General features: G+C 32.1%; 3 protein-coding genes and 3 long non-coding RNA genes across 9 annotated transcripts; 1 reads left to right on the forward strand and 5 right to left on the reverse strand.

The window, feature by feature from the left end:
- Window positions 1-13,540: 13,540 nt before the first annotated feature.
- On the reverse strand, window positions 13,541-17,166 carry LOC127716405 (polyubiquitin-C). 3 transcript variants are annotated; one of them, XM_052222598.1, is made up of 4 exons: window positions 17,024-17,166; window positions 15,022-16,159; window positions 14,566-14,793; window positions 13,541-14,337 (listed from the first exon to the last, which is right to left on the reverse strand). In XM_052222598.1, exons 2-4 carry the CDS (start codon window positions 16,157-16,159, stop codon window positions 13,646-13,648), a joined length of 2,058 nt encoding a protein of 685 aa, XP_052078558.1. In that variant the 5' UTR covers window positions 17,024-17,166; the 3' UTR covers window positions 13,541-13,645. The 3 variants fall into 3 exon arrangements, with proteins under 3 accessions (XP_052078558.1, XP_052078559.1, XP_052078557.1); XM_052222599.1 differs by lacking the exon at window positions 14,566-14,793; XM_052222597.1 differs by having other exon boundaries at window positions 13,541-14,793.
- A 9,399-nt stretch (window positions 17,167-26,565) lies between these two features.
- LOC127714036 (uncharacterized) lies at window positions 26,566-33,955 on the reverse strand. Its single transcript, XM_052219982.1, has 4 exons — window positions 33,622-33,955; window positions 32,403-32,580; window positions 30,107-31,765; window positions 26,566-26,584 (listed from the first exon to the last, which is right to left on the reverse strand). Exons 1-4 carry the CDS (start codon window positions 33,839-33,841, stop codon window positions 26,566-26,568), a joined length of 2,076 nt encoding a protein of 691 aa, XP_052075942.1. The 5' UTR covers window positions 33,842-33,955.
- Window positions 33,956-34,836: 881 nt separating this feature from the next.
- On the forward strand, window positions 34,837-67,698 carry LOC127716408 (calnexin-like). Of its 2 annotated transcripts, none has more exons than XM_052222606.1 (21): window positions 34,837-34,915; window positions 35,881-36,019; window positions 38,027-38,106; window positions 38,871-38,929; window positions 39,377-39,441; window positions 41,033-41,109; window positions 42,524-42,605; window positions 43,325-43,393; window positions 44,384-44,431; window positions 45,564-45,639; window positions 48,862-48,940; window positions 49,719-49,793; window positions 50,412-50,447; window positions 51,091-51,204; window positions 52,442-52,482; window positions 53,364-53,479; window positions 54,040-54,114; window positions 55,888-56,034; window positions 57,050-57,175; window positions 59,793-59,942; window positions 62,712-67,698. In XM_052222606.1, exons 2-21 carry the CDS (start codon window positions 35,882-35,884, stop codon window positions 62,829-62,831), a joined length of 1,773 nt encoding a protein of 590 aa, XP_052078566.1. In that variant the 5' UTR covers window positions 34,837-34,915; window position 35,881; the 3' UTR covers window positions 62,832-67,698. The 2 variants fall into 2 exon arrangements, with proteins under 2 accessions (XP_052078566.1, XP_052078565.1); XM_052222605.1 differs by lacking the exon at window positions 57,050-57,175 and adding an exon at window positions 57,900-58,031.
- Window positions 67,699-81,625: 13,927 nt separating this feature from the next.
- LOC127714787 (uncharacterized) lies at window positions 81,626-84,803 on the reverse strand. The gene is made up of 3 exons (XR_007987936.1): window positions 83,494-84,803; window positions 81,927-81,996; window positions 81,626-81,669 (listed from the first exon to the last, which is right to left on the reverse strand). It is a non-coding gene; the product is annotated as an uncharacterized LOC127714787 (long non-coding RNA).
- A 9-nt stretch (window positions 84,804-84,812) lies between these two features.
- Window positions 84,813-86,585, reverse strand: LOC127714788 (uncharacterized). Its single transcript, XR_007987937.1, has 3 exons — window positions 86,504-86,585; window positions 85,732-85,795; window positions 84,813-85,077 (listed from the first exon to the last, which is right to left on the reverse strand). It is a non-coding gene; the product is annotated as an uncharacterized LOC127714788 (long non-coding RNA).
- A 670-nt stretch (window positions 86,586-87,255) lies between these two features.
- Window positions 87,256-88,968, reverse strand: LOC127714786 (uncharacterized). Its single transcript, XR_007987935.1, has 3 exons — window positions 88,900-88,968; window positions 88,469-88,532; window positions 87,256-88,212 (listed from the first exon to the last, which is right to left on the reverse strand). It is a non-coding gene; the product is annotated as an uncharacterized LOC127714786 (long non-coding RNA).
- Between the last annotated feature and the right edge of the window lie 37,061 nt (window positions 88,969-126,029).

Below are 126,029 nucleotides of genomic sequence, written 5' to 3' on the forward strand. Positions count from 1 at the left end.
AATGATTTATTATTACAAAGCAAAACAAAAACAAAACAAAACGTAACTAAATAAAACAGAAGTAGAACTATCAGTGAACTCACTAAAGGATGCCACCGACCTGAAAATTTGATTGTGTGCAAATTTTCCTGTAGTGTTCTACAACTGTATAATATTTCATCAAAATCCACCAAGCCGTTCAGATATACATTATATACAAGTACTGAAAGCTCGATGATCTACTCTTTATCGTGTAGGACTGGGATTACATTCTCAGCTGGAGTTCTACAATAACATAAACGGTGCTAATTTTTCTGCACCAGATGCGCATTTCGACAATCAATGTCTCTTCAGTGATGCTCGAGGTAAAAAAATTTGAAAATCCAAAGCTTATTAAAAAGATGAAGAGCTATAAGCCAAAAAGGACAAAAAAGTATAGCCAAAGCCAGGCAGGGAATCAGAGCTTTGCATGAGGGAGATACATTCCTTAATTTTAAATAATTTCAAACATTTTGTCACAGGAAATTTCAATAACACTAAATCCGTATTTTCATGCCAGTACCGAAGTACTGGCTACTGGGCTGGTGATATCCTCGGGGACTATCAGTCCACCAGCAGAGGCATCGACCCAGTGGTAGTAATAACATAAACGGTACCAACAAAACAAAAACAAATATACGCGTGCTTCATTAATATCCACTGTACACTGGAGTTTACAGCAACAAAGTACAATAAAATATTTAAAATATATCTATTATTGCTATTGTATTTCACATGACTTGTTTAGTATTAAATTGGTTTATTTGGCATACAGGGAACAACGAAGAATGCTCACACTATTCAAGGTTTACAACCACCATGATAAGGAATGTGTTGACCCGGTATACGGAATTTGTCGGGTGTCTCACCTCACGAGAGGCATGCTATATTGTTCATAGACCTTTAGACACCAGAGTTATCTGTGTGTTGGGTGTCTCTCCTCACGAGAGGCGTGCTATCTTGGTCATAGACCTTTAGACATCAGAATTATCTGTGTGTCGGGTGTCTCACCTCACGAGAGGCATGCTATATTGGTCATAGACCTTTAGACACCAGAGTTATCTGTAGATTTACTGATTATGTCCTATTCCTTATCGTACCAGTTCTGTCTGAGACTGGATTCACATGACAAGTGATTCATACAAAGTAGGAGCGGCTTTTGGCCTCGACCATCACCCAAGAGACATGCATTAATTGTCGAAATTCACATCTGGTCCAGTAGCCAGAAAAATACGGATTTTATTCAAAACTAATCAATACACTTCAAAAGTATTTATATGAGCCGTCATTATAGCAGTCTAAAAAAGCATAACCTGTGCAATAATGTGGTTGTATGAAGATAGATCGAAAAGTATGCTTGCTGTAAAGTGAATCGCAGAGTACAGGCTAGAATCAGTCTTACCCAACCATCTGTAGCTCCTTATAGTTTGCAACTGATTGACAGGTGGATAGCTCTAAAGTAATAACAAATTAACAATAAACACAGTAGGTATAGGTCCTGTAATAAAGGCCTTCCGGGATGAACGTCGGAGAAATTTAGAATGCCACTGAAAAATATAGGGTATATTGGATAGGGACAGAAATTTTGCCTTGCAACAGGCCATCTTCAGACCCCTCAAAGATTTGTTGCAAGGATTCTTAACGTGCAGAGAACGTGGTATTCTCTCTACACGAGGCATTGCGTACTTGTACATCCCGCACAGCTAAACGGACGCCCCACTTCAGCAAGGGCTTTACAGTCGGTCGGAAGAAGACCTAAGTGACCATATCTCTATTCCCCAGTCACCCTTGGGGGCAAATGATGAATGGACGGTGCATTACAATATTTACAAATAAAAAAAGTAATCTGGTCTACCATTTTAACCAATCAGTTAAAATATGTCTATTTGCTCTTTTAATTCCAAAATGCAGATTACCATAAAACCCACTTTTGGAATTCAGAATGAAGACATGTAACTAGAATTCTTTGTCCAAAGGGAGACAACCAGAATTAATTTTACCTCCAAGTCATCTTTTTTCAAGGACGTGGTTTTGCACTTTAATTGCATGACCCAGTTCAATACAATCATACCGGGAAAAAAATATTTCCTGCATTTATCAGAAGAAATCCCATTCTCTATTTCTAAATGAATAAGTAATTCATGTATATACTATTTTCAGTAATATATTGCACACATTCTTATTTGACTTTAAGTCATATAAAACGAGTTTCTTGTAATTATAATGCTATAAAAATTATTCAACCAATTCATGCGTATATACTATACTAAGTCCTGTATTCACGTTTTTTACATTTATTACGAATCTATAACGTATCATCGACAAATAATATTTCATTCGGTAATTGCTGATTGCAAGCTAGTTAGCTTTCGAGTTTGTTGCCGAAGTTTACCAGATCATGACATTGACAAACAATCAACACAGAGCACGGGGAGAACAAAAAAATAAGTGAATTGATAGAGCTATCGTATCTTTTTTTTATAAATTTTCCATTCGTTCCCATTTTTTCATTAAAATTTTCATTAACAATTGTCAAATGATTAAGTGTTTTTAATTTGTTCTTTAAGAATCAGTTATTACTATTTACCTTACAATGCACGTTTGTTTAAATTCTTTCATTACGGTTTTCCGTTCGCACTTGCAATATGCGGGGCCGAAGTTCTAGCGAGAGGTCTCGTAGTTAAGGTCTCTGTATACGAGGAAAAAAAACGGACATATTACTCTACGGGAAGATAATAATTAAAACGCAGTAAATATATGAAGATTTTGATGGTATAAAGGGATTTCTTTACAAGAAAGTTCACGTACGCTTGTTTTAAGTAAAACTTAGCCATACAAGTCTTAGTCTTAGACATACGATTGTTGTATTATTTGTTATTGACTTTGAACGCACTGTCAGTAACTGTGAGTTCTCTCAGATCTGTACTTTGTGACTGTTTTGTTCTCAGGGATGTAAAAATACCCTGCCACGTCCAGTCTATGTTTTTTGTCAAATGTTTTTCTGCTTTGCATTGATCTGATAAGTTAATCCCTTTTCAACTGATTTGTATAGTTTGTTCTTGTGTTGTACTGTTACACCACTGTCCCAGGTTAGGGGGACGGTTGGCGCCTTCAAACATGCTTACCCCACCACATTCTGTATGTGCTTGCCCCAAGTCAGGAGCCTGTAATTCAGTGGTTGTCTTTGATTCATGTAAGTCATATTTGTTTTCGTAAATTGTTTTGTTATAAATTAGTTCGTTAGTTTTCACAATTGAATTATTTCATATTTTTCATGTCGGGGCCTTTTATACCCGACTATATGGTATGGGCTTTTCTCATTGATGAAGACCGTACGGTTGCCTATAATTACTTACATCCACTTCTTTTGATCTTTGGTGGATAGTTGTCGCATTGGCAATCATACCACATCTTCTTATTTTTATATAAGTATATAAAACATATTTAACTTTTTTTTTAATTTTAAGTTGTATATATATGACTTTAATTTCGACATATTTATCTCCAGCTTAACTGCAAAACAATATCAAAATGTATATTTCACAAATAACAAAGCGGTAGAACCAATTTGTGGATCATAGTGAACCAAATTGTTATTTTAGATATGAACTATTACACTATTGTTTCAGGTAGTGTGAAGGTTGGCGCCTATTAAAACGTTTAAACCCGCTGCATTTGTTTGCACCTGTCATAAGTCAGGAACCTGATGTTCAGTGGTTGTCGTTTGTTGATGTGGTTCATAAGTGTTTCTCGTTTCTCGTTTTTTATATAGATTAGACCGTTGGTTTTCATGTTTGAATGGTTTTGCACTAGTCATTTTTGGGGCCCTTTATAGCTTGCTGTTCGGTGTGAGACAGGGCTCCGTGTTGAAGGTCGTACTTTGACCTATAATTGTTAACTTTTTATACATTGTGACATGGATGGAGAGTTGTCTCATTGGCACTCATACGACATCTTCTTATATCTATATACAAGGGGACTTTTTTGTACATTTCCAAAAGTTTCTTAGAAATTAACTCGCATGAAAAACTTTACAAAATAGGATGCACATATGCACCGAATATTTTTTTTTGTCGCAGCTAAAATGATGACTGCATAAAATGTTCTTTTCTTGAAAGCATACTGACTAATTGATGTTATGATGAAAAAAATCTACAGATTCATTTACAAATGACCTGTAGCTCTTCATAACTTGAGGTCCCCAACCGCCTGAGTCGATAACAAGGAATTAAATTGCAAACACTGATCGGATGCATTACCAATCATAACACAATGCATAAGCAGCCATGTCTTTTAAGTGTGTCATAGATCTTAAAGCACATTCTACATTTATCAGTTTGGTTGCATTCCAGTAGTAAAATCTCTTTCAGAAAGTTTTTATTTTCGTAGATGTTTTTTTAGTAGAATTGGTGGTTGCTTATAATAAAGCCGGGGTGTTGGTTAATTGCCAGTCTTATCTGACAGAAACTTTAATAAATCACCTGAAAAAAGTAAAATATCAAAATCAAAATGACATTTTTCTGCCAATTGAACAATTTCTACACATAGGATATGTTCACCCGATAGGAGTCTGCTACCCTTATAAAACTTCTTTGGAGATGTAACACTCGGTAAATTTGGACCTGAAATGGCAAATAATAACTTGCATGCAGTCAATGATACTGTATTCAATGATGGAGCACGATTGCAGTTGCTTTAAATACACTATAATTATTGAATAAAGTGGAGAGGAGTGTCAGGCACTCAAAATGTCGATGTCACAAAATTTTCCTGTGTAATAGATATACCCTTACTTTTTTGTTGTGAAACATCAGCCGACTATGCTATAAAGTCCAATTTCAGTATGATATTTTTTTCATTTTCCCGCCATTGACACTACTAGTCGATGTGGCGTTGGAATCATATGACGGAGAAACATGCAAAGCAGGAGATACTTTCCCTGTCGACGTACTTGTTTTTTTAAATTGTGGCGGATTTAGCCCATGTATGGAAACTGTTAGTCTTTCTATCTGTCTATTCGGAGTTCATATGCGATCCTTTTTTTATATTTTTTATTGCTAATGAACACAGCTATGATACAATATTGCAAGGGACACCTTTTACCAAAATGTATTAATGTGTATTTGAAAGCCAATACATAGCTTTACTTTGGCCAACCGTGATGTTATGATGTATAAATATAAAAGAAAATGCATAGTTTTAAACTTTGACAACACTTATCTCAATTACAGTTTTGAGCCATCTTTAGGCGTTTATAAATTGATCACATGTTCAGAAATACGCAGTAATTTTGCTAGAAACACATTAGTTCACACATGAAGATATGATACTATAGTACTGTGAATTCTTATATAAATTGAAATACTTTTTGAAAAAGACATTTACCAATAAAAATATTTGATTTGATTAAGTTTTGTAGTTGTTCATTGTTTAAAAGTTAAAATATTTTAAACTTTTCATTTTTTTTTCATTTAAGTTTTAATTTGAAAGTTTTCTTTAATAAAAATATATGACCTTTCATCATTAAAATCTTCTTATGAATAGTATACCATTATAGTTGCTCGTCATAAATAGCTGAATTACCAGTACCTACGTTTCGTGTCTTATTAATCTACGTTTTAAAGATAAATTATACACCCTTTTAATTAGCCTTTGACGCAGTTGTTATTTAAAAGCTGTCAGTCAAAGTCCATGATGATGTGGTAAGATTGCTAATGAGACAAAGACCGAAGGACGAGGAAGTGAACAATTACACGACATGCACCACACGGTCTTCAACAATGAGCAAAACCCATGCAGTGTCATAAGTTATAAAAGGCCCCTGGATCATAAGTGTGGCAATTTCCAAAAGAGAAAGCTAATGTGCTGGTTAATGCTTCTAAGAGTGCATTTCGTTCTAGCACAAACGATGCAAACGACTACGCGCGCACATGTTTTGATCATGTGTTTCAGATATACGTGGTAAAGTTTACATAAACTGTGACAAACTATGCACTCGCTAAAAATGCGTCTGCAGTTTGTCGTTTGTTAGTACAAACGCTACATTTGTTTCTAACTTCAACCTTTAATATATTAAAATCAATCGGGTCCAGGACCAATTCAGTATATCTTTTTATAATCCTTCGTAATTCATCCATTTTCTATGTGCATAGAGTAATTTAGAGCTGGTATAACTCTGTGAATGATACATATTTTTTCTTGTGGAATACATTTTTCATAAATAAATTCATACTTGCATGCTTGTAGTATGAGACTTATGTGTGTATTTTAAGAATAGAAATTCATATCTGGTATGTGTTTTTATTACCAGTATTACAAAGAGGTGTTTCGGTTATGGTCATGTAGACCTAGGCCTATCCTCATCAAGTATCCCCTATATTTTACCTTTCTTGTAATATTTTAGAATGGTTCGACTTTGATTTCACTTATGGGGCTACATCTGTTTACCAACAACACGTGCAGGCATTATTGAAAGTTCAATACAGGGTCAGAAAACACGGATTAAACGATGCATTTGTTTCTTCTTTTGTAGCGTTTAGCAAACGATAACAAACGCCACACAGCGTTTACAAAATTTTGGTTAGAAAGAAATGCACTCTAAATTAAGTAAAATAAGTTAATCCGTATGTATTATGTCAAATGAAGACACCTGTTTATCCTATTTTTTTGTTTATTACTTAGACTCATTTTTTTTGCTAAAAAATTAAATGAACAAGTTTAAGAATTGCACTTATTTATATTTGTTTGATTGTTGTGTAATTAGAGCTCGAGAGTTAAATCATTTTAAATTTAGACTCTCTCCTGTTAACTAGTAAAGATCAAACAAGAGTTATCTCTCTTTATACAGAAACCCAACACATTTTTTTTTAGAACGGCAACATACGAAAACCTCTGAATTACAGATCTCTGTGTTGTTCTCTTTATGTCAGAAATTCAACAAAGAGGAAGTGCACTGTGTGCAACTAGTTAAATATACTGATGTGAAGGTCGCCAAAATAAAACGCCTGGTAACTGCATTTAATCACGAACTATATAGAGATCAAACATATATATATATATATAGTTGTTAAATTCCACGTCATTTGGTCTCTGGTGAAGGGTTGTCTCATTAGCAATCATACCACATCTTCTTTTTTTTATATGGTATTGCTGAAAGTTATAAAAAGTTTTGCTTGTTATTCTAATCATTTGTAGTGGACTATTCGGGAGTACTTATATGTCAAGAGTTTAATATGCTCATGTTTAAGCTTAAAACGGATGTCTGAAATCACATAGGCATCTTTTTACGTGGACTGTTCAGCTTTTGAGGAGGAACTTTTGTATGTATTCTTAAAATATCTTATAAAAAAATCTCAATTCAGCCATTCCACTCACTTATTTACGAGTGTTTATGTACCTGGTACCACCTCTTAATAAATGACCTGCACATGCGGAGTAAATAGAATCGAAATATTTGTTTTGGCCCCCTCCTTTTAAAAGTTTAAGATAAAGATCTTATGTTTCATTTAATGAGGAAAGTTCATTTCATTGTGAATTTTGTGTATTCAAACGTCTTTTGCCGTAATACAGCCACAATTCGTAGTCTTTTTAATGCAAAAATTATGATTTACGTCCAGTGGAAACTATTTCATATATATATATATATATTCAGGACGAAATCATGTCTTATGAGATATAAATATGAACTCTGCCTTGTACTAGACCTTACATGTTGAGTCTGATTTTTACGTTTTAGTTCACAATGTAAGTGTCCGCAAGAAGACTCCACATACTAATGTAAATTCAGAAATTAATGCGTGCATTTATTATTACGAATCCTTGACCTGGCCATGATTCGAAATCTTATTAATGCGATTGCAAAAGTGTTATATGGAAAAGTATTACTGAAATTATGAATATGAGTTTTTATTATTGCAAACCTGAAACTGTGGCAATAATTTCTGATTTTCCAGTATTAAAGACTCCTAGGCAGTCAGTATGTTCCTTTTCCTAGATGTCACGTTCTTGAAATAGCGGAGAAGCAGCAAACATTAATGTAGAGTCTTTGATTTGATTCTATTTGGCGAAAAAGGTAAACAAGAGTAAATAAGGGCCTGAATCGCTCACCTGGAATATATGATTATTTTACTGTTTTAGATATATATCCACATGTCATTCAAGTTTCTCTCTATCGATCATAATTTCTGCCATAAAATTGGTAAAATCACCTATTAAGGCCAATTACCCCCTAACTTAATCCTAGCCTTCCCTTTGTGATATGGAACCTTGTGGTACAATTTCATAAAGATCCATACACTTACACACAATTGTCCTGAAACTACAATAAAATGCTTCGCTGGGGCGCAGCTTGATACGACCGCAGAGGTCGAACCCTGAACAGTTGGGGCAAGTATGGACACAACATTCAAGCTTGATACAGCACTGAATTTGGATTGTAATTAAATATTTGACACAGCATAGGTTTCTGACACAGAATGAAAGTGGTCTAAGAACTTAAAAATTTTTAATTTACCTATTCAAACCATATCATTATTATTTGCTTTTATATATAAATCAGAAATAACCAATTTAAAATGGAAAATTCTAAAGAAAAGAAAGGAAAAAAAAATCCCTCCCCAAATTTTTTGAACCCCCTTATGATTCACAACCCCCAAACTCAATCCCAGCCTTCCCTTTGTGGTATGGTACCTTGCAGTACAATTTCAGAGAGATCCATACACTTGAACACAAGTTATTGTCTGGAAACTAAGAATAAACTGCTTCGCTGAGCGCAGCTGGATACGCCCGCAGAGGTCTAACCCTGAACAGTTGGGGGCAAATATGGACACAATATTCAAGCTTGATACAGGTCTGAATTTGGATTGTAATTAAATATTTGACATACATCTTTTATAGGTTTCTGAATAAATGTAGTCAAAGAACTTGAAGTTGGTTATATGAATTGAATTTATATTCAATTAAAGATTTCTTGCTGTTGTGCAATACACTGTGCTGTTGCGCAATACTTAGTAAATCTGTTGTCAGACTATAAACAGATAAAATTTATAAAATTCTAAAGGGAGCTTACATCAAAAGATATAAACAGTTTACCAAAGTTTCATACGAATTGCTGAAAGCATTTTTGAGTTTTTGTCTGAAAACTGGAAAATCCCCCCTTTTTTAATGAATAAACCCCATAATTCGGAAATGTAAAATCTAAAATTTATAAAATTCTAAAGGGAGCTTACATCAATAGATATCAACAATTCATCAAAGTTTCATGAGAACTGCTGAAAGCATTTTTGAGTTATTGTCCGAAAACTGGAAAATCCCCCTTTTTTTATGAATAAAACCCCTTAACTCGGAAACTTAAAATCTAAAATTTATAAAAATCCAAAGGGAGCTCATGTCAATAGATATAAACAATTCACCAAACTTTCTTGCAAGTTGGTGAAAGCATTCTTGGGTTATTGTCCGAAAACTGGAAAATCCCCCTTTTTTTAATGAATAAAACCCCATAACTCGGAAACGTAAAATCTAAAATTTATAAAAAACGAAAGGGAGCTCACGTCAATAAATATAAACAATTCACCTAAGTTTTAAGCAAATTGGTTAAAGCGTTTTTGAGTAAATGTCCGACATGTTGACGACGGACGGACGGACAGACAGACAGACGGACGTACAACGGTATACCATAATACGTCCCGTAAACGGGCGTATAAAAATGCTTGTTTTTTGGCCCCAAATTCCTACATGTTTAGAGCAATTACCCCCAAACTCAAACCCAGCTTTCCCTTTGTGATATGGAACCTTGCAGTACAATTTCATAAAGATCCATTCACTTACACACAAGTTATTGTCCTGAAACTAGAAAAATGATTGTTTTTTTGCCCGTTTATGGCCCCTTATTCCTAAAATCTTGAGGGAATTACCCCCAAAATCAACCCCAGCCTTCCCTTTGTGGTATGGTACCTTGCAGTACAATTTCAGAGAGATCCATACACTTGAACACAAATTATTGTCTGGAAACTAGAAAAATGCTTATTTTTGGCCTCTTCTTCCTAAGCTTTTTGGACAATTACCCACAAACTCAATTCCAGCTTTCCCTTTGGGATATGGAACCTTGTAGTACAATTTCATAAAGATCCATACTCTTACACACAAGTTATTGTCATGAAACTAGAAAAATGCTTGTTTTTTGCCCTTTTTTGGCCCCTAATTCCTAAAATTTGGAGGCAATTTACCCCAAAATCAATCCCAGCATTCCCTTTGTGATATGGAACCTTGTGGTACAATGTCAGAGAGATCCATACAATAACACACAAATTATTGTCATGAAACTAGAAAAATGCTTGTTTTTTGCCCCTTTTTGGCCCCTAATTCCTAAAATTTGGAGGCAATTACCCCCAAAATCAATTCCTGCATTCCCTTTGTGATATGGAACCTTGTGGTACAATGTCAGAGAGATCCATACACTTACACACAAGTTATGTCTGGAAGTTACAAAAATGCTTATTTTTGGCCCCTAATTCCTTAACTGTTGGTACCATCAATCCCCACCTTCCTTTTGTGGTATTTAACCTTATGGTAAAATTTCATAAAGATCCATTCACTTAAACTAAAGTTAGAGTGCGAAAACTAATGTCTCTTCGGACGACGACGACGACGCCAACGTCATACCAATATACGACCACAAAAATTGTATACGGTCGTATAAAAATACTTGTTTTGGTCCCTTTTTGACCCCTCATTCCTAAACTGTTGGTACCATAACCCCAAAATAAATCCCAATCTTCCTTTAGTGGTATTGCACCTTCTTGTGAAATTTCAGAGTGCCATTCACTTTAACTAAAGTTATTGTCCGGAAACCAGATGGGTCTTCAGCAGCGACATCATAGCATTATACGAACGCAAATATTTTTTTGCGGTCGTATAAAAACATCGACCTACCACTAGTGGTTCTCCTTAAACTGACCTAATCAAAAACTGATACATATAAACTAAGCAAAAGTTCAGTCAATAGACCATGGCGGAGAGAGGGGGACCACATATTAAATCTCCATTGAAAGTAGATGTGCCAATGCTTATACCACTGCATACCAAATATCCTTGACCTACCGCTAGAGTAGATCTAATTGAAATTCTGAACATTTCGGGAAGTCAGATTTTCGCTATTCATGGCGGTTTTAAAGGTAGACATAAACTTGCATTTGACCATAGTTCTATTTTCAGCTACATCAGCCATGCTTGATGACGGACTGGGTCATAAGACACATTTTTTAAACTAGATACCCTAAGGGGACGACCATTTGATATTCTGGGGGGGGGGGGGGGGCAGGAGGATTTGTTTTGGATCGGTTATTTATTTTTGTAAACTAAGAGGACAGATTATCTATTTTCTGCACTATTGAAGCAAGATTTTTCATTTTCATTAAAGCAAGGGACTGATTATTTATTTTCACAACTATATTTATAATACTCGAAAACATACAATTTTTAAATTATTTGTTTATTATAAATAATTCATGTATAGTCAAGTCATTATGTACCATTTAATCAGAATTAAGTATTATCCTCTGCAGAAATGAATCTTCTATTTCCCCCAATGCATATACATGTAATGCATACATACTTAGTATTAAAGTTTGGTTGTAACTAAGGCTCTTTTAAAAGTATTGGCAAACATTTTTGCCACCAAATTTTTTTTGAAGGGTTTTTGAACCGCTGAAGGCCCAAGAAGCTATAGAACAAATGATGCAAAATCATGCCTTCTGGGTGTTCCCCAGACCCTTTCTTAAACTGAAAATGCAAGTTCTGTTTTAATAATTTTATGACAATATTTTGGTCTCAAAGCAAAATCACGTTATAGATTCAGTGTAAGACTTGAGTTTCTAGGAACAACATCAAAAGACAAATATGCATGATAAAGCAAAAATGTAATTCACATAGTTAAGTCTGTGGCTGCTGTGTTTTTTTAAACTCATGATCAAGTTAATAATAAAATTACTAAATTACAAAATGAATGCAACACTAACAGAATACAGAAGGGCAATCAATGAACAAAAGACAAATAAATAAGAAACATTGATCCCGAAAAATCAGGGGCTACGTCTGAGGGAGAACAGAACTTGCTTCTTGCAAGGCACTCACGGTGAACACAATTTGATATGGAGACAAGCGTTTGGTTTTGAAATTTCCTACATGAGGCATTTGTCTCATTTAGTTACGGCCCTGATTTAATAAAAGTGAGGTAAGTGTTCCTGAGACAATTAACCTCAAGTTAAATGAAACCAATTTTCTGACATTTCAAGTATTTTTGAAAAAAGATGAATTTATGAAGAATCTGGTGCCATCTCATACTTTCGATTAGACCTGCTGAGTTATTTTCAATACATTGCAAGTCAGGTAATTTATTTTCAAACAACCACAGAACAAACCATTTATTTTTGTGATTATCAAGGCTGAGTTATTTATTTTCAAAATCCTCCTGCCCCCCCCCCCCCCCCCCCCCAGAATATCAAATGGTCGTCCCCTAATGATGAATGTGTACTAGTTTGGTTTTAATGTGGCCCAGTAGTTTTTGCGACTTTTGCGAAAGTTAACAGACAACAGATGCCAAGTGATTAGAAACGCTCACTTGGCCCCTTAAAAAGAATAGTCGGGATTAGCACACCATATCACTATATTATACACTATACAATCTTTTTCCTCACAGTACTAGAAATACTGACTTACACATACTTTATGCATTAATGATGTCAAGATCATGTGGATCCTGTCAGACATGTATCTACAAGTATTCTAGATGCAAAATTAGGTTGATATAAATAAATCGTGGAAAAGTAGATGTCATACTGTTGTGAAATTTTGGATAATTTAATGCAAACTTTGAAAACCTAAAACTATACAAGCTTTAAAGTCATTGGACAATGACTAAGTGGCAGGGCTAAAAAAGCTCCATGGAAACTTAAGTTTTGCAAACGATAAATTTTGTAATACAACTGGCTACCAAATATCCCATTTTATTAATGGTTTCTATTACAAAGACTATCACAAAACTAACAGATAAATTATGAAAAAGCTTCAAAGTCAGAGGGCCATGACTGAGGGGACAGGGCCAAATTATCTCTATGGAAATGAAATGCCAATACATGTACAACCATATATCAAATATTATTGATATATGGTTGTACATTGGCAGTTCCAATTTGAACTGACATATTAACAAACTAACAAATTGTTGACCCTGTCACCTGTAAACAGCATCTACGGTGCAAGTCTTGCTTTTTACTCAATCAAGGAGAGACAAAAAAATTAGACGGTCCGGCTTACTTATCATGGCAAAAATATCCCTTCTCACTTGTTCAAACATTACCAAATACCTACCAAAATGTTTATAAGGTGTTAAGGGAAAGGTAGAAAACTGAAATATTCTAATTTCAGCCCAACATTCAGTAAAGGTTATGTATTATTAACAGAAAACAGACTTTTGACACATACATTTGTAATATGACTAACAACTACAGAATGATATAATAAACCATAAATTTGTTAAAGATTTATTGCAATTTTTAAAAGATAAAACAGAACATCTCCTTGATAGTTCACAACATTAAATTTATTATTGTCTCAATAAACTAAATGAACCTTATTGTCCTCCTCGGAGACGCAATACCAAATGAAGTGTTGACTCTTTCTGAATATTGTAATCGGACAATGTACGGCCATCTTCTAGTTGTTTACCGGCAAAGATGAGACGCTGTTGATCTGGGGGAATTCCTTCTTTGTCCTGAATTTTAGCCTTTACATTTTCAATAGTGTCTGATGGCTCCACTTCCAGTGTAATAGTTTTGCCGGTCAATGTTTTGACGAAAATCTGCATACCTCCTCTCAATCTCAATACCAAATGAAGTGTTGACTCTTTCTGAATATTGTAATCAGACAATGTACGGCCATCTTCTAGTTGTTTACCCGCAAAGATGAGACGCTGTTGATCTGGGGGAATTCCTTCTTTGTCCTGAATTTTAGCCTTTACATTTTCAATAGTGTCTGATGGTTCAACTTCCAGTGTAATAGTTTTGCCAGTCAAAGTTTTGACGAAAATCTGCATACCTCCTCTCAATCTCAATACCAAATGAAGTGTTGACTCTTTCTGAATATTGTAATCAGACAATGTACGGCCATCTTCTAATTGTTTACCGGCAAAGATGAGACGCTGTTGATCTGGGGGAATTCCTTCTTTGTCCTGAATTTTAGCCTTTACATTTTCAATAGTGTCTGATGGCTCCACTTCCAGTGTAATAGTTTTGCCGGTCAATGTTTTGACGAAAATCTGCATACCTCCTCTCAATCTCAATACCAAATGAAGTGTTGACTCTTTCTGAATATTGTAATCAGACAATGTACGGCCATCTTCTAGTTGTTTACCCGCAAAGATGAGACGCTGTTGATCTGGGGGAATTCCTTCTTTGTCCTGAATTTTAGCCTTTACATTTTCAATAGTGTCTGATGGTTCAACTTCCAGTGTAATAGTTTTGCCAGTCAAAGTTTTGACGAAAATCTGCATACCTCCTCTCAATCTCAATACCAAATGAAGTGTTGACTCTTTCTGAATATTGTAATCAGACAATGTACGGCCATCTTCTAATTGTTTACCGGCAAAGATGAGACGCTGTTGATCTGGGGGAATTCCTTCTTTGTCCTGAATTTTAGCCTTTACATTTTCAATAGTGTCTGATGGCTCAACTTCCAGTGTAATAGTTTTGCCAGTCAAAGTTTTGACGAAAATCTGCATACCTCCTCTCAATCTCAATACCAAATGAAGTGTTGACTCTTTCTGAATATTGTAATCAGACAATGTACGGCCATCTTCTAGTTGTTTACCCGCAAAGATGAGACGCTGTTGATCTGGGGGAATTCCTTCTTTGTCCTGAATTTTAGCCTTTACATTTTCAATAGTGTCTGATGGCTCAACTTCCAGTGTAATAGTTTTGCCAGTCAAAGTTTTGACAAAAATCTGCATACCTCCTCTCAATCTCAATACCAAATGAAGTGTTGACTCTTTCTGAATATTGTAATCAGACAATGTACGGCCATCTTCTAATTGTTTACCGGCAAAGATGAGACGCTGTTGATCTGGTGGAATTCCTTCTTTGTCCTGAATTTTAGCCTTTACATTTTCAATAGTGTCTGATGGCTCAACTTCCAGTGTAATAGTTTTGCCGGTCAATGTTTTGACGAAAATCTGCATACCTCCTCTCAATCTCAATACCAAATGAAGTGTTGACTCTTTCTGAATATTGTAATCGGACAATGTACGGCCATCTTCTAATTGTTTACCGGCAAAGATGAGACGCTGTTGATCTGGTGGAATTCCTTCTTTGTCCTGAATTTTAGCCTTTACATTTTCAATAGTGTCTGATGGCTCAACTTCCAGTGTAATAGTTTTGCCGGTCAATGTTTTGACGAAAATCTGCATACCTCCTCTCAATCTCAATACCAAATGAAGTGTTGACTCTTTCTGAATATTGTAATCGGACAATGTACGGCCATCTTCTAATTGTTTACCGGCAAAGATGAGACGCTGTTGATCTGGGGGAATTCCTTCTTTGTCCTGAATTTTAGCCTTTACATTTTCAATAGTGTCTGATGGCTCAACTTCCAGTGTAATAGTTTTGCCGGTCAATGTTTTGACGAAAATCTGCATACCTCCTCTCAATCTCAATACCAAATGAAGTGTTGACTCTTTCTGAATATTGTAATCGGACAATGTACGGCCATCTTCTAGTTGTTTACCGGCAAAGATGAGACGCTGTTGATCTGGGGGAATTCCTTCTTTGTCCTGAATTTTAGCCTTTACATTTTCAATAGTGTCTGATGGCTCAACTTCCAGTGTAATAGTTTTGCCGGTCAATGTTTTGACGAAAATCTGCATACCTCCTCTCAATCTCAATACCAAATGAAGTGTTGACTCTTTCTGAATATTGTAATCGGACAATGTACGGCCATCTTCTAGTTGTTTACCGGCAAAGATGAGACGCTGTTGATCTGGGGGAATTCCTTCTTTGTCCTGAATTTTAGCCTTTACATTTTCAATAGTGTCTGAAGGCTCAACTTCAAGGGTAATGGTCTTTCCTGTCAGAGTTTTGACGAAAATCTGCATCTGCAATGAAACACAAATTTATTATTACAGAACATAATTTTTATCCCTACTTTTTCTTACTATAAATCAAAATATGTAACTTGATAAATTTAGGTTTTATTTCCTGTTTCTTTATAAATGGAAATTTTTATAAAACAAAGACAGTGAAACTTGTTAACTTCCTTATACTTGCAAATATTTCCTTGAAAAACAAAGCAATCACATAGCTTCAAGATGATCCCATTTACATTTAGTCCAAATAATTACGATGTTCAATGTCTTGAACGGCTATTTTAATTTTTTTTTCTTTGACGCTTTCCTGCGCAGGAACTGAGGAAATACGACAAAGCAAAAAATTAGTCTTTCAAGACGTCACAATTATTTGGGCTATTTAAATTATGTTTTGAAAATATTTCCGCTATATCTATTATTGTAATCCCTCTTCAACATGTTCATGAAGACTATCCACATTTTTTCCATGTATTTACGGTTTATAACCTCATATTCTCCCTCATGTCTCACTACTTGCATTTCAATTTTAGAACCAAAATGGCAAAACAAAAAATAACCAACCATCCCCCTTTTTTATTAAATGCGTCAGAACCTTTCCCTTCCTAATTTTTAGAGACAAAGTCAACAAAATTGGGTTTTTATATCATTTTTTCAATTGCTGTTGTTCAAATTGCAGTGTAGTTTACAAAATAAATCAAAAGGTGAAATTATTACAGTGAAAATTTCAAGATGGCGATAAGCCATTGTCAACAAATAAAATGGAAAAAAACGTAATACTAATCGTGCTTACACACCAATATCATAACCAGTAACTTTTATTTAAACATTTAAACGTGATATTACTTTATTTTACTACTTTAATTCAAGACTTACTTTTAATGCTTTGTGATTCTTTTCAATAGTATTACTTCTTCTAGCTGCTTAACTATCTGCTTTGCGCTGTGTATTAATGCTATTGCGCAGGTCTAAAGTATTTATACAAGTCCTGTCACGTGATGTTGTCATAGTTATTTTGAGATTTGTGATACATGTGATGTTTACGTGTACTGTACATGTATCGCTAAGCCTATGAAAGTTCGAGAAAGGACGTAGACACTGTTGAGTAACGTACACTAGTTCAGTAGTAAACAAAGATAATCTATCAAAATAGATGTAGATAGCAAGGATTTTATTTTTAGACGTTTTATAATAAAGGTTAAAACTGGGACATGAATTTTAATATCTCTTTTATATTAATTAAAACAGGAGGAATTATAAATTATATTTATGACATATAATGTATGATCATGTATACGTTTACGGTTAACAAAGACAAGAATAAGAATAAGAATAAGAATATTTTATTTCCAATTAAAGGGCCCTATAAAGAGCTAAAATTCATCACATTACATACAGCTTAGTACATAAGATTAGACATAAATTATAGACATAAGAAAACAACATCATTTAATACTATTAAAAATGCTATAAAAGGCCAGGACAGAACCAGATAATACAATTCACATCTTTGAAATGTACCATTCAAAATCATATAGGCTACAACTCAAAATATGCGTATTTGTGGGTAATTTGCATTTATTATCTTTGAACTTTTCCTTCTCTCAAGATTTTTAGATAAATAATTTCCCAAACATTTATACATATTTAGATTTTCTTGTGTAAATAGCCATGAAAACGTTGAAAAATTGTCTAAAGATTGAAAATTATTACAAGTTAGACTGAGAAATTTCAGTAAAAAACTCATTTCTGTTATCAACATATAGTGGACATTCAGTCACAAAGTGTATCTCATCTTCAACTTTATTTAATGTACAATATAAACATTTTCTAAGTGTTCTATTCACATAAATTTTGGCATAGTCTATCAGCCTCAATCCTTAATGGATCAGGGTCGTAGCTACCCGGAGGCACGGCAGCACGTGCATCCACGTCGTTTTCACAAAAAAAGAGAGAGAGAGAGTCTATGTATGCATTTTAAAAAGAGAGAGAGTCGGAGTCTGTGTATGCATTTTAAAAACTACACAAAGAATAAAAGCAAGAGGAATACACATGCAGCGGAATTTTTAATCCTGTAAGACATGTATGTGTACGATAAATACATAAAACTGGTGTACACTTAGAGGAACTTTTCATATTACGGGCAGTGTTTAGAAAATACCAGCTACATAGTTGTTGGTGCCACAACCATACCGTATACTCGCTTAGTGCAAAAAAAAAAAACATAACCCCTTTAGGGTTAACAAAAAAACTTGAAAATTATTATTTTCCGCTTCGCCCCAAAGCACGCATCTTACTAGAATGAAGTCTCTTCAACTCGTATCGATCCGGGAATAATGACTGTTACCTTGTGAACTAGTTCAATATTGACTAAGTATGTATAGGTCTTGACAACACGAATAGTTCATTTTCACATCACGTCAACGTATCTCGTCCTGTGTGCATGTAATATTTGCTACCGGACATAAATAACCATTCAATCAATCAATAGTTTCCGTATACTAGTAGATGAGAAGTTGGAACTGCTGTTATTATAAAAAAAGTACACATTTTCCAGTACATGTTTTACGTTTTTATTTATTTTACAAAAAAAATTCTTTTATATAGATTCGATAATTCGAAGTCGTTTCTATATGGGCCGGCTATACGAATGGTTGATTGTAAAACCATTTAAATGAATTGTTAATTCTAACTCGTTTTACTAGACTATTAGGTCATTCAATTTTAAAAAGAACTGTCTGTCTGAGTAAGACACTAAACTGCTGATTCTTGTTCGAAAGATACATCAAACTTTTATTATACGTATCTTCACTGTTATCATCTAGATATTGCCTTACAACTGGTGGAATGGATATGCATTTGTTAATTAGCTGGCTAATTAAAAACGCAGATCATGAAAAAGATCGTGTTCAAAGTACCATTTACTCTGAAAAAGTTCATTAATTTCAACTTCGAATATTCCTAACTACGTAAAATTCGAAATTCCCATCTCTCTCTCTTGTAGAGTTTACCCACAAAAATTTTAAACATCTAAATACATATGTTAAGCAAAATATATGAGAATGTGTCCACCAAGTATTTGGTATCCATGATGTTTTGCTAACAGAAACTCCACATATTGTATTGTGTTTATATGTTTATTGTTTGTTTTTTTAAATCAACTTTGCTCAATACAAATACTAGCGTATGGAACAAATCTCTGTGATTTTAAAAGCTTTCACGTACAAAAAACGCAAGCGACAATGTTAAGTCTTCATTCGACTCGAAGTTAAACAAATAGTTGACCAAAAAGCCACAACAAAAATGTCCAAGTTTTATTTCAGTTGTGATTGTTTTGAAACGCTATATATGCGGAGCTTCCGGGGGGCTTCGCCCTCCTGGCCCCCTTACCAGGGCTTTGCCCTGGACCTACTGGGGGCCTTAGGCGGCCCCCAGACCCCTCGCCCTATAGTTTGTGATTCCACTTCATTAAGAACGTAGCTACGCCCCTGTGGATGAGCGCTTATTCTAATCTTACAGATTGATTGCCTTAATCTAAAATCTTTTAGATCCAAATATTTTTCAAAACAAAATAGAGTTTTAAAGGAAAAATAGGTATTAAGTTTACCTTGATCTGATTGTAATACTTTATTTCTATTTTCCTTCCAGAAATGGAGATAGTTTTTATATAGCTTATCTTTGATAAATTTTGTGAAAGAGTAGATACTGGTTTTTAAATTACATGTTTGTATGCCCAGCTTTTGTAAAATACAGTCTATACTTGAGAACCATGTATTCACTTTATTATTGTGAAGTTCTTTACTACATAAATATGCATCATATAATAACATGTTCTTAGAATTATCTAGTTGATGATAATATTTTAACATTGCTAATATAATATAAAAATACATTGGGTATCTCCCTAGTTCAGAAGTCACAGCAAGATTACTGGATTTCTTATTTACACCTAGAACATATTTCATAAATTTGATATGTGATTTTTCAGATGTATCATTTGAAAACACCTTTTCTAAAATATATTGATCATTTTTCTTACATGCAACTGAGTTTACAGAAAACATACCCCAGACTTCACATCCATAGGTTAAAATTGGTTTTACAGTATGGTCATATAAATGAAGTAAAGTTGAAACACTAGGGTTTGACGATGACATACCTTGTTGTAATTTAAAACATGCTTTCAAAGATTTTTTGTACAGTTCATCTTTACATTGAAAAAAATTTCCATTGGGTATAAAAGTGATGCCCAAATATTTATAATTATATGTACAACCAACAGCTTTCTCACCTAGGTAAAAGGGGAAATTAAAATGTCTCCCTGTTTTATTAAAAATCATAACTTTTGTCTTGTTCTCATTTACATTTAAACACCATTTAGAACAGTAATTATTAAGCATCGTTAATTAACCTCTCTTGCAATCCCTCTGCTGAATCTGAGAAAATAACAATGTCATCAGCATACATTAAACAATAAACCCTTTGGTTATTAACATTAACATGGTTAGCACAAGAAGAGAAGACATCAGGGAGATCATTAATAAAATGTTTGAATAAATTGGGGCTTAAAACATCCCCTTGTCTCACTCCAATAAATGATCTAAATAATGGAGTTGATTGGTTGTCAATTTTGACACATAGCTTACTTTTATTATACATATCTTTAACTATAGCATAAAACTGTCCTGCTATGTTGTGTTGAAGTAGTTTAAATTGTATACCTGTATGAATAACAGAGTCGAATGCTTTTCTGAGATCTACAAAGCATGCAAAAAGTTTACCATTTTTGCTATTAATACACTTGTCAATTAAAGTCTTAAGAACAAATATATGATTGGATGTTCTTGATTTTTTTGTAAATCCAATTTGACATTTACTTATGATATCATGTTCTTCAAGAAAGTGGTCTAGTCTATTATTTAAAACACAATTAAATAATTTACCTATGCAGGAGTTAATCATTGTTAATAGCAATACCTCTATAATTTTCAGGTTTGCATGGGTCACCAGACTTAAAAACTGGGGCTATATATGCTGATGACCATTGTAAAGGATAAAATCCTGTTGAAAATACAATATTATATAGTTTTTGTAACAATGGAACTAAAACTGATGAACCTGCCTTTAACATCTCTGCAGGAATACCATCTAAACATGATGCTTTTCCATTTTTAAGTTTTCTCACAGAGTTTGCAATTTTTGTATTTGAGATTTTAAAATCTAATTCACAAAATTGTTTTACTTTCTCCAATTTTTCAACCTCAGACCTTATTTCATGTATTCTATTACTATGGAAATTTGATGGCTTATTGAGCTCTGAAAAATATTCATGCCACTCCTCTGGCTTGGCTGAATCTAGAGTGTTATAATTTTTACGTTTAATACATTATTTTGGATTGGATTGTCAAGGATTACTGTTAAAACCATTAATCATAGTTTACTATATTATTTAAAGTAAAAAAAAATATCGGTTATATATATATATCGGTCTCTGATGTAACTTACTCGACAAGGAGCTTAATTATAATCGAAATACAAGAGTTTGTTACTGGTTTTCTGTAATCTAGGGAATTCCAACATTGACTAAAGAATTCTTAAGGCAAATTTCCCCCGTATTTGCTTCACCAGGGGGTGGATCCAGCCATTTTTAAAAGGGTGTTCCAACACAGTGACATGCAAGTCAAACAAAAAAGGGGGTTCCAACTCCCGTAACACACTCCCTCTGGATCCTCCACTGCTAACGTCAATATATATGTTCCTGCTCACACTGTGACTATATAATACCACAGACATAATAATACATATATTTGTCTCTGATAAAACATATTTTGGTCACAGACTCGGGTTAAAATAAAAAGTGGTAAAATCCTATTTGAATAGTCTATATATATATTCTTCGCCATTTGATGTAATTTTGAATTTGGAGGTAGACTTTTTCAACAAATTGTCGGCATTTCTACGGGAACGAACTGTGCGCCTCTCCTTGCCGACCTCATCTTATTTTCACGTGGATTGGAGTTCATTCAGACACCCGTCAAAAACAAGAAGATCAAAGAAGCGAGTTCCTTTAATTTCACATTCAGATCAATATTGATGATGTTCTTTCCATTACACGCGGCAAGCCAAACTTTTCTGATTGCCGGGTTCCATTAACATATTCTTCAGAACTAAAAATCAAAGAACAACTCAAGTTCTTCAACTATCTGGTAAATATTTAAGTTTTATATGCAGGGGGCTGTTAAATTATGTAAAGCTTGAAGAACTTGATAAAAATGGCCCTGATGTGAAATAAATATACAGGGAAAATTGACCCTGCCTCATTTGAGTTCAGAAAATCCAGTACAATTGACTCATTTATCATCACAATCTTTTACGAAATATATCTTTAAAGAGATGTATATTTAAGTAAGTGTGTGTGAATTTTTCTCTTTTCTTTATACTTTTTGTCCATTATTCTATATTCTTTATATTTTAGCATCTCATTAATCATTTCCCTGATGAACAAAAATTATGTCATGTATTCCTTAAGACAAGAACTACAGCATAGACGTAGAAGCCAAAAGCTCATATTGAAGTATTATGTGGACTGGATGAAGGACTGACTCCTGTTATCAATCCAGACGCGATTATTTAACATCAGCAAGACCAAGAATAACCATCACAGCTGAACAGTTTTCTGGTTTTAAATATTTAAAATTTAACTGTCGAGAGTGGATAAATATCGTATTACACGAGATTTGGTGGTGGAATCTGTTTCTCTAATGATTTTCAAACAATACGCAGGCAAACTTATTCCTTCTTTTCGAATGATCTGCAAAAAGATGTGTTCTATCTATGTGACGCCTTTTTTCATGCTGTCACAATAGGAACTTCAGAGGAAAGCAAGAAAATTCGACGTCATAATCAGATTTTAACCAATGAAGAACTGAGATCAAACAAACCACACGTTGATTAAATTTTTTTTATACAATGGGTGCAGAAAGGGATAAATTGTCGAAGAATTAGAGAAATATAGATTCTACCACTGCATCGAGTGTGATACGATATTTATCCACTCGGAGACAGTTAAATTTTCAAATTTAAAACGCGAGGCTCGCCGAGCGTTTTAAATATTTAAAATTTAACTGTCGAGAGTGGATAAATATCGTATTACACGAGATTTGGTGGTGGAATCTGTTTCTCTAATGATTTTCAAACAATACGCAGGCAAAGTTATTCCTTCTTTTCGAATGATCTGCAAACAGATGTGTTCTATCTATGTGACGTCATCAGGCATGGTCGCCTTTTTTCATGCCGTCACAATAGAAAATTCAGAGGAAAGCAAGAAAATTTGACGTCATAATCAGATTTTAACCAATGAAGAACTGAGATCAAACGAACCACACGTTGATTAATTTTTTTTTATACAATGGGTGCAGAAAGGGATAAATTGACGAAGAATTAGAGAAATATATATATATATATGTTTGCGGTATACCATCTTCTCCGCAAGTTTATTGTTTTCTGTTTGGTATTAAATTAATAATTAAGATCCATGTTACATCTCGTGATCAATTTATTTGGCAATCGTCAATGGCAGTCAGCAGGGTTTAAGAACATCAGTTGTTCGACCTGTTAGCCAAATGCGATTTGTTAAAATATACTTTTCACTTTTTTGGTCTTTTGGAAAATGTTGTTTGTGCTGTATTTAGACCCCTCTACCAAGAAATTTGTTTTACATGCACACGTTTAAAAATTACGGTTTTTATCCAACGCAATCATAGGTTTGAACGTTGTTTTCAATTTAGACTTGTATATTGATATATATACAGATACAGAAAAATGTCATGTCCCTTCATGTATAACCCAGGAAGAATTAATACAGAGGGACATAATATACTGACCAGAAGATATCAAAGGGATATTCAAACTCATAAATCAAAGACAAAACAGCGCCATGCGCACAACAGTCTACAAAACACAACAAAGAAAACTTAAGAATGAGCAACACAAACCACATTAAAAACCAAGATTAATTGTTTTTTTAAGTATATAATTTATCTGAACCATTTCAAAATCCCCGGCTGCGATTCTGATTTTTAAGTGTAGATATAGATATTCTGCTTGGTAGACATTACATTGGTAGATATTACATTGGTAGACATTACATTTTTTATCATTTAGATCGTATCTTTAATATTTTGATTATGCTATTTTACCACTTACCTTTCTAATCATGTTTAGTTTACACTTTCATTTGCTTTAAGCTTTAATACCATGCTTATAAATCTGCTTATTACCATGCTTAATAGTAGTGCTTCTTTTTTTATGTAACTTAATTACTGCATGTCTGTTATGTATTATATATAAAAATAAGGAGATGCGGTATGATTGCCAATGAGACAACTATCCACCAAAGTTCAAATGAAGTGGGTCACGGCCACCAAGCAATCATAGAACCATATCGTATAGTCGGCTATAAAAGGTCCCGGCATGAAATATATGAAACAATTCAATTGAGAAAACTAACGGCATAATTTATAACAAAACAATTTACGAAAAACAAATATGACAGACATATTGTATTGTTATGCCTTGTATGTCGGTTAAACGCTCAATAGAGCTTATGTTATGTCCATGTTTGTATATACTATGCCGACTCTAAATAAAATTTATCTATTTCATAGCAGTTAAGCAATCCAATGTAAATAAACCCTGACTATTTGTGATGCTAGGCGTAACTTATATCATATAGTATTATCCTACACTGAAAATTTAGATTAGTCACTACGACTATTCACTCACGACGACAGTTAGTCAAATTCTTCTTCTTCTTCTTTTTCTAAATACTGCCCACACGATGAATATTCTGGCAAGTTGCGCATGATTAAAAACTGGTTAAAAACGAATTGTTGAGTTGATTTAATTAGAGGTTTTGGTCACTTGAGACTTGAATATCTCAAGAGATTTTGCTGTGGCGATATCTGGAGGCAGTTTGTTCTTGTTGTCACAGTGGTAAAATGGACAAAAAATGATTTTGAGACTTTTCGGACATTTTGTAAAAGATTTGTAAAATCACTGTTTTTGTTATATTCTGTCCGAAAAGTCTCAAGATCAATTTTTGTCCATTTTACCACTGTGACACAATCCTTGACGGTCTTTACAAAGAAGGACCATTTCCTACAATCTTTGGTGGCTGGCTGTAATAGGTAAGTATGATGTCCCGTCCGAATAGAGCTTCTTGTTGGTTTCTGTAGGTATTTACTCTTGTCTATGGCTGCAAGGTCATTTGTTATTTTGTTACAGATGATGAGTCAAGCTTCTTTTCGTCTTGTTTGTAAGCTTTTCCATCCTAATTCAGGTATCATGTGGCTGACACTTGATCTATTTCTATGTCTGCTGGTTATGGTTACATATTGTGCAGCTCGTCTTTATATACTTTATCATTTTTATCTATGTGGTATTGCTGGTACGGGTCCCATACTGTCGTGGCGTATTCCATTTGCGGTCTTACTAATATTTTATAGGCATATGCTTGTTGATTGATTTTGAGCTGATGTGGAGGTTTCGATGTAAGAAACCAAGGCTTCGGCTGGCTTTCCAGGTCTTCATGGAGCTATTTTATGGCAGTCGTTGTCTGAGGAAATGGTCAAATAGACAACAGTATCGTCCGCAAACATTTTATTGTGTAGGATAAATTTATATCATGTTTATATTGGAGAAGAGTCATTTCCGAGTTACTCCGCCATGCGTATATAGGTGTACCTAGATTGGCAGAATATCGTTAAGAGGGTCTATCTAGATGGTGGTCCGTAATTTCTGTATTCTTCTTTAAATTTTTAGGGCATTATTCTGTATCTTAAAAAATACAGGGCATTTTTCTGTATCTTAAAAAAACAATACTTATTCTGTAAAATTGTTATGAAAATAATTATACTATCAAATTAGGGACTTATCATTTTTTATCTGGGAGGGGGGGCTGGCCAAAATGCAGGGGGGGGTCAAGTTTTTTTTATGTATGTGGACAAGGGTTTCAATTTTTTTTTAAATTCAAAGTGGGGGGATCAATATTTTTTGCACTTGGAAATAAGTAGTTCACATACTTCAAGAGACAAAATGTCAAGAAGAACATTACATCAGTCAAATCGAAATATATGTTTAACACCATTCATATACAATTAAGTAAGACATCACAAGACTTTGGTGATCTAGGAAGCTGCCATTTTGTGTCATTTTGTCCTATATAAAATGCATAGGTGTTTCATAATCCGAATAATTCAGTTGTTATATTTCACTCACGTCGATCACTAAATTAACAAGCATTATTGCCAATGTATCTTTTTGTTTTCATTACAAGAGCCCTTTGGGTCAATATATACCTCTCACTCCCTCAAAATTTGTACTTTTTAGGCTAATAAATCAAAAATTTGAGGTTACTATCACACATTTTTGAATGAACTGTGACAATAAATGAGTAATTGAATTGTTGAAGCTGAAAGCATGAACTATCCATATAAAAGTTTAACGACTCAATGGAGGTTTCAATAAGGCCATACGTAAAACTTAAGTTTAAGCAGCGTTCAAGAGAGGGACATATAAATAATGTGTTGTTACTGTTTCAAAAAGTTTACTTTTTTATGTATATTTTTTACAGAGTTACTCAGAATCAAGTTTTCTTTAATAGCCCAATATAGGAAATTAGAAAAAAAGTCAGAAAAAGCTACTCAAAGCACTGGCTTGCTCTACCTACTAATATTCATGGAAGAGGCCTCATGGAAGAGCCCTATTTCAAGGCAATTTTCCCTCAAATAAGTTTTGGGACTCAATCCACTGAGAATATTTTATTTTCAATATTTCCTTGAAATAACATAAATGATTTGCATGTTAAAATTTTGGCATGTTTAAGGGCATCCGATACAGTTTCTCGATATAATGTCATTTTTATAATTTTGAAATATGTTGTAGGCCTTGGCGAGTTTTAAAAAAAAACACAAAATAAAACATAGGTCACCGTGCTTGTTTTCGAGAAAATTGAGGCTGAAAATTGGGGATTGGTGCAAATTTGTAAAAAAGTTAGACAATATTATAAAATTTTTTGAGAAGATATTCTTCGTCGTAAATTAGTAAGAATGGGTTCAATCTGAAGCTGTGGTAAGTAACAATAAGGGAAAAATAAAACCCTACAAGAATGATTGTATATTTATTCAAGCCTTGCTTGACATTGCGGACAAGATGCTCAAAGTGGCATATTTTTTAACCGAAAAATATGGAAATAAACTGGTTCTGAAAATGTCATTTTTCTCATTTTTCTTCATTAACTGCATTTTGTCATGCTTTCTCCAAATCTCAAATGAAAAGTATATGTCACCGTGCTGGATTCGAAGATAAACGCAATTAATACTAAAAATTGCGTTCCCCTTTGGTAACCTCGCCATTAGCGCGAAAATGCACGACGTCGCTGGCTGAAGATTTCGACATCTCCCGCCAATTATACCTGCAAGGTCATCTTCGTCGTTTTTAAGGTGTATAATGATTATTTCTCTCTACTTCGAGGGGTGGAAGGGCCATATTCATGAATTTAGGATAGATACATCTAATTTGACGGAGTTTAAGAACAGAAAGTTAAATCGACAGGAAGTCGAGATTTATTCATATCGTGATGCGGAAACTTATTATCTTCATTAGAAATAGGATTTGTTAATTTATTATCGTGAATTGAGATGACATCCTCCTACATGTACCCTCTCCAGACTTGGATTTAGGGGGCAGGGGTCCGGGTAATCCTTAAGGAGCTAAATATATGATAAATATATAAACTTCTTACAAATATCATTCCAATTGGTGACTTTCTATAGTGCCCTCTCTTAAAAAACCACGATCCGCACTTGAGTACTCCTTTAATCATTTTGGTGTTCAGGAGAATTATCAAGTGATTACAAAAAATGAACAATCTTTTTTCCATTTTAATGTAATAAAGTTTTATAGTCAACGGAAACATTGAAAATCGACATAGGAGAATTACAAACCGCAGTCAAGCATATGGTTATGAAGAAAATTATTTGAAACTTTTCATACTAGATCTTGTATACATGATTTGATGTTTTACGCCCAGTTATTCAGAAGCAAAGAAATGTAAAAAGAGAAATGGACGGAAGGACAGACAGATGCACATTCACCTTTTGAAAAGCTACAAAGTGACTATACACTTCATTAGTTGATTAGTGATACATACCTGGTATTAGCTACGATGTTGATGTATGGCTGTTTTATGTCCAGTGGCAAATCAAATGCATTCGTAGAAGGCCGTACGGTGACATATGGTTGTTAATTTATGTCCTTTGGTCTTTTGTGTTGAGTTGTCTCATTGGTATTCATACCACATGTTCTTATTTTTTTAATCAGAACGAGGAAATGTTAATGCAATATGAGTGTTAACCATGCTTTATACTATAGACAGACATGCACTATGGGCCGTTCTAGTTTTAACGTTCTAGTTTACAAAGTAACCGTACAGAAGAAGACATGTCACCATAGCCTTACATTTTAACCTGAATCCAAGTTTACTAGTTTTACTTACTCCTTGCCGCGTGCTTAGCGGAGAAGCAGCAAATACCAATATTAAAGACTTTAGTTTGATCCGGCCAGGAGCCTGTAATCAATATGAACTAATGGGTGTGTACGTTTTTTTTATATTTTCTTTCCAAACAGATACAAAACTTATAGAATTATGCCGCGTGTCACAAACACAAGACCAAACAATCCACGAGAAAATATTAGCTTAAATATTCTTTAGCTATACACCATATGCATATTAGTAAACTCCTCTTCCGTCACGGAATTTTCAAACGTACACCTTTTGATTTTGTATGAATACTTACTGTGTATATATAGTAGCACAATTATATTTGATAACTTATTAAAATTACCCTCCCGCATGTTGATCGACTTACCAACCTTGGACTATTTAGCATTTCTATACACACTTGTACTTTACCGACAAGTCTTCTCATGATTAGTATAAAAAGCAAACTGCGACTTTGAGATGAAGAACAGCAATAAAAGCGCTGTTCCTTTGCTTTTAATGGGTTTTTTTACTGCGCATGTGCTGATTTTGTGATGGATCATTAATTCCCCGTATCCTTTGTTTTTTTTATTATTTATTGTTCTAGAATTATTTGGGTTCTTTTTTAAGAAAAAAAAGTAAAACAACACGAGAAATAAATGTGTTTATACATTTATCAGTACAAAATATTGTATGTACTATAAACGAACAAAGATCATTCAAACAAGATTTATAAGTTATCAGTTACTATCAAAGAAGCTGATTCCTTTTTCTTTTTACACATTAATAAAAGCACAATACTTATATATTTTCCCTAAGAAACAAATCAAAATTACATTATTTTTTCTTAACTATATATAAACTAGCATTCCTTTAAAAAAAGGCGATAAAACTATTTATTGGAGAATTACGAACTGCAAACGCATTTTGTTAACATGATTAATTAAGATTATCTGATAATGTTCATCAATTTTCAATGACTTTGTGATTACAAAGCTAAATTTTGTAAAAATAGATGATAGTTCTAAAAAATGTTTGTTATTTGAATGAATAACTAAGAATTCCAAACAATGTTTTTTTTCAATTACTTATTATCGTAATATCCAGTTATTTTTTTTATGACGGCCGCTGTTTTCGTAACACGAGGTGAACCGTCCTGTCTTCTTTGAGATAACAAATCAAGTAAACCCTGAAAGCCTTTTCTATGAAACGCTAGATCCAGATGACATTTCTTAAGACCGGATTGGGCACATCTTACAGCCATCTGAGCAGACATATATTTTCCCTTAACAAGATCTCCAAAACTCTCAGCATCAACCTTTACGATTGTATCATATTTCATGTTTTCAGCAATCGATTCAACGCTAAAAGAAAATTCAAGTACATCTTGTTTCCCTACTTTTGAAATAGTCATTAACTTATGTAAGGAATCGACATCATCAACGGCATTATGTGCATTGTACTTTTCATTACAAAAATGTTCAAATAACTTTTGCTGACTGTAGCTATTTAGGCCTGGAAATTTTTGCCGGAAAAGCGGAAGCGTGTCGGCGAATCCAAAAACAGATTTCCTGAAAGCTGCATAGCAGGTTAGTTTGGACATGTTATTAATCAAACGCCTTGCATCAAATAATTTGCAATTATGTGCAACAAGCATGACCTGACCGTATTGTTCTAACCAAAGTACAAAACTCTGGAAAGCTGATTCCGAAGTAACTGCATGAACAGGTTTTCCATTGTAAAAAAGGATATTTCCATTTGCTGTTAAACCAGTAACAGCACTGGAACTCGGCGCTATTGATTTATTCGGCTGAATATACGTATCAAACTTATCACCAGAGACTATGTTTAGTGCAGCTATTTGCAGAATTTCGGAATCTAATTTCAGCGAAGATGTTTCCAGGTCAAAAAGTATGCAACTACCAGTAAAAGATGAAAAGGGCAATAATGCTGGTTTCTGTTTGATTCCCGGGATCTCTTTATCTTCAGTTACTAAACTAAGAGACAATCCAGATTTATAAGTAACACCCTCTTTTTTTTCTGTCTGTATTAATTTATTCCTAAATTTCTTCTTTTCTAAACGCCGCTTTTTTACAATTGGTTGCTGGGAGTACTTCCGTTTCCGTTTTCTCTCTTTTGACAATTTTTCAGAATGGTTATTAGTGATTGCATCCGTTAAAAGGTTAGCTTGTGTATTTATGCATGAAATATAAGAATACCCTATATTTTTTTGCAACACTGCAGCGCTCACCCGTGTTTTCAGATTTTCGCTTTTACTGAAACAAAACCGTTTAGGTGCTTTAGATGCATATATATTGTTTGTAGATTCAACATCCTTTGTTGATCCAGCCGGTGCTAGACGTTCAGCATTGTTAGCGACTGTGTCAAATATGATTTGGACGTCTTGTCGTAAAGCATCATCCGTTAGCGGTTTACCATGAGGGAGATATTTATGAAAATTATTTTCAATGCTTTTATTGCACCAATTGCCACATTTGTCATGAATACCAAATGAATGTGGAACAATTGCTGTTAATGTTTCTTTGAGCTTAGTTGCATTGTTTTTATTCTGTTGAATAGCATATGAAAAACACATTTTGTAATATTCTATGATATCTGTACTCAGTGTTTTGTGTTTAGATTTCAAATTATAAAAAGCATTACCGAGTGATTTTGTTGAATGGTTGATATCGCTCCATTTTTTTACCTCGTGGTCCAAAGCTTCTTTTACCCTAGACAAAGTAGCTGAATCATCATCCATAATAAGCACATCAACAGGAACCCCAGAAACTTCTTCAATATTTTCCATCAGTGATGCTCCTGTTGACGATTCCATGGCTTTTGCGCTTTTTGACCAATTCTTTTGACAGTTGTGTGGTTTTGCGTCTAATTTGGCTTTCTCAGCACTGTGACATATGGCGCAATGTGTAACACGAAGGTCATAATCTAATATTTTCCCAGTAAGCTGACCAATTGCTGTTCCAACGCCCGACGAACTACTGTACGAGCGACCTGATCCCCGCTTCTGCCAACACATATCATACTTTACTGACAATCCTTTTCCTGGAGTTGCAATTCTTAAAAGATAATTAATTTTACATTATTATGTTTGATTATATTGGTTTTATAATTCTAATTATAAATTCTACGTAGTATATAAAAAAAGACTAGTATTGTCAGCAAAACCGGATGTAGCGGCAAAATCGTTTAATGCCAACTATGAGCTACGTGGAGTTTTTAGGGATTGATTGATTGATGATTGCTTGATGTCCAGTGGCAATTATTTCATGCATATTCAAGACGATGTACTTTTAAAGTGCTTCGTACAGGAATAAAGGGAATCTGTGTATAGGCGACAATTAGAAGTGAACCCAACAACTTAAGACATCAACTTATTTCTTGACCAATTCCAATGTGGTAAAATTCAAAGTCTTGATTTCTTAGGGTTATTTAATGTGCTGAATCTAACTGTGTACTTTTATTTTGGAATTTCGGCCCGTTCTTTAATTGGTCCTCCTTTAATTCCAAAATTAAACTTTATTTGATTTCTTCAAAAACCGAATTCTTGGGGTTATTTGATATACTGATTTTAACTGTGCATTTAAATTTTTGTTCGATTTTAATGATTAAAAAAAAAGATGAATGCAATGGTTATTTTGATATGCTGAATCTAAACTCTTAAAAATAATTCCGGCCCTGTATATGCATAATTACCTTGTTTCTGAACATTCCTTTGTAATTGCTTCATGACATGAATCTCGTGCTACATCTACCATTGGTTTAAACAGCTCGCGTTCTCTCTTCTTCATCGTTCTTTCAGAACTACCAGGGACACCCATTATTGTCATAAGTCTGGAAAGCTGACGAACACCTATGCCAACATCTATCATTGCTAAAATTTAAATATCCATGTATAGAGGTATATACATAAATTAGATTATAGTCGACTTAATTCAAATCAAAACATCAATAAAGCTGACACTGGTATACTTATTTACAGATACATTTTCATCACGAGTTCGGAATACTAGACTAAGTATCCTTGGTTTTGAAAACGGAGGAGGACGGACTGACGAATAAAACGAAAATAATACAGTTGATTCTGTTATTTTTCTTCTTTGGGGAGCATAACATCGTCCTATAAATTTCAGAAAAGAAGAAATTGGTATAAAAATGAAAGATCTGTTGGTATATACAGGAACCTTTTTTGTTGGAAATTGTATATGGGTTTGTTATAGGAAATCTATTTCGATGTTCAGTCGCCGATATTACAATGTAAGGGCAGTATGATTTTATACGATTCGGTTTGGTGTTTTGCTTTCTGTTACCGATTTTACATATAATAAAACTATCTTAACCTCGTCACGGGTTCATGCAATAAGTAAGAAATATCGCAGGTACTTGTGGATTTTTTTAATTTCTTAGATTAATTGCAATTTAGAGCTAGACATACTGGTACTGTAATAGTAAAAGTTACACACGCAACTCAGATTGGCGAAGACATTAGGAGGAATTTCCGGTGATTTTTTTCATTAGTTATTTAGTTTTTTTCTGTAAATTGTTTTAGTTGGTAGGATGCTGTCTCTTTCACAAACAGCACAGTAGTTTATCACTTCGAATTTTGGTTATTGAGGCCATCACGAAATCGTTGACCTTTATGGAATATATGTAGAAAGCTCAAATTAAAGCCGTTATATTATGAGCTTTGTATAGATTGACTACATACCATTGTGACCGCTTCCTCTCATTTTAAAGAATAACATGCACTATTATAAAGACGTAGAAGCTGATTTGTTCGAGAAACATTAATTCGGGAATCGTTTATACTAAATATTGTTCCAGTGTTGTTTTTAAAAAAAATATTTAAAGAATGGAATCGCAAGAGAATGAGCAACTAAGATATATCAATTCAAGAGCTCTATTATTAAATTACCTAATGCTGCTTTTGTGTTTACATCATACACCTGTGGGCCACGTTTTCCATGTACATGTGTTTCACTGGTCTCAATCTTATTAACTTGCCCGCATTCACATTGTATAAACAAATGGCTTGCATACCCCATATTTTTTTCTGATGTAATGTTTATCAGAGCAAGTGCCTCCTTGCATTGTCGACAAAAGAGCTGTTTGGCTACATAAAATAGATCTATCATTCTTCTTCCTTTTTTCCATGACTCCTCATCAACTGTGACCGTTTCTGTTTTCGCTAGTTTTATAACATGCTCTGATAGACAATTATTTGACGTTTTCTGCTTCGACTGTTTCACTTTTTCTCGTCTCTCTTTCTCTCTATGGCTAAGAAAGTGCCCGGAGTTTACCATTTTTAATGGCGGTTCCTGCAACCTGTTCAAGTTACAATGACGTCATGGCATTCAAATGGGAAGGAGAAGTTTATTAAGGAAAATTACACGCATGACGTCCCGCCGAAAGTAACGTTTTTGGGAATTTGAACGTTGAACGTCGCGCCAAGAGTTACCTCCCTTGAAACTGTATCGGATGCCCTTAATAGAGGGGGGAATCACATTTTTTAAATGTTTTTACAGGGGGGATCAAATAAAAATAGTGAAATATTATGGGGGGATCAAGAAATTTTGTATGTATGATTTCAAAATGACCAGCCCCCCACCTCCCAGGTAAAAAAAATGGTAAGTCCCTTATATGATTTCTTTATTCTGCACATCGTTCATTTCTCCCCTCCCCCGGCTTTCTCATTCTTTATTTTTTTTGGATCAGTATTCTCTATTCTATAAAGCTATATTTTATAGCTATACAAATCCTTGATCCAAGTTAAGACCCTCTATTATATGTGATCTCAGGTGCGAATACACAGTGTGCGAATACTGACGCCTATAAAAATATTACTGATGATAGATCTATTCTCAGTACTGTCTATTCTATTCTGTTGCCTTCCTACTATGATCCATATTGAACTCACGTCAATCTTCAAAGACAATATTATTTCATTGGATGATTTAACTTAAATCTAAGTAGTCTATGGGTTCATTATCATTAATTTGTGCTTAATAAAGTTGAGTAATTTAAATGCAATTTAGAAAAAACGCGCCGTTCAACTTTTGCAGTATAGCGTAGCCAATAAAAGATGTTGTTACAAACTTCCTTGATCTAATTTGTGTAACCAATCAAACATCTCCACGTTTATGAACTTCATCTGTTGACCGGCGTGAGGGATTTGGAACGCTTTTAACTTGGAACACCAGAAATTACTGGTAAAATGTCTTAGAATAATTCAAATTTGAAATACTTTAATATTTAATTCCCATTTTCATATCTGTTTGAAACACCAGCTTACCTTGAAAATGCCCCAAACCTTCATTATTTGTAGACAAACGATAAAACAGAATAAATGGGGAGGACGAATAATCATGACATGCCTGATTTTCCAGACCATACATTAGGCCCTAGTCAGTCTTAACACTTTGCCACATCCCCACAAGATCCGTCTTGTAAATTTTCCATTGGTCCTGTAAGAATTATTTTACAGCCCAATAGAAAATACAAGATTTTCTCTAAATTATATCAAAAATCGCAAGGATTTTGCTGCAAAAGTTATCTTGGAAGACTGCATTAGTCCTATAGATAATAAGGTCTGGGCTTCATATCTTACATTCAGCATGTACTGAAAGAGAAATGATAGTCAAACATTGAATGAAGATTTGTGGAGGGCAATAGTTAAAAACTGAGATGGTTAAATCAATGACATAAGATTGCAAACACCATAGTAATGGACTATGTAACATGCATCTTTTGTTTTTGAATGTTAACTGGATATATTAAACTACAAAATGAAATTGGAATAACAAAACTAAATTTTTCAGATTATTAAGCTGCAGTTAATATTCGTCACATGTATTTACTTTTGCACTTGTAAAGTGATTTAATTTGATCAATGACAATGTTTTGTTGTACTCTAGTTATTTGCCGTGAAAAAAATGGCGTTTGCTAGCAAAACAAAAACAAATTTTGACTATCATAGTGCTTTTATTTAACAATGGTGGGGATCAATTGACGATGGCCGAAGGTAATTTAATGATGTCAGTGCACCACCATAAAACAGATCAGGAAAATCTCTGAGTCCTTAGTAGGTATTGATGACCATAACAAAGTAAAATCTTTAACAATTTAAAACATTCCAATATATTAGTAATCATTTAAATCTGTTTCTTTTTTCCAGAATGATGAAGCTTAAGAGTATTTTCCTGTTATTTTTATCACTTGGACTTCTCCATGTCAGCATCTGTGATACCGAAGAGGAAGACACTGATGATGACACAACTGTTGAAGTAGAAGAGGAACCTGTTGTTGTAGAAAAAGTAAAGTTCTTTGTTTTTGTTTCAGCATAGGACCTTGGATATCAATGTATTATTAAAGTTAAGGCAAAAAAAGATATAATTCTTTTGTTTCCCCTAACATGATAAAAATAGATAGGGTTGGTTGATAGGGAAATTTTTAAAACTTCATGATATGTATACAATAAGAACATATTTTATTACCAATTAAGGGCCCAGACGTGGCATATAGAACATACATGTATAAGGAAAAAGAACATTGATTAGCATAGATACATAGAATTTAAATACACAATCACAATACATTTGTATACAATTAGCATGATTAAACTGTAACAAAGCCCTCGGTTTATAGTATATAATATAGTTACATGAAAAATAAATAGATCTAACTCATATTGACTTTAATAAATTTTCCAACAGCATTAAGGACCTGATTGTCTTCACAGTTTAATAAATAAATGAATTTTTACTGATTGTCTACATGGTCTAGTATCAGTGTTCCAGCTTGAATCTCAGGGCAGAAGGGTGCTAGTTGTCTGAAAGGACACTTTAGCGTTATAACCCAGATTTCAAGGGCAATGTTGGACAGTGTATTAAATTACCTTGAATATTGCTAGGCTCAGCTGGAGAACATTAGTTCTATTTAAACCATATTCAGAAATTAATGTGTTCTTGATGTTGGTTCCAGTAAGAATTTTTTTCCATCAAATTATCATACCATGAAGCAAAGCATATCATTTTGATGTTAATCTAAACAAACTTGTACATTTGGTATGGAAAATAATCATCAGAAATTTCAATGTTTCATAACTTATACCAAAATAAACAAGTAGTTTTGAAAGATGGAGTTATACATGCAAAATTGAATGTTGAATGTAATTAAATTATCTACATTTAAATTACTTGTTCAAACATATAGTATATATGTTATTGAGAGTTATTTATTATCATTTGAATTGTTACAAAAAAATATTTTTAAGTGCACACCAAAGTGCTCCTCAGTAAGGAGTTTTATAAATATAACAGGTGAGACAGGAGATAATCATATTTTATATTGATGCAATTATATATTGCAAAAGGTATAAACAGTTACTTTTTTCTCCATCATTGTTAAAAATAACTTGTTGAGTGCTCCTATGTCAGGAGGATTATAAAATACAAGAAGCATTAAAAACAGGAAGTGAATCTTGTTATGTTCAAAGTACAAATTTCTTTGATTCCTCTTTAAATTTCATACTCATGGTTATGAAACAAAACATTTTTTACCAATTAAGTCAAAACTATGTATGCCTTTAAAATTGTTTAAGATTTTATTTTTTTGTGATGCCTACTGAAATAAATTTTTTCAGGTGTACATGCTGTACATAAACATTACAAATGAGGATAACATGTGGACATTTCATTCTGTATTAAATATCTAGTATTTGTTCAATTATCTTAAATCCACTAATTAGCAGTAAACAATCATTAACAAAGGTGATAAAACTGCCAAAGCACTAGGTATTTAACTTAATCCCATTGTCAGTTAATTAGTGTTACACAATCAGGTAACAATTTTACCGGAAATGCCGGTAGGCATGAAAATTGAAAATTTTATTTTTTTGAAAAGGCAGAGGGGTGCATTCTTTTACTTTGGAGGGCAGAAGGGCGGGGGTAAGGGCACCAAGGGCGGGCCGCCCTTCTATTTAGGGCAGGCGGGAACACTGAGTATAGAAAAGTTTGGATTTTTTTGGCAAACAAAATCAAAGAGAGCATCTATATTTTTCACATGAAGTTAAATATGTCAATTTCTAAAAGTGCTTCCATGTCAACATGCTTTACTGTGTAAAGGATTTAAAGAATAATTTCTATTCAGCTTCCTGTTAAATTAATACTTGAATGGAGGTATAATTAGTGAGCAATAGCTAACAGTTCTACTTGTTTCATTTAATTTATTAAAGCATCATGATTCTAGTGTGAAGTCTTCCATACTAGACCACTGTGTCATTATAGAATGCAATAGTAATTAATATGTTTTATTATTTGAAGGTTAATTATGTTCCTCCAGTGGTAAAAGGAAATACATTCTTTACAGAAACATTTGATAAACCAGCAGATTTTGAGAAAAGGTTTGTAGAAAAAAGAAGTTCTATAATAGATCTATGAAATTATTTAAAAATATAATAAAAGATATATTGGATATTTTGTCAATGTCCATCAGGGAAAATTACATGTACGCATACAGCTGGGAATAAGGATGTGTTGCTACAATTAAAAAAATGTCCTGAAATGACCCATTATCCTTCATCAACCAAAAGGATGTACATAATACTGTAGAGAAAAATTCCTTATGTAATTAGGTAAGGTCATGATTCCTAAAAGATTTCACAAAAATGTCCCAAAAGACACAATTAATTTTTGACAGAAAGAATAAAAGATGTTCCAAACAGATATATTCATATTATAAGGTCTATATTGCACAACAAAGAAAACAAAACATATAATCATAATCTGCAAATAATCATCAATGCAATCAGGTGCAAATAATTGGTGTAGTCCTGACTAAAATGAAATTATTATATGACAAGTATTTGTAAAAGTTTTTGAACACTATTCTGTTGTTTAAGGACTGGTATTAATCTAATGGAGACCAATTCTCTTGATTTTTAACAAATCCACAAAGTGTGATACCCCAGAAAATGCATGTATGATCCTGAAACCGTTGAAACAAATGGTTATTTCACAATCTACAATATTTGAATAAAAGTCATATTCACCTGTGTAGGTCGATATACTGTCATCTACGAAAGATAAAGTGTCTAAACAATATCAAACCAATATAAAAAAGTTGTGAATGAATAACAACAATTATTTTAATTTTGACATTTTACAGATGGACCAAGTCACAGACTAAGAAAGATGGTGCTGAAGAAACTATAGCCAAATATGATGGTGAGTGATAAAAATATAGCCAAATATATTGGCAATTAATAAAACTGTAGCAAATGATGAAATTGTCAACATGTAAAATTTTGCTTTTTTTGTCATAAAAACTATGTAAAAAGTGTTTTTGAGTTTAAAAGCCATCGTTTTATTTTCATGCTTAACCAAATTTTACTCTGCATTGGTCTAGTAGAAATACAAAGTAGGATATATTGATATAACATTTACATATATTTGTCTATGAGTATGCATGTAGGATTTGTTGTTGATCATTAAACAGCCATTAATCAATCAAAATTAATACAATATACATGGTTTCATTTATCAAAAGAAACTTGTACTTTTGTATGGGTTTTTCTCATTGTTAAAGGCCCTACAGTGCTCTATAGTATAGTTGTTCACAATCATACAGCATATTCTTATAATTTAGATTGCTCTAAACTTGTCTACTTGTAGGAAAATGGTCAGTAGAGGAACCTAAAGAAAGTGCTCTGAGAGGTGATCATGGCTTAGTGTTAAAGGTTTGTAATATTTATCATCCTGTGACATGGAAGACATGTCCATTCTTTCAATAATAATTGTAGATACAGTAGAGGTTACCACATACATTTTATCTTCATCAAACTTAGTACTGTGGTTCAACATAAGGTCATGATTCCTATTTGATAATAGAGTCAGAGACAACAGATTATTTACCTGATTGCTTTATTAGAAAAGATATAGTATATAATCTGTCACTGTTGTCAACTTTAATTTTTTTTTTAAATTGCAGATTTAATGGAGACCAAAGGCTTTGGTCAATTGTGGTTCATTTTTTCCTGTAAAAATTATCATATTTTATCCTGTAAATTAAGAATGAAGTAATAAAGATGGCGCCATGGTAGCTTATACCAGTACAGGGGTTCAAATTAGCGGTGGTCCGAGGTCCGTGGCCTTTCATTTACGGGTTCGGACTTTCCCTACGGTAGCTAGTTACACCCGACGGACTTTCGTATATTTGCAGGTTAAAAAGTTACAAAAGCGTTTTGAACAAAAAATATAAAAAATCTAGTATAAAAATAATCTTAAAATATGCAACTTAAATGAAAGAAACTTATGTGTTTGTTTAAATTCTTTGCAATTGATTTGATGTGTAGTCACTTGACTGGTTGTTGTACAAAATACAGGGAAACTCGAGAATATAATGTTAAAATATAACTAGTAAATGGTAGGAGTCTGCTTGGTTTTGGGGTGACCTCTTCAAAAAGAAAACCTGATAAAACGGGGGATACAGCGGAGGTGATTGATGAAAGGGCTTAACGCAGTCCAAAAGACAGGATCTGACTAAAGACCAAGACTAAAAATATGACGGGGGGGAAAAACAAGAACGTAAATCTTCCCCACACACAGTGAAAGGGAAAGTGCCCTGGTTCCCAGGAAAAAAAAACTAATAACTTGACCCAATAAAAAAATCTTGATGAAAAATTACCACCCAGCATCTATATATCTTGCCAAAAAAGTGGTGAAAAGAAACTGACCCCAAGTTTGAAAACGAAGTTGAACTGTTATCTGACTCAAAGTTTAAAGGCAAGTGTGTTCTTAAGCAGCAATTGAAACCAAAACAATTAAAAAGGTACAAAGTGTTATTTAACATAGGGTATAGTGTCGGGGGAAAGGGAAACCCTCTTATTACTGAATTTATCTAAGAAATACAGAAAAAAATGAGGTTAATGAAGTAAGATATGATGAGTGCGTTGGAATGGTAAGCATTTTCTGATTTTATAAATAAAAATTGGACCTTTTAAGAATAAAGGACGACCTTTGAGTATTTTTGGTCAAAGGTCCTGGACCTGCCATTGCCTAAAGTAAATTTGAACCCCTGCAGAATGAAGTAATATAGATAGTGCCATGGTAGCTAACCTCAGAATGAAGTATTATGTAGATGCACCATGGTAGCTAACACCCGAACAAAACTAATTAACTGTTAGTTCAAGTTCTACTTAATAATATCTGAACCAATCAAATTCACTAAGTTAAAAGCATTGTACAATTAAGTCTCCCAAACAATGTTTAGAGGCTTATTGGTTTTGCTCAGTTCTTATTCATACTGACATATGATTTTTTCTTTTTCAGTCTAAAGCTAAACACCATGCCATCTCATCAAAGCTTAACAAACCATTTAGATTTGAAGGAAAACCATTTGTAGTCCAGTAAGTATAGATGTTAAATCATGTCAAATATTAGAATGCAGAGAAGGCATTGAGGGTGTAATTGTTAGCCTGATAGCCTTGATAGTGTTAGGTTAGCTTGTCTACAGCAAGAGTGACACTTTGATTATTAACATATATTTCTAAAATACCCTGTGAATGAATTAGGACATTATTAGGAAAATAAGGCAAATTATTTGCCCCTTGAAGATTTTGGTCATATTGCTCCCAAGGGTTCTTTGTATTTTTACATCCCTGACTTTCAAATTTTTAGGTTTGAGCGTCTTTGATAAAAGGTATAAAATCTGGAAAAGCACATTGGACGCACATACAGTGTTCTTTTATTTAACCCTGAAATGGATCATACAAAAACATTACCCAACAGTATTTTTACAGTAGCTTATTGACTTGAAATTTGTTGGGGTCAAGAAAATAAGTTTTAACTATCAAAAAGGTTTGGCTGTATTGGATGATCGGGTGACATTTTTACTGTGTGACTAAATATACCTACACTTGTATGACATGGAAATGTAACCTATAAATAATATCCAACACTGGACACACAGTCTGAGAGAGTGTTTATTCTCAACCAAAAGGCCAGAGTTTTTTAATTTGTTGATTTACAGATTTTTTATGTGAAAGATTCTGGTTGGTCGTTCAGAAAAAAATATTTTACAAGACATTTATATGTGTAGAATTGCTGTGTACTTCAGCTTTATTGCAATGTTAATATTCTCCATTTTTTGCAAAACTCCTAAATTTTAAGTGCGAAACATATATTTTCTCTGCTGTTTTAAACATACATGCATGTCATTGTCATTTAAGTTTGTGACAAAAGGGTTTTCTGCATTTCAAAATGAACGAAAAAAAAAAAAAAATAGTTTTACATTGCTTTGTATTAATTTTCTCAAAACACCTTGATTACTGAGCTTCAAGCAGGAAAACAGGTGAACATGTTGCACTAAATAAGGGCTATTCCATTAAAATGTATGTGGGAGGGTAGGAAGGGAAGTTTAATTATCGAATGTGGGTCATGGGTCATTTTTCAGTATGCGTCTATTACCATTATGCAAAATTATCTAAAAAATGGTTCTTGGTTGTAGGGATATTTTGAAAGTCCCTTCCAACCCTCCCACATACATTTTAATGGAATAGCCCTAATAGTTAATATCTGTGGAAGACCTGTGCTTAAAGTTGTTCTTATTCTATTTAAGGAAACAATAATTCACCCTTCATAGTAAAAATAAATGGTTGAGGGATTTTGTGTATCCAATGACACTGTCTTACTATCTCATCCACTTTCCTCTCTCTCTTCCTTTTCTCATAAATCTTTAGCATTAAAAAGATGTTTTAAATTTCATTTAAGGAACTTTATTTTTATAACTTTATCATGTTTATGGGTTCTTTCCTTTGTCAGATATGAAGTAAAGTTTCAGAATGGATTAGAATGTGGTGGAGCTTATGTTAAACTGCTGTCCATGGATAAACAGTTAGAGTTGGTGAGTCAACAAGAACATGTATTTATATACTTTAATCAGTAGTCTAGATTTCTAAAGAAAATATGTCTTTACATTGTGATTATACACAAAAATAACACTGGAGGACTTTAAACTTTTCAAAAATACTTTTTTCTTGAGTTTTTTGAATTCCTGTATGAAAAATCTGAATCAAAATCTTGGAGCAGAAGCTATTGTTTCTGAAATCTTATTACTTAATTCAATTTTAAAATGAAAATGGTTTGTTGTAAGTTGTTTGATGTAAAATTGAGAATGGAAATGGGGAATGTGTCAAAGAGACAACAACCCGACCATAGAGCAGACAACAGCCGAAGGCCACCAATGGGTCTTCAATGCAGCGAGAAACTCCCGCACCCGGAGGCGTCCTTCAGCATGGTATACAGGGAAGGCACTTTCAAAAAGGGGTAAACACCTATATAGAGACAAATTTAGAATTTCTCTTCCTTTTTTAACTGTACTTGACATCAACCCATTGCTAAGATTTCACAGTGCCAACCCTGGGTCCTATGTATGCTTTTATGAACCAGCCCTTACAATAATTTTAATTATAAAGAGTTTTTTGTGGCAAAATGATATTAAACAGGGATTTTTGCAGTTGCATGGAATTTCATGGGTAATTTTGATTTTTTTAATCCTACAGGGGAAAAGTTAGACAGAATTCTAAGCATGCTATATTAATTATTATATTTATTTTTTTGTAGAAACAATTCCAAGATAAGACACCTTACACTATAATGTTTGGTCCAGATAAATGTGGTATGGATCATAAGGTAGGTTGTTGACTGACATATACAAAGAGAGATAACTCCTGATAATTGTTAAGTAGAAACAATTTTTGCTACACTTATTTGACTACCTTTTCAAAAATGAAAAAAAATTGATTTTGTTTATATCGTTGTGTTATGTTTTGATATGTTGTTAGTTGTACTCTATGAATTAATAGTAAAATGTGCTCTATATAAAAATAAGCAGATGTGGTATGATTGCCAATGGGACAACTATCCATTATTTATGTTTCCTAATGATAAGTGATATTATTAAAAACTTAAGGATTAAGATGTGAACAATTACAGCTTTCAACAACACTGACTTTATACAACATGATATAATAAGATATAAGCTATTAAAGGCCTGGGATTGCAAAATGTGAAACAATTCATAAGCAAAAAACAACTGGATGTATACTACATCAAGAAATGAAAAACAACTATGGCGGAGAGAAACCCAAGACATCCACTGGATTACAAGATCCTGGCTTGGGGGAACAGGCAAATAAAGATTTTGTCCAGGTTAAATATCTTTATAAGTGCTCAATCTTCCCCTAACCTTGGACAGTGGTGTAACAATACAACAAAAGGACATACTGTAAAAATTAATTGGAAAGTTCTTGACTCATCAGATCGACACAAAGCACAAAAAAAAAAAATAAACAAAAGACAAAAGACACCAAGTACTGATCTAAGAGTTCTTGTAAAAAAAAACCTATTTTGAAAATCAATTTCAACACATAGAAAAATCATGTTTTTCTTGCACAAAAATATCAATTTGTACACCTCTAACAGACCAATAAGTTATACGGATTGTGTCTTAATGTTTGAACTCTGTAAACAACATCACTGTATAAATTAGGATGTATATAAATTATAATGTCATAGAAAAAAAAATGTAAACTTACTCATATTAATTCCATTATAGCATTCTAAGTTTGCATGTATTTTGTTCAGTTGACAACATTCTAAAATTGATTTTATTTTTTCCAGTTACATTTTATATTCAGACACAAAAATCCAAAAACAGGAGAGTTTGAGGTAAGTTTATAGTAATTTCTTTAATTCTTAGCTGATTTAATACTTTTCCTGAACAGTTGATTATTTTTATTAATCAAAGTGTGGTTCATTTTATCTCAGTTTTTCATTGGTCAGACTCATAGTTCAATGATTATGTAAAATTTTCTTGCTTTCCTCTGAATTTCTAATTGTGACTGCACGAAAAAAGGTGACCATACCTGATGATGTCACATAGAAAGAAAACATCATTTTGCAGATCATTGACAAAAAAAGAGTAAGTTTGTCTACACATCTAAAAAATATAAGTGAAACAGATTCCACCACTTGATTTCAGCCAATACCGTATTTCTCTGATGTTTTCATTGCTGAACATAGTGGATTATGTATGGGGATGGGTAAAATCCTAGACAAGCAAAGCATTGTTATGCTAGGTATCTGAATAATAAATCAGGCCAGTAGGTTGCTAGTCTACAGACATACTGTCAATAAAAGCTCTAAAGTTTTGTATTGATTATATATAATGCAAAATTCATATTGATATCATTGCTATGTTGAAATATGGAAAAAATGGGAAAATGTTTCTTTCTTTTTACAAGAAAGGTGACTGTTTCCATAAAATGCTGCAAATTTAGAAATAAATGCATACATTTTTTCTATATTTATGTTGTAAAAAAGTATACTGATTTACAAGATTTATTAGCATTGAAGAGTATACATGCTTGGAATGAAAAGTATAAAGATCGGTAATTCTATCTGAACCCATTGCACTTTTATATCATAATAATTTCTGAATGAACTGTGTATAGCATTTCTCACTTCCATTCAAAGAAAATTATTATGTTAAAATAAGGATATGTTGTTTGATTACTATTCACCAGAGTCCAAATAAATTGGATGTATTTTGCATGATTTATGACAAAACTATAAACAAAAAACAAATATGACAGACAACAACCAAGGACAACCACCATGCTCCTGACTTGTATTTTTATACGTATATTAGAATAAAGAAAATGGCATTGCAACATTTACATAAACTGATTTATACTGCAAGAAGAAAAAAACTGTATAAAATAAATATTTTAAAGGAGAATTATTGAAATTTGTTTTAATTTCCTTCCAATTTAAACAACTTTTTCATCTTTGCTTTTAGGAGAAGCATGCTAAGAAGCCTACAGCCAACATTGACAGCTACTTTACAGATAAGAAGACGCATTTATACAAACTAGGTCAGTGCACTCATAAGTTATAATTTTTCCCATAGAAAGAGTTTTATATGTAGTCTGAGGCCTTAATTTTACAAGAAACATGAGTAAGAGATGTTCCATTAAAACATACATGATACCCAGGGAAGGCACTTTAAAAATGGGGTAACCACCTATAGAGGCAAATTAAAATTTCACTGTACATTTCCACTATGCAAAAACATAGATGACACCCACCCATAGTTGAGATTTGGAAGTGCCTTCCCTGGGTTCCATGCATGTTTTTTATGGAACAGCCCTAAGACATATTTCTTGCTTTTATGGTAGATTAAAATTATTATAAATAACCTCCCCTATATGAAGAAATCTATTTATGAAGATGCCAATTTCAATTTTATAAAAGTGTTAAATTTTAAAATCTTTGCACTCTTCAAACAATCCCTTGCTTAATGAAATATGTTTCAGCCTTCAAAGACTGGTCTATGAAGACCTGTAACTTCAGTATTTGAGCATATAATTTAATGTAACAAATCTTTCAAAACAAAGGAATTTGAAGAACACTATAATTTGGGTTCAGGCAAAGTATTCCAAAGAACTGAAATAGATTTTGCCGGTAAAATTATTTGATAATTTTATTATAAATCTGAAATATTCCCAAGAAAATGATTTAAAACAAAAATTGATTTGATGCATGAGGCCCTCGACTGATGTCATCACATGGAATTGATGTGCCAAGTTGATAAGGATTTGTGTTCATTTGATTATGTTTATGTGATACTCAAGCTAAAATTTCAACCCCCTCTCTAGCCAAAAAAATAAAACACCCTGTAAATATGGAGGAGAAATACAACCCAACTTTTAAGAGACATTTTTTATTTTGGACAGGGTAGAGTTAAATTATTTTTGTAAGTGCAACCCTTCTATTATAATTATCTTTCTGTAGTTGATCAGCATATGGTTTGAGTAGAGCACAGTCCAGAAAAAAAAACCATGTAAATTAAATTTTATCTGAATACAACAGTACAAACAACAACAAAAAATATATAATGAATCCAAGAATGTAATCGAGTCTTTCTTTTCTTATTGTCGAGCCTTCGACTTGAGTCGAAAAAGCGAGACATAGCGATCCTACATTCCGTCGGCGTTGTCGTCGGCGGCGTCCACAAATATTCACTCTGTGGTTAAAGTTTTTGAAATTTTAATAACTTTCTTAAACTATCCTGGATTTCTACCAAACTTGGACAGAAGCTTGTTTATGAACATAAGATAGTATCTAGAAGTAAATTTTGTAAAAATAAAATTCCTGTTTTTCCGTATTTTACTTGTAAATGGACTTAGTTTTTCTGCCAGGAAACATTACATTCACTCTGTGGTTAAAGTTTTTAAAATTTTAATAACTTTCTTAAACTATCCTGGATTTGTACCTAACTTGGACAGAAGCTTATTTATGATCATAAGATAGTATCCAGAAGTAAATTTGTTAAAAAAAAAATTTCTTTTTTTCCGTATTTTACTTAAAAATGGACTTAGTTTTTCTGCCAGGAAACAATACATTCACTCTGTGGTTAAAGTTTTTAAAATTTTTATAACTTTCTTAAACTATCCTGGATTTGTACCAAATTTGGGACAGAAGCTTGTTTATGATCAAAAGCTAGTATCTAGAAGGAAATTTTGTTAAAATTTGTACCTGTTTATCCCAGGGCTTCCAAAATATATCTGAGCCAGCCGGACATTTTATATCTTATCCCGATTTTAATCCCTTAAGACTAAGTCACAAAAGGCAATTATGGTAATCAGATGGCCATCCCAATGATTGACATTAGATTAAAAAAAAACGATATTAAACTTTACTTTGATGTAAATTTGATGTTCGGACGTAACTGTTAAATTGGCAGTGCATAATTCGAAGTGTAAAATTGAGAATGGAAATGGGGAATGTGTCAAAGAGACAACAACCCCACCATAGAGCACATAATACATCAGCGTGCTCATAATTGCCTTAGACTCTTTATTTGTGCAAAATTACGTTGTCAAAAACTTTACTTTCAATTTTAAAATCACATTTTCCTAATACCGGATGTTGACCTGACAATGGTAAAACATGGACCAGAAACAGATACGTAAAATCCGTGTACGTTTACAAAGCACGACTGAGTGAATAAGCTCTTTCCACGTTATTTCTTCAACAAAATACTTGAAATGAACGTTAGATACAGGTATCAATGATAATTTTTATCATTTTTTAAGAAATGTAGGATGCATAATTAAATTTCCCGGCTGCGCACATGCACACACATGTTCTAGTTCATACAACGCAGTTCTTACGATTTTTATTTTAAAACCTTTTTAAATTTTTCATCAAATCATGTTTATAAACGTATTTCTTATAATTGCAATCTTTTGGACTAAATCAATTAGATAGAAACCGCTGAAATGTAAGAAATTAACTTTGAATAGACCGATCAATTTATACGATGTCCAGTACTGGAAATAGTTTACCTGTCACCTGAACAGGTAGATTTCAGCAGAGACATATAATACATTGTATTATATGTCTCTGATTTCAGCTGTCCAACAACTAATTAGCCTTGATTAAAATTAGAAAGTATTGAAGTAGGGGTTGTTTTGATAGTAATTAATCATCATGTCACTTTTATGACCGGAAATGTGTGGCTGTTAAAGGCAAAAATTGGGTCAAAAAGATCGCGAATTATGCTAAAATGACCGTCTCTTAAGAAAGCCTTGACAACTAAAAAGTAAATGACCGTTTCATGCTTTGCCCAGCCGGAATTTTACCGGACATTATACAATTGTCCGGAATATATTACCGTTTTGGAAGCCTTGGTTTATCTGTATTTTACTTATAAATGGACTTAGTTTTTCTTCCAGTTAACATTAAATACAGTCTGCAGTTAAAGTTTTTAAAACATTTATTAGATTCATAAACTATCCTGGATTTATACCAAACTTTGACAGAAGCTTCTTACAATCAAAAGATAGTATCTAAAGGAATATTTTTATTGATTTTTTTCCTCATTTTTGTTGAGCCTGCAATTAACAGCAAAAGTAGGCGAGACACTGGGTTCCGCGGAACCCTTACAAATTTTTTATAGTTTCAAAATAACCAGAAATCAATTTACCTCTAAAAAATAAATGTTAAATTCAGGTAAAAAGAAAAACAGAGTTATTTTCAGATTGAATTGCTTATAACACGTTTTTCACACATGTCAATTTTTTTAATTTCAGTTGTAAATCCTGACAACAGTTTTGAGATATTTGTGGACAATACCTTAGTCAATGAAGGAAGCTTATTAGAAGATATGAGGTATTATTACAGGCATATGTAGCAGCCATCCAAATAAATATTGTGGTCAGAATACATAACTGGTTTCCTGTTGTCAAAAATATACATTTTGGGTCAGAAATTATTGCCTGTATATTTTTGTTCTGAATGCTTGTGAGCTGTTTAAGATTTAAGAACATGGAAGGGGGCACTCTTTTTTTAGACCACAACCACCCATAACATAAATATTCATTTTCTTATTCTTACAAAATTTTAAAGAAAATGCAACAATCTAATTTGAGTTCCTCCTATCCCCCCATGCCTATAATTTTGGAACAGCCGTATCAAATTTCTAGAGTCTACGGGGGTATTTAGTTACTATATTTGTCCTTTTTAAGTCATTGTAATTTAAAAAAAAGTTGTCAAATTAAACTTAAATGTAATGTGGTATTGTAGAATATTAACAAACTACAATTTCAAGATTCGCTTAGGTTGAGGAAAAGAACTAAATATATAAAAAAAAGAAAATCACAAATCAATTTTGCTGTGTTTATAATAGCTTACAGTGAGTAAATAATCCTCAATGAAGTTCCATGATTGAACCTGTGAAAAAGGGGTTGGAGACTGCAATTTAAGTTTAATTTGACAGATGGATGACATCAGCTGGAAGAATCATGTTATTAGAATTGACAAAGAAAATAACGAGGATATTGTACATACCTTTAGGTATCTCCATGATGAGATTAAAGATTCTATGGAAAGTTGGGATTTGCTCAAACTTCCTTTTTTCCCTTGCTAACAATGATCTATTATATTTCAGTCCACCTGTTAATCCACCAAAGGAAATAGATGATCCTAATGACAAGAAATCTGATGACTGGGATGAGAGAGAAAAGTAAGTCATTTTATATCTAATAAACCCAACTCAGATACCAGGACAAAAATCCTACACGCCAGACACACGTTTTGTCCACAAAAGACCCACCAGTGAAGCTCAAATCAAAAAAGTTAAAAAGGCCAAACAAAAAAACTAATAGGGCATCCTGTTTCATGAGTTTGTTCATCTTAACAATTTGGGCCTCAATGGCCAATTGGTCTAAGTAGTTTAATAATGTGACCACTAGCTTGTCAACATTGAGGTTGTGAGTACGAATCTCTCTGATGGCAAGGTGTTTGGCTGTGATCTTACTTGACTAGAATTACCAGTTATCTGCTGAATTTATTTGTTGTCTTTGGGTAAGAAAACAAAAACACCTCTTTAAATGAAAAAAAACAACCCATGATTTGGATGTCAAATCAACAGGATACTGGTTTTACATCATTCACATTCAAATTGTGTCCCTTTGATCTCACTTCAGCTTCTTTTGAGTCGAAATTTGATTGACTCAAAATTTGATCACAGTCACATAAGTTTAGAGATGACAAGAGTAGACTGTAATGGCTGTTTGATATCACCTAGAAATCAATCAATGTTTAATGTTATTGAAAAAGAATCCTTTTCTTTTGTTCATAGGATTCCTGATCCAGATGCAGTTAAACCAGAAGATTGGTAAGTCATTTATACTTTCTTTTCTGTAAAAGAGTGAAAGGTATTGAAATGTTCACCTATCAATGATCATGAGTTCTTCAACAATATGGAATTAAATGTTCATGCATACAGCAAGTTGACATTATTATAAAACAAATCAGGTATGTTCCAGAAAAGTGCTTAAATAATAAAAGAATGAGGGTGGTTAGTGTTCAAATGACTTTTTAGAGAACCATTACTTGTATTTCTTACTAAGTTTACATGGGTTTTGGTTTTTAAAGTGTTTTTTTTTTTAAATTCAACAGATACAATCTGATTGCAACACAAGATTCTTCAATAGATAAAATTACACATAGGGACAAATACAACCATTTATGATAGTTCTTACTTTGGACAGGCACATTAACTTGTGTTGGGGTGAGGAACAAACTATGTTAAAATAAGGAGATGTGGTATGATTGCCAATGACTGAATGAGACAAATATCCACCAGAGACCAAATGGTGTAGTATAAGTTCTTTAATCTATTCCTGTTATCTTCATTAATGGAAGAATAAAAGAAATCAGTAAAAGAACAGTTATAAAGATATTATCGAATATGAAAACACAACTGAATTAAAACCAAACTATAAGATAGTGTATATACATGCTTGTATTTTGTACAGGGATGAGAGTGAACCAGAGTACATTATTGATGAGTCAGCTACTAAACCTGATGGATGGTTAGAGGATGAACCAGAACTTATTCCTGACCCTGATGCTGAAAAACCAGAGGATTGGTTAGTATTAGTCTTCATTCTATACAAACCTATGGATTGGTCAATTTGAGTCTTCATTTTATAAAACACAGAACTGATCAGTTTATGTCTTCATTCAATAAAAACCTGAGGATTGGTCAGTTTAAGTCAATCTGATTAAAATAGAGATCCAGTGTTCCAGCTTTCTTGTAGTGTTCTGACAACACTCGTTTTTATGCCCCATTTATGGGCATTATATTTTTTTGGTCTGTGTGTCCGTTCGTCTGTTTGTTCGTCCGTCTGTCCGTCTATCTGTCACGCTTCAGGTTAAAGTTTTTCAGGTAAAAGTTTTTGGTCAAGGTAGTTTTTGATGAAATTGAAGTCCAATCAACTTGAAACTTCCCTATGATATGATCTTTCTAATTTTAATGCCAAATTAGAGTTTTGACCCCAATTTCACGGTCCACTGAGCATAGAAAATGATAGTGCGAGAGGGGCATCCATGTAATATGGACACATTCTTGTTACTTTCTGTTCTGGTAATAATTACAGCAGCCAATGAAATTTCAGCCTTCAAAGCAAAGGATATCAAAAGGTCTTTAAAACTGAAAGTAGAACAAAGTGTTTTTCAGGTCCTTGTAAGCACAGCTTGGACACAGGACCTGTATTTTAATCAAATTGAGTTTAATGCTTCATTCTATAAAAACCTGATGACTGGTCAGTTTAAATTTACTCTATAAAAACCTGAGGATTGGTCAGTTTAAATTGACTCTATAAAAACCTGAGGATTGGTCAGTTTAAATTTACTCTATAAAAACCTGAGGATTGGTCAGTTTAAATTGACTCTATAAAAACCTGAGGATTGGTCAGTTTAAATTTACTCTATAAAAACCTGAGGATTGGTCAGTTTAAGTCATTATTCTATAAAAACCTGAGAATTGCTTACAATCGGGGATATTGTCAAAAAATATACTTTTTGTAGTTTTTACACAAATCTTTGAGACATTCTCAATTTTATTGTTATATTAAAACTGTTTTGGTTTTTTAGAACAATTTTCTCAAGAAAAAAAAAATAATTAGCTTTACTAAAATAATCTTATTTTATTGCTTTTTAAGTTTATATGTATGTTTTATAAATATTATATCATTACGACCAAACAACACTGATGAAGGCAATTTCTTGTGCCAAAATACTTGTTTTTATCTTTTCCATTTCTTTTAAAGTATAGTAGCAGAAATGTTTTTATATATGTATGTTATATACAATTGATATTTACAGGGATGAAGATATGGATGGTGAATGGGAGCCTCCTCAAATAGGTGAGTACAGATTAGGCCTGTTTTCATACAACATTGTTTGTTAACATTTCACCCTATATTTGTTCCTACCTTCAATGAAAATTAGTAAAAACAGATAGTTGGTTAGCTGAAGTAAAAGAACTTACTTCACAAAATCAAGTTGATTATAATAATATATGTAACAATTAAAATGTCAAAAAAACAAATCTTCCTCACTACCCTCTGTACTATTTTTAGCAGTATGGACAATTACACACAGCATTCATGTTGATACATCTAACTGGTTAACTGTAGTTGCCATCTACACTGCTACTTTTGCATAGGTACTATTTCTGTACTAAAAACCTGTAGTACTGGAAACTTACTTTTAATATTAAGTACTATTTCTTTACTTTAAAATTCTTGTAATATTTAGGTACCTGTATTTTACAGTACTTGATTTGTACTTGAAATTTTTGGTACAGAAGTAATACCAACAGTGATAACAATATTCCATGTTTGAAAATCATAACTTTAAGAGATTTGAAATAGACAAACTTTCAAAATGCTGAAAATGTAACGGTGTAACCAAAATTTTGTAGTACTTAAATTTCAAGTACATATCAAGTACTGTAAAATACAGGTACCTAAATATTACAATAATTTTAAAGTAACAAAATAGTATTGAATATTAAAAGTAGATTTCCAGTACTATAGATTTTTGGTACAGAAATAGTACCTATGCAAAAGTAGCTGTGTAACTAACTCTACATCATCTGTATTATTGTACAGACTTTATGTCAGATCCAACTGTGTACAATATCAATCAACTAGTTAAAAGATGTTTTTTGCACGAGTTTGAATGGAACACACTGTCAAGAAATGAACTATTGAAACTTGATTTTGTTTATTAATTTTTGTAGATAATACAAAATGTAAAGATGCTGTTGGTTGTGGCAAATGGGAGAGACCACAGGTGAAAAATCCCAAATATAAAGGAAAATGGAGGCCAGAAATGATTGACAACCCTGATTATAAGGTTTGTAGTGTGGTAATGATTTAGGTTTAGACAAGGTTTGTAAGGCTGTAATCATTTAGGTTGTTCCAGACATGGATGTTAAGCTCAGTTGTCATTTCAGAATAACAATGACGAGTGGTGATTGTTTCTTAAGTAATTCCTAGTCCTAAAATTAAAAGTTCCTTCCATTTTAACTATGAAAACATTTATGTCCACATGTAAAGGTGTTGCTGTTATAATTTATGTTGCACCAGATTCCACAAATGTTATTAATAGAATTATCACCAAATGTATTTTTATCTATGATAAATGTTAAATTACATAAAGCAATTGAAGTGAAGTATATTTTATATACTACTCCGTTTAGATATTTTTTGTTTGTACATGTACTTCTGATTTCAGATTTTAATGAATTGTCTCTTTTTGAAAAAGAAAACGAAAAATTTTCTTTATGAAAGACTCTTTGAAAGAATTCCAACTCGGTGAGCTAGACTGAATTAGAAAATAGGAAGTAAGCTATAAAACTGATATAAGATTTATCTATCATATCATCATCATCAGTTTGTATTATTTTATTTCAGGGAATATGGGCTCCAAGAAAGATCACAAATCCTGACTTCTTTGAAGATTTAGAACCATATAAAATGACCCCTATTGTAAGTATTGGTTGATATTGTTAGGTATGCTTCAGTCGCACAAGAACCATATAAAATGACCCCTATTGTAAGTATTGGTTGATATTGTCAGGTATGCTTCTGTCGCACAAGAACCATATAAAATGACCCCTATTGTAAGTATTGGTTGATATTGTCAGGTATGCTTCAGTCGCACAAGAACCATATAAAATGACCCCTATTGTAAGTATTGGTTGATATTGTCAGGTATGCTTCTGTCGCACAAGAACCATATAAAATGACCCCTATTGTAAGTATTGGTTGATGTTGTTAGGTATGCTTCAGTCGCACAAGAACCATATAAAATGACCCCTATTGTAAGTATTGGTTGATATTGTCAGGTATGCTTCTGTCGCACAAGAACCATATAAAATGACCCCTATTGTAAGTATTGGTTGATGTTGTTAGGTATGCTTCAGTCGCACAAGAACCATATAAAATGACCCCTATTGTAAGTATTGGTTGATATTGTCAGGTATGCTTCTGTCGCACAAGAACCATATAAAATGACCCCTATTGTAAGTATTAGTTGATATTGTTAGGTATGCTTCAGTCACACAAGAACCATATAAAATGACCCCTATTGTAAGTATTGGTTGATATTGTTAGGTATGCTTCAGTCACACAAGAACCATATAAAATGACCCCTATTGTAAGTATTAGTTGATATTGTTAGGTATGCTTCAGTCACACAAGAACCATATAAAATGACCCCTATTGTAAGTATTAGTTGATATTGTTAGGTATGCTTCAGTCACACAAGAACCATATAAAATGACCCCTATTGTAAGTATTAGTTGATATTGTTAGGTATGCTTCAGTCGCACAAGAACCATATAAAATGACCCCTATTGTAAGTATAAGTTGATATTGTTAGGTATGCTTCAGTCACACAGTTTTCAATGTTGTTTATTGATATGAATAGAAAGTAGGAAAACATGGTATTTGTTTCAAAAAACAATTTAATATTTTGGCATAATTGTTCAGGACAGTCATAAGGATTGTCAGAGTTCTGTAAAAGAACAATTTAAAGAAATTCAATACAATGTCTTTTTGTGTCAGATTTTTAAATGATTACATGCTAAATCAAGTCAAAGTTGAAGCAAAATTTCTTTCTTGTTCCTGTTTAATTTTCTAATTTTGAAAATATTTACTGAATTTCCTCCTAAAAATGAGACAGGTATTGATTTCTATCATAGAAGGGAGGTGACTCTTTTAAATTGAAGACATGGGAGACCACTTTTGGAATGTGTCCAGTGGCAAAAAGTGGAAAACTGAAAGAAAGGGAACATCTTTTTTTCCTTCACATATGTTTGAGAGACTTTACTAGCAATGGCTTCAACATTGGTTATTGAGATTGGTTTTTGCATTTTCTCTTTATTATGCCACATGAAAAATATATGTTTCCAATTATTAGACAAACTTTCTTTTACCCCAAAGTATTTTTTCAATCATAATAATAACTTCTTTTTAATCATCTAAATGTATCAGTTTCTATACAAATTACATACATTATAATAGGGAACCTCTTTTAGAATAGATGACATTGTATTTATCCTTTTTCTGCTTTTTTAAAGATTTTTGTTATATTCCACTTGTAAACACAAAAAGAAAATATTAATTTAAAAAAACAAGAAAGATGGCTCTTACCATTAAAAGGATTTCAACCAGAAACACGTATTTGACTTTAAAAGAATATATTGTTAATGCATTTGATTTCATAGTTACCTATCATGTAATTCTTTACTATTCCAGCATGCTTTAGGATTAGAGTTATGGTCGATGACAGATGAGATTGTGTTTGATAATTTCTTGATCACAGATGACAAAGCTGTCTCCAGTTCTTACACAGCACAAACCTGGGAGATAAAATCTGCACAAGAGAAAGTTGTCTCTGGAGGGGTAAATTACTTGTCAAAGTTTTATCATTTACAATGACAAAATTATTTTTGTATAAGGGCATACGATACCGATTGTATTTAAAATTTGGACACAAGGGCAAAATGTTATATCCACTCTTGAAATATGCCTATGTGACTCACTTTTGGGATATATTGTCTGATTTTGTCATTTTCGAGTTCAAACAAAATTTCATATCATTTCAATCATATTCCAAAAAAATTAAACTTCAAAAAATAAAATATAATAAAAATTTATAAAAATGTCAGGAGTTGACACTAAGCAAATTCAAAGTATTTTATTGATAATTGCTGATATAGAAGTAACTAGTCCATGTTCGCCTTTGCAACTGCTTTCAAATTCATGCATCGTATGTAATAAAGTCAGTATATTTACTGCAAATTACAGATACCTTTTGTGTACAATGTCCTCAAAGAACAGGTTAAGATTTAATGTGTATTATTTACCCTTGCTACTATATCGTATGCCCTTAAAGTTTACCTTTGACGAACAAATAAAAAAAATTGTAAATGTAACCATAGCCGTTAAACTATATTCTGTTGGAGACTTAAAAAATGGTATAATCTGTTTATCACATATTTTAACACCACCAGTAATAAAACTGTTTTATTTGTTTCCAATATTTTCTAAATTCAATACCTAAAACATCATTGACAATCTTTCTACATGTATTCTGTAGAAATGTCATAATTCAAGAAACAACATATATATAGTTATTAACAACATGACATGACATTGATTGATTGATTATTGCTTCATGTTTTCTCTGTTTATGCAATATAAGTCAGAGTCATTAAAAAAAAATGTGATAAACAAAATTATGAATCTATAAATACTTTGAAAATTGTCTGTTACAATTGTTGATTTGGTACAGAGACATTAAGGCATGATTTATGATTGTTTCAACAACCAATGTTTTATTTAGTGAACAAAGATTGATTGATGTTTGCTTAACTTCCTCCTAATGTAAAGCCTACATTGAGTGTGAATATTTCAGAGAAGTGTTGTTGATGCTATATTAGATGCCACAAGAGATCGGCCATGGCTTTGGGCAGTATTTCTAGTTGTAGTTGTACTGCCCATTGTCCTAATTATTGCCTATTGCTGTTTTTCTAAATCGCAGGTAAGGGACAAATTGAATGTTGTTTATGCGAGTACACACTGGATAACTTTTAATACTGTTTGTTTTTGATAACGTGAACATTTACTAGCAACCTCGATACAAATCAGAGGGATTTTTATTATTTCCTTATAAAACAAAAATGAAACTATTATTTTGGCAGTTGGATTTTATTGAAAAATTATAAGTAAAATGCAAAAAAAAAATCTTTATTTTGGTATGTACAGCAACAGTATTTGCATCCAGAAAAATAAAGAAATGCATTTGTTCTGGATTTTTTTTTAAAGAGAAGTCAAATTGACATGCATTTGTCAAATTGATGTATTAAAAGTTCTGGTGTGTACTCAGTTTTCTAGTCAACATGAAAATGCAGTCAGACTTAGAAACTAATGAATTGTTTGTCACCATTGACATAGAAGATTTTTCCATGTATTTGACCCTGTTTATAGTTTATCAACAAAATTTCAAAAGCAAAAGTCAAAACTGGGTTTTCATGTTGAATATTTATATGTTTAGAAATCAAAGGACTTCAGAATTTCCTTTTATAAGCCATGAATTATAATACGTGAAAATATGTGACATGATTTTTTTTACTATTGTTTAAATAGCCCGAAAAAAAAAAAAATCTTTTAATTCATGGCTTATAATTGATTTCTGAAGTGACCTGTCTGATAAAATGTATGCAATGATATAAGTGTGTTTATCTGAATGTTATTTGCATTGACAGAAGGGGCTTTGGGCATCTATAAGAGGAGCAGCAGACGAGAGACCATGGCTGTGGGCTGTTTATGTTGTTGTTCTCTTACTTCCAGTTTTACTACTCTCCATCTGTCTCTGTCCAAGAAGTGGACCAATCAAGGTGCAGTTCTTTTTCTCTGCTGTAAATTCTCAGTCTTCATACTTCTGTTAAAATCTTAATTCCTGTTTAAATATTTTAAAAGCATATTTAAGAAGAAAGAAAGAAAAAAAGCTTTACCCTCCAAAAAGTGATTGTTTAGTAGCTAATTTTTTGTCACTACAGTTTAGATATTATCATGAGCTAATCAAACAGGTGTTTGCTATAAATATCCATGTTGATTCAGATGATTTTCACCCTAGATTTCCTGGAGTTTTCCATGAGAAATTATTTTTCAACTCCTATAAATTTTATTAGATTAATTGCAAGAAAATGTGCTCAACATTCCAATATTTTCTGGACAAATCAGAAATAAGAATAGGTAAGATGGGTAACTCTTTGATATGGATGGACATTCATGGTGTTCAAAATTTAATACACGGCAAAAAATCCTGAAAAATTGCTCATAGACTATAAAAATGTAAAAATTCAATATTTTATTGACCATTTAGGAAGAAGTCGGCTTTTAGATTTTTATGGAAAAAGTCTTGTCATATAAGAACTGTTGTATTAATTTAAAAATTTAAAACATGTCATTTAAATGGCCATTTAAGAAGTTTTTTCATGGTTAAATGTCGTCACTGTACAGATATTTCTGGTTGCAAAAAATGTATTGCTACTTCACATAGAGTTTTGATTAGTATAACCCACTTTTGAAGCAGGGTGTCTGTCTGTTTGTCCATTATTTCATCCATCCTATGCTCCTGAATTACTTCACACTTTTTTTGCTTACTATTTAATTTTTAAATCCAAATGATTTTTTAGTTTACTTTGGCATGACCTGGACTTGGCGCTGAAAAAAATCATGTAGTTTTGAAGCAATAAATGTAATATAAGTACAGAGGAAAAGGTGTACATTTAATGAGGGACATGTTAAATTAAGTATCAAATGGTTCCTTCTATGAGGAGGGAGAATTTCATATTTTTTGTTGATTTTTACTTAATTCAAATTGTTATGAATTTTTTAATGATATATTTACAAATGCAAAATCACATAGTAAAATTAAAGAAGCAATTTCTGGATGAAAGGATGAGAAAAAAAAAATGATTCAAACTTCATAGAATTAGTTACCTAAAGGAGATTATTTAATGGGTCATTGTATACTGCCTTGGTAGTATAGCTACATGCTGATTGCTGACTTTTGTATACTTTAATGTCATACCAATTCTTGTTCCTATTGATAGAATAGTTCTTGGTACAAATATTATAGTATCATAGTCAATCATACCAAATTCACTGTCGATAATTGTATATACTGTGGATTGGACATTCTTCATGGAGTACCAATTTTCAAGGATTTTGAGGGAAGGGACGAAACACAAATTTCAAATGTTCAACATAGTATAATTTTTTTACAGACATTTATGCAAACTTTGGCAAAAGCAGGAAAATACAAATTTTCTTCAATTAACAAAAATTAGTATCCATTAAAATAACATGTGATTAACAAAATGAAACAAAACATGTGATTTAAACCTGGTTTTTGATAAAAAGAAAAATATGAACAGACAAAGAGTCCACAAAACAGTACACAGTAAACTAAGTATTGAGCCACTCAACCACCTAGGTGAGGTGAACTCAAGTGCTAGAAGGGTCAGCAGTTGCTGTTCAACTAGTATCATAATATTGATTCAAAAGATCACAAGTCAAATGCTTTTTTTTTTTTCAGTTTATTGTTTTGACTTGTCTCATTTCATAACAGTAACTTTAATTAAACTTTACAGCCAGAGGTGTTAGAAGCACAAAGAAAGAAAACTGATGAGCCTTCACCAGATGATAAAGAGGCTGAAAATAAAGAAGAGGAAGTAGGACCCAAGGGAGATAATCAAGAAACAGTTAAGAAAACTAAAAAGTCTGATTTAGATGTAAAAGAGGTATGTTGAAACCTGTGTATAATTAGGAAGGTCAGAAGGTTGGAGAAATATTAGAACTGGTCTTAAGTGAACATTTTACGTGTGTATTTCCTTTGTCTTTGGAGAAGTCTGTAGTTTAATCTTTTTTTAGATATCAATGACTTTGCCAAACCTTTATGGAATTTTACCAGACTTTATTAGAAGCTTCTTCATGATCAAAAGACAATATCCAGGGAAAAATTTTGTAGAAAATATTTTGTTTTCATGTTTTCAATAATTTACCAATAAATGGACTTAGGGTGGTTCCGTTTAAATATACATGTTTCCCAGGGAAGTTGCTTTCAAAATGAGGTAACTCCTATAGAGGCAATTTTAGAATTTCCTTACATTTTCACTAGACAAAAATGTACCTAACCACTCCGACCCATAGCTGATATTTCAAAGTGCCTTCCCTGGGTCCCATGTATGTTTTTATGGAACAGCCTTTAAATTTTTTTTTCTTGCATTCAATTTAACCTTAAAGTACATTCTTTGGTTCAAGTTGTATTTTATAAGCATCAATGATTTTGTCAAATCGTTTTGGAATTTTATGAAACTTGGACATAATCTTTTTCTTGATCAATGAAAATAATGCTTGATAATTTTGATGCATCCTTAGTGCTTATCTGGATTTACTTTCATCAGAAACTCTCAAACCTAAACATTCGAAAGCCAGATCAAGAAATAGCAAATATTGGGGGAAAAATTATATCATTTTCCTGTATTTTACTGATAACAGACTTATTTTTTCTTTGACATTTAAAATTAAGATACAGTTTGTGGTTATAGTTTTTTTGACATTGATAAATTTGGCAAACCTTAATAGATTTTTATAAAACTTGGACTTGGACAGAGGCTTTTTCATAATTAAGAGATAACATCTGAAGCAAAATTTTGACAATATTTTTATATGACCACAAAACTTTTGTGGCCGTATAATGGTATGGTGATTTCGTAGACCAAAGACATTTGGTTTCCAGGCAATAACTTGAGTACAAGGAGTACAAGTGTATGGATCTCTATGAAATTGTACCACAAGTTTACATACATCAAAAGGAAGGTTGGGTTTGATTTTGGGGTTTATGGCACAAACTGTTTAGGAATTAGGGGCCAAAAAACAAGGACTTTCTGGTTTGTGGACAATAACTTGAGTATAAGTGTATAAATCTCTATGAAATTGTACCACAAGGTTCCATACCAAAAAAGAAAGGTAAGCTTTGATTTTGGGGGTTATGACAGATCAAGTTTGAATTTTGGTGGCGTCACTTCAACCTTTCTAGAGTTATGCCCCTTTACAAATGGAAAAATTGCTGAATTTTTTGTTTCCGTTCTCTAACTTTAGTTTGCCTCAACCAAATGTTATGAAACTTATACACAATGCTTATTACCACAAAACTCAGATCAAGTACAAATTTGGGTAGCGTCATTTTTACCCTTCTAGTTTAATACATTGTATAAATTGTTTATTTCTCGACCAATTTCAATGGGGTTTAATTCAAAGTTTTGAATTCTTTGGAGTTCTTTAATATGCTGAATTTAACCGTGTATTTAGATTTTGGATTTTGAGCCCCGTTTTTAAATTGATCCACATTGAGGTCCAAAGGGTCCAAAATTAAACTTTTGATTTTATCAAAAATTGTATTATTGGGGTTCTTTGATATGCTGAATCTAGCTGTGTATTAAGATTTTGGATTTTGGGCTTGGTATTCAAATTGGTCCACAGGGTCAAAAATTAAACTTTGTTTGATTTCAACAAAAATTGAATATATAGGGTTCTTTGATATGCTGAATCTTAACATATATTTAGATTTTTGATTTTGGGCCCAGTTTTCAAGTTTTCCATATCGGGGTCCAAATTAAACTTTGTTTGATTTAAAAAAAGATTGAATATATGGGTCCTTTGATGTGCTGAATCTAACCGTGTATTTACATTTTTCGTATTTTGGCCCTGTTATCCACATTGAGGTCCAAAGGCAAAATTAAACTTTGTTTGATTTAATAAAAAATCAAATTCTTTGGGTTCTTTGATCTACTGAATCTAACCCTGAATTTAGATTTTGGATATTGGACCATAATAGGTAAATGTCCAATTTCAAATTTTAAGACCACATTCATTCTGTGTCAGAAACCTATGCTGTGTCTAATATTTAACCACAATCCAAATTCAGAGCTGTATCAAGCTTGAATGTTGTGTCCATACTTGCCCCAACTGTTCAGGGTTTGACCTCTGTGGTTGTATCAAGCTGCTTCCTGCAGAGCATTTTATTTTTTTTATTTATCCATATTTTACTGATTTTTTTAACTCAATTTAAAGCAGTTTTCATTTACATACAGTCTAGGGTTAATTTGTTTATTTTACAAAAGCTTTTATCAAGAGATACCACCTTTGAGTAAAATTTGAACCCCTTTTTTCATGTTATATGTCAAACTGCAGCCTTCAAAACTGAGCAATACCTATACTGTATAGTAAGATGTAAATGGCTCTGGCATGGCTTAGTGTTATACAGTTTCATAGGGAAAGCCAAATCCTTGATTTAAGCTAAAAATGATTAAAAGAAAAACAAATATGGCAGACAGCAACTAATGACAACCAATTAGTTTGTCAAAAATAATTGTTTATTTTATTGGATATTTGTACATGTGTCAATTAATTTTGTACAATTTTCATGAAAACTGTAAATTGTACTTTGTACTGTAGATTCATCTGTTAACGTGAGAATTAATTTTTTGTGGAACTTTTTTTTTTCTCAGGAAAGCAGTCAAGATGAAGAGGGAGATGATGAAGGAGAGGAGGAAGAAAAAACGGAGGATAAATCAGCGGATTCTACCAGACGTACATCACCAAGAAAACGAAAACCTAGGAAAGAATGATGAAGTTCAAGATTAGTTTATGAAAAAATTATCATTTGCATGAAGATCAAGTTTAGTTTGATATGAAAGGATATCAAGAGGAAATCATCCAACTATTTACGATGTTAAAAACATCAAGATTATCACATCTGTCATTTGTAATATAAAAATTTACATTCATTTTATCATGTTTATATTAAAATCGATGGTTGATGATAGTGAAATTTGTTGTGTTGCATTTTCTTTGTGGGGATTATTTTTTAAATCACTGTAATTGCAACATCAGTGAGAATTTTTTATTCCTGGTGTCTTAGAATGCAAAATATATTAGCTGGACACTTTGATATAAATTGTTGCTTTCTACAAATCAGTTTTTAATAGAGTAGATGCCAAAATATGATGAGGGATTTATATTGTTCAATTATTGGAATCAAATCAATGCTTTTGTTTTTAAACTTGCAAATAAGATGCGTAGAGAAAAATCTGGCATTTTTGAAAAAAAAATTATTTGGATTAAAGTAACGCTAGTTGTTCTAAGAACGAAAAATTAAATTATGAGTGGTCTATGATACATCTATTACAGTGAACATAAGTATAAAGTGATCATTATCGCTTCATTCATTCCACTAATTCTTCATTTATTCGTCGCATTTACTTCAATACCAGTTGCTTGGATTAAAGTAGGCCCTAAGAAAATTTAAGTACATTAAGAAAGGGAAAACACTCTTCCATTACCAAAACTATTTTAGGGATTTACCATAGTCAAAAATTGTCCTTGTCGTATCTGTATAAATAATATGTGAGTTAAGCTTTAAAGACTGTTCGAAATTTATTGGGTTGGGGGATGGAAGGCACTCAAATTAATTTAATATGGTTGGTTGCATTTTTCTCAGAATTTTGTAAGAGTTATAAGTAAAATAAATTGAAAAAAATATTATGGGTGGTCAGTGTATTTCTTGAACAACCCTAAGAGGTTGTCTGGTTTTTATTGAGAAAGTATATGAGAGCAAGTTGAGGAACAAATTGGTTAAATGTAATTAATACAGGAGCATAATAGCTTTTATGTATGTTTGTTTCAGCTTTAGTCTTTTAATGTAATTGCAACTAAGGATAATGCATAAATAATTTGTAGATTAATTCTTGGTCCTAAATTTCTGTTAAGTTATAATTTTGTTGGCAAAAACAGTAAATAGTCAATATTTTTTCATTGGAATTTAATTTATTTGTACTGAATGAGATTCCTTGTAATAGGTGGTTTTATCTGGGTGATTCCTGTGAAACAGAATTTGAATAATCAATGTTATAATACTGAGGATTCATTATAATTCGTTAGATACCAATTTTCGTGTATTTCGTGGGTACAGGTGAACCACAAATTCAAATGTTCAACGAATTACAAATTTTCCATAGACTTGTATGCAGACTTAAGCAAAACCACAAAATAAAATATCCACGAAAATGTAAGTTTCCTCAATCCACGAAAATTGGTACCCACGAAAATAAATGAATCCACAGTAGAAGCTTAGAATATATGTATGAATATATTTGACACAAGTGTACAAGTGATTTATTGAGTTATGTCCCTTAATTATTTAATAACAAATGATGATTTATTGAATGTAGGTTTTATGTTATGATGTCTGAATGATTGGTTTTGTTTACCTGATTTTGAATTGGCTTAAATTAACAAAGTTCACATTCTGAGACTATTTAACATCTTGTTTTGTACCTATTAACCTATTGATGTCGGAAAAGCAATTGCTTTCGATCCTGTTTTCTATACAAATTTAATGGTAAAATATAATTTTTTTGTAACTGTTGACCAGCTTGAGATTGATCCTAAGAGTGATAAGTATAGTGCCATTAAGGGCTATTCTACTTAACATTCATGGTACCACAGATGGCCCCTTAAAAAGTTGCATCTACCATAAGAAGCCATTTTTACTCAAGCTCAAAATCATAATTTCAAATAGGATAATTTTATGTGAAGTATTACATGGTTTTGGTGGAGTACCCTTCCATTGTGAGCTTAACAACTTATATATTTAAAACTTGTGATTTTTGTTGCTATGAAGACGTAAATGAAATCCAGATGTTTTAATTCTTACAATCATAACCAGTTTGCATGTTTATTATTATTCAGATAATCAATGTTACAGTTTTTATGCTTTATTTCAACTACAAGGGCACAATCTAATCAAAGGTTGCTTTACAGGCTAATTTAATTCAAAATTTGTCAAGGTGAAGATGGATTTCTGCCTTTTTCAATATGATATTTTCATAATATTTTCAGATGGGAACACCAAAACATTGCTATTGGTTAGAAATGCCCTAACCAAAGAAAATTTACCAATGAGGGATACTATTTTTACTTTGGTGAATGAACAATGAAATTACACATGATTCTATAGATTGAGAATTGATGAATCTCTCTCTATCCCTAGCACTAAAAAAGTCACATGCTAGCCCAAATGAGGTAGAGAAACAGATCAATACACTTAATTTTATTATCAGTGCCATTAACATTCCAAAAATAATGTTTAAAGATATCATATCAAATGATTTTCTTTAATCTGTTTTGCACATAGCTTGATGTATCGGCTCTCCTCAGTTTCTATATGCTAAAGAACATTTCAGAACTTCTTTTGATTGAGGCAATTATTGCCATTGAAGAAGTTGTCAAGGGAAGATGATATTGAAGAATCAAAGCAGAAAGCATTATTGTATTTAGTAACTAATTTAATTGAAACTGATCAAAATCTATTTAAACAATTTTTAGGTGTTGAAATCAATATAGTTCATGTGGCAGCTCCTTTCAGGTGACGACAATTTGTTCTAAATTTCTTTTTGAGCACACACACTTGCCAATTTTATAAATAGCTTAGATTAGGTTTTATTAAATTGATTACTAGCAAGATAATATGTCAATGAATGTATGCTTGATTCAGTCTATGGAAATTTCGATTTTATTTAAGAATGTATATTGTCTGTTAGATGGCCATTTCTGTATTTAATTACATTTATCAGAAATAAAAAAAAACTGAATAGTTTGTTTCTCAGGAAGCGTAAAATTTGCATCAAAACAGTTTGCTGATTAATTTCTTTTTTTTTTTAAATTCTGGAAATGTGTCATTGTTGATTGAGTCTGTAGTTCAAAAAAGGACATTTTTTAAAACATTTGACTGGCCCCCGTACATCAGATTTAATATGTTTCTGGCTGTGTTTGTATGCCGTATTGGCCTGGGGAGAGATGATTAAATATTTGCCCTGTTCACCGTTTGTGTTTAACAGCCTTGTACAGGGAAATGTAAATTCAAGGTCAATTTTGGGAAAAACTGCCTTCCACAAACATACCAAAAATCAGACACAAAAAGATTTTTCAAAATATTGTCAAAGCATCTTTTAGAAAATATAAAAGTTTAAGATTTTGCAAAGTTTAAATTGTTTAATAGGAAGCTTAAGATTTATTTTATGAACTTACATTATTTTATGTCTTATTTGTTTCTACATGTATGTATTGATTTGGTTTGTACATTTATTAGATTATATGCCACAAATGTGTGTTAAAGTGTTAATTTGTTTGTTTGATACATGTGCGTATATAAGGTCAACATTTTTATGTTGGGATAGTCTTATTTAGATATTGATAGTGACTTATGGTTTATTGGGTAATTTTATATATTGAATTCGCTTTGTTTTTTCAACCACAAATTACAAAGTTTTGAAACAATTATCCATGGAAACTATCATAGTTTGTGTTCCACCATTTTTTTTTGAAACAGTACATTTATACTGCTTGTATGTAAATTCCTTTAGAAGTGAATTGTTAAAAATGAAAGGAAAAAAAAGTGAAAGATGATGTTTGAGTTGAAAATAAAATCTGTGTATATTTTATAGACCTGCAGCTTTTTGTGAAAAGAGTTGATGGAACTTTTATAAATTAACAAACATGAATCAAATAGATATGAATTGTAATAAAAATAACTTTGTATTTTTTAGAGACCAGAGACGAGAAGTGATAAGAATTGGTTAAAAGTCCATAAATTATTTTCAGAACACTGAACAAATCTTTAAAAAATGGAAGTTCAGAGAAATGAATTTGAATATCACAATCTCTTTACTATCAGATATTTTGTTACTTACACAAATATCCTCAGGCCAAAATCCAAATACATAGTGAATAAAAACCAAAAAAGCCAAAAGTGTGCAAGCTTAGCTTTGTCTCAGAAAGTTTAAACCATACTTACCATAATTCTAGAATATTGAAATTGAAAGTTGGTAGTTTTTAGTTCACCAATGTTATGTAGATCCAGTGAGTTCTGTAAATTTGAGATTTCTTACCTGATGTTTAGTTTAAAGATTATCTATAGTTCTGAAAACGAGAGTGAGTTTCTCGGCTACAATCTCATTGAAGAAAGAGGAGATGTAGCCAAGAAACTTCCTGGAGTTGAAAGACCATATATCTGTTTATTGTTATTTTCCTAGGCAGCGTCAACACTCTATTCCACTGAGAAAAACACATGCTAGACAATTATCTTTAGATGGAAAATTATATCACAAAGATCAAAAGAAAATTGAAGAAAGTAAAAGCAATTAAAAACAATTTAATTTCAGCAGCTTACAATTTTTAAAAAGAAACCATAAAAATATATAGTCTAAAAAGATCAAGCATGTGAAGGTTTTAAGCTGTAACACTTTAGACCATAGTATTGGTAGAAACGATGCATATATTTTTTTGTATTATTTATTTTAAATAGAGGAAACAAAACCAGAACTTATATATGCAATGTGAGTGTTGTTGAGAAAATGTTATTTGTGGAATGATAACTAGACTTGTATTTGTACATTGTTACTTTAATGAATAATAAACAGCTAATATCTATACAAACTAGATCTTACGTTGGAAATGTCATAAGACATAAAAGGGGATGTTGTGCACACACCAATGAGACTTCAACCAAACTGCTTAAATAATTACAGGTCAATAGTCTTCAACAACTAAACACAAGAGTGCAAATGCTGAAATGTCTCGCCTGTTTTACTGACCATTGATTTTATGTTGATAGTCCTAAATATAAAGTTTTACTACAAGTATCACATAAACTTAACATGATCAAGAAAATGAGGTCAGGGTCAGATAAACCAAGCCAAAAATACATGTACACCTTAAAATCATTCCATACACCAAATATAGTTGACCTTCTGCTTATAGTATACAAGAAACAGATCAAACCATGAAAACTATATATTGAACAAAGAACCATGAAAATGAGGTCATAGTCAGATGAATCCTGCCAGACAGACATGTACACGTTACAATCATTCTATGCTTTAAATATAGTTGACCTATTGCATATAGTATCTAAGAAACAAACTTAACCAGGAAAACTTAACATTGATCAATAACCATGAAATAAGGTGGGAACTGCCAGACAGACATACTATCATTCCATACACCAAATATAGTTGACCTATTGCCCATAGTTTTAAAAAAACAGGCCAAAACACAAAACTTAACATAGAGCAATGACCCGTAAAAATGAGGTCAAGGTCAAATAAAACCTGCCGGACTGACCTGTACATTGTAAAATATTATATTACACCAAATATAGGTGACCTATTGCATACAGTATTAGAAAAACAGACCAAAACACAAAAACTCAACTTTAACCACTGAACCATGAACATGAGGTCAAGGTCGGATGACATCTGCCAGTTGGACATGTACACTTTACAATCATTCCATACATCAACTTTAGTAGACCTATTGCTTATAGTATCTGAGATATGGACTTTACCACGAAAACTTAACCTTGTTCACTGATCCATGAAATGAGGTCAAGGTCAAGTGAAAACTTTTTGACAGACATGAGGACCTTGCAAGGTACGCACATTCCTAATATAGTTATCCTATTACTCATAATAATTGAGAAATTAAGAATACTAAAAATTCTAACTTTTTTTCAAGTAGTCACTGAACCATGAAAATGAGGTCAAGAACAACGGACATATGACAGACGGAAACTTCATAACATAAGGCATCTATATACAAACTATGACAGATCCAGGTCTTCTACCTTCTGAAATATTAAACTTTTAAGAAGTTTGTTAACTCCACTGGATGACTATCCTTATGTCTCGCTTTCTGAGAAATAAGTCGCAGTCTCGACAAAAACCATTCAGTCTAAAAAGTTAATAATGAATTAAACAGAAACTGGCAAAGATCTGACATCTTCACTTATTTTCTTATAAAACATTTTGCCCTGTAGCTTCAGTCATGGTTCATTAACTTTGAGTGTCTTGCATATTTTACATGTACTAGTATTGCTATTTTGATTTCAATATTTGCATTTTACTATAAAAATTACATACAGGCGAGACATATGTCGGTGGTAACAATTTATTAACATGGTGTATTGTCATTGTTCCTTCCAAAACAGTCCTTGGATTTGGCACTTAGCCTGCAGATTTCTATCTTGCATAGGCTCTTAATGAATTGAATACAATTATGTGCTTGATAAGCTTAAAGACTACAATAATCCTTACTTTACCAGATTGAACGCATGATTATATATAAGCAGAAACCATCTAGCTAGAGAATCCTTTGTCTGATCAATTTTGGGAACTTGGATACATATACATTGTACACCATATGCCGGTGCTGCTCGAATTTTATTACATCAAAATGGAAAATCATAAAAAAAATTGATACCTGGTTTTTAGTCGAGGTATGAAACAGAATTAGCTTTATCTGTGGTATCCTTTATTTAACAATGCTTCAAGTTCTAGGAAAAGGATGTGGTTAACAAATTAAAAAAAAAAATCGTCATCTACTTAGCCTTGTGGAATGGGGAGTTAAATAAATTCGATATATGCTTTCTAGTATTCTTGAGAGACCCCTTAAATATCAACGAAGGAAAGAACACGTTAGCGAGTGAGTTTTAAATTGATTCAAAGAGGTAGAGCTGAGAATATTTTGTGGAAGTGAGTATTTGTACTAGTCTTTTCTGGTGCTAAATGTTTGAAACTGCAGTGCATTGGTGTAACTGGTGTTGTTGATAGGTGGTGGAACAAGGTAAAGGTTTGGGTCCTTGACTTTGCACAACTTTGTTACTTTTTTTATGGTTCTGCTAGTTTCTAGTGATTTCTATTTGAGATTGTCAACCAAGGAAATGACGGCTGGTGTTTGGTAACTGTTTGCAACGTAGCGTGCAGCCCTTTTTTGTACTTTTTGGTTTTGAAAAGCCCAAGATCATGATAGGAAAGCATTATGGTTTCCTAAAGGCAGCTGACACCAGGGGGCGATACCTTATGGGCCATAGGCATGTAAAATGTGTGTAAATGTCTCTTTCCTACCTGTATCAAAAGCAAACAAGGAAGCATCATAGGTAACTTGAATGCAGTTGATACCAGGGGACGATGCCTCAAGGATATAAAAGAACATTTGAATAAATAATATATCTTAACAATCATTTTTTTTTTTTTTAATCGGCTAGTATGTTTGTGATATTCAGATGAATATAATTTTCTATGTCCAATCAAATGTATATACACACATAGATTTCCTTTAACTAATCTTCACTAAGGAAGATGTTTGTATATAAAATTACATATTATTTTAAGTAACTCAACATTTTCTACACTAAATAACCAGATAATTTTGCTTTGACTGCTCATATGATTAAAATAAGAATTATATTTTGCAATACTAGCTAACATACAATTTCTATCATCCTCAAATTTGTTACAATCAAATAGAAAATGAGCCTCATCTTCGACAGTATTGGAAGAACATTTATTACATATTCTGTTAATTCGGGGAATACCCTGATATCTACCTAATTCTATTTGTAATCTATGAGAAGATACACGTAATTTAGTAAAACTTCTAAGTTCAAAATTCTTGATCAATGTTAGATATTTTTCAAAACCAAAATTTGTTTTATATAAAAGGTAGGTTTTCAGTTTACTGTCTGAAAATTTATCTATTTGTTTTTTCCAACAGCTAATAAACAATATTGATAGCTTGGTTTGTATATATTTCTTAAATTTGTATAAGGATTCACAAAATGGAGCATTTATGGCATTTGTATAGTCAATACCAAGTATTTTAAAAACAACATTTATTGAACCATACCATGATGTTATATTCATGTGATGTAGTGTCTTTGATTGTGTATATGCCTCTTTTAATAGAGGAAAATTATTACCTAAATTCTCTAATCTATACCAGTACAATAACATTCCTTTTATAATATTAAAATATATTGGAAATCTTCCAAGTTCAGATAACACTGCAGCATTTGTTGTTTTCTTGTGTACCCCAAGTATAAATTTACCAAATTTTATATGAAGTTTCTCACAGGGTAAACCTGAATATAATTTTTCAAAAGATATATCTTCCTTCTTACATTTAGAGGAAAGAGAATTAAACATCCCCCATATTTCGCTACCATATAATAAAATAGGTTTTACAGTGTGGTCAAAAACATGAATACTTGTTTTTACATCAGGATTAAGTGATAAAAGATCTTTCCTTAATTTGAAATGAGCTTTCAGGGATTTTTTGTATAGTTCATTTTGAGCATAACTGAATGAACCAGATGAGCTTAAATATAAACCTAGGTATTTGTATTTTGAAACACATTCCAGATTTATATTCTGAAATGTGAATATCTGTTTTACATGTCTGCCTGCCTTGTTGAAAATCAGCACCTTTGTCTTATTAGTATTCACATTGAGACACCAATCTTTGCAAAATTTATCAAGCATTCCCAGCTTTTCTCGTAGTCCTTCAGCTGATGTAGATAATAAAACAATATCATCAGCATACATTAAACAATGTAGATCTTTGTCATTGACATTAACTGGGTCTCTAGTATCTGACAAATATCTGGGCAAATCATTTATGAATATCTTGAATAAATCCGGACTGAGGTTGTCACCTTGTTTGACTCCAATATCTAATGGGAAAAAATCACTTACTTGATTTTGAATTTTGACACATGATTTGCTAATTTCATACATACTTTTAATAATGTTATAAAAATAAGACCCAGCCCCAATATCTAGTAGTTTAATCTTGATCCCTGTATGTATAACAGTATCAAAAGCCTTCTGAAAATCAACAAAACAGGCAAACAGTCTACCTTCTTTTGAATTACAGTATTTGTTAATAAGACAGTTTAAAATAAACATATGATCTGCAGTTCTGGCTTTCCTTGTGAATCCAATTTGACTATCATGTATAATATTATGTTCCTGAAGAAATTTGTCCAGTCTTAGACTTAATATTCTATTAAAAAGCTTTCCAATTGCACTTGTTATTGTTATTCCTCTATAATTGTTAGGGTCACTTGTATTGTTGCTTTTAAAAATTGGTGTAATATAACCTTCAGCCCAAGATGTTGGGTATATACCTAAAGACAGACAAGTATTAAACATCTGTTGAAAACTTTTTAAAAGGAAAGTCTGTCCATTCTTTATCATATTATTACTAATGTTATCCAAGCCTGATGATTTATTGCATTTTAAGTGTGAAATGGCTTTGGATATTTCAGACTCAGTGATAACGGAGTCCAACTCGTTGAAACATTTTGAGTTTTCTAACTGTTTCAGTTTTTCACATAGCTCTGTATATCTACTTTGAAATTCACCTTTCAGTTGTGACAACTTTTGGAAATGTGATATCAAAGTTGATGGTTGTACTCCACATTTTTTTTGTGTTTCATTTTTTTCCTGTAGTTCATTAATTAAGTTCCAATACAGTTTTGGATTCTCTTCGTGCAAGGAGTCCAGCTGACTAATCAATGATTGTTTGTATTGTTTGTATTTATATTTCCTTAGTTTGGAGTATTCACGATTCAGTTTATAAAAGTGATTTTTGATAATTGGATCATATGGAAATCTTGAATAAATTTTTCCATAATTAAGCAAGTTAGTTCGAGCTTGTTGTAAACTTGCGTCAAACCACTTTTTGTTTTTTTGTTTGTTTGTGTGTTTTTTTAAAGGTCGTTTAAGTGATAGATTTGCTTCTGATAAAAAGATGTTTGAAAGTTTTGATGATGCTTCATCTACTGATGTCTGAGTAAATTGAATTGTGCTGTTGTTGAATTCTAGTATGTAGTTTTGTAGTGTATCTGAAGAAAGTGTTTCTTGAAATTTTATTGCTGAACAGTCAGTCCAGATATAATTAGGTGTCATATTTTTCAACTGGATTGGAATATCATTTTCTCCAGGAACACAATATTTTGCAGATAATTTCCACTCAAGTTTACAATGACAATCAGATAATGTGGGAATAAATCTGGATACTTTAAAATACAGTACATTTTCAAGAATTTCTTCCGACACAGCAACATAATCAACCACACTTGCACCATTGGGGGTATAGCAAGTAAAATTACCAAATGTATCACCAAGAACTCTGCCATTTAAAATTCTTATTTGTTTACTAATGCAAAAATCCAAAACTTCTTTGCCTCTTTGATCAATTTTTTGGTCTCGACTTTTTCTTGTCATAATGTTTTTGTCAGTAGGGTATGTATCAAAAATTGGAGTAAATTTTGAATCATCGTTTACTATAAAGTCATTTTCAGAGCCTATTCTGGCATTAAAATCTCCACATAACAAAATTTCACCCATTTTTTTATACTGAAAGATATCTTTTTCTATGCATTCAAAAACATCAGAAGAGAGTTCTTGGGTATATTTAGACGTAACAGGGGGGTTGTACAACATATAGTGGCATCTGAGGGTGAAACAATTTTTTTTCTAAGGGTCATAAACAAATTATTTTTTTCTCCAAAAACTGGTAACAACCTTTTTTTCCAAAAAATTTCAGATAAACCCTGTCAGATGCAAATATAAACCATACTACACCTTACAATCATTTTATACACTCACTATAGTTCTGACCTAATCATAATAAAATGCACTGCAGGGCACAGTTTGTTACAACCACAGAGGTTGAACCATGAACAATTGGGGCAAGTATGAACACAATATTCAAGCTTGATACAGCTCATAATTTGGATTGTGATAAAATATTTGACACAGCATAGGTTTCGGACTCCAAATGAATGTGGTCTAAGAATTCAAAAATACATTTACCTATACCCTAATATCAAAAATCTAAAATAAGTTAGAAACAGCATTTCAAAGAACTCAAAAAATTCAATTTTTAATTTTTTGATTTTGGACCCTTTGGACCTCAATTTGAACTAGTTTGTTAACAGGGCTAAAAATCCAAAATCTAATAACAGATCACAGTTACCAGTAGATTCAGCATATCAAAGAACCACAAGAATTAAAATGTTGGTTTAAATCAAACAAAGTTTAATTTTGGACCATTTGGACCTCAATGTGAACCAATTTGATAATGGGCCCAATATCTAAATACACAGTTTGATTATATAAAAAAAACCCAAAGAATGCAATTTTGGGTTTAAATCAAACTTAGATTAATTTTGGACCCTTTGGACCTGAATGTGAACCAATTCGAAAACAGAAATACACAAACATGGTAACAGATTCAGCATATTAAAGAACCCAAAGAATACATGATTCTCATCGAAATTGAAATTGGTCAAGAAACAAATAATGTATACAAAGTATTGGTGTTTGTTTGGTTCCTAATTGATAAACAGTTTGGGCCATAATCACCAAAATCAATTCCAACTTTTCCTTTTTGGTTTGAAATCTTGTATAATAATTTCATAGAAATCCATGGATTTATTCTCAAGTTATGGTCTGGAAACCCCGGAAAATCTTTTTTTTTTAACCTTTATTCCTAAACTGTTAGGGCAATAACCCCAAATTCAATTCATACCTTCCTTTTGTGGTATGGGACCTTGTGGTTTTATTTCTTTGAGATCTATACACTTATACTCAAGTTATTGTCTGGAAAACATATGTCTACAGACCACAATGACGACATATCCACACCATTATAAAATGGCAAAAGTTTTGCAGTCTATAAAAACTTAATGTTGACCACACTTCAAAAAAAGGCCAAGGTCAGATGTATCTCATCAGACAATCATATTCACATTACAATCATTCTGTACACCATGCATTGTTGACCTAGAGAATCTGGCAGAGAACAGACCAAATCATGGAACCTAAATGATGACCAAAATAATAATAAATAAATATCAGGGCTGCCAAGTCTCATGCATTTTTATGCTTATTTGGCGGCATTTTCCTTTGATCTATTGTTTTTTCTCTTTGATCTTTACGGTTTTGGCCAAATCTCACGCATTTGCATTATTAAAAGTTGGCAGAACTGTTAAATGGTCCGAGTACACAGTTATTTCGTAGTGCATTTCTTTTAGACAATAAATGAAAATTAAAAAAATCCCACCTGCGCTTTCTCAATAATATTTTTACAGTGTGTTGTACTACTTTTGGGACAAATTATATCAAAATTATAGAAAACTTCATCGGCTCTAACTCAAAATATGGACAATTTCATGCTAAGGGGGTCTTCAAATCTTTTGACAGCCTCCGAAGTGCTAATTTTTAACATTTTTCAGCTGGACCAAATCACTACTTTACTTTAAAATTCATGACCCAAATTTTTTTTTACAGTGTCATTTCACCCCCCCTACTTACTATTTGAGTCATAAAACATGGAGAAATAAATTCGGAAGGGGTATAAAAAAAATCAACAAGTAACACACTGTCCACACTAGGGACTATATTCGTGGACAACGAAAATCAAAGGACGATAACTGTGTATCCGGACCTAATTGGGTAGAAAAAGTTGACCAATCTTAATGAAACTTTGTATGACCAAATCTTATTAAATTATAAGTCTGCTTACAAAGTTTCATGGCAATAGGATATATATTATAGACAATATGACTAATTCTATATTCAACTTTGAGTGTTAAATTTAGACGTTAAAATTGAAAATTTTCAACTATCAACATTTGGGGCTTAAAAAATTAAAATATTGCAAAAAAATACTTTTGAAATGCCTTAATATATAATATATTATGTATTAAAAGCAATAGAGTACTCATTTGATTTATCAGACTTATTATAATTATTAAAAAGTCAAATTTATATGAGCCTGTGGCTAAAAATGGAGGTTTTCCAATGAAGGGGGCCTTACATGAAGATGTAATATTTTCCAGCAATTTTAAATTTGTAAAGCTTTTTGGTTATAAATAATCCTTACATATGTATTAAATGTACTTTAAATGGAAAGAAAACTTACAAATAACATATCACATTAGTTTAAAAGGGTCTTAGGCCAAGTAAGACTGAAAATAATTTAGGGTCAATTTAGGCCGTATCACATATTTACATTTAAAAATGCATATTGAAGCTATATGAAATAAAATTTTGTGTCTTTTTTATCATTTCTATACTCAGGTGACATGATACAATAAATCTGAGCACAAAAAGACTCTTGCATTCAACTTTTTTTGCAGACAGTATGGTCTGATACAAAGATTTTTCACTTTTTAGTGAAAAACATGCATGCAATTTTAGTCTCAACAGGCTTATATTTGAACCACTTGCTATCCTACAGAAGAAAAGAAAGATATTATGTGACATAAAACAGGTACAAAAGACATTGTTAAGTGCTTTTTATACAAATTTAGTGAGGTCTTTATAATGGACTTCAACTTTTATGTTCCAAGCTCCTCACATTTAACTTGATCCAAACAGGGCGTTAGACGAGGACCATATATACAATACATTTTGCACATATTGTCTGAGATAATCTTCTTTTCTGTAGATTCAGAGTTCACAAATGAGTAATACAACTGGATTGAAGCATAGAAACACAAATATTGACACATAAAAACCTGTCAGATAGAAAGTCAGAATGCCACTTATGCATCAAAATTGAAAAAGCTATGAAATGCTTATTTTGACCATAAAATGCCAAAATTGGTCATTTTTGCAGAAATTCTATCAAATAAAAGTTTAAATCCTTTAGTTTTATGCTATTTCATAAATTGTTACCATCAAATCATTCAGGGAAGTTGCCAAAGTACAGATTCTATACTTCCTGATTTCACCTGACAACGAAAATCAAAGGACAATAACTGTGTACCCGGACCAAATGGTGCAGGATAAGCCACTCAAATTAACAAATTTTTCGTAAACCTTTTTCTTATCCCAATCCATGCAATGTGATACAAAATATATCTCTTTATGTGAGAAATAGATCACAGGCAATAACCATAAGAGAATTAATTGTCCTTATTACACATAAAAACTGTCAAATTAATTTGAAAACAAATAATGTACACATACCCTTAAAAATGGAATCAAGATAATGTTCATATGCCAGATTAAACCAGACCATAAGGCAACTGCATACAAGATATGGATTAACTCATTCTTCTTCAGTCTTGATTATGAAGTTTTATATCAGGAGCATCCACTGCTAGATCTGTATCCCTGTGGTTTGTATCTGATGAGCCTTTATATAAACTAGATCATTTTAGAATTCTAGATCTATTTAAAGACTTGGCAGCCAATCAGGTAAATCAGCAAGTCTAATGAACATTTCTGTCATGTTATTCCTAGGTATCATTTGTGTCAAGTCTTGTTTAAACTAGCAAAGAAGTTTCTGTGACATTTAAAACTCAAAACATGATGTTGAAAGATACCAAGAGATGGAAATATAAACTGTTGACACAGAGATATGTCTTGCGTTTTTTGGTGGTATAATGCAAATGTTGAAATTAAATTGCAATATTTAAACTTGTTATCTATGCAATGAACCATGACTGACGGTTCAGGGCAAAATAAAAACACCATGGAAATGCTAATGCTTATAAAACTGCATACCCAACACCATTGACTTATCAATTGGTTCCTTGTTAAACTGTGAAAGTTTCAAAGTCCATGAACCATGATAAGGAAGTAGGACCAAATAATCTCTATGAAAATGAGACTTGCAAATGCCAATACAACTGCATACCAAATATCAGTCACTCATCTTAAACTGATCTAATCACAAATCACATGTAAATAATGCAAAACATTCAGTCAATAAACCACGACTGAGGCTGGAGCTGAACAATCTCTATGGAACTGAGATTTGTCAATGCTTATACATCTGTATACCAAATATCATTGACATACCACTTATAGTTCCCTTTCAATTGACCTAATCACAAACTTATACATATATAAACTAATTAAAAGTTTTAAGTCGACTATGACTGAGGGAGAGAAGCAAAATAATCTCCTTAGAAATAAGATGTTTCAATGCTTATATAACTGCATACCAAATATCATTGACCTACCACTAGTTGTTTTCTTTAACTTGAACTTATCACAATCAAATACATTGTTGAAGTTGCCGCTTATGGAAAAAGCATGCCCAAGTCTCGCTTTTTCAACTTTGTCCATACCATACAATAAATCAGCTGTGTGTTACCCTTGACCACAGAAACCTCTTCCCCCTTTATTTGTCATTCAGACTCAAATAAAATATAAGATAGGTTTTCTCAATTAAATTTTTATTTACCTATTTATTTATATCATTATCATGCATCATAATATAAAATACCCAAATGAAACCAGACCCATTCTGCTCCATCAAGTGTGTACAAATACCAAAGAAATTGTAATAATAATAAGTTTTTAGTCCCTTTATAAGTAAAAGGAGGAAAAGGATCTGCATCATGGGTAAGGTATCATTGGTTAAATATTACAATTATACAAAATAACTGACAGAGCTGAGGATTCTTTTTAGTTTCTTGATACCAGTTCCCAGACTAGCTGTTTAAATAGAATTTAGAAAATCAATTCTGTTCTGAGATACATGTCTTAAATTTTAATATCCTTAGGTCTTAAAGGAATATTTTTTTTTGCTCAATATTAAACTTGGTGCTTTCCAATACTTTTAAATACCAAACTTAAAATAAATTTATATAATTCCATAAAATATATGAATCCTCAGTTTGTCACATACGAAGAGGCATTTACAAATATAACAAGGAATACAATGGTAAATACTAAGATAAAAAATGCATAAAAGTACATGAATCAAATTCATTTATGAGGTGTACTCAATTTATTTACTGGGTTATTTAAATAAACTAATATCGTGATCCATGCAAAAATTATTAGATCACCAAGGAAATAGTTAACTGCATTTCATTAAACATTTATAACCCCAAGCTCTTATATTGTATATAAAGTTTCTTTATAATTCCTCCCAATTTCTAACCAAAGTCAATTCTTTATATCAAAGTAGGATAGTTATTTAACAATACATGTATGATATAAATATTTTTTTTATTATTTTCTTGGAACCAGAACTTTTTGCCCAGGAAGTAATAAGTAATTATTTCATATAAAATAAAAAGAGGAGATATGATTGCCAACGAGACAACTCTCCACCAGAGACCAAATGACATAGAATTTAACAACTATCAGTCATCTACAGCCTTCAACCATGAGCAAAACCCATACCCATAGTCCATATCCTTTAGGAAATGTGCCATAGTCAGCAAGTATATCATCTGTTTGCTCATCCGTCTACAACTTCCAATCACAATTAAAAGGATTGAATTGTTTTTGCCTAAACTTTCAAATAATCTTCAGTATCTGTTGGCATTGTGTATATTTTTTTCACATCCAAAGGTTCCCCAATCGAAGAATGGACTTTTCCATTTATAAAATATTTTTACTCATATTGAAGGATAGGTTGGTTCAGCAGATAAGAACATAGATTTAGTTAGAGCAAGATTCTGCATTTATAAATCTTGTAATTTGGTCAATCTTCAACGACCACTTCAATATTTATGTTCATTCATTTTTCTATTTTATCCACTAAGAAGAGTTAAAAGCATAATAAATGTCTGATCTCATTATGTAAATTTATATTTTGAATTGCATGTATAATCAAAATATATAAACTCAATCATACTAAGGCTTGGTATAACAAGATTTGACAGTAAAAACAAATAAAACCACATAAAAACCACTAAAATCAGATAAAACCAGATAAAACACAAATCTTGTTATAGCAAAGCCTTAGAAAATTTACATTAAAGCTATAGTTGTAATATATATCAGTGTGAACCCCAAATTTATTTTGAATTTAAGTCATTAAAATTTTGTCATAATGAGATCCAACTACTAAAAACATGATTAAAAACAAATATATTTGAACCAACCTATCCTTCACATGATAAAATGGTGGTATGAGAAGCTTCTTTCCCTTTTTTTCAAATACTTAGGAGGTCCATTCATTACAATTGAGAACCCCAAAATTTCATTATAATAAAATAAAATACACACAGCCATTAGATACAGAAGATAATCTGAAAGTTTAAATGAAAACTTTCCAATAGTTTATAAGCTGTGGTGGATGAGAGATGATAATGGACAGACAGACAGACAAATCTTCTTTAATAACCTTTTTATGCTCAACATGAGTGCAGATGGGCATGGGATTTGGTCCTGCCCTGGGTCATATCAAAGAATTGAAAATAGGTATTTGATGCTCCCCTGCCAAGCATTCAGCAATTAGTAGGAGCAAAGACTGGTCAGCTGGAAGTCAGAATAATGTGTTCAGGTAGGGTTAGATGTCTTGTGCAGACTTTTACATTATGAACTAGCACATTAAAAAAATCTTGCATTTTTAATTATCCATCCATCCTTCAAAATCAAAACTTTTTTTACAGGATCCTGGTTATACATGTGGAGGGGGAGGTAATTGTTTAGAAGCTGAGTACAAGCCTCAAAAATCAAACATTAAAATATAAATAATCGTAAATGAGAAAAAATATAGAAATCAATCACACAAAAATGAGAAAATATGACAAACTGCAAAAACTATGTAATTATTTTCACTTGAGTGGCCTCAGATGCTGAATAATGCATTTATAATATATTAACAAAACCAATAAATAAAACTGACAGCCATTAATTTGTATGAATGTAAAGAATGCAGAGTCAAAACATTTTTATTTCTAGTTCATATTGCACCAAAAACTCAGTACTTAAATTGTTTAATAGGGGATTTGTTTTATTCCCTTTTAGTGTTTGGCCATCAAAGTCCTACTTAATAGGTTTCTAACCAGAAAAAATCATTTCACAAAAGACTTATAATTCTTAACCAGTGTACATAATTTAAAAAATATATGTAAACTGAAGCAAGTCTTATGGGTATCTTGTGAAACCATACATCATACCTTTGGGACCTCTCAAATAACAATAATTTCACAGTTTTTTTTTTATATTTCTTCAATCACAAAACAATAATTGAATGCAAGAAAAAATAATGAAATAAATATTTTGAATAATAAAGCATTAAAAATTAATTGCATTTATAATTCATTCTGCTTATAAGATAAATATCTGCTGATTTTTTTACAAAAGATAGCAACAGTTCATCCAATGGTTTGCAGGATTGTAGTCTGAGGATTTTACCATACAAGGAAGGCAGCAACAGCAACTCTTTCGACTGAAAAAGAAACAAAGTTAAATTTCAATTGTTGATTCTTAATTTTAAAATAATCTAACGGGAATAAAGAAACAGACATCAGTGTATGTTAAACAATTTGTTTATTACTTATATTGATTACTCAAAAATATATAGTATCAAAAATATCCGATTTTATTGTTATCTCCCCTTCATATATCTTCTTCAGATCTAGTATCTGCTTTAAAGGGTACATTATTTTAAAATGAAAAGATTGAATACTGATTTTTTTTAATTGTAAATTAAAAAAAAATATATATATTGAAATCTATTTAGTGACATTCATCACACTATAACATAAACACATTAAAGTTGTATGTTGATGAATAAGTTCTCACTTTTATAACAGCTTAATCCCAGCAAGTAACCCAATGGAAACCTGATGCTAACCTGGAATATAAAAGTAGTCAGTTATACTATACTTTCCTAAAAAAAAATTATTACACATGTACTAAATTTAAAATTGCACTAGGATAACAAAAAATCATGGAAAAAATATTTGGAATTCTGAATTATAAACTCGTTTTATATTTACCAAAAAAATTCAACCGGTATCTCATCAGTGTAAAATTATTTTTTTGGTACTAAAGAACCTTATGAAATTGATTTCAAATATTATATTACTAAAAAGATGCTTGATTACCTACCAACATGTTAACAATATCAGACATCCAAGTCTTACTCCCAACACCATGAAAACATCATCATTATAACAACCTAAATATAAAAAAAATAAAAATATAATTACTTGTTTTACAGATCAATCTGTCTCTAAGAAGACTAACAAAATAATGCTATGTTTCATTTATTAAAACCTGTTATACATTATCATCTTCACTATATAAACTTTAAACTGCTAGAGATAGAAATTGACCTTGTGCAAGTGCACATATATGTATAAGACAATGATTTTGGAATATTCAATTACAAAATCGGATGGTTTTGCTCTCTTTTGATGATTCTTAAAACCATTTTCATAACAGCGTAGACAACCCCAATACTTATGTTGGTAATAATACTAACTCAATTACTGTAAATTCAGAAACTATTGCAATGTTTTTATTAATGCGAAAAATGCAACATTGTTGTATTGGCAATAATTTAAACTAGCATTTTGAAATTTTTTATATGAATTAAACAGGATTTTTTCTCAATATCGCAAAAATTAAAATCGCATTTTAGTCTAAAATTACAAAATCGCAATTAATGAATGGTTATTATTTATTTTGAATTTATTGAACCATAAAATTAATTTTTGACTCTTCACATTGAATAATCCGCAAAGCGGATTATGTAAAATGTGAAGAGTCAAAAATTAATTTTATGGTTCAATAAATTCAAAATAAATTATAGCCATTCATTATAAATAAATTTCTATCAAAAATAAGGCTCAAAGAACTTTTTATATTATTTATATTAACCATAACGTACACGGATGTTGGCGTATGAATATACAATGTCAGAGTGGGCGTGTCGCCATAAAAATTGACAACATTGAAAATAAAAGTAATACTTTTAACCAATCAGAAGACAGCAAATACACCAAATTTATTTATTAATAATTGCACACAATAATTTCTGAATTTACAGTACCTTTAACTTGTTTGCCATTGGCTATAAATAACAGTGATTTTACGCTCACTCAGTCTGTCAGAGGCATTCCAATAGGGATTTAAATAGAATAAAAGAGCAAAGTACATGTAGGCACAAGAGAAGAAAAAAAGAAAATAGTTATTCAACATTTAAATCAACACACAAGGTTTTGTCCTCTGCTAGTAATTCGTACTATTTGATGTAGGCATTTAGAACCTTTGGCGACCCCAGTTTAAATGTCTATAACACATTCAATGTGACAAGTGGACGTTACAGACAAACTTTCACCTTATCTGACCCAGTCAATAGATAAAATAAGAGCGCCAAGAAATCGTCTTGTCCACGCTTTTATGAAAATGATTCTATATCAATTCAATATTCAAACAGTTACAGACTTTGCATAAAAATTTGTTCGACCCACATAAGTTTACAAATTCATTGATAATAACTTGCATACAGTTGGTTTCTATCCAACACAGCTCACTCGATACCAGACAGAAAACAAATGTAAGACTAGATACTCTAAATATCAAACACTGATAGAAAAGAACCCTTAAAAAATAATATTAAATGCCTATATATATATTATTACCATAAAATTTGTGGAATATATAAACTTACCACATATTTTTCATGGTAAAGCCTCTGACTTGGTGAAGATTAAATTGACCATCTACCTTAGAGCTGCTCTCCCGGCTGACAAGGTGGCTCTCCTCATCATCTTAACATCTTTTTTTTTAAATATAGTTTTATACATTAAATATATCAGATGCATTTCCAATAAATCCCCTTTCTTGAAAATTTCAGCAAATCAATTGTTAATGACCCAAGATTTCTCCCACCCTGCATACTTATCTAGAGCTCTGCTTACATTTATTTTTTTTTATTACAGAGCTCTAAATAATAGTAAATATTAGCTAGTATACATCTGATATTAAAAAAAAAATGTACAAACATGAATATCCAAGTAGATGAAAATCCTAACATTGAGGGAATTTCAAGTATGTGGAGTTAAACAGGGGTATAATAAATTGCCTCCCTTTGACCCAAATTTCACCCTGTTCGGACTCCACATCCTTGTTATATTAAACAAAATAAATAAAATAGTACAATCAAAATTAAAAAATAGATTGATAACAAAAATCTAACGCATTTCAATAAAATATTTCGTACTGATCGACTTATGGTGGCAGAGTGGTCCTATAAGTAGTTCAACTACTGTATTACTAGCCTGTCAACACTGAGAACCCTCACATGAAATGTGTAACTTCATTCTTAATTTGACTAGGGTTTGCCTGTTTCCCTGATGAAGGTGATGTTTTCACCAGGCACTCTGGCTGTCTCCACAAATAAAAATTTACAGCCAAAATTATAGTAAATCATGTTTAAGTGGTGTTTAACACCAAAAATCAAGCAATCCAATTTCAACAAGATGTTCTTCAATTATGCCTTTTGTAAAATTATTCTTTAAAAAATATCACCTTGGTTACAAACCAAAATCAGCTAAAAATGACAAAAAAAGTGCAAAAAATATATTTCTAACTTCTTAACTTCGTAAATTCCTCTGCATTAGAGCATCCTCGTCACATATCTTAAAGATATTAAAATTAACATGAAAGAAAAGGTTGTAAGGGGATATATTTACTGCAGACCATTATTCATCTTTTTAGTTTACACTAGAGAGGCATTTGCTATTGTAAGGTATTTTGAAACGTTGCTAAAAAAAACAAAAATAATTAAAATTTTTGCTAAGAAATTTAGTGGGAATATTCACATCCGCAGATTTAATTGCATTAACTACATGTATAAAGTAACTTGGAAAATTTGAAAGTATCTCAAATCCTAAAATAACAAAAAGATGGCAAAAATATATACATTACAATTTGCAAAAAAAAAATACATTTCAATAATTGAACATTTTTTTTTCTTTTTTCTTTCTTTCTTTTTCTTTTAGATTATCCATTCTTAAACTGCTGGAAGTGTTTTGACTAGACATGAGTATAAAGGGAAAATAGAAAGAATTTTTGTAATGTCAAATACAAGCTAACCTACAACTTCCAATCTTGTTGAAAATGGAGAATCTTTACATATTTTTTTTTGTAAAAAAATTATAAACATTTTCTCAAGCATACACAAAAATAGTCTGAATTACATTCTTTACTGTTGCAGTTATATCACACAACCATTTTATGCAGCCACAGTTATCTGAAAAAGAAATATACATTACTCATGAACATTGAAATAATATTTAATGCAAAACAATTATTTTTAACTGAGCATTACAATTATAATGTATAGAACATTTCTTTTTCTTTGTTATAAAGTGATTTGTTGACATAAATTTTACCAGTATTTCTTAGCAATAAAAGGATGAAAAACAAGTCATTGGCTGATGTCTTGACAAATATCTTTTTAACATTGTTTTATAGCTATATATAGTATATCAGGCTATTAACATACTTGATTGAATTTTTTAACATTTAGTCATGTTGAACCTTTATAGCTAACTATACAATATAGGTTTTGCTCATTGTTGAAGGCATAGGGTGATATTTAGTTGCATCCACATCATTTGGTCTCTGGTTGATGGCTGTCTCATTGGCATACATACCACACTTACATATTTTCATATATGGGGACAACTATAGATAACAAAAAAACTGAAATCACAAGATTTCACATTATACATTATACTTTTTGACTTCCCTTATATATCTTTATATCTCCTTCTAAATTGTTTATTCAACTATAAGTAAAGAAGACATTAATATGTAAGATTTACATCTGTGCCTCACAAAAATCTTGGGCTTTAAAATGCTCTTGGATGAAAAGTTCATAAATCTATGTATTGATTCTTACCATAAAAGTCAGCTCCAATGCCCACTCCCAGCTTCAATCCTTACAGACAAGCTGTGATGCTAACCTGAAATATAAAATGATAATTCATTAATAAAACCCTGCAACTCGGAAACGTAAAATCTAAAATTTATAAAAATCGAAAGGGAGCTCATGTCAATAGATATAAACAATTCACCACAATTTCTTGCAAGTTGGTGAAAGCATTCTTGAGTTTTGTCCGAAAACAGGAAAAACTCCCTTTTTTTAATGAATAAAACCCCATAACTCGGAAACGTAAAATCTAAAATTTATAAAAAACGAAAGGAAGTTCACGTCAATAGATATAAACAATTCACCAAAGTTTTATGCAAATTGGTTAAAGCGTTTTTAATTAATGTCCGACATGTTGACGACGGACGGACAGACGGACAGACAGACAACGGTATACCATAATATTTCCCGTAAACGGGCATATAAAAACTGTTTAAAAGGTTCTTTGTTGGTATTATGTATGTATATTGAATAGATTGAATGAATGGTTGTTGGTTGCTTAAGGTCCAGTGGCAAATCATTAAATAGAAAAAGAACATATGGATGAGACAGCAATCCAACAAGCCAACACATTTTTATGTAAACAATTCAAATCCTAAACTTTACTCTTATTTGGTTACTGATATAATAATAAGAGTAGATTCCTGTAAAAAATATTTTAAGCATTCAAATCTTGTTTTTCCATAAAATATTTATAATACATTTGAGTTTTCCAAAACAGGACTAACATACTGGTACATACCTTTGTATTAGCTGTATGAGACCACCAAGCCTTATTCCCACACCATGAAAACATGTCTCAGAAAGAACCTGAAATGAAATTATAATCAACACATTATACATTTTGTAAATCAATTTATGTGTTACTGATAACCTAAAATTTACTAAATATTGTTCTGATTTCTTATTGCAGGTAGACAATTGTATAAAATCATTTTTTTTTAAATCAATATAAAAGACAGAAAAGTAAAAAAACGTCAGATTTAAATTTAACTGCACAAAAAATATCTTGAATATTTTACAAAGTTATCTCCCATTGAATGCAAAATCGTGTTTTAAATTGTACTGGTCTTTTCTTGAAGTTTAATGACTATTTTTAGGATTTACTATTGATATTTTAATAGAAAATCTTGTTCATGTATCTTGTATCTTTAAATACTAAACTGGTAAATTAATTCATCAATGGTGTTTTAAATGCAATATTTCAGAAGGGTCTGTTATCTTAAAAGATCTGGCTAAAATAAACTTGCCTTTTCTATTTTCATGGTAAAGAGTCAGACTTGGTTGAAGATTTAATTGACCATCTTCCTAAGAGCTGCTATCCTGGCTGACAAGGTGGTTCTTCTCAATATCTAATCGTCAATCTATGTTGTGTCCATTTGTTTTTAGAAAATTAAGTAATATACATAAAAAATATCAGATGCACTTTCAATTAATAAACTTTTTGAAAAATTTCACGTAATTATTTTAAGTGACACATAATTTTTCCCACCCTAAATTTGTATTATCTAGAAAACATCTGATATGTAAAAAAGTGCATAAATGTGAGTATCCAAGTAAATAAAAATCTAACATTGAGGGAATTTCAAGTATTTGAAGTTAAACACAGTATAATAAATTACCTCCCTTTGACCTAAATTTCACCCTGTTAGAACTCCACATCTTTGTTATATATAACAAAAAAACATAAATAGTATACCGTTTATCAAAATAAAAAAATAAATTACAAAATTTCAACACATTTCAATAACATATTTAGTGCGGATGTAGTAATGGTGGCTGAATGGTCAAAGTAGTTCAACTACTATATCACTAGCCTGTCAACACTCTGAACACTCACATTGTAGGTGTGTTTAACGTCAATAGTTGCCAGTTTCTCTGTTGAAGGGGATGTTTTCACCAGGCTGTCTCCACAAATAAAAACTGGCAGTCAAGATATAGCAAATCATGCTGAAAGTGGTGTTAAATACCAAAAATCAATCAATCTACTTTCATCAAGATATTCTTCAACTATGCTTCTTGTAAAATATTCTTAAAATAATATACCCTTCGTTATAAACTCAGCTAAAAATGACACAAAGGTGAAAAAATATATTACAATTTGCAAAAATAAAAAACATTTCAATAATTGAACATTTTTTTCTTTTTCTTTTTTTTTCTTTTTTTTTCTTTTTTTTCTTTTCTTTTTTTTAGATTCTCCATTCTTAAACTACTGGAAGTGTTTTGCCTAGACATGAGTATGAACAGAAAATAGAAAGTAATTTTTGAAATTGCAAAGACCTATTAACCTACAACTTCCAATCTTGTTGAAAATGGAGAACCAGTACATAATTTTTTTTTTCTTTTTGTAAAAATTATAAACATTTTCTCAAACATACACAAAAATAGTCTGAATTACATTCTTTACTGTTACAGTAAAATCACATAGCCCTTTTATGCAGCCACAGTTACCTGAAAAAGAAATATACAGAATTAAACGTAAATGTCAAAATCTGAAAATTGAAACAATATCAAATGCAAAATAATAAGTAACTGGTCATTATAATCATGATTCATAAAACCTTTCTCTTACTTTGTTTAAAAGTGATTTGCTGATATATTTTTTGAACTACCAGTCTTTATTAGCAGAAAAGGATGAAAAACAAGTCAATGGTAGATGTCTAACATATTTCTTTTTTTACATAGTTTTTTTTTTATTGGTTCTTACCATAAAAGTCAGCTCCAATGCCCACTCCCAGCTTCAATCTTTACAGACAAGCTGTGATGCTAACCTGAAAAATAAAATGATTAGTCATTCAAGATTGTTTAAAAGGATCATTTTTGATATACTGTATGTATATTCCATATTTTGAATGATTGATTCATTTGATTGTTGGTTGCTAAATGTCCAGTGGCAAATTAAATAAAAGTCTATAAATATGTAATAGAAGTTGAGAACAGCAAACCAGCATCCCAACAAACTTTTACATAATCAAATCAGATAATTAAATTTACTCCTTTAAAGGCAATTAAAGAAAGCAAAGACTTCTTACCAAACTCCTACAAACCTTCACGCTTAGAGCACATGCTATTTCCAAATACATTATAAATACTTTTTCTTTTTTCAAAACAGGACTAATTTAACATACTGGTACATACCTTCGTATTAGCTGTATTAGACCACCAAGTCTTATTCCCACACCATGAAAACATATCACAGAAGAACCTAAAAAGAATTAAAAAAGACACATTATATATTTTACAAATCTATTTCTCTATAAATATAAAGTCACTATATAATGTTCTGATTTCTTACAAAATGTACACAATAGTATCAACACAAGTTTGTAAGATAAACTGTTGACAGAGATGTCTCGCCTAGCAGCGGAAAATGAAAAACATGTGATGATTAGCAACATTGCTAATTAATTCGATATTTTGGTAGTAATGCAAATAAATACAAAATGTCATTGATCTATAGCAAGGAGTAACTATTAACCTGACTTAACAGAAAACTTGACATAATAAAAATAAAACAAGTCAAAGGTTTTTGTTTGGAATTTAACTGCACAAAAGTGATGTGCAAATTTAACAGTTATATCCCATTGAATGAACAAATCTTGCTGTTAATTGTACTTGTCTCCCCTTGAAGTTTTAAATATTTTGATCGAAAATCTTGTTCAAGATTGATTGATTGATTTTTGGTGTTTTAACGCCACTTTTAAGCACCGCTTTTGGGCTATTTCGTGGCGGCCAGTTTCTATTGGAGGAAGCCGGAGTGCCCGGAGAAAACCACCGACCTTCTGTAGGAAAACTGACAATCCTAGTCAATTAAGATTGGAGTCGAGTGCACCCGCACGAGTGGGGTTCGAACTAACAACCTGAGTGTTGACTGGCTAGTGATTACAGTAGTAACTACTTAGACCACTTGGCCACAGAGGCCCCTCTTGTTCAAGAAAATGGTAACATAAATTATAAAACTTATTAAAATTAATACATCAATGGTGTTTTGCATGCAGAAGATCAGAAGGGTGCTGGCGTGTTGTCTTAATATGCACTTCTTGGCGAATATTTCTAGAAAATGTATACAAATATTTGGCTTAAATAAACTTGCCTTCTTAATTTCTTGGTAAAGCCTCAGACTTGGTTGAATGATTTATTTGACCATCTTCCTTGGAGCTGCTATCTTGGCTGCTTTCAAAGGTTTTCCATCATAGTTTTTTATGCTAATCAGTCCACTGAATCCATTTTATCTAAGTAATGAAATGTCCTTTCCATTGTACATTATAAAATGTACAATAGTCACCAGAATGTTCTAAGGCATCTCACATTATTTTTGCAATCATGGAAACTGAAGAAATTCTCAATTTAAAATACAAATAATTTATTAAATTCATTTAAAAAGTACTGTAAAAATACCAGACATGCTTTTAAACAGGCAACTTGTATTTTGATAATTTACGAAATGTATTCTGTACCCCACAATTTCTTCCACTCATTAAAAGTATATTTTAGAACTATATTTACATTTTTTTTTATTTACAGAGCTCTAGATAATAGCTTTTATATAAGTTACCAGACATCTGATATGAAAATACTTATACAAATGTAAGAAAAAAAGTACAGTGTAGTAATAGTATAATAAAAACATATAAATCAACATTTTTTAAATATTTTGAAGCATAGATTAATCAAAAATATCTCATTTTCAAGGTTTACTACTCATGTACATAGTAGTCATGTATAGTCCCAAAATTTGTAAAAGCCTCTATAGATTTGCAAACTCTCTGTGAATTCCAAAAGATATGGGTTGAAAACTATTTATTTTACCTTTGATGAAAAATTACTTAGTTCCCAAGTCAGGAAAAAAATTATAAAACAATTCCATAGTACCAAATGGACAACTTAAATATTTGTACAATCATTGTGTGAAGTTAAAAAGATTGAGATTGAAAACTGCAGGAGTTGATTACACAAAATCAGTACCATCTTTGAAAATTTTGGAAAACAATCATCAAGATCAGAATTAAGGGAAGAATGGGGGGAAATTCCTCAAACAATTTCATATAAGCAGGTACACAACTTCAAAATGTACGCAATTATTCTGTGAAGTTTCAGTGGTAAAAGAAAAAGAAGCTGAAATGAAAAAATACAAATATGATGCAAAATGATATTACATGTATCAAGTATGAAATCTTTAGATTTAATAAAAGAATTTAGAAAGAAAAAATTAAGAACTCAAAGAAATGATATAAATAGAGATTCTTTATAATAAAAATTAATTTCAATACTTTATAATTTAAATTAATTTCAAAACTCAAATGGCACGTAATACTTCAATAAAATAGATTTTTACTTTTTACTTTACCGGTAGTTTTATACTTGAAAGAAAAATAGTAGCAAAATTTACAATTGAAAAAGTAAAATTTTTTGTTCCCAGATTATTTATGATAGCATTTTTGATTGGTTATATCAAAATTTGTTTTATGTAAGATAAATTCCAATGACTTTTGTCAGAAAAAAAGGAAAATCACTGATATCTTGACAATAATGGACTGAGGCAAGGTTACTGCACTCTCCTGAATCATTGGTTCCTTAAATGGATAAGAACCAGAAGCAGCCAATATACAGACTTACAGGAATCAGCTCTTTTTTGCTACCGTGAAAAGAAAACAGATTACCAGTTAAATCTAAAATAGTCTGGTTATCTTTAACTTTTTTAGTGATTAAATCCCCAAAGTCTGAAACAGGGTCTAATATAAATCTAAAACTGCTTGGTTAACAGAACTGATTGTATGCTATCGCTCAGGCAAAAATAATCACGTATATACTGTAAATTCAGAAATTATTGCGATGTTTTTATTATTGCGAAAAATGCGACAGGGTTATAATCGCAATAATTTAAACTCGCATTTTGAAATTTTTTATTTGAACTTAACAGGATTTTTCTAAATATCGCAAAAATTAAAATCGCATTTTAGTCTAAAATGACAAAATTGCAATAATAAATGCACGCAATAATTTCTGAATTTACAGTATTATGCCTACCCATGTTAAAATTACAATAAAGTATAGCTTGCAACAATTATTTCTTAATTATTATGGACTAATGGAAAACTCCTTTGAACTAATGAGGCTCAAGTTGGATCCCTGTTAAAGAGTCAAGCTCTTAGATTACTCTTTGTCTCAGGCCATGAGTTTCAAAAAGGATCCAATGAAGAATAGCTGCAGTCAGTTATTGATAATTGGGTTTTACTTATTTTATTTTTTTAAAGTATTTAATGATGGCAAGTGCTTTACCTATATTGTAATTACCAAATTTGAAAAAGATAGAATGGTTTGATACCAAGGAGCAAATTAATTTATGTTGTAATTCAAACGGTATGATAGGGTTAAGATCAGTCTAATACCTTTTTCAATAAAAGATCTAAATTGTATACAAGAGTGCACACGCTGAAATGTCTCGCCTTCTTTACTAACCATTGATGTTATGTTGATAGTCCTAAATGAAAGCTTTATTACAACTATTACATAAACTTAACATGATCCAAGAAAATGAAGTCAAGGTCATATAAACCAAACGAGAAATACATGTACACCTTGCAATCATTCAATACACTTAATATAGTTGACCTATTGCTTATAGTTTCTAAGAAACAGACTTAACCATGAAAACTAAACATTGACCAATGAATCGTGAAAATGAGGTCAAGGTCAGATGAACCATGCCAGGCAGACATGAACAGCTTACAATCCTTCCATACAACAAATATAGCTGACCTATTGCTTATAGTTTAAGAAAAACAGACTGAAACACATAAACTTAACACTGAGCAATGAACCGTGAAAATGAGGTCAAGGTCAAATAAAACCTACGAGACTGACATGTACATCATAGAATTTTTCCATACACCAAATATAGTTGACTTATTGCATATAGTATAAGAAAAAAGACCAAACTCAAAAACTTAACTTTGACCACTGAACCATGAAAATGAGGTCAAAGTCAGTTGACACCTGCCAGTTGGACATGTACACCTTACAATCATTCCATACACCAAATATAGAAGACCTATTGCATAAAGTATAAGAAAAACGGACCAAAACACAAAAACTAAACTATAACCACTGAACCATGAAAATGAGGTCAAGGTCAGATGACACCTGCCAGCTAGACATGTACACCTTACAATCATTCCATACACCAAATATAGTAGACCTATTGCATACAGTATAAGAAAAACAGACCAAAACACAAAAACTTAACTATAACCACTGAACCATGAAAATGAGGTCAAGGTCAGATGACACCTGCCAGTTGGACATGTACACCTTACAGTCCTTCCATACACCGAATTTACTAGGCCTATTGCTTATAGTATCTGAGATATGGACTTGACCACCAAAACTTAACCTTGTTCACTGATCCATGAAATGAGGTCGAGGTCAAGTGAAAACTGTCTGACAGGCATGAGGACCTTGCAAGGTACGCACATACCAAATATAGTTATCCTATTACTTATGATAAGAGAGAATTTAACATTACAAAAAATCAACTTTTTTTTCAAGTAGTCACTGAACCATGAAAATGAGGTCAAGGACATTGGACATGTGACTGACGGAAACTTCGTAACATGAGGCATCCATATACAAAGTATGAAGCATCCAGGTCTTCCACCTTCTAAAATATAAAGCTTTTAAGAAGTTAGCTAACGCCGCCGCCGGATCACTATCCCTATGTCGAGCTTTCTGCGACAAAAGTCACAGGCTCGACAAAAATGAGCTATATTTCAACAAACATATGATTTGAAATTTGAAATTTTTGTGTTGTACAATCTACTCCTTTTCATGTACACATGATAAATAGAATAAAATAGACGTGCAGTTTTCAGCTCCTTTTTTGTGATCTTGAAATGATCCTGCTCACTGTCAATACTTTTGATTGCAAAAAAGAAAAATTGTTTCAAGAAGCTGGACAAAATTATCCTTTAATATATTGATCACAGAATGGCTTGGGAAGTTAAAAAGATTAATTTTCTATTAAACAGGAAATTTTTACAATGAAATGCTTAAACTCAAGACAATTTAATTTTACAAATTACGATGAGCAATTGTTAAATGGGACTAACAAGTGAAATTAAAACATTAATACCAGTTGTCAATTATGGTCTCATAATAATGAAGTTATCATTAAATGTCTGGAATCTGTGGATGAAAACCTAGTGTTGAAGGTGAGAGTTGAAAATTAACCCAAGGTTGAGAAGCTTGAAGCAAAGGGAGATAACTACTGTAAGTTATCGGGATTGATAAGTTAGATAACTCTTCTCTTGGAGATGACGATAGTTTCAGATAACTCAAAATGAAGTTTTTAGGGTATTGGAAATCATTATAAATTTCATTGGTCATCTCAACTAGATTGATTTTCTCCCTTGAGCCGGTACCGCGAAAATGAGAAAAGCAATCAAGTTGAGATGACCAATGATAATCTGTTTATCACTATTTTGCTTATGACGACGTTGAAATTTACATTGACAATGGCACATGCAGCCTTAGTTTCTAGAGATACTTTCCATATCTTTCTACTATGCTGAGAAAGGAAATTGTTAGTAAGATCAAAGGAAAATTCAGTAAAATAGTGATAATATATATATATCATAGAAATTTATTATTGTTCACCAAATATTAAGACTTGTACAAGCTTTCAGTCATGTAAGAATTAATAACCTTTGCGATTATGTTTATAACTCTATAATAAATGTAGATTAAACATCCAAATTCTTTTTTGTATGGCAGAATTTTCGTTATGGCTTGACTGTTATAAAAATGTATTTTTACTTCTTTATTATCTTAATAGCGATCAGTGCTTTAAAGATGTAGATACCCAGAAACAATTTTGAAGAAGATAAAGTATATCTAAAAATCTTTTGGGATCATTTTCCACTTCCCCTGAATTCAACTTAATTTACGAGAATATGTTATCTAGTTTTCCATTTCCAATACATCATAATATGTCAAATACAATTTAGATTTTGATTTTGATTGAAGATATTCATTTTCAATTTTGAAAATAAGAAATTAAAGAAAGTATGAAAATCGTACAGATTCAAAGTTCAAAGCAGCTTTATGCTCAAACATTTGATTATTTTTTTTATGACTAGAAATATCAAATATTTTTCATTTCAGAATTACATATATAAGATTCCTTCGAATGGTAAACACCACACCCTAAATACCTCAAAACCAAAGAACCATCCAAAGAACAACTGAAACAAACAGAAGATATAACCAACCCTACTACTTAAACACCAATAAGCAACTTTGTTATATGTTAGTAAAGACACGCAGCGCTCCAAGCATAATGTATTTCTGAAATGATCATTTGATATTTGTTAAGTCTACACCAAAACTCTGAAGATAAAGAATGTTTTGCTTCGGAACTTTGCATGCACTAGACTACGAGTTTAAATCAATTTCAAGTACTATGTTATTCTATGATCTGACAACTACAATGCTTTGAAAATGTAAAAATTTTAGGAAAATTATTATTTCACTATAAATCTTAAATTTTAATTTAAATGTCTTAGGAAAAATTATTTCATTATAAATCTGAAATTTTAATTTAAATGACATCTTTTTTTTTAACGAAGAACCAAAAAAAAATGCATTTACTCATTATCTTTTTTGATTTTGCCATTTGATTAGGGACTTTCCGTTTTGACTTTTCCTCAGCGTTCAGTATTTTTGTGATTTTACTTTTTTTTTCACCACAAAAAAAGCACTGATAGACCTTTAAGACAATGTTAAAAATAACTTTCAATCGTTGGATCAAATGACAGTCTGTAGTGGTGAAAATACAGAGAAATTAATCATAACCAGGATATACCTCATCTGAAGTTATTGCAACTATCATCATCTCTGTATCGATAACTTTTAATATTAAATTAACACCCCAAATATAAAGAAGGCGTTATACCCTTGGTTAATCTCCAACTTCTATATTTTGCTTCTTATGTTGTTGCACATTAATAGATGCATAATTTAACTATTGAAATTTATGGACAAATCTTTTACTGCATTCAAGAAGAAAAGATAGACATGTTTTGAGTACAGGTACTTGGCTATCATGGATCAAATGATCATTTGGCTACTGTTGTAATAAATAACATGAAAACTTTCACAATTAAAAATTGCTCATCATAATCCTTCAGAAATATTAGAAATTCTAATGGTGAATATTTACAACAAATATAAAAGAAGACTTTTTCATATAAAAATAACTAATTCAGAATTAAAGTATTTTTAACTTGGGGTGTACTGCATGACACACACAGTACATCATTTCGCCTGCAGATTAACCACATAGGAGTACTAGTAGTAGTAGAAGTAAATGTGTGCATTTTCAAATCATCAAAAGTTAAAATATTTAAAAAATTACTGCATTCAAATTTTGTTCTAAATACCAGTACATTTTAAGAGTAAAAATATGAAATTTAAATAATCTGAACCCAGTCATATTTTTTCAATTGATAAATACTTCACATAAATATCTAAATTTTGAGTCTGGGGGTTGGAATCCCTCCTTTTATTCTGATTCCTCTTTTTTTTTAATATGTGAATGTTTCATGGTGTTCCTAGGTTTGGAACCCCCTTTTCAAAATGGCTGTATCCACACATTGTACTGACTCAACTTCCCTAATGTAAAATAATATACACAAAAGACTTCTCTGAGCATGGTCCCTGGGTCTTACTTTACAAATGTATAGCTCAATTGGATCATGTAGTTTAAATTCTTTCAAATTTGTAAATTCATTTCATATGAGTTACCTCCCCTTCACTCAGTGAAATTTTTTAATTTTATATCATCATGGAGGGGCATAAAGATTTTTTACAGACTTCAAGGTTATTTATTTTTGAAGCCAAAGGGAATTCAGTATAAGGACTTTATTTTTCGTGGGAATTTGATTCACCCTTATCAGAACTCTGGAATTTAAATGAGTAATTTTTCGGACTCAGTGAGTGAAAGCTTTATTCTTTTACACAAATTTTGGTAGCACCCCTTGCTAAAGCCCCTCATAATGCAAGATACCAGTGTTTTCATGGAGTAAGACTGAGTCATCATTATCTTAACTTGACTCACATGAATGTTAAAATAGATAACCAATATTTTCTGTGAAAAAAAGGTGTATCAATTTAATAAATTTTGGAGCATATTTTTTTTAAGTTAAATTGAAGTTAAAATTTTGTCAAACATGAAGATACTTCAAAATAACAAAGAATAATTCTAAAAATCTATATTTGAAAATTATGTGCCATCTTTATCTTGTCACATTTAAAATTTAGAATTGAAGAAAGAATGAATGAAAAAAAACACCCATGACTTTGTCAATTTGTAAATTTGTTAACATATCAATTACTTACCCACTTCTGTCCTGTCCTGGTAGTGAAAAACCCATCCTAGTAGTACTTCTGTCCTGGGTCACCTGAGTACATCCCCGGGTCTCTGGTTGGCTTGATGTTGTACATTTTTAGTTTTCAGTTTAGTGTTTTGTAGACTTTTGTCTGTCATTTCTTTTGGTTCCAACTTCCTGGATCACCTGAGTTCATCCTTGGTCTTTGATTGGGTTGGTGTTGTACGTTTTTTAGTTTGTGTATTGTTTTGTATATTTTTGTCTGTCATTTCTTTTGGTTATGGGGTAGTCTGTCTTTCTTCATCCATACTTATAAAGGTATTTAACTTATTTTCGTCTGTGTGTTTTATCCCATTGACATTAATACCACATACTATTTCTTTATGACAAACTTACATAGGACCAAAAAAAAATTAAAAATACGGTATACCTATATTCTCTGTATAAACTCTGTAATGGAAACAGATAATAAAGATTAGTGATGTGTTTGAGAAAATTGTCAATTCCATCGAAGCAGATCTCTAATAAGCCATATTCAAGGTTTATGACTGAATCTGCCTCTGGCCCCCATCTGTAACAAACATTAAATTTACAAATTAGTTGTGTTGGGGAATGTTGGCGTCACTTCTATCAAACAGGCCCTTTAACAATCTCAGAGTAGAATGATCTTGTTACTATTGTATAGCGTTACGAGAACTATATGCTACTCTCCCTAGTCTGCTACAACGGAGTCTATCCAAGGTCTATGACTGAAACATCCTCCCAGCTGCATCTGTAACAAAAATAAAATTCATAAATTAGTAGTGTTGGAGAACGTTGGCGTCACTTCTATCAAACAGGCCCTTTAACAATCTCAGAGTAGAATGATCTTGTTACTATTGTATAGCGTTACGAGAACTATATGCTACTCTCCCTAGTCTGCTACAACGGAGTCTATCCAAGGTCTATGACTGAAACATCCTCCCAGCTGCATCTGTAACAAAAATAAAGTTCATAAATTAAATGTCTGTGGTAAACCTTAAAATGAAATAAAAATACATATAAAACATTACACATAAAAACATAAAATAAAATGGATCAACCAACCTTATTTCAATTCTTTGAAGTAACTTTGCCCCCTGAAATGAAATATGAATATTTATTATACCTCAATTATCATTTTCTATATAAAATAAGTACACAATATTTTGACTTACAAGCTTTGACCTATTGGACCGGTCAATAGTTTCCAACTATTGGACCTCGTTGAAACTACTTGACTGCAAGCTTCATTATATTTCGCAGGCTTTCCAATGCAGCTATAATGGAGGATTTTGAAAATACCGGGGAGAGTAATTTTTACCTATTGTATCTAGGGTTGACGTCAGTGCAAGATGTAGCCTAAGCGTTTCAGAATATTTATGAAGTAAACGTTATGGTTGGGTTTCTGCTTTATATATTACGATAGTTGATTTATCACAGCCATTTAATGTCTGTTGTCTTTTTTTGATATAATAAAACACTTACGGACTGGATATTTGTGGAAAAGTAAGTTTATTGTCCCCTCCGATACAACTATTGCCCTCGGCTACGCCTCAGGACAATAGTTGCACCATGAGGGACAATAAACTTACTACTACATTCATACACAGTCAATAAGTATACAATATGCATTACACATAAACATATAAAAAAAAAGATTATTATATATAAAACAACCTTTTTTTTAGTTCTTTCAAGTAACTTTAAACCTTTATAGAAACTTGAATTATTTTTTTTCAAAGTTTTTTTTACCTCACTTTACCATAAAATTTGCAGGGAATAAGACTGCTATCAAAAAACAATACAAGATTTTTACTTTTGAAGAAAATTTCTCTCAAGCTAGTCAAAAATGGAAGCATAAAAATTTTAGTGTTACCTGTGAAAGAATATTTTATGGGGACCAAATTAGTCAGGGATGCTGTTTTTTGTGGTGGCTTCCTTTTTATTAAATTTGGACATTTCTTTACTTTAAAGATCTGACCATGCTGTACATATGTGCAACCATCCACTACTATTGGTCAAATTAAATGTTGCATGCAATACAGACCAAAATGAGGTTCAATTTTCGTCTTCGAAAACAATAATATATCAGCTATGTTTTTAAGCTCAATTTTACAAAATTTACCCAAGTGGCTGCTTAAATCAAATTATTACTTCATTATTTCATTTTAATTAATGTTTAAAAAAAATCCTGTTACCCTTTAAGGGATAAATATTTTAAATGTTTTTTTTTTTCAAACTTTAAAAAAAGAGTGGAAGCTGGCTAAAATACACAATATAATTAAATGTTTTTTATAACCATTTCAACCTCAAAGAAAAAGATAGTCTTTCCTAAGTGTGTCTCTAGCTTAGCTTTACAAATTTGTCCGTTAATTTTTTGTTGAGGAACAGTGACAACCTCTTTGTCCAAAAAAGTTTACTCTAGTGCATAAACCCTCAGCCTTGCTATCAAAAGTAAAAAATATAAATTAATGGAATATTGAAATCAAATCTTCTCAACACTTGGAATAGATAAGCTGGGTTTTAAACAAACTCATTTAAACTCTGCAGACACTAAAAATAAGTCTACAATCAAAGTCAATCAGATGTCTGGCAGTTATAATGCACTGAACATTTATATGAAACTATGGAACATATATTTCTATGTGAGACCTCATCTAAGAGATCAAAGCACTTAAAACTACCAACAATGATAGAGTGCTTTCCACATCCTCAAACCCGGTCACCAATAGTGCATTCAACTCTATTGAGTACCGGTACTTATTTGTCAGAAGTCTCTGTGCATCATGCAGTCAAAGTGCTGGTGAAATAGTCTCTACAGAGTAGAAATGAGTAAAATCTTTTAAATAAAAATTCTTTTTCACAAACTTGTATATTAACATTATTAAATAATATTTGCAGTATGAAGTAGGATACACTTTTGACATGTTAGTGTGATGATGTGGGTCTCCATGCTGTGATGTTTTGTTAGAATGACATCCTACATCACTGCCTTATTTTTGTGGAAAATGAAAAAAAAAATGTGTTGATGTAAGCATGGCAAAGGGTTATGTTATATAACCAATTTCTGTAATTCTTTATCTTCAGTTATCAATTATGAATATAAAAGACATTACAAATAGGAACAATTGAGAGAAGAAATTCAGTTTCTTTTAAAAATGAAATTTTGCTTCATTTAAAAAACACATAAGAAAAACTTTTAAAAGCTATCAAAGTTACCTCCCATTGATAAAAGGTGATTTTCATCAAAACAACTTCCATTCACTTGTAAAAATTTGAATAAATTAAAGTACCAGAGCAATTGATAAATTAACAATGTTAAAGGCTAATGATAAAGTATTTAAAAAAAATAACAGGATTGAATTTTTTCTCTTGGTGTCAATTCTCATAGATTTTCAAAAATGTTTAGTTGCATCTGGTAGTTTTGTTTAAAAGAACATAAATTAGCAAATCTAAACTTTGAAGCCGTTCAAAAAAATAATTCTGCTTGAAATTATGTAGTTTGATTTAGGCATTGCACAAGTTTTCATATCAACAGGTCTAAAAGTTTGAGCATTCTTCAATTCATTTCTAAGGGTGGGCTTAAGCTTTGAGATATGAAAAAAATACTTTCGTTGGGTTGCTGCTTCATTGATGTATACTTGCATCCCCTTTTTTTCTAATGAGGATCTAAGAAAACAATTATAGTGTCTTGATGCATAATTTTTAACCAACAAAAAAATACTTACCATGTATAATTATAGAAGAGGTTCTTACCACACTCTTTGGTAACTACAAAGATGGATATCTTACTGTACACATTGCTTACTCTTCAAGGTCATTGCTCAATTTTTGGGTTCCTGAAAAATATCAGTTTTGTATATAATATTTGAAAGGGTGGAAACTTATATTATTTCTGGTTCTTTAAAAAATTTTAATCTAAGACAGTCATCATGGTCATATGTTTTCTTTGATGCATCTCCTTTAATCATTGCTATCTTTCACTTAAATTCTAATACTGTAAATTTAGAAATTATTGCAATGTTTTTATTATACAGGATTTTCTCAATATCACAAAAAATAAAATTGCATTTTAGTCTAAAATGACAAATTCGCAATAATAAATGCATGCAACAATTTCTGAATTTACAGTACATGTATATTTATCTCAAAAAGATATTAATATTGTCCTGTAAATTAACCGATCAAAATTTTTTGTATGCAAGTATCATTAACTTTAATTATGGTTATTGTTCCATGACCTATGGCTGTTTATAAACAGAAATTGTCTCAATAGCAATCATACCACATCATCTTATTAATACCAGTATTACTTGTACAGTCAAACCCAGTCATTTGTTTTTTCTTTCTGTTCAGATTTGTTAGCTTATAGGTTGAACCTCTGTAAATATAGACAATGCAATTTCCAAAAGGAACCCCTTTTCAGGATAAAAAAAAAGAAATTACTATAAAGTTTCGTAAATAAACTGTTATCACAGAGAAATGTCTCGCTTTTTTGTAATTTCAATAATGCAAATGTTGAAATTAAAATAGCAACACTTTAACATGTAAGTTTTGCAATTATTCAAAGTAAATAACCCCTGACTGAAGGTACATGGCAAAGCAATTTCCATGGAACTGAGATGTACCAAAGCTATTACAACTGCATACCAAATACCATTGACTTATCATAAGTAGTTTCCTTTAAACAAACTTAACAAAAACTAATACATGTAAACTAAGCATAATTTCAAAGTCAATAAACCATAACTGAGGGAGTGGTGTCAAATAATCTCCATGGTAATGAGATGTGCCAATGCTAATACAACTGCATACCAAATATCATTGACCTACCACTAGTGGTTCCCCATAAACAGACCTAATCACAAACTAATACATGAAAACTAAGCAAAAGTTTCAAAGTCAATAGACCATGACTGAGGGGGCAGGGCCAAATAATCTCCATGGAAATGAGATATGCCATTGCTTATACAACTGCAGACCTATTATCATTAACCTACCACTAGTGGTTCCCCATAAACTAGACCTTATCACAAACTAATACATTGTTGACGTCGCCGCCGCCGAAAACAGCATACCTATGTCAAGCGAGACTAAAATCATATCCTGGAATCTTAAGTTCATATGAACTATTATTCTTTACAAAGTTCAAAACACAGGGCTGTGCAGCATATTTGCAACATGTTTATGCCTTCCAAAGCCTTTTTAATAATTAAGGTAATTAATATTGTACTTTAAAAAAAAAATAATTTTAATGTTGAAAATTGATGAAGGGAAATGTAATATTCAACCAATACAAACCTTATAGATGAACACAACTGGCCGATTCTTTTATATTGTTGTATATACTATACAGCCTAGGTTTTCTGTAGGTCTTCTTTAAGTTTCTGTGGTTTAACAATTCATCAAAATGAGAATGTTGTGGATAGTCTTTTAAATTCTCTGAAATACAAAATTCAATTTATTTTCCATATATATGTAACCGGAGAGCATGATTCTATGCCTTTTTCAGCTGCACTGGTTTTTCTGTGATCAATTTGCTGTAATATTTTCAAAAGCATACACAAAAACATTATGATTTGTTTAAAAAAATCTTAAAAATGGAAATTAATCAATGATATAACGTTGGTTTTTTTTTGGTGTACAACCAATGAGATTACCCATAGTCCTTAGATTTTGAAAAGGAAAATTACATTTGTTGCGTAAACACAGCCAACTTTGCCAAATGATTATGATGAACTAAAACCAAAGGAAATTACATATAATAAGCTTTCCAAATAGATACCATGGTCCCAATTTATTATATTAGTAAACTTAAGATGGTGTTTATAACCTCCTTGTTTAATTAAATGTATTTTACTGACCTTTGTGGCATTTTAAGTAGCTACTGAAAGTACAATTTCTATGAAAAGTATTAATTTTAATTGAAATGATAGGACGTTTTTTCAGTGGGAACTCACTTTTGTCCTGACTGTATATACTCTGAGTCTAGCATTGTTGATAATCTATATAATGGTGTATAGTGTCTGGTTTTCCTATCTAATACCAATTTAGATGACTTTAAGTTCCTAGAATCCAAGAACTGAAAAGAAACATTTAATATTAAAACAAGTCAATGAAAAAATGTTATACTTCTCAAATAAACCAACATGAAGAAATGGTTAAGAGTCATCATTGTGTTTCCCATCCGACCTTATTATGTATGAAAAATTTGTGAAATCTTTAATTCTTTAAAAGTAATTTTCTGGAACTAAAAGTTTGAAATCCAGAACAGAATACATTAAGATTTATGACCGCTTCTGTAGGCATCTGAATTCGAGATTTTCAAACTGCAATAATATCAAAACAGCAAAGATAATGTACAGTAGAGATTGGCCATTTTGTACATATACCAAGGGGAAACTTCGAACAAAGCATTATTATTTATAGTTTCATTGCATTCGATAGAAAATTGGAATTTTGAGACAAATAAAACCAGATTTTTGTAGTAAATCCACAGACTTTAATACTGAGATTTTCGTTATAAAATTCTAAACATAGATTACTTACTTGTTTGGCCATGGTGTGGTAGCGTTTATTGTTTACAAAAAGTCCTAAATAACCTTTTAATTCCCAAAAAACTCATTAAAGTCTAGCACACCCTAGAAGGTGTACTTGAATAGGTCCGTATTTACATTTGTTTTCTTCTTCTTCTTCTGGTATACAGTTTCTTAATTTATAATTTTGTTTTAAGGAAATCATTGCTAGCACTGCATGCAATTATCGTCTATCAATCAAGCACCGAATTGTCAAATATTAGATTACAAGGGGAAAGGCTGTGGATTTTCTATAAAATTTCCATATTACGGTTTAGCATTGAACATGTTGAATCAACAGAGGGTACATAATCCTTAAAGTAAATAGTTATTACTACATTAAATACCTTAAAATCGTCATGAAACTTTAAACTTTTTCATGTCTTCAAAAATTTTCAGGAAATAATGCAAGTCTTTGTCCAAGTAAAGATCAAACTAATTTGAATTCAAATCCTAACCTGTAAGTCACATGATCATACGTACAGGTAAAAATCTTTTCACTTGAAATCTACTCATTTCATACTTGAGTAACTGGCTGGGTAGAAAAATATAATAAATGAAACCTGACACAAGGTGTTTCACAAAATATGTAACAGAATTTTGTTCAGATAATAAAGCATTCCCCTAAAAGGAAAATGAACAGTAAAACCTAAAAACATGAGGCTCCAATAACCTGCATAATTTTTGAAAATTTTGCATCATATTGTCTAAAGCATTTAAATGAGTACATATCTAAACACTGATATTTGGGTTAACTCAGTTAAAAAAAAACGTTTTTACAATATGAACAAAGTTACTTTTGGACCCTTTGGGCCCTTATGTTGACCCATAGTAAAATGTGGCTAAAATAAAAAAAAATCCAAATACACAGTTAAATTCAGCATATCAAAGAACCTCAACAATGCAATTTTTGATGACACTTTAGACCCCAATGTGGACCAAATTAAAACGGGGCCCAAAATCTGAATACAAGAGTAGATTCAGCATATTTTAAAAAGTTTGATTGATTGATTTTTGGTGTTTTGGTGTTAATATCAAGATCAGAATAATGTGATAAAGAAGAGTAGTTATACACCAAACACAAATCAGAAAACGTTTTACTATCACGGGGGTCATAGGACAATTTCAAAGTCAGAGTGACCTTACTTTGGTAAATGATACACCCCAATCTCCATGTATCAGCATAAAAAATTGGTCTACCTAAGTTCTATGGTACAAAAAATATGAGTGACCTGACTTTTGGATATGACACAACCTTGAAGCCCATGATGCAACTGCATACCAAGTTTGGTTAACGTAAGTTGAATAGTATAAAAGTAACCTGACACAGACGGACAGACACATATTACTATATTAGATACGTGTAAGCTGTTCATCTACAGTAGAGACATTATGATCCATTATAATATCCACCAAATCTGTGACTGTTGTGTGGGACCATAATCAGTTCTTTGAATAGTCATTTCCAATATAGAAACAAAGTTGTTATTGGTTGCTTGCAGAAAAAAATCTTATATAAACTTGATGCACCTCATGATAGTGTTGGTCAATTTCTAATTCATCCCACAGTTTAGAATAAAAGTAGATGTTTGGGATGTGTTATAGAGAAAGATCATGTACTTTTAAAACCTATGGTTTCTTCTTTTAAACAAAATTCTTATTTTCATCCATAAATTGTGTAAAGTAAAAGATTAAAAGAGTAAGACTCTTGAATGAAGATCTCTGTTACAGTCATTTCCATTGCAGTCTTGGATACAGGTTTTTTTGTAATAATCTTGGAAAGTCACCGATATTATTTCTAATATTTGAGTAACAGACACAGTTGAAATCAATTTGAAGAATTTTTTTGCTCTTATAGTCACATTAATGATTTTGACATTATATAGGCATCTGTTGAAGATCATATCAAGATCTCTTCCTATTGTTTTTGTTTTGTTATGATGTGTCTCATTGGCATATACTCCACATCTCTTTTTAAACTTATTCATTCAAGCTGTTATTTCAATTTTGAAACTTAAAGAATCGTAGCAAGCATGCTCATGTACCCCATGCCCCCACATTGTCACCGGACAAACAAAATCTCACCAGAATCCTAAGTTTAAAGACTCATAACTCCTACAAAAGATAAGTTCTTGTAGATATACACATCTACATATTATGTCCTATTTAACTACAAAGTTTCATGAAATTCTGTTATGTGGATTCAGATGAGTTGCTACAACTAACTGTTGCAGTAGTATATTTAGACCAAAATTCTAAGTTCAAAGGGGCATAACTCTAAGAAGAATAACAAGAGTGCACACGCTGAAATGTCTCGCCATCTTTACTAATCATTGATATTATGTTGATAGTTCTAAATATAAAGCTTTATTACAACTGTCACATAAACTTAACATTAACAAAGAAAACTAAACTTTGACCAATGAACCATGAAAATGAGGTCAAGGTCAGATGAACCATGCCAGGCAGACATGTACAGTTAACAATTCTTCCATATAACAAATATAGTTGACCTATTGCTTATAGTTTAAGAAAAACAGACCAAAACTCAAAAACTTAACACTGAGCAATGAACCGTGAAAATGAGGTCAAGGTCATATAAAGCCTGCGCGACTGACATATAGATCATAAAATATTTCCATACACCAAATACAGTAGACCTATTGCATACAGTATAAGAAAAACAGACCAAAACACAAAAACTTAACTTTGACCACTGAACCATGAAAATGAGGTCAAGGTCAGATGACACCTGCCAGTTGGACATGTACACCTTACAGTCCTTCCATACACCGAATATACTAGACCTATTGCTTATAGTATCTGAGATATGGACTTGACCACCAAAACTTAACCTTGTTCACTGATCCATGAAATGAGGTCGAGGTCAAGTGAAAACTGTCTGACGGGCATGAGGACCTTGCAAGGTACGCACATACCAAATATAGTTATCCTACTACTCAGTCTTGTCGGCTTTGTATTTAAATGAGAGTCCAATTAATTGTTTGATAACGAGATACCAAGGTATTTGACAGACTCTAAAATGTGGCCTTTCAGTGTGTAGTTGTGTTTGCATGGTGACTCTGATCTTGTTACAGTAAAGGAGTTCTTTTTCTGGGTGGAAGTGCATTCACCAAGTTCGTTCCCAGTTGGCTAGATGGTTCAGATAGTTTTGTAAGATGACAAAATCTTTATTGTTATGTAAAGAATACATTCATCTGCAGTGCAAACAAGTGGGTGTTTGATCTTACCAGAGACATATAATACAACATGTCTCTGATGTTACTGCGGCAGGAAAGTCGTTAATGAAAACTAGAAAAAATAATTGACCTTTAACTGAACCTTAGGGCACCAAATGGTTACAGACATTTTACTATATATCTACTCATCAAGAACAACATATTGCAGTCTGTTAGTAAGGAACCCTGAGATCCATTTTCAGATATTTGTCTCTTATGCCAGAATTATCCAGCTTAATAATTTCTTGTGATGACTTGTCAAATGCCTCTGAAAAGTATGATATGAAGGGATCTGTGTGTGTGCCATTGTTAAGGTTGCTAAGTAATTCGTGATTTAATGTTAAAAGTTGTTTTTCGCAGATACGTTTCGCTCTAAATCCATGCTGATTGTCCACTAAAATGTTATGATTATCCAGATGTTTAAGGATGTGACTGACTACAATATGATCTAATAGTTTGCAGCATATACAAGTCAGTGAGACAGTTCTATGATTACTAGCTAGCTATTTTTGAATATCGGTATAACATTTGCCTGTCGACAGGCTGGTGGCACTCCCCCTCTCTGAAAAGATGTCTTTAAAAAACTCATCATAGATACCAGGTTTAAATTTTGTACGCCAGACATGTGTTTCGTCTACAAAGGACTTATCAGTGACGCTCGGATAAAAAAAAGTTAAAAAAAGCCCAATAAAGTACGAAGTTGAAGAGCATTGAGGACCCTAAAATTCCGAAAGGTTTTTTCAAATACAGCTAATGTAATCTATTCCTGGGGGTAAAATGAGAGTGCGGTGTGATGCACATTGTTTGAGAATATGTGCCGGGATTTCATCTTGCTTTGTAGCTTTTGATGGATCCACATTTTTTTAAATTTGTTCTGTACCATTTATTGTGACATACATTTCTGATATAGATTGATAACTGTTTGAAAGAATTGGTATATGGTCTTTTTTAATCTTCCGGTGTAAAAACAGAGTGAAACTGTTTGTTTAGTATTTCGGCTTTTTGCTTTATGTCATCCATTAGCACGCCTTCAGATTTTAATGGGGCAACTCCTGACCCGTCTTTTTTGGTCGTCCTGATGTAATTTCCCAAAACATTGTGCAGTGACTAAATTTTCGTCATATCATATGATGTTTTCTAAGTATGTCCCATAGGCTTTTCTAGTTCCTTTTGAAGCAGTCTCCTTGTTTCCCTGTACTGTTTATTTCGTCAGTATTTTTTTGAAATTTGAGTCTTCCTTTATCTTTTTTAATAGTTTGTTTCTTTTTCTAAAGAGTGATTTTATTTCTCTATTGACCCATGACACTTTACAGTTTATTTTTGTTTTGTTGATCATTCTGGAATGGATTCTGTCATGATTTTCAATACCTTTTTTGAAAGTTTCCCAAAGATGATCAATTGCAAGTCTTGTTTATTTGCAATTTTGATCTATGTTATTTAGTTTGTCTTTGATCTGTTCAGTATTTGCTTTAATCATATTAAAAGACTTTTCTATGTGTTTTTTATAGCTTTTCTGGGTTTTGAGTTGGATTCAATATATATTGTTTCGTGGTTAGAAATCCGAAGGTTTACTTCAGTTTTATTTTCCGGTGAGCTCTTACTAGTAAAAATGAGATCGAGTTTGGACTGTGATGTCTCTGTAAAAGGTGCGGGTGTTAATGTTGTAGCAAATTATGCAACAATTAGTTGTCTTGAAATATATCAATTAATTGCTGACACTGTTTTGAATGTTTGCCTTTAGTTTTATAATTATCACTGCGTCTTACTATGGAAATAACCTTTTCTAAGTGTATGAGATTATCCTACTCAGTTTTATTTGGAGGTTTAGGTGGCTATATGATTTGAATTTTGACCCACAGTTGTTCGCTAGTATCATTAATTTTAGACCAGAAGGTTCTGAACTGATATATTTATCAGATATCAAAATTAATTCCCACCATGTGCATCTGTTTTGCGGTCTTTTAATTCTGTAGAAAATGTCCCCATGTGGGGAAACGCTGTAGAATCTATGTCTTTGTGCAACCACGATTCATTACCAATCATGATGTCTGGTTTAGATGTCTCAATTTGATTTTCTATATCACATTTAATATTCCAAACAGTTTACCACTATTAATCATAGGGAAGAGTCTAATCTTTTGCTTCGTGTATAAACACATATTTGTTGATTTGTTTTGTGAATAGAAGATGCAGCTGTTGGATTTCCTATATAATTTGCTTTCTTAAAAGAAAGAATTAACGTAAGTTTCGAAATTACATGCATTTGTAATTATGACTAATGATATACCAAAAAGACATTTTGAGAAGTTTGGTATACCACAAAAGTCGCATTCCCACTGTACGTCCCTGATAGAGAAGAGTGCTTATACTATGCAATCTTTATTTTCACATGCATCACAACAATAACCTGCATTTTTCTAAGTGACTGCGGTATTGCATGATCCACAAGGATATTTTAGCTGTTAAAATTTTCCACTTTGTGCTCGTTTTGGAAATATCCACAATTATGTTATGGTTTGGAAATGCCCTTGTATTGTAAACATTTGAAGGTCTCTCTGTGTGATGTTCAGTTCAAGTTTGGTTTATTATAGGTTCGTATTAGTGTTTATACTTTCGAATGATGCTGAGCTAAAAATACACGATGAACAATTTTGCATTCCCCAAAGAATACATTCAATTGATAAATTAGGAAGCTCCTAATTGACGCGACTGTCCGTACCTAAGCAGTTTTTGTAGCACCATTTGTCGAAAGAATCGCAGCATACACCTGCATTTTTCCATGTGACTGCCTAACTGCAAGTTGAACAAGGTTATGTTGGTGCCTTCGGACCAGGGTTTGGTTCTGAGGCATATGAGTTTGCTAATAAAATTGCAAATAGGTAAGCAGTGCTTCTTTCTCAGGTTTCAGCTTTTTAAGATTACAGGTGTTTCATGGTGCAAGTCTTAAAGATGTTGCTGGTGATGTTATCTTTATGTCATTGTTGTTTTTATTGTTGGGGAGAATGCTCTCTACTCAATTACAAGTGGTTTATGTATTGTAAAATTGAAACATGATAGTTTTTTGACATGCATACTCCATATATAAGTATAGCTCAAAATGCAAATGTCATCGGATTGGTTTAAACTGGTGTATTAAATCTTTGCAATAACGTCCAAAACATTTTGGCCCATTTCTTTATATATAAAAAAGAAGATGTGGTATGATTGCCAATGAGACAACTCTCCACAAGAGACCAAATGACACAGAAATTAACAACTATAGGTCACCGTACGGCCTTCAACAATGAGCAAAGCCCATACCGCACAGTCAGCTATAAAAGTCCCCGAAATGACAATGTAAAACAATTCAAACGAGAAAACTGACGGCCTAATTTATGTTTTGTTTTGTTTGTCTCACTCTATCAACACAAGTGGAACAGCAATAATAAACAAAGTCAAAATCCGAAAGGTCAAAATTTAGAACATGTCATTGGCCTTTGAACTTGAACTCAATTTTCTGATTACAATACCAAAAAGACTTTATAGAGTATCTTTGACTTATGGTTTATGAGTTATACCGACATGCTATTTATACCTAACACAGACAAGGAAAATAACTCATATTGCATGCAACCAGATCGGTCCAAATTGAACAGATCATCATGAGGAAAAAGAGAGGCGCTCATAAATCGAACTGACAAACTGACAATGCAATGTCTTCCAGATCCTGGTTCCCATGTGGTACCCGTCTGTAGGTATTAATGAACATTTTTGAGAGAAAAATTTAAGCGGAAACATTTATGGTTTCTGAGGAAAAGCGGTAAGAAGAAAAACAGTATACAGGTAGATAACTGCCATATGGAAAAATGTTTAGTTAAAAAGGGTGTGTTTCATAAGCACAATAACTATTCAATATCAATATCATACTAGATAGCTTATGGACATGTTGCGAAACAAAGCGACATTTCAGAAGTGGCTGAAGAAAAAAAAAACCGAATCAGTAGAAAATAAAACAAAAAGTCTTGCAACAGAAAGGTGGAAAGACGTAATACAAAAATTCCTTAAATTACAAAGAAATAAGCAATAACTGAAACAAATTACCGACGATGTTCCTGATTTGGACCAAGCACACCAACTGGTGACACACTTAACAATAGAAGAATGTTAATCGTACTATATATCTTCAACACTTCAGTTAGATTAATGTATACATTAATTAATAATTACATTAGAAAATCCTATATAGCTGAGAATAGCTTGCAGATATATTCTTACATATTGTTAGAGTAAATCGTGGACACGATTACTAGTATATTGTTTCGACTTGATTACAGGTAAGTGAAATTTGAGATTTAAAATTTTCTTACCGAATGCGACTTTTCGACGTATTTTCACTTATAATGAGTGGGGGGAGGGGGTACTATGAGAGCAGGAACTGCTTATCCGTCATGAGCTAATGAGTTCACCCAAGTCTTCTGGTGTGGTTCGTGTTGCTCAAAGAGGGACGAAAGATACCAGAGGGACAGTCAAACTCATAGATCGAAAACAAACTGACAACGCCATGGCCAAAAATAAAAAGACAAATAGACAAATAATAGTACAGATAATACAACATAGAAAACTAAAGACTAAGCAACACGAACCCCACCAAAAACTGGGGGCGATCTCAGGTGCTCCGGAAGGGTAAGCAGATCCTGCTCCACACGTGGCACCCGTTGTGTTGCTTATGTTATTACAAATCCGGTAAATAGTCTAATTCGGTAGGTCATAAAAATTAAGTTTTTAAGTACTTTGTCTTCAGGTCTAAAAATAAACCACATTCTACCGACCCCGCATCTTAAAAATGTTCTAGTGGGAATTTCTCCTCGCTTAATGTTATTAGTATGAATACATGAACTTTTAGAAGAATAAAACTTAAATTGTGTAGTTTTGTTATCGCGGATTTTTTCCCTTTTCTGTCACGTGTAATCTGTTTTTATTGGACATAAAAGTTGCCCCTTGCTATTTTCAACCTTGTTAGTTTCATTTAAAATATTTTGACAATTATTTTATTAGTTCTGAAAAGCAAAGTATTGACCTATAACAGTCCAAGGTTTAATGTAAGCTATACATTATCTTGAAATCCTAAAATTTACTTATTATAGTAAAAACTGCACATTGAAAGATTAAAAGGCTTGCAGAACCTAATTTTTCTACTGTGTAATGTGACATTGTACGTGCACAATTACCAGATATTGGTTCGCTACTTACCAAAATACACAGTTAGACAATAGTTACGTTTGATACATTTGTAGTTTATGAAAAGTGAAAACTTTTGTGAAGGTGAAAAGTAAAAAGTGTTCTATATCATATTTTTTTTTAAATTTTGTAGTAGTAATTTTAGAAGGTTATACTGACCGTATTTAACCTGTAATTAAGGGTTAAGACATATTGAGTAAAACATTTTTCAATGGATTCCATATGTATAATAATGAGTTTTCAATCATTTTAGTCAGTTCAAATTTGTAAAAAATTAGAAATTGAGAACGCATACATTTTTGAAAAGACAACTTTTTAGTAGGTCTAACGAAATTTTAAAGATCTCATTCTGTTTCTGCGGGGTTTTTTTCACACAGATATTTTTGAAAGCCCGATTTTAATCTGTTGTCATTTGATATGAATTCCGACAAGTAGTACTATTTTGTAGCAATGAGATCAATGGTCATGACGTTAATATGAAATTAGTTTTTCTCTCGAAATACAATAACTTTTCAACTTAAGTATCGTGTTTCTTTCGACCAATGTTTGAAATAAAAAGTTTATTCGTAATTTAAGTATTTATGAACTAAAAAGTATACTAGTATGAGAAATATATATTTTACACTGCTACTTTTCAGTACAGCAAAACAGTCAAGCTTCCCAGGAAATGATATTATAATTCACGCCACCAGAAGGCTATCAATCAAACAGACATAATATGAAACTAACCAAACGTCCAGTGAACACCAACCGGATACAAAAGCATACACATAAACATAACTGACAAAGTTATGATTTTCCCGGATTACCCTACTAACAAACACCGAAAATGTAAACCACATACAAAAGCATACTCATAAACGGATCTGACAACGTTGTAATTATTCCCGGATTTCCCTTCTAACAAACACCGAAAATGTATTATAATCCACATACAAAAGCATACTCATAAAAGGATCTGACAACGTTGTGATTTTCCCTGGACTTCCCTTCTAACAAACACCAAATCTTTAAACCCGAACTGTTTTTTTTTAGTATTTTGTATTTGTTCAAACGTTTGTGACCTATCATTATTAATCGTTCGACTACTGCATCGTCGTCAATTCGTCGCTATAAATGTTTGGCTTTCAGTCTATGTATATATTCATAATATTTATTCTTGTTGTTGCAGATAAAAATGCCAGGAGAACAGCTCACATGTGTTTGGCAAGCTATATATGCCCTAGATAGTCCCACCAGTGTTCATATCAGCAAGGAAATATTACAATTTTTTCTTAAAAATGCGTCAAAATATGAGTCAATCACGTATTCCGAGCGCAAATTTTATGACACTTTTTCAGAGCCTAATGTAAAATTCTGTGATTTTAAAGAATACGTAAGAAAACACCTTCGAGAAAACGGGGTGACTTATTCGAAAACTTGCAGTGATTTGGAGGAAATGAGTTGGAATAAAATTAAATCTAGGGTGAATAGTAAGCTTGAAGTAGAAGACGTTTACAAGCTATGGCGCATATCAAATCGTCTGGTTAAGGAAGACACGTATCCACCTGTGATTTACCTCGAGGAGGCAAACTGGCTATTGGATAAAGTTTTGTCTTATTTAGGACATAATCTCAAATCTTCAGATGATGCCTTTAGAAAAGACAAATTAACATTCCAAGAAATGCTATCCATAATGGAAGATATTACCTTTTCGTACACGTCAAAGCAAAAAATACACACTTGTATCGACGATCTCTTCATGTGGTTGGTTGAAGAGGTAATGAAAAAAGGAAAAGTGTACAAACGTACAAAGAAGCAGGCAAATTGGACACACTGGGTAAAACGTTGCTGTATTTTAACACCTCAGTGTATCCGATACTATGGTACTGATGCTATAACTGCAACCATAGTATCCGCAACAGGCGGGTCCAACCAAAAGGGTGAGTTTACGATCACCAAAAATACTAAACTAGAAAGCCTCGAAGGATATAGTGGCGTATTGAGACATCTTCAAGGCAGGTTAAGGCTCGCCAATATCCCGGTGTTAGAAATGGAGATTGCTGTCGATGATGAAAATGAGAAACGATCATGGTTATCTGATCTTGAGGAGATAATTCTGTGCTTGAGGGATAATACAACGCCAGTTCAAAAACTTCTTAAGGAGCGGCATATAAAAAGTATGGCAGCAAGGGATAAGAAAAATGGAGCAACTAAAGAAGTAGAGGATATTCAATCAGCTCTAAATAAAACAAAACTACGAGCTGAAAGAGTTTCTAAAAAGCAACTTGACGAGAGCCCCACAGAAGTAGTAAAGCCTTTCAAGACAGAAAAACCAAAACTACAAGCAAAGCGTCCTTCATTGGAAAAAGAAAGTAGAGAAAAGATAAAAGCAATGTTTATGAAAATCGATAAGGATGGAAACGGATTGTTGGATAAAAATGAATTTGCCAACTTTCTGAGAAGTCTTGGATTAAACATGTCAGAAAAAGAAAGTAATTTAATTTTTAAAACTATTGATAAAAATAAAATTGAACAGATTACCTTGGAACAATTCGAAAATTACTTTTGTAAGTGTATCTTGAATGAATCTGAACCTACAGTATGCCTCAATGCAATGCGAAGGGCTTTTTTGGAGGCTGATCGTGATGGATCAGGAACTTTAAACTTTCGGGAATTTACGGAATTTGTTTGGGAAAAGAACAGATCTGCAAGAATGACAAAAATTATGAAGTCATTCGCAAACATTACTACCGACGAAATTTCGTTTAATGATTTTGAAAAAATGGTTTCTGGAAGTGGATCAGAGATTCTAATGCCAATATTAGACGATGAAATAGAAAAAGGTACTGATTCGATTCTAGATGATTTTGAAGGCCGTCTTAAGAAAGTATATGATGACACAGAAGCAGATGAACTAGCTGCCTATATTAGAGAGCGTTGGGATAAATTCGCTACATTCCGAAGAACTGGGCAGACAGGTTCTGTTGTTATGATTGGTGGACATGGGATGGTAGCAGATATTGTTCCAGGTCAGTATAGCTTGATTGATCTTGCTTGTTTCAGTGACTTGCCTCCATTGGTACCAAAGCATACTGTCATAAAAGATACACATTGGTTATCCAGTACTATACCAGGAAAGTCTGGAAAGATCTTATTTCCATCTGATTTTGACAGGAAAATAGCAATCGAGCAGGCTACATCAGAACATCTGCGGTACTATCACTGCAGTTTTACTGATGCTCAGCAAGAAAAAGTATCTTTGCTCTTCCGCCACGGAATCCAGGATTTCACCTATGAAAACGGATACTTGGAAAAATATGTGACGACTGGAAATGGCGGGTCAGGGCTCGAAAAACATGATTTTTCCCACTTAGATTGTCCCTTGACAGAAGATTCAGGCCTTTTCATTCTTGCAAAGTACATGGACAATGGCGAGTTCCACATAACAGCGTTCCGACTTCCTGTACGTCATACACTGTATGTACCCGGAGGAGTAATTCATTCAAACGACTACCTGAAAGGAACATGGAGGACAATGTTGTCAGATGAAACAGACATTGACCACGTGCATCTCACACAGGTTGCAGCAGAAGGGTGCGAACAAAAGTTTAATTTCCGGTTTACATGATTACATATTCCGATCAAAATATTATGATTTGGCATTTTACAGGATCCTATTTTTGAAAACTGTTCGATTTTTATGGCTGTTTTGAACGATTTTCTAAATAACACATTTCGAAATTGTTTAGGTAAAATAAATAATTTAATGCCAAATAATTACTTATTATTATTAAATAAATATTCTGCCAACCTACCTACCATTTCTCATTTTAAATTCTAACAATATATATTATGAGAACCACATAATATTTGGTTTAAGTCATCAACATGTACCAGATGGGAAAAACTTGTTAAAATGAAATACACATGATTACATCCTTGTTCTTTGTTTTATGATGGATAGATTATACCACCTATTTTTATATTTATCAAATTGAAAAGATGTCAGGGACTTTTCTTTTCCTTATATATATATATATATATATTAACTTGCTTAAACTTGGTTAATGTGTTGTTTGTACGTTGTGTATAGTTGTAATTAATGTACTGTCTATTTTATATGTTTTGCTTAACCAATTTTTCTTTTTAGTGCAATAAATTTATTAGATTTGTGTTTAACATGTTTAAACCCGCTACAATTGTTGGCACCTGTCCTTAGTCAGGAATCTGATGTTCAGTAGTTGTCGTTTATTGATGTGGTTCATAAGTGTTTCTCGTTTCTCGTTTTTTTTATATAGATTAGACCGTTGGTTTTCCCGTTTGAATGGTTTTACACTAGTAATTTTTGGGGCCCTTTATAGCTTGCTGTTCGGTGTGAGCCAAGGCTCCGTGTTGAAGACGGTGACCTATAATGGTTTACTTTTATAAATTTTCACTTGGATGGAGAGTTGTCTCATTGGCACTCATACCACATCTTCTTATATCTATTATGTGTATGCATAACATGTATAAGTTGATATATAACTGGATTTAATAATAATTTAATTTCAGCTAATATATTACCAGGCAAAACTATGGAAACTGTCCTATTCAACTACTTTATTGAAACATCGGGCCACACGGATAAGCCATTCTTTTTGTAGAATATCAACTTTTATGAATGTATGAAAAGAAACTCGAAAGAAAGATCTTTTCCATATCTACAGTTACCGGAACACTCTGGTACACAGTAATAAGACATTTTGAATTTTGACACTAGGGCACGAAATCTATATTTTTTATAACTTTATAAATTTGGTGAGTACGAAGAGCCTTTCTTGATTTACCTTCATCACGAACGCCCAGAATAGATAATTTAAAACCCTACGATGTATAAATACTTGAGAAGCTATATGGCCATAAGGAACATAAATGAAGACAACTATTTCTTAGTTTCTTAAAGGAGCATTAGCTACGATTTAGACCAAAAGTTAAAATATGATTTTTGTTTTTGTTTCAAACATTTATAAAAGCGGAATTGTGAATAATATTTCGATATTAGCGGTTAGTTTTGTTCAATTTTGTCAAAATAAGCTAACCAAAAAAATAAAAACCCATCGCTGATGTATTATTGACTTGCAAGTCAATAAGTCAAATCATTTGAATCCGTATTCATGTAACCTTCAATTTGACCCTTAAATGGAGATGGGTTACTCATATGCTAAACATTTTCAGTTATTATAGAAAAGAAGGTCAACATTGAAGAGTGAAACATGGGAGCCACCGGGAAGAACCATTATGTTGACTGATTCCGTCCACAAAAAAAATCATTCTGATACTGGTAAAACGATGATTTACAAATTTGTCAAATCTATGACATGAAATCAAACCGACCTAGAAAAAGTCATCATTATACGATTGCATGTGCTTGTCAGCGTCTGAGTTTTTATATTTATGTTTACATTAGGTCAAATGAGCATCGACAATCTTCGGAGGTCATCTCGATGGTTAATTACCGGTATATGGTGTCTTATCTAAAAAACACCGAAAATGCTGATACATTATGACGCTTTCATGCATTGTGAATTGTTCCCTTTTGGTTTTTTTGTAATTTGGATATATGTTTTAAATCAAATATGGGAATTTGGGTCAAATCGTCGAACATGAATTTGACAGCCCCAACATAAGTTTATAAGTTTATCAACTGAAAATTTAAGGAACGCGTGGTATAAATCATATCAGTGCATGGCGAAGCATTCTTTTGACACGCGACATTTAAACACCACCACCCCTATCTATTTCATGGTTTATACTATTTCACCTTCTTCAGAGCATGGTAGATTTCCTATTTATTTTACTATAATTTTATCAATGTTAAAATATTGTCATAGACTGGAAGGTTTGAAAGAAGGATTATTATTTGATGCATTCATATGTTGTAAACAATTACATATTTCTAATGTAAATACATGGTACTCTAGTATAGATTATATTCAGAGAGAGATTGATTTACCAAATTTTGACCAGTCAATTGGTTCTTTATGTCAGTATGTTAAAAATAAACTATGTGAAAGTTATTTAACATTTTGGAATAGACTGAAGTATCAAACAATTAACTCTGAAAAAGGGAAGCTTGGTACTTATTTTTCTATAAAAAATTGTTTTAAAAAAGAAAAATATTTAGAACTACAGGATTTTAAAAAAAGACAGTCAATTTGTAAATTAAGAATAAGTGCTCACTCTTTAAAAATTGAGACAGACAGATATTCAAAAAAAAAATATATAGAAAGATCTGAGCGTCTTTGTTCAAATTGCTCACTTGGTAAAGTTGAAGATGAGCTTCATTTTTTGTTAGAATGTCCTCTTTATGATACTCAAAGGGAAGACTTTTTTCAATACATATCTGAAAATTGTTATAATTTTAAAAATTTAAATAAATCTTCTAAATTTTTATGGTTCTTGACTCAAGAAAATGTAACTCTTATGGAAAAACTGGGCTGTTATATTTGTGACTGTTTTGAATTAAGGAGATCAGGTATGCATATTGACACTAAGTCAAGTAAATGATTTGAGAATTAATGCATATAATGTAATTTTATTCTTTTATTCACAATATATATGTGGTTTTTGGCTCTGATTCTGACCAATGCTAATATACTAAATATATATTTTCAAGTGACTATTATTGTTGTTGTTACCAATTATGTAAATCAATTGTATCTGATTTTATGCCCTTTATGGGCCCTGTAATTTGGGAAATAAAAATATTCTATTCTATTCTATTCTATTCTTACGCAATTTTCTGATATTCACATGAGATACGCAAGAGCAACGATAAAAAAAGTATAAAAATGCAAAAAATAGGAAGAAGACACCAAAGGGAAAATCAAAAATCAAAAGTCGAAGAGAAACCAACAATATCATGGCTAAATCGGGAAGACAAACAAGTCATCTAAACACTACATACCTAACCAAAAACTAAGCATACACAAAACCCACTTAAAACCAGGGATGATCTCGGGTGCTCCGGACAAATGAGCAGATCCTGCTCCACATGTGGCACCCATTGTGTTGTTCATGGCAAGTACAAATTCGGGTATGCCACAATCGAGGAACAGAGGCCGGTATTGTGGATACGACAACTGCAACATACCCGTAGTCATCAATTACACAGGTATTCCCTAACGGTAAACCAAAACACGATGGCGTCCGTAAAACTTTCGATTGGATGACTTCAACTTTAGCACTAGGAAGAATTAGTTTAATATATATATTCCTTGTAAGCAGCAACCCTCTATAACGTAAATCATGAGTTCTGAAATATCGTATCAACTGGGAGATATACACTCCATATGAAGGCGCTGCTGCTACTGCAACTTTATTGACATCTAGCTGGAACGCTGCTACATAGAAATGGAAAGTTGACAAACATATGATAGGAAAACTGAAATAATCTTTTTTGTCGTAAAGTTTTGTTCTCAGTTAATCCTCATTGTCAATTTCTATATGTAAGTCACGATATGAGGCAGACTTAACTGTATCTGAATCAAAAAGCTTATTTTAAACGTGTTTTTATGGGACATGTCCTAATACACTGGACATAGAATGTGTTGACCAGGTTAATTTCTTTAAAACTCAGATAAATCTAAATATAACAGTTTTATTTCTGATTTTATTGAATCGATTTTTTTTACCTCCTATCCGATTATTTAAATCAAATTTGGTTTCAAATTGTTTAAAACTATAAACTTTTATAAATTGGGAGATATATACTCCATATAAAGACGCTGCTGGAACGTTACTATACACAGAAATAGAAAGGTCACAATAAGAAAGGCGTGTTTATTTCTGATTTCTTTGAATCGTTTACTTTTACTCCGTAATCCCTATCCGTTTATTTAAATCATTTTTAGGTTCAAATTGTATTAAACTATAAACTTTGGAAAAAAATATTATTATATTTCAAACATCTATAATGATTCTCAAGCAAAAAACTAACATAAATGAAGCTGTACTTAAGTTTTCATTTTATCTTTTCGATCTTCTATTATTTATCCATCTAGAACGATTACATAATAAATAAAACATATTTCTTTAAAGGGAACGTGCATATTATATTAATCAGGTAAGAAAGTTTATTCTTTCGATATTATTTTAATTACAGATACAAAATAAAACACCACAGTCTAAATTATCGCTATGACACTTCCCACTTATCACTCCTGGTGGACTGTTAGTCCCCGAGGGTATCATCAACTCAGTAGTTAGTGCTTCTCTACTGATATAATTTATAACAAAACTTTTTTAAGGAACCAAGGTTCCAATCTCCCTCGGGCAAACGGTTGACATTAGATGAATTTGGGTTTTTGTTTATGTCCCGGTTGGTCATATAGCTTATCGCGTGTTTAGGTCTTATACATCCGAGGCTTTCAAACGTTTGGGTTTGAGTGTTCCCGGAGATTGTAAATCTAGAAAAGCTCTTCGGACGCACAAATTTCCATTTCACATCAAAAGATTTTGGAGTCTTAAATGCAAGGTCCATTTATCTCCACTTGCTTTTGTATAGGTGGAGCGCATTTGGAAAACGTGAATTATTGAAATAAAATTTTTAAAAAAGTCCTTCAGAGGAGTCCCATTTTGAGTTTCGCAGAAGTAGACGAACTAATAAAGAAATTTACAAAATTTATGTCGCTATAATAATCCGGTCTAAACCAGTCAGAAAGGGGCGACCATTAAGTATTCTGGGGTGGGTTGAAAAGAATACACAAAAACAAAAAAACAAGGATATGAAGAAACTGTCCCACAAAATGCCGGAAATGATTGTGTACAAAAGTATGATTTGCAGCGCGAAATAGATTGACCGGTCTAGCAATAGATGAAAATAAAATTCCGTCTGCCAAAACATCCTCCTGCCATCACCTACCTTTTTTACCCCTAAAAATCAAATGATATACTAGTTGCACCAGATGTGCATCTCGACAACTAATGTCGCCAAATATGACGTGTACGGGTAACTAAGGCATTTTCATGTAATAGAATGTCGATAAAGCTTATTTTTATACCGTTATCTTTGCTTTGATTGAGTGGATGTTAATTGCAGTAAGCGAGAAATATTTCAAAGATTTGCAAGAGGTAAATAAGTTTAACAATTATTTAATACACTTTTTGTTTTCAATTAATATAATAACCTTCACAGAGGAGCGAACGGAATTATTGTCTTCTGAATAGGCGGTATATCTAATTCTTTAACAATGGATTCTGAGTCGTATATTGTATCAGCCGTAAAGTCATATGATCCTTTAAATTAAAATAAAGATGAATAAGTTTTATATACTCTAACGGCTTACTTTGACTATAAAACAAGCACTCAAAGAGTTTCTTTTAAAATGCAATCCTTTATTTTATCCAAAATCTTCAGACATGTACTGCTATTGAAATGTTAGCTTCCCGTAGTCTAATTTGAGTTTTTCGTATGCAGTAACCTTAAGCATGACAACACAAGTTTCATTAGAAATTCGGCAATGTCACAGTTCAAGTGCGAAGGAGAAAGAAAAAAGAAAGAAATAGTTATCTCACTTATTCTTCACTGCTCCAGACTTCTGTGTTGATTGTTTATCAAGGTCACAATTCGGTGAACTTCGGCAACAAAAACCGAAAGTTAATTGACTGCCAAAGTTTTCGATAAAAAAAAATCACCAAATGATTTTTTTGTCGATCATACGGTAATGGATTCGGTATAAATATAAAAAAGTGGACATAGGATTTTGTTTAGAATATATGCATGCATTGTTTTAATTTCCTTAACATTATAATCACCAGAAACTCGTTTCATATGACTTTGAATATTACAAGGATCCTATATTTGTTTTAAATTTTCGATATACGTATTCAACTTTTGTTGCCTTAATTTTCGGTAAATATATATGATCGGTTAGCAGTGGTTCCGACGGTCTTACATATTAATTCAGAGGTTTGGCCTATAGTAAGAACGCATTTTGTACCTTTCTTGCACTGTTGAAAATAAGGACAGAGGGACATCAGATATAAATACTGTTAGTATTAAATCGCACTGATAGCAGTTAGAAACTTTTAGATGGGTGTAAATAAGTTGAAATATGAAAGAAAACTTTCAAATAAGAATTACTCCTAAACACACATAAAAAGGGAGACCCACTATAAAAGCGCTTGCGACCTAACTCGCTTCATGATGATGTCTTTAGTTATTACAATTGATAAATCTTCACTTATTAATCAGAGAGAGAGAGCTTTACTTATCAATATCAATAAAAATATATTTTAACTGTTGAATGACTTATTCTTCAATTATTTAGTCTTAGAATTTATATCTTTAGTTTTCACCAATTGTCTAAATTTGATTTATTGAACCTTTTTGTCTGCTTACGCCTTACTAAAGATGGTTGAGATATGTTTAGCCGTTTTTACTTAAAACATTTAAAAAATGAAAAACATCTAGCTTGTAAGTTATTTCTTCAAAGACATATATAGCATCATTTTAAAGCAAACTTATTTGTCAAAGGCATAAATGAATGATTGTACTGAAATGAATGAATGTATATAGCCTATTGTTAGAAAGCAGGACAAACTTGTGTTTGCTGGTGTTAAAATGTTTATATAAAATACAGCTGATATTATGCCATATAATTATATCATTACTAATGGTGATTAAATTGCAATAAGCTACGGTTCGGTACCAATTTCGTCGTCAGCTCTGTTGCATAAGGACAAATGAAAATATTAAATTTCTTGGTAACAAGGATGTCATGTAACCTCCTAGATGGTATTTTTTAAGATATATGAACATCAAAACTCATGAGATACGTTTTATGACTGTTTGTTAAAAAGTGTCATTCAAGATCAATTAACAAAAATTATGGATTTTTCCCTAATTTTTCAAAATAATTTCCCCTTCTTACATTGATTTATAATCTCGACGAGGTTTTGATCTCAATATCATAGTCCTTTTAAAAACCACTAACTCAAGTATCGTAATTTATAACTCCCGTGAAGACGCTAATTAATTTTTATCAGAGACATGTCTCTGTTGTATCTAACAAGATTAGTAAATGCAACGACATCTATTGGAAGGAGTTAAGAGTTATCGTTAATTATCTACTGTCCAATATAAACAGATTGGGTTATCTCGCTTGGAAATGTGACATATTCTTGCACATGAAAAACTAAATATACTTTACAAATAACCCACATTTCAGTGAGTGCACGCATCACATATATCCCAGTGATACAGATGTACGACTTCAAACTAGAACCTATAACAAACGTGATGATGCTTTACTGACCAATTGTCCACTTCCCATTTCTCAGCAGTAACATACCCTCTGTCCCATCATATGACGTTTACACATCTCAAATTATACGTTAGACTATACTGACGTCATTAGCAAGGGCGTGCTCCTTACACAAACACTGCTCCATCAGAGTTATGAGGAAGATTGACTGAAATCGACACAACACATGTTTTACTGTCACCATCCCGAATTGGTTGACCGATACGATATGTTTGTGTCTCAACCGACTATGGACAAGTCTTCGCTGTCTTAGGTCTTTAGATATACCAAAATAATCGTCTAATCTGTAATTTTACCGATTAAAAGAGTTATTTGTTAACTGTGTGCTTTGCCAGTTTTAAACCAACTTATTTTCGCGAGCGATTTATTTTCGCGACAATCGCGAGTAGAAAAAAAAACGCGAAAATAAATCGTCGCGAAAATTTAAAACTCGGATCTTTCCTTATCTAACTATATCAAGTGAATTTGAAAATCGCGAAAGTCGCCGCGAAGTGGGCCAGAAAGGGCTAAACGCGAAGTAAAGTATCCGCGAAAATAAGTTGGTTTACAATAGCGCTTTGCATGTCGCATGTGCTTTGGATATTATAAATTTGCTTTGTGTGTTTATGTGCTTTGTATTTATTAATTAACTGTTTACAAAACCTTGAATTGTTCGTAATACGTAGGATTTTCTACCGCAGTAATAAATTACCTTTAATAGCCGTATTTGGCAATTTTTATTTCGTAGGAATTTTGGGTCCTCGGTGCTCTCTTTATTTGGCCTTTTTAACTTTTTTTTATTAGAGCGTCATTGATAAGTCTTTTGTAGACGAAACGTGCGTCTGGCGTACAAAATTATAAGCCTGTCGGTATCTTTGATGAGATTTTTTGTATGATTTATTTGTATGTGTTGCAACTTCGATCTTTTTGTGGTAACATGGGGTGAACAGCTGATATCCCACCCTTTTCATATATTTTGAATAGCAAAAAAACATACCCTATCATATATTTGTGAAAAAAAAATATACCTATAGCTATCATGCTTACGCTATTTCATGTAGAGATAAATATATTTTACAAATATCTGATGTATTTACAACTGTAGTTTTAATCGCGCCTGTAAATAAAATCAACATCTACATGATTAGTTTCGTATCCTTTGTCATATATTTCATCGTAATTTCTCGACCTTATATTTGAAGCTGGAAGAAGTAACCTGTTCCAGCGGCTTATCCCTACAACCATTTACATAGTAAGTGGCCCTCGGTGGTCATACAGCTCGTCCGGGGTTGTCTCATTTCATATCTTCATGCTTCTGTCAGATAATGGTCACAACCTACAAACTGATTATCCTGCCATGACTTTGTTGCGCAGACGGACCCCTTCCCCTCCCCCATTATGTTTGCTTTTAGTTCAGCTTTGTGCTTTTACAAGCCCAGGAGGAAGAGCGTTCCAATTTCTGATTGTTCGTGTGAAAATTGAATATTTGCGATAATCACTTGATATCGCTGGAGGATGGAAGCTTCTGTCATGCATATTTCTGGGCAGTAGTTTTGATGGCATTAAAATCCCTTCCTTTGTTATTGCTACTTTATCATTTTCTATTGTTATAGAGCAATGTTAGTCTATCTTTATATGTTTTTTTTTTATTTGAAGAATTTTGTGTTGGTGGCAGACGTTGGATAGTTTTGAATAGTAAATTGTTCACAATTTTTATTTTGATTCGGGACAATTTATATATAGAGCGTGAAATATGACACCTGTTTATTGTTTCACTGAACTGTCAAAGGCATCATACTAATATCAGTAACCGATGTATCATAAGTTTGATTATTTGTGTGGTTGTGTTGCTGTCTGGATGACACATGCCCCACATCATTCTCCTTTTCATAATTTATATGAACAAATTGCTGGAGTCATATAGCTCTTGAAACAAGAAAAATAATTTTTAACTTAGAATAATTGAATGATATAATTTAAAGAAAGATAGAAGAAACATTTATTTAAGGTCGGGTGTCTTTTTCTGACCATCACTGATCATCACTTCTGGACGTGTTGCAAAAATACTTTGTTGGTTTAAAAATATTTTACCAACATACATGATAATGTGAACCCTATTTTTATTTAATATTTCGAAAGTATTTCTGAAAAGAAGATCTTTCCGATTGAATTTGAACCAATTCTATCGTTTAATGTTCACTCAATAAGGAAAAAAAAAAGTTCCTGGCCCTATATATATAACCCATATCAGAAGTCCATGGACTTCTGCCCATATTGAATAACTGTTATTTCGTGAATTCAATGCATTTTAACGAAAAAAGGCCCGTGAACCCCAGTTTTTTGGCCCCATCTATGACAGTAGAGGGGCATTATGTTTTTCGGTCTGTGCGTCCGTTCGTTCGTTCGTTCGTTCGTCCGTTCGTCCGTCCGTCCGTTCGTCCGTCTGTCCCGCTTCAGGTTAAAGTTTTTGGTCAAGGTAGTTTTTAATGAAGTTGAAGTCCAATCAACTTGAAACTTAGTACACATGTTTCCTATGATATGATCTTTCTAATTGTAATGCCA

Source organism: Mytilus californianus, unplaced genomic scaffold (assembly GCF_021869535.1).
Source record: "Mytilus californianus isolate M0D057914Y unplaced genomic scaffold, xbMytCali1.0.p SCAF_9, whole genome shotgun sequence".
NCBI lineage: Eukaryota > Metazoa > Mollusca > Bivalvia > Mytilida > Mytilidae > Mytilus > Mytilus californianus.

Excerpts from the sequence above, each read along its gene's own strand:
- LOC127716405 (XM_052222597.1), bottom strand. The coding sequence starts at position 16,159 with ATGCAGATTTTCGTCAAAACTCTGACAGGAAAGACCATTACCCTTGAA. Across the intron at positions 14,794-15,021 it reads GGTATTGAGATTGAGAGGAG|GTATGCAGATTTTCGTCAAA; the intron begins GTATGCAGATTT and ends GATTGAGAGGAG.
- LOC127714036 (XM_052219982.1), bottom strand. The coding sequence starts at position 33,841 with ATGATAGATCTATTTTATGTAGCCAAACAGCTCTTTTGTCGACAATGC. Across the intron at positions 32,581-33,621 it reads AAACACAAAAGCAGCATTAG|CAATGATAGATGTTGGCATA; the intron begins GTAATTTAATAA and ends TTTAAATTTTAG. Across the intron at positions 31,766-32,402 it reads AAGGAATGTTCAGAAACAAG|AATTGCAACTCCAGGAAAAG; the intron begins GTAATTATGCAT and ends TTATCTTTTAAG.
- LOC127716408 (XM_052222605.1), top strand. The coding sequence starts at position 35,882 with ATGATGAAGCTTAAGAGTATTTTCCTGTTATTTTTATCACTTGGACTT. Across the intron at positions 45,640-48,861 it reads GACGCATTTATACAAACTAG|TTGTAAATCCTGACAACAGT; the intron begins GTCAGTGCACTC and ends TTTTAATTTCAG. Across the intron at positions 54,115-55,887 it reads CATATAAAATGACCCCTATT|CATGCTTTAGGATTAGAGTT; the intron begins GTAAGTATTGGT and ends TTACTATTCCAG.